The sequence below is a fragment of the Tauraco erythrolophus genome, unplaced genomic scaffold (assembly GCF_009769465.1).
Source record: "Tauraco erythrolophus isolate bTauEry1 unplaced genomic scaffold, bTauEry1.pri scaffold_45_arrow_ctg1, whole genome shotgun sequence".
Classification (NCBI taxonomy): domain Eukaryota; kingdom Metazoa; phylum Chordata; class Aves; order Musophagiformes; family Musophagidae; genus Tauraco; species Tauraco erythrolophus.
The window spans coordinates 404,138-541,426 of record NW_028238615.1 but is presented as its reverse complement, the minus strand read 5'-3'; the positions used below and the strand labels follow the sequence as shown (position 1 = coordinate 541,426).

Sequence of the window (137,289 nt, the reverse complement as noted above, 5' to 3'; positions counted from 1 at the left end):
GATTTATACAAACAGAAACACGCCAACTCTTTTTTCAGCAAACAATTTCTGGTTTTGGTTAGAGGGTTTGGTATTTATTTGTTTACTTTTTTAGACTCAGGTCCTATTTTTACCTAAAAAATACTTAAAATATCAGAATTCTGCAGCCTTGGGTCTGCAGTTTCGTTTGATAAGAAACTTTAAAAGTTTTGAAAAACTACTTTAAAATTTTTTTTTCCAGCAATTACCTTTTTTTTCCTAACGGATTCGCGTTGTGAATGCCCGCAGCCCAGACGCCGATGTCCCACCAGCCTCCCGTCCTTCGGCACCCGGAGCAGCCTGCCGTGCCCTGGCTCGTGCCGGTCCTGCCGTGCAGCCACCCACCTCACTCTCCGCTTGCGGCCGGTGGCCACCCTCGGGGACCTTCACGCTGAGAAAGAAACATCTCCTGCACGCGAGGGCAGAGCCAAGGTCTGTGCCTAAGTCACTCCAGGCAATGCCGACGGGAGTCTCCTCCTGGATGGAGATTCCCAAGAGCACAAGTTCTCTCCAGACACCTTCTGCAATAACCCCAGCGTAGGGGCTGGATGGTCCCAGGTGATTTCTCTCTCATCTAATTCCCTTTCCAAGTGGCAGGTGCCAGGAGATGATGGCCAAGCCGGATGGGAATAGGCTGCGCAGGTTGTCTCCAGCAGAATGAAAGACCTTCTTTGTGCTCCTACCCGCAGCGACACAAGCGCCGTTTCCTTTCTGGCTCTGCTGAACAAGTAGCTGGAAGTTTCTCCTGGCTCTCAGTGCGAAGGGCCATTGCCCCCACCAGACCACCCCCTCCTCAAGCCCCGGGCAGCATAAGGCTAAAATGTGCAAAATCAGGATAGCAGAAACATTCTGTTGACTGTTTTTTTTTTCAAGATGTCAGGGAAGAGCGGAGCAGAAAGCCAGAAAAACCCCGCAAAGACAGGATGAAATGTTTGTGATGTGGGGAATGACACATTCAAACCAGTTTGGAAATTGGATGCGTTTCACTGAGTTCAATTTTTAAATGAATGTGGAAGTGGGGACTGAACAGGACATTTTGGCTGGGATTCATCTGAACATGTGGACATGGTGTCAGTCTATGGCTGGAGCTAGTCCTCCAGATTGCCTTCATCTCCATGGAGACAAAAAGTGGTTTTAGGGCAGTATTTATCCCAACCTAAAGCTGATACCTGAAATAGGTCAGAGGAATTGTGCTGCACCTGCTGCTTTCATTGCCATGACTGCAAGGGAGACGATGGTGGCCATGTGGACCTGTGCCCTCAATGTGTCTGAGGACGATGAGGGTTGTCCCATTCCTTTGCTGTCGGAGGAAACGTGCCAAGCTCTGTATGCTTTTCTTCTGAATCCTTGTGTGAATGGAGACAGTTCCCCAACTCCATCCCTCTGCTCCTCCTCCACCCTCAGACCCAAGTAGGGTTGTGGCTCCTCTCTTTGGATGAAACTCCCCCACCCGGCAGAAGGCCATGAGCACCTCTGAGACACAGCCATTCACCTCTGCTGAATTCTGTTTCATCACTCAAGTTGAGGTCGGTGCTGGTCTCTTCTCCCAGGTAGCTAGCGATAGGACGAGAGGAAATGGCCTCAAGTTGTGCCAGGGGAGGTTTAGATTAGATATTAGGAAAAATTTCTTTACTGAAAGAGTGGTCAAACATTGGAACAGGTTGCCCAAGGAAGTGATGGAGTCACTGTGCCTGGAAGCGTTCGAAACACGTGGGGATGTAGCACTTCAGGACATGGTTAGTGGGCATGGTGGTATTGGGTTTGCGGTTGGACTTGATGATTTTGGAGGTCCTTTCCAGCCTTAATGATTGCTATATCTTAAGCATCCTAACAGGAGCTGTCACATAACTCTGGCGAAACACCCTGGGCAAACGCTCACCGGCCTGCCGTTTTTGTCCCAAAACATTGACTCTTTGGACTTTAGACGTTACTGAGTCTCAGAAGACTCCAGCCTGACCCCAGGAGGAGCATCCCAGCAGAGCGGGTGCAGAGCATCCCTCTGTCATCAAAGCAACCTCAATTTCTGAGGAGCAGGAGCCCTTGTGAGTGGCTGAACTTTTGAACCTGCTGAATCTCTTGATACTAAAGAAATGCAAGGTTTGGAGATGTTGGAGATGTGAGTTGTTGATGTTGGTACTTTGGATTGTTGCTGTTGACATGTATCTCCATGTTCACTCTAAGTGCACCTCTCCCAGCGAGCCTCCAGTACCAGTTCAAAATAACTCCTGTGGAGTATCTCCTTATCCCATGTCAGAGCTGGACTTTCCATCTGCTGGTGCTAAGCTGTAGAGCCTCAAAACGGCTCCTTGTGCCTGCAGTTTGCAGATAAAACCTGTCATTGCTGGGGGACCTGACCTGTCTGGGTTGTTGCCAGCTGGATCCCGCTTTCCAGAACAGGAGGGCTCTTGCACTCTGGGAAGTCTCAGCGTGGTTGGGTGCTGCAACCGCCAACACAGAGCCTATGAGTCCTGGTTGGACATAGCTGGCTGGCTCAGAGAGGGCTCAGAAAAGCCTGGGATGCAGCTGCTCTACCAGCAGCAAGAGCTGGCTGGGCTCAGGACACTCAGACCTGCTGTCTTTCAAGCCTCCAAGACATGCTAGATGTAGCTGTTCAGGTAGTTGTGGCCATTACAGCAAGCAGACACAGGACTGGTAAGTATCCCCAAGCAGATTCAGTGTGCATTCCCACCGCTGCAAGGTGTGGACACCCAGATACGGTGATAAACACCATCGTGCTTCTCCCTCCTTCGTTTTCCTCACCCAGCTGGTGTGACCTGTCAGATGAACAGAATGCTTTGAAGTGCTCAGTTTTGAAGATGCTCAGGTTCCATCATCACCCAGTGATGGTGATGTGGTCCGTGCTGGTCTGTGCTCAGTGAAGGTCAGCCTTTTGTGCAAGAGAGGCCCAGAGAGAACAGCCTCTGGGGCTACAGCACCTGCAGGGACTAGAAAAGACAACATAGAAGAAATTTCCCCATTTGGGGTAGAATCTAGGTATTGACACAAATACACCTGGAGCCCTGAAATGTTGCTTTATATTATCAAAGGCATGTTCATGGCATCGGGAACAACTCAAAACTCGAAGGTTTCCCTGGAAAGGTTCTTCCAGCAACCTTAGAGGTTCTTCCCTGGAAAGGTTCTTCCAGCAACCTTACAGATTCTTCCCTGGAAAGAAGGAAAGGAAATAAGACTCTGATATTTGCTCATGATCTCAGTCTCAAATAACTCTTGCCACAGAGTGGGGTCCCTCTCGTGGGGTCATTAAAGCCAATGAGTCCTGTTCACCGTGTGCATTCGATGGGAATGAAATCGGTGCTGTCTTTGTGTAGATGCATACACCTGGAAAACCACTGACTACTGTGTCAGTCATGAACCTTCCTGGAAAACAGCATTTTGAGCACTGCCTGACGGATCTGCTTGGTCCTCATGCTGTAAACGATGGGGTTCAGCATGGTGGGGAAGGTCAGGTAGAGATCAGCCAGCAGAACCCGCGCCTGCACGGATACGCCGCTGCCGAACTGCTGTGCGTATATGGAGACTATCCCGGGGATGTAGTACAGCAGCACCACGCAGATGTGACACCCGCAGGTGCTGAAGGCCTTCCAGCATGACTTCTTCCCCAGGGCGGTTTTAAGGATCATCCCATAGGACACAGCAATGAAAGCCATGTCCATCCCTACGATAAGGGAGGACCCAGCCACGCTGTAAGCCTGCTGGGTCTGGGGTCCGCGCACGCCAGCTTCGCCACGGCCATGTGCTCGCAGTACGAGTGGGGAACCACACGGGAACGGCAACAGGGGAGGTTTGTCACCATCCCTGTCAAGGGGACCATGAAAAGGAGAGCTCTCACCACAATGGCCAGGCCTATTTGGGCAATTGTTTGGCGATTCAGGATGGCTCGGTACCTGAGGGGGTGACAAATTGCAATGTAGCGGTCAACAGCCATGGCCAGGAGCACTCCCGACTCTTCTGATGTTGTGGAGTGAACAAGGAACATCTGAACAAAGCAGGCCATGTAACCAATCTCCGCAGAGTTCAGCCAGAACACGCTCAGCATCTTGGGGACGATGGATGTTGCCATCACCACGTCGATGATGGCCAGCATGCCCAGGAAGCAATGGTTGGGGTCACGCAGGGAGTTGTCCAGCCCAATGACAAGCAAAACTACACCATTTCCTACCAAGGTGATGATATAGCCTGAGCAGAAAAGGATGCCCAGGCACGTGGGGAAAGCTTCCAGGCTGGGGACACCCACAAGGATGAAAGAGGAGGAGCTGCTGTTGCGGCAGTTGAAGAGATCAGAAGCCATGCAGGAGAATCTTGCTTTTGTGCTTAAAAAAAGGAGCCTGGTTTTGAGCCCTGAGATGTCCGGAACTAAAGAGGACAAGGTGGGGACTCTGCATCAGTGCAGGAGTCAAATCAGGAATCCACATCGTTATCACCATGGGTGAGATGGGAGTGCTACAGCATAACATGACCAGGTAGAGGGGAATGGATCAGAAATGTTGAATAAACGGGGCTGTCATGGCTTGAAAGTTCCTATAAGGTGAAGAAGTTCATCTTCAAAGTTGTGCCACCAGGGATAACCAAGGGAATTTACTGTTTGTTACTTGTAGGAAGGCTTATTTCTTTGTTGGTTGCTCAGCACCACTCAGCTGGTGTCTTGAAATAAGCTGCAAGAGGAGAGAAAAAGGTCAACATCCAGCTTCCCTTGGTGTTTCTGCCTGAGCAGTCCTGGCTTCCCTGCCATGGGCTCGATGTAGGAAGGTCCCCCAAATTTGTAAGGTAAAAAGTGGTCTCAGAAAGTGCTCTGGGACACTAAGTGTGATCACGAGAATGCCTTTTGCTGCCCTGTCTTCGTTCTATCATTCACCAGTGAGAGAAGCCTGGAAAACTAGGTGGTAGTCAGAGGACAAGACTGATTTCTGAGGTTTTATTCTGATGGGACAACCTTGAAGGTAGTACAGAAATTCCAGAGGACAATCCTGGAGAGATGAGAAGAGCCCGAGTACGGTGGGCAGGATCTACATATTCACTTGTTATAAGACTTTTCTACTGCTTCTGCTGCTTCTCCCCACGCAGCTGCCAAGACCAGGCGAGTGGTGACCACACCAGATCGCTGCCTGCCAGAAGAAATGGTGCTCAGCCTGGACAGTTGTCCATCAGAAGCTTTTTAGCAAGCAGCAATCTGCGGGGTGGCTCGTGGCTCGTGCTAGTGACAGCACGGAGTAAAATCCACCTGTGTGCAGGATTGTTTAGGGTAAAATTTAACATCAGACATGCTCGGTGTGGCAGCAGTGAGAAGGAGAAGCTGGACAAGTTCAGAATAGAAATAAAGATTTTGGGAGACACTAAGGAAACTCGGCGCTTGAAGTTCTAAAATAGAGAGCAAAAATAGAGAGGAGGCTTTTGTGGGCTTGGAACCCTCCGTTTGGACTATGGCTTAGCCCAGGTTTGGGGCTGCTGCAGGAGATGCTGGCTGAAAAGACGGGCTGGGGCAGAAGCACTCACCTTCTGGCCTAAATGTCTGCGAATCGGGACATTTCAGAAGCTGAGACAGGATGAAAATTCCTTTTTAATGACTGTGCTGTCCTGACCCTCTGCATCCTGGTAACCAGCAGCTGCAGGAGTCAGGAGTGGCTCCAGATTTGAGCGGTGAGGTTATCCCGGGGCTGCTCCTGCTGACCCACACTCCCCAGCAGACCCACGTACCGCCGGTGACACGGACCAGCCCTTGGGACCGGCCCCTGCCGCAGAACGGAGCTGTGCACCCCGGGATGGTGCGAGCCCCGGCGTAGCACACCGGATCCCAGTATCCGCGTGAGCGTGCCCCTGCAAAGACTCAGGGCATGGTTCATCCACCTGAACATAGGGGCCTGGAGCCATCTGAGACCCCTCCGGTGTGTCCCATGGCCTCTCCTTCCTTTATGCCTGGCAGGGTGAAGGTCCCTGCAAGCCCTGGGTGATGGTCTGCCTCTCCCACATGGATGCCGTGGGTTCCTGGGGGCATCTCAAGTGGCTGTAGACATCCGAGTAAGGGGCAGTGGAATGAGACTGGGGGTCTGAGACCCTGCTGCAGTCAGAGGAGAGCTTGAGCCTGGAGCTTATAGAGTAACTGGCTCCCTAAACATAGGGGTCTGCCCTAGGGTGAGCTGAGTTGCTCTCCAGGAGCCACTGACCGTAGGGGCTGGATCTCCACTGGCTGTACTCAGTGCTCATGCACACAAGCCTGTGTGGACACCTACCTCCAGACACGTACGTGTGTCTGCATCCAGAGCTGCATCCCCAAGTGCCAGCATCCAAGGCAAGAGCATGTTTGCTTCCAGAAACTCTCTTCCACAGCCCATGCCTGGCACGATGTTATGATCGGCACTGCAGCAGTACTGAAGAACCCTGATCACAGGGGCTTCTTGTCCTGGGAGGTGGAAAAACATAGCGCAGAAGAGCTTTGCAAAGGCTTCTGATCCCGGTCTGCCAAAAAGGATGAGCACAGGGATGTGTCTCACCTGCAGGACTGTCACCTGCAGCGAGTGTCTGCGTACCTCTGAGTGCAGCAGTGCTGGGGTGTTAACCCATCCTCTGAAAATCTCCTGAGGGACAGCAGATGAAGGACACGGAGATCAGGTTGTCTGTCCTGTGAGGAGCTGGAGATTTTCAAGACTGCGTCAGCTTCTTTCATTAGCTCTCCTTCATAGCATCATGCCGTTGGTGCCTCCGGGGCATGATGGTCTCCAGAGTCTACCCCGTGCCCATGAGACCAATGCACAAAATGTAAATGAAGAAGTCCATCTGAAGCTTAGAAAAATCCCTTTGGTTTTGCCAGAGAGAGTAAGATGGTTTGGAAACTCTGGATTTCTATTCTTCTCTCCACTCAGAACCACTACAGCAAACTTTTATGTTTCCCTGAAAGGAGTTTGTGCATGAATCCATGCAGGGAGGTGGGATCTCGCAGCAGGTCACAGAATCATAGAATGGTTTGGGTTGGAAGGGACCTCACAGACCATCCAGTTCCAACCCCCCTGCCATGGGCAGGGACATCCTCCACTACACCAGGTTGCCCAAAGCCCCATCCAACCTGGCCTGGAACACTTCCAGGGATGGGGCAGCCACAGCTTCTCTGGGCAAACCGTGCCAGTGCCTCAGCACCCTCATATGTCTCAATGGCAGATCAGGAAGTTTCCATACACCCAAAGCAAGAGTTTCTTCCCAAGGGAGGTCCCCTCCACTTCTCACACACTTTGAGGGCTGTCATGTCATACATGTCAGCGTGTTTATTGCTCTTGCACCCAGGAGATTCCTGGCTGCTGATCTGCACCACAGGGTGCAAACACAGACTCTGCCCCAGGTTGTTTGCAAGCAGAGACCAGTCAACCACACAGGTCAACGCAGGCTGAAAACACACACGCAAACACAAACAGCATCGATGGCCTCATCTAGACCCCACCTGGAATACTGTGTTCAGCTCTGGAGTCCCCAACAGCAGAAGGACATGGAGCTACTGGAGCGGGGCCAGAGGAGGCCACCAAGATGATGCGAGGGCTGGAGCACCTCTGCTCTGGAGACAGCCTGGGAGAGTTGGGGCTGTTCAGCCTGGAGAAGAGAAGGCTCCGGGGTGATCTTTCAGCACCTCCCAATGCCTAAAGGGGCTACAGGAAAGCTGGAGAGGGGCTTTGGACAAGGGTGTGTAGTGACAGGACACGGGGCAATGGATTTAAACTGAAAGAGGGGAGATTTAGGTTAGATATAAGGAAGAAATTTTTTACACCTAGGGTGGTGAGGCACTGGCACAGGCTGCCCAGAGAAGCTGTGGATGCCCCATCCCTGGCAGTGTTCAAGGCCAGGTTGGATGGGGCTTTGGGAAACCTGGTGTAGTGGAAGGTGTCCCTGCCCATGGCAGGGGGGTTGGAACTGGATGATCTTGAAGGTCCCTTCTGACCCAAACCATTCTATGATTCTATGATTCTATTATTCTATGATTCTATGATCCTGTTCACCTCCCTGGCTGGTTAGGATGAAGGCTTTTAGAGGACATTGTATATCCATATATACAATGCGGATCCCTCTTGTAGCTGTGCTTAGGTGCTCAGTCTACCCAGTAACTGGCCCGGGGTACCTGGTGTCCCCAGTTGCCTCATGCACATACACACAGGCGAACGACTCTCCAGTATCTGGCTGTGTCCCATGGCATCACTAGTAGCCGACCCCATGGTCCCTGCAGTTGTGTAGCTCGGACCCTCTGGTCCCTCCAGTAGCAATCAAACCCTCTGGTCTCTCCAGCATCCAGACTCACAGCCTCGCTGACACCTGGCTCCCAAATCTCAGCCTTCGTGCTAGCTGGTCCTGCTTGATGTTTGCTGGTGATCGCACACTGATGTACGTACCCAGCCCACGTGTGTGCGCCCCAGTTTCTCCAGTTTCTGGCAATCTTGTTACACTGAAATCAAAATAGTTAAAAATTTTCTTAATAACCAGTGCTGTTAAATCCACATCTGTAAAGCCCCATCCTTTAGAACAAGTTAATGATTTACCCAGAACACAAAAGTGAACATCAGACCACCTGGCAACCTGGTTTGTACCAAACAGTGTGATTTGTTTGAGACACACACAAAGTCTCCCTGGGTGATAAATACCACGTGTGGTCAGCAAAGCAGACAGAACAACCTGGAACTGCCCAGGTGAAGGAAAGGTCATTCCGTCAGGGGGAGATCGCGACCACCGACCCGTTGACCACCTGCCCAAATGATGCCACCTACTCAAAGGAGAGCAACAGAAGTAGGAAACTGAGCGCGCGTTCCGATTTGCGTCCTGGGCAAAGAAATATTAACCAATCATTTAACAGAATAACAATGTGTATGTATTAGAATAATAAATAATTAGAATAATAAATATGTTAATGTTGCAATTGTTGATTTGGAACTTCAGTGTGTTGTCTCGGAGCAGGCGCCCACATGTACGTATATATGTAATAAAAGAAAATAAAAACCTCCACTCTGCGCGTGGATTGGCGTGTTGCACGGCGGGTGGGCGAACCCCAGGTTTTGGGACAACACCCCGGGCCCCTGTGGTCTGTGGTCCCCACTCCAGTAGCTGGTGCTCAGCCCTCCGTGCTCACACGTGCACACGGATCAGGGGACTCTTACCCAGGGGCGGTGTTAAAATGGAGACAGGAGCCCCCGTTGGACAGGGTGGACTGCGCTGACCAGGCACAGGGCATGGACGGCGTGTTGACCAAGACCATGCTGATATGTGACTAGACCCTTTCATCCCCTTATCCCTCTGTTTTCCCATGCTCGTTTGCACTCAATCCGCCCTGATCCCTCCCATTCCCAGCCTTTGGTTCCTCCCCTAAACATCCCATAGTGAGTGCTGCACAGTCCCAAAGTGCTCTTCCTGGCATCCCATACTGATTGTCCCCCCACCCAGTAGACACCATGCCAGTTTAGCAGGAGTGAGATCCTCTGTCATTGACCAACTTGGAGGTCTCACACCTGGCCATGGACTGAGCATCCTCCTGGGACAGCCTGGGGAGCAGTCAGGCTGGGGGTCTGCTGGCTCCGAGGGGGATACTGGGATTCACCCGCTTGCCGTGTTCCTCTGCTCCTTTAGGTTTATGGAGGTGAACCTTTAATCACACAAACCAACAGACAAGTTCTTGCTGCAGATCCCTGCAGGATGGCATTCATGGTTGTCGTAGTTTGACCCCGGTAGGCAGCTGAGCACCACGCAGCTGCTTGCTCATTTCCCACCGCCCCAATCAGGAAAGTGCAAAAACTCGTGGGTTGAGGTAAAGACAGTTTAATAATAAAAAAGAAAAAAACAAAACCAAAACCAGAACCAACAACAAGGAAAACCAAAACCAAGAAAAACAAGTGATGCAAAAAAAACCAGTTGCTTACCACCAACCTAACAATGTCCAGCCGGTCCCTGAGCAATGGCAGTCATGGCGAACCTCCCCCTCCCAGTTTTCATTGCTGAGTGTGATGTCATATGGTCTGGGATATCCCTTTGGTCAGCTGTCCCAGCTGTGTCCCCTCCCAACTCCCTGTGCACCCCAAGGCTGCTTGCTGGTGGGATAACGTGAGGAGCAGAGAAGGTGTTGAGGCTGTGCAAGGACTGCTCAGCAGTAACTAAGGCATCTCTGTGTTACCAGCACTGCTGCGGTGGGCTGACCTTGCCCGGGTGCCAGGTGTCCACCAAGCCGCTCCGTCACTTTCCTCCTCAGCAGGTTGCAGGGGTAGAAAACGGAAAAAAAAACCCCAAACAACTCGTGGGTGGAGATAAAGGCAGTTTAATACAGCAAAAGCAAAGGCTGCGTGCGGAAGTGAAGGAAAATAAAAGATTTATTCCCTATTTCCCATCAGCAGGCGACGTCCAGCCACTTCCCGGGAAGTTGGGCTTCAATATCCGTAGTGGTTGCTCTGGTAGACAGAAGTCATAATAAATTCCACCACCTCCTCCTCCTTTTTCTCAGCCTTCATCGCTGAGCAGACGTCACACGGTACGGAATATCCCTTTGTCAGCCGGCCTGGCTGTGTCCCCTCCCAAGATCTTGGCCACCGGGTTGGAGCGGAGCGTTGGATGGACAACCTTGATGCCGTGGGAGCACTGCTCAGCAGCAGCCAAAACACCATGTGTCACCAACTCCTTTCTACCTACCAGCACTGTGAGGGCCATTGTGGGGAAAATTAACTCCTTCTCGGCCAGACCCAATACAGCTGCTTTCATCACAAATCCAGAATGTCGTCACACAAACTGCTACGAATGAGATTAACCTCATCCCAGCCAAAAGCAGCTCCATGGTGCATGGAGAGGGCTGGTGGAGCAACGCAGAACCCTTTGCCCCTGCACAGGGCAGAGGTGCAGCAATGCCCAGCGACCGGAGGGCACCTTGGCTGCCCGTGCTGGCCTCTGCAGGACTTCTCCTGCATAGAGGGACCAACTGTCCCTTCCACTGGGGTGACTTCACCTGTTAGAGCATGAAGAAGTCATCAAGGAGACGGCAGCTGGATGCCGCTGAATTGATGCTCTGGTGCAGCCCCGCTGTAGGGATGGGGAACAGAGGCCGGGGAGGGTCAGAGAGGGGTTCAGGAGATTTACTTTGGCGAGGGACAGGTAAAGTGTGTGCTGTGTTTGTGCATCCAGGATGGTGGTGACTGTATGCGGCACGTGCTCTCCAGGGCTGACAGACCTTCACCGAGAGGGAGCAGATGTTCTCAGCAACCTGGTCTGACCTTATAGGTGACTCTGCCTTGAGCAGGAGATTGGACCAGAGACCTTCCGAGGTCCCTTGCTGTCTCAGTCATCCCATGGCCCTGCAATCCCATGACTCTTACATCTCTTGGCATGGTTCCTCTGCACGTAAAGTGACATGTTAAGGAAACAGCTATTTTCTGTGGTTCAGCTGCACCAGGTTGTTTTACCAGAACTAGGTCAGGTGGTGGCTGCAATTGTATTTATGTTGGGAGATCTGAGGGAGCTGGACCAGCCAGGGGTGCTGTGCCAATGTCACCGCCTTGTGCTAGGGACAGGCAGGAGAACAGTCATCTGAAGCTTTTGGTACTGACCTGAATTCAGTGGGCACCAGCGTCTCCTGCGGCACCTGTGTCTCTGAACATACACTGAGAGCCACACCAAGGTCCAGCAGAGGTTTTGGCCATTCTAGGGAATGGACTTTGTCTTCATAAGTCCAGCCCTGTGCCCTGAAGGCCAGGACCAATCTCTCCTGCCATGGGTCTCCTCCGGGAGATCACCCTGCGTGCTCCGTCACAAATCTGCTTCGTCCTGATGCCGTAGATCAGAGGGTTGAACGCTGGTGGGATGAGGAGGTAGACATCAGCCAACAGGACCCGCATGTGAGGTGGAAGCTCCTGGTGGTACCTCTCCATGTACATGGAGAGCAGCCCAGGGATGTAGAAGAGTGCCATGACGCAGAGGTGTGAGCCGCAGGTGCTGAAGGCCTTTCTGTGGGCTCGTGGGGAGGAGAGGCTGAGCACAGCTCGGAGGATGAGCGCGTACGAGAGGGTGATGAGCAGCCAGTCGAAGCTGACCACGCAGGTGGAGACAGAGAGGCTGTAGGTGCTGCTGAAGGCAGTGTTCCCGCAGGCCACGTTGAGCACGGCCATGTGCTCGCAGTACGAGTGGTCCACCACCGCCGGGATGCGGAGGGACAGGCGGCGGATCTGGAAGGTGAGGGGGCTCATGAAAACCACAGCCCTCAGCAAGGTGGCCAAGCCAATGGCAGCCACAACTGGGCTGCTCAGGATGGATAAGTACCGCAGTGGATTGCAAATGGCCACGTAGCGGTCAAAGGCCATGGCCACCAGCACCCCTGACTCCATGGCGGAGAAAGCGTGAACAAAGTACATCTGGGTAAGACAAGCATCCAGGCTGATGGCAGTGGAGCGAAACCAGAAGATGCCCAGCATTTTGGGGGTGATAGAGGTGGACATCACCAGGTCAATGACAGCAAGCATGGACAGGAAGAGGAACATGGGCAGGTGCAGGCTGGGATCAACCTTTATCAGGTACAGGAGGATGCTGTTCCCAGACAGCGTGATGAGGTACATGATGCAGAAGGGGATGGAGATCCAGTGGTGCAGGTGCTGCAGCCCCGGGATGCCCGTCAGGTGCAGCTCCCACAGCGAGGTGTTGGTGGGACACGAGTAGGGCATGGCGGTCACTGCAGGAGCCTGAGTGAGGAGAGCCCAGGCACATGAGGACAGCCGTGCCCTGGGTCACATCAAAGGTCCTATGTCCGGCATCAAAAGCACGTCCTTAGGGAAGAATAAGAGAAAGGAAACACGCCATGGAACTTCTCCTGCGTGCTTTTCAGCTTCCAAAATTTGAAGCTCAGGGACTTCCTGAGCTGGATGTGGTTTATCCATTTTTATTAACCCCAACCGAGAAACCCATCTAGCCTCTTCTGTGCAAAATTTTAGCACCCATGCTGTCTTTTGGTGAGGAGTTTCACAAATTTAAAGGCACCTTTTGTGAAATAACCCCTTTCCTTCCCTGTGAGCCTGACATTTGCTGTTATCGTTTGACGTTCCGTAGCTCTGACGTGGAAACAGGCAGAGAAGAGTTCAAATCATAGAATCACGGAATCACAGAATCATAGAGTCATAGAATCACAGAACGGTTTGGGTTGGAAGGGACCTCAAAGATCATCTAGTTCCAACCCCCCTGCCATGGGCAGGGACACCTTCCACTACACCAGGCTGCCCAAAGCCCCATCCAACCTGGCATCACATTATCAAGGGTAGATCTTCCCAGGCAAATCTGATTTATCTCTTTTTTTTTGTCATTTATAAAACACATTAGCAGATTAAAGTGAAGTTTCTGAGCAAATCATACTCTCAGAACTGCTTGTTCAGTGGAACACCCTCAGGTAGGGCGAACGCTGGGGCAAAGGACCGGGCTGGAGGGCTGCAGATTGAAGTGCATTGGGACAGGGACTTTATGGAAAAATATGGCAAACTAGAGGGAGTTCAGAAATAAGGATGAAGTTAAGTGGGAGAGCTGAGGGGACTGGCTCACCTGCAGAATGGTCTTGAGAAGAGCTTTGAAACATGTTAAACGCTGTAGTGAAGGGGAAAGGAATAATCTGTCCTACGTGTTTCTGGAAGGACACGCCAGGGGTCTAAACCCCAGAAAGAGCAGGAGAAATTCAGTCGAGGCTTAAAGAAAATTTCTCCCATGGTGAAGATAGCAATGCACTGATGAGAACAGCTGCAGTGCCCGAGGGGACTGGCGCTCCCTTTTTGCAGAAGACCAAACAGGACAAAAATCTGTTAGAGATGACCCTGGTACAGCCACCTTGTATCGGCAAGGGCGCCGGATCGGGTCAGGTTTTGTTCGTATCTGTATCTTCTGAAGGTCCATGGAGTGACTGCAGAAACACCTTCAAAAACCCACCACGCACGTTCCCTCCCTGCTCCCCCCACCCATGCCCTCCCACTCCTGGGAGCGAGCACAGGGAGCGGAGGAGAATGAAAGCTCTACGCCTGCGGACAAAGCCTACCCTTGAATTTATTCAGCTGCAAAGCAAACTCCCCGAGATGACAACGTGCAAGCTGGTCTGAGGATTTTGTGTCGCAAGAAGCCAAGGTTGCCTAAGATATTTTTTCAAAACTCACAGTGTTTTTTTTTTTTTGTAGAGAACGTGGTCAAGAAGCATGGGACTGGAGTGGGGCATAGGGTCTTGTTCCAGGCCAGGCTGGATGAGGCTTTGAGCAACCTCATCTAGTGGAAGGTGTCTCTGCCCATGGCAGGGGGGTTGGAACTGGATGATCTTGGAGGTCCCTTCCAAGTCAAACCATTCCATGATTCTATGATTCTATAACTGCTTTATTTTTTTTTATCATTTACAAAGAAAAGACTGCAGCTGCAAATCCTCTTGTGCTGCTTCTATTTAAAACCCGTGCACCAAGGGGTGACCTACCTGGCTCGCTGCTGCAGGTTCATCCAGAGAAATGAGGAGGTACCCGACTCACCAGCCCCTGCTGGAGCGATGCCAGCCAGCCCCGCTTCCACCGGCTCCGTTGCCTGCTCCTCTCATCCAGCAGCTTTTAGCGGTGGAAACATTTACAAGCTTGCTGAGAGGAATCCCTGGTGTGCCCGTCTCTCACTTGCTCGTTTGCTAATGACGAACCTCCTAATTCAGCTTGTTTAATTGAAAAGCTATTGTTGCCAATTCCCTGTAGCGCTTGTAACCCTTGCAGCAACTCGAACTCTTCCTCATCCTTTGGCCCCGCAGCCTTCCAAGGGTTCGAGGACCTGCAGGTCCTTGAACTTGGCATTGCCAACTCCCTCTTTTTGAGACACTGAGCCTTTCCAGATGTGAACGAGGTCTGGGTCTCCTTCCAGGAGATGGAGCTCCTGGGCATCCCCCACCCTGCCGGAGGCTGTGAGTCATGGGAGGGATGTCCTGTCTCACACTTGGCTTTTGCATCCTCTACAGCAACAGCAGAAGGAGCTGATAGAACAGCCAGATAGAAATCATGCGACAGACCAATTCTGGCCATTTTGATCTAACTGAAACTGGTTCTGTCTAAGTCTCCTTCTTCTGCAAAGTCAGGGTTTGCCACTGAAAAGCCCCTGACCAAAGAGGGCTGGCACTGCGTGGTGAAAGGGCTGCTGAAAGCAGTGGTGTGCTTCCCTGAAGGGGATGAGATGAGCTGCACCAAGCCTGGCTGGGGGACCCCAGGGAAGGGGAAGGTTGGATGATACTGGGAGCAGTGCGTCCTACCTGGGCAGCACCAGGCAGTGGCACAGGAGGCAGACCCTGTAAGTGGAGAACAAATCCACTGCCTGACAGGCTCCAGGCCATGCACCTGGCACGGGCACTTTCCAGCCCCGATTTGGACCCAGACAATGAGACCCAAGTTGGAAGAGTCTGGTCTCTAAACCAGGTGGGAGGACCTCATGAAGTTCAACAAGGCCAAGGGCAAGGTCCTGCATGTGGGTCAGGGCAATCCCAAGCACAAGTACAGGCTGGGTGGAGAATGGATGGAGAGCAGCCCTGAGGAGAAAGATTTGGGGGTGTTGGGTGATGAGAAGCTCAACATGAGCCAGCACCGTGCACTGGCAGCCCAGAAAGCCAACCGTGTCCTGGGCTGCATCCAGAGCAGCGTGGGCAGCAGGGCGAGGGAGGGGATTCTGGCCCTCTGCTCTGCTCTCCTGAGACCCCCCTGCAGTGCTGCCTTCAGCTCTGGGGTCCCCAGCACAAGAAGGACATGGAGCTGCTGGAGCGGGTCCAGAGGAGGCCACGGAGATGATGGGAGGGCTGGAGCACCTCTGCTCTGGAGACAGGCTGGGAGAGTTGGGGCTGTTCAGCCTTGTCGTGGGTTAGGCCGATCCAGCCACTAAACCCCAGGCAGCTCTCCCACTCCAGTAAAATGGAGAGGAGAAAAATGTAATAAAAGAGCTGAGGGTCGAGACAGGAACAGAGCAGCACCCACCACCCACGGTCCCGGGCAAAAGAGGCTTTTTCTTAAAGCAAAACAGTTTATTAACAGCTGCCTACAGAGAGAAAAGCAAACAAAAACGGTTACTTGAGAGGGTAACAAGAAAACAAGGCCAGGTCTTAAAATCAACACCACCCCCCCCTTTGCCTTCTCTTCCCGGCTCTACCTCCCCCCCCAGCGGCGCAGGGGGCAGGGAATGGGGGGGTGCAGGTCAGTTCATCCCGTGCTGGTACTGCCGCGTCCCTTAAAGGAGCAGGAGCCCTTACACCATTGTCCCTTGCTCCAGTGGGTCCCCTGCTCACGGCGAAAGCGTGAATCCTGCCCGCTGGGGGGCAAATCCTTACCCCATCGGATTGCCCCAGTGCGGGCTTTACCAGCCCTGGGCTTTAAGGAGCTGTGGCCACTCGCCCTGCCGTGGGCCATCAACAGACTGTAAATGCCTCCGGCGTGGGGCGGCACAGCGACCCGAAACGCGGCTCCGCACGGACTGAGATGCGCAAATGGCCTCGCCCCGTGCCCGGGAGTCACAGCAGGCTCCGGCTCGGGCATCTCCTTTAACCAAACCCCTCCCCACCGGCGGGGGCATCCCACGGGCTCCAGATGCACCGTGCTCGGGCTCGGGCATCTCTGCTCGACGTGGGTCCTCCACGGGCTGCGAGTGGGTCTCTGCTTGCCCCACCGAGGGCTGGCAGCCAGGGGCTGCTGGCAAGGGGGGCTCAGCCGCGGCACACGCTGTCCCGTCCCACCTTCACTGACCTCTGATCCGTGTGCCCGTTTCGCTCAGATCTCAGCCCTGTCTGGGTGAACTCGGCCCGGTGGGCGCCCCGGGAGCGGGGCTCTCCCCGAGTGCCCCAAGCGGCTCCGCCGCCGCCATCCTCGACGGGGCGGGCACCGGCCCGGCCAGGAGCGGGGGCCGTGCCCCCCTCCCGTCTCCTCGCCCCTGGGCACAGGCACACACCTTTCCGGTTCCTTTGCCCGACGTAAATAGGGCAATTCGCAGAGGCGCCGATTGGCTCAAGCCCCGAGGGGGATGGGAGTCCGGTCTGATGGGCAGCTCCTGCCACCCGGACCTCCCCCCCCACTTCAAACCATAACAAGCCTGGAGAAGAGAAGGCTCCAGCGAGACCTTCCAGCACCTCCCGGTACCTAAAGGGGTTACAGGAAAGCTGGAGAGGGGCTTTGGACAAGAGTGTGTAGTGACAGGACACGGGGCAATGGCTTTGAACTGAAAGAGGGGAGATTTCGATGGGATCTAAGGAAGAAATTCTTCCCTCTGAGGGTGCTGAGGCACTGGCACAGGTTGCCCAGAGAAGCTGTGGCTGCCCCATCCCTGGCAGTGTTCAAGGCCAGGTTGGATGGGGCTTTGGGCAACCTGGTGTAGTGGAGGGTGTCCCTGCCCATGGCAGGGGGGTTGGAACTGGATGACCTTGAAAGTCCCTTCCAACCCAAACCATTCTACAATTCTATGAAGAGAGTCATGAGGTGATACAGACCTGAGGAGGACCAAAGATACAAATAGTTAGGCATGATTTATCTTTCCATTCTGAACAGAAATGTAGAATTCACTTTCTAAAAATAATGTTTCACTAGTCAAATTTTCCATGGTGCCTCCATCTTTCAGGTTTGGCCAAGATGACGAAGGGATCATCCTGCTTTTCATGTAGGCAGCTTATTATTTGCTTTTCAAATACGCTGCTGTTGCTCCCTGGTCCGAATCCCATTCCTTCTCACCCAGCATTAGCAATGGGCTGGGGTCAGGATCTGGACTGTATCCGTTTCTGCCAGAGCAGGCTCAGCACCCGCTCCTGGATTGTCTTGGTCCTTATCCCGTAGATAAATGGGTTGAGCATGGGAGGCACCAGCAGGTAGAGGTCAGCCATCAGGATATGGAGGTGCACAGGGATGCTCTGGCCCCAACGCTGAGTGTAGAAGGAGAAGAGCCCGGGCGCATAGAAGAGCAGGATGACACCAATGTGGGAGCCACAGGTGCCGAAGGACTTCAGACGAGCCTCTCTGGAGAGGCCTATGACCTCCCTCAGGATCATCATGTAGGAGATAGCAATGAGGATGGAGTCTGAGCCCACCACGACAGTGGCAACTGTGATCCCGTAGACACTGTTGGGCCGAGTGTCCCCCCAGGCCAGCTTCACCACTGACATGTGCTCGCAGTAGGAGTGATGAATGACGCGGGGGCCGCAGTAGGACAGGCTGGTCACCATGCACGTCAGAGGGGTGATGACGGCGGCACCGCGCGCCGCAGCAGCCAAACCCAGCTTGGCAATGGTGGAGCCCGTCAGGATGGCAGAGTAGCGCAGGGGCTTGCAGATGGCCAAGTATCGGTCAAAGGCCATGGTGAGCAGGACCCCTGACTCTGCTGTGGAGAAGCTGTGGATGAAGAACATCTGGGCCACACAGCCCTCAAAGTCGATCTCGTGGGATTGGAACCAGAAGATGCTCAGGATCTTGGGCATGACTGAAGTGGTGAGCACGAGGTCAATGGCAGCCAGCATGGAGAGGAAGTAAAACATGGGCACGTGCAGACTTGGGTCCATCCTAATCACTAAGAGGAGTGTGATGTTCCCTAGCACTGCCATGAAGTACATGGTGCAGAATGGGAAAGCAATCCAGAACTGAGCATCCTCCAGCCCAGGGATGCCTGTCAGGATGAAGGATGAGGGACTGGAGCAATTTGGGTGGGACATGAGGCACTGCTGCAGAGCTGGAAGGGAAGACACAGGAATAGTTGGCAGAGACAGGGAGAGGAATGAGTTATAGCAAGCACTGCTGTGAACTCCAACGGCAGGCAGGACACCCTGCCCATCTGAGAACGGATGGAGAGCAGCCCTGAGGAGAGGACTTGGGGGTGTTGGGTGATGAGAAGCTCAACATGAGCCGGCACCGTGCGCTGGCAGCCCAGAAAGCCAACCGTGTCCTGGGCTGCACCCAGAGCAGCGTGGGCAGCAGGGCGAGGGAGGGGATTCTGCCCCTCTGCTCTGCTGTCCTGAGACCCCCCTGCAGTGCTGCCTTCAGCTCTGGGGTCCCCAGCACAAGAAGGACATGGAGCTGCTGGAGCGGGGCCAGAGGAGGGCCAGCCGTGGGGGCTGTCCCAGCCGGAGCCCGAATCCAAACACCCTTTCTGGAGTCCCTCTCTGAACGGACATCCCACCGACGGGGTCCCTGTCTCCTGCATTAGGAAGGAAAAGCAGCGTCATGGCCCAGGCTCCCATGGTGCATTAACCTCCTTATCCTCAAGCTTTTTGCCAAAAGAAAGAAGTGCTGTGAATTGTCCCCATTTTACAGGGAAAACAGAGGCACAGAAGGGTTAAATCAGCCTGCTGGTGGCACGGGGATTAGATGGAAGTTTCTCAGGCACTTATCCCTTCTGTTTTCCCCAACATACCAAAGGGCCAGACCTCATCTCCTTGGATTTCCAGACATTTGACTTCCTTGACCCCTAAATAGTTTAATCTCTCCTCCAAGCTGCCAAATGACACAAACCAAGGAGCGTTCCGGGCTGTTTCCAGTCGTCGCTGTCGGCAGCGTAAGGCCGAGCGCCGCGACGCCGACACTGCCAGGGCAGCGTGATGGACAACGGTTTGTCGCCACGCGGGCTCTGTTCGCAGCACGGTCGGCCACCTCGGCTACTAACTCAGGGAGGCTGAGCCACAGCTGGCACAAGCCAGTCCAGCAGGGAACGTGTCTCCTGCCAGAATTATTTACCTGGAAAGGGCAAACACATCTGAGATCCTGTAATCTTGTGCTTGGAAAAAAAGCAGATGCTCCCTCCCTCGCAGGTAATTGATGTACAAACCCAGCGTACCGTTACCTGTGCTTCACCTGGTGTAACAAAGCTCTCCAGATCGTTAAATAATGCTCTTCAGGAAGTGTCAGACTTTCACTGGGTCCTTTCCATGTGTGTTCACAGTGCTGTGCCAGTCCTGTGCCCTTGGCAGGGTCTGATTTCGCACAAACTCATGGAACAACCGCGGACGCAGCCTCTTCTGCTCAGGAGCTGCTCCCCCACCTCACCAACTCCCACCCAGCCTCGCACGGACCTCTGGCTTCTACCACCAGCCCCAAGAGCGACTGCCATCGCAGCCTACGCACAAAAGCCACGTCAGGAAGGTATTGCTGTTACTTTGGCTGTTTCCGAGCGGTACACGCAACGGCGGGGATGGGAGCAGCACTTCCAGACGTTCAGGACCGTGGAGGCACCTCTGAACGTTTTCTTTGTGCTTCGTCGACACACAGAGCTGGTAGAGTTTTATTTTGTGCAAGTTTTGCTCGTTGCAGTAGTCAAAATCCATAAGATTTTCTAGAAACAGGGGACATTACCAGGCACCTCGACCCAGCTTGCTGTTCCCCATTAGTTTTTTTGCAAACTTACTGTAATTTATTTTTAATCAGTGAAACAGGTTAAAATACCCTCAGAGAATGAGATCTTCGGTATTGATCGAAGTGCAAAAGGAGTCGAAATCTTTGATTGTTAGCAGACTGGCAAAGCTTCCCTGACTTTGTAAGGAGTGAACAGATCCCGGTGCTTGAAGTTGAGATTTTAACTCTTTCCTCACTCATTTTCGTCAGCCCTGCCTCTCTGCTGCCAAAGCAATAATCATTAAACTTACCAGATTTGGTGCACTTAACGTTTTGTGTGGTTCTTAGACATTGTAAAGCCACCAGCTGTGCAGTCTGAGCCCGTGAAAAACATTCAGCCACCTCCTTCTGCAACCGCACACTGGTGCGACGGTGCTAACAGCCCCCCAGCACTCCCCAGCAGCGTGCAGCCTGCCATGAAACACAGATCCCTTGGATTCGGGTTTTAAGAGAGCTGGAGTAATCATCCAGCCCATATCCCTTCCCCAGTATAAGATCAAAAGTGATCTCTGATAAATACCTGCACGATCTGATCTCCCATTGCAGAAACTCTACACTTTTCCCAAATGACCCATTTTAGAGCATTTTCCTAACATCAAGCTGGATGATGTTTTCCTGTATCTCACCGGAGCTCGTGACTTTTGTCCTTTGCATAAAGGAGAAGAACAAATTATTGCCTTCCTTTTGGTGTTTGCCATCCTCTTCAGCTTTGCACAAGCAGGAAGGACAGGACTAGAGTTACCATCAGGTAACCGCAGGTCTTCACAGGTGACTGTGATGTGTCCACAGCTTGTTTGAAGCTGGTTTAACCGAGGAACGGCTTGCAGCCAAATCACAAAATCATAGAATCATAGAGTGGTTTGAGTCGGAAGGGACCTCAAAGATCATCTAGTTCCAACCCCCCTGCCATGGGCAGGGACACCCTCCACTACACCAGGTTGCCCAAAGCCCCATCCAACCTGGCCTGGAACACTGCCAGGGATGGGGCAGCCACAGCTTCTCTGGGCAACCTGTGCCAGCTTGGCTCAGAGTTTAATGCTTAAAAATACTGGCATAACACCAGATTAAATGAGAAAAAATATTTACCCAGCTCACCTGGATGACCTGGATGTGATCCTGGCTGTACCTACACCACCTTCAAACACTGTTTCTCACGCAACCAAGCAACTCCTCAACTTGCCTAAAGGATCTGCATGGAAAGATTCATACGTCTTAAGGAAACTGATCATGCTAATCGCTCCCTGCTGGGACTTCAGAGACTGTAACCATCCCAGAGGAGAAACCCTCCCTGGGAAAAGCCAGGAAAGCAACAGTTGTAAACAAATCCATTCCTCTTTCCCACGGCATGGCTTATGTCTGTCTCAGCATCACGCTGTGCCAAACAGATCTCTGGTCCACAAAGGGGGAAGATTTTATCTCTGGGTGGGCAAATATCCCTCTGGGCATGGCCAGCTGTTCTCCTGGTATACACCCAACGGTGCATGTGTCCTTCAGGCTTAATCCTGTGATGTAAAACTCACTTTGGATTTGGATCCAGTGTCACTAGCTCCTTCTGGGGCACAAGATGGAAACCTGGATTATTAGGGCTGTATTTTAGTGTCACCTTTCATCTGAGGATCCTGAAGCATCCATGAACTTTAGTGAATGCTTTGTAAATGAGTGCTGATCCTTCGGACCTAATTTAGGTGTTCCCTGTCTCTGAGGGTGGAGGTCATGTATGAACCACAGATGATCAGTATGGTGTTTAGGGAGAGGGGTGCTGGGGAAGGAGGGCAGGAATTCATTCAGATAACCCCACATCTGGGACTAATAGCAATTTTTCAGCTCTTTCTGGCCCACAGCCACAAACGAGACACAAAGAACAATGTATGGGTGTGCTGGCCCCTTGGGCTACTGGTCCTTCAAAAGAAAGCAACCAAAAATAGCAGAAATCTGCAGAGGCTGGAAGATGAGGAGAGGAGGAGAAGCCCGGAAGATCAGTTTAAGGAGCCTTGTAGCTTCCGCTGGCATTTTGGCTGCAGACAAATAGATGGCAAGGTTGGAGATGCTCTTCAAAGGAGGTGACCCACACCAGGGCAGGGACAGTCCTGAGGGACCATGGGTGATCCACAGCTGGGGCAGAGGAGAGCAAGTAAGGACCAAGGAGCAGCAGGAGGAAACCACCACACATTGATCTGGACCTCCTGCACCACTGTCACCTCACCAAAGGGGCTGGGAGGGCTGGAGTGCAACACATGGGGACAACACAGGGAGTTGAGACTAGGACAGGGGAGAAGAGGTGTTGGAGTGATGAAAAATCAGGGGAAGGGGGAAGAATATCTCAATGGCCAGTTTCTACCTCCTGTTCCCCCCTATGGTGAACCCCGTTGTGTAAGGTGTCAAAACCAAGCAGACCCATGACCGAGTGCTCATTGCATTTTCTCTCAAGAGAATCTAAATTCTTGCGCATCCCATCGACAGGGGCACGTACGAATTTCCATACAGCTGCACCTGCAAATTGCAGCACATGATGGACCACAAAAATTAACCTTAGAATCATAGAATCATAGAATGGTTAGGGCTGGAAGGGACCTTCAAAGGTCATCTAGTCCAACCCCCCTGCAAGGAACAGGGATATCTCCAACTAGATCAGGTTGCTCAGGGCCTTGTCCAACCTGGCCTTGAACGTCTCCAGGGATGGAGCATCCACCACCTCTCTGGGCAACCTGTTCCAGTGTTCTACCACTCTCATAGTAAAAAATTTTTTCCTAATATCCAACCTGAACCTACCTCCCTCTATTTTAAAACCATTACCCCTTGTCCTATCATAACTGGCCCTCCTGAACAGCCTCTCCCCATCTTTCCTGTAGGCCCCCTTGAGGTACTGGAAGACCGCTATAAGGTCACCCCGGAGCCTCCTCTTCTCCAGGCTGAAGAGCCCCAACTCTTTCAGCCTGCCCTCATAGGAAAGGTGCTCCAGCCCTCTTATCATCTTCGTGGCCCTCCTCTGGACCCTCTCCAACTGGTCCATGTCCTTCTTATGTTGGGGACTCCAGAACTGGATGCAGTACTCCAAGTGAGGTCTCACGAGGGCAGAGTAGAGGGGGAGAACCTTGGACACATTAAGTCTGCAGCATGCACCTGATCCACTTTAAATGACTCTGGTCTCTTCTCATGAATCTTTCCAAGGTAATGACTTGAGAATTGCGAGAGGATTGTACGTATGTGCTGAAAACGGCAGCGTTTCAGCTGATGGCTGCCTGCAGCAAGCGGCGAAGCCTGCTTGGCACACCGAGGAGGGTGCTAAATCCACAGGTCAGCCTACGTAGAACTGGAAAATTTTCACGTTATTCAGCCTTGCCATCACCGTGCTGGCAGCGAGCTGGAGGTAAACAACACTCTTGTTGGAGCTCCGCAGGCTGCACGTCTTCTGAGGACGTTTTTGTGTGCTAAGGAAATGAGCTGATGGCCTGCAGGTCCTCTCCAAAGTGCTCTTGATGCTGCTGGACCATTTAACTAAAGTGGGTGAAGGGAAGAGGGGCCAAACTGTAGAATCATAGAATAGTTTGGGTTGGAAGGGACCTTGAAAGGTCATCTGGTCCATCTTGTGTTGGCAGGCAGCACTGGAACAGGTTGCCCAGAGAAGCTGTGGCTGCCCCATCCCTGGCAGTGTTCCAGGCCAGGTTGGATGGGGCTTTGGGCAACCTGGTGTAGTGGAAGGTGTCCCTGCCCATGGCAGGGGAGTTGGAACTGTATGGTCTTGAAGGTCCCTCCCAACCCAAACCATTCTGTGATTCTATGATTCTATGAAAGGAGCGAGGTTCGAGGTGCTGACCCTTGCTGCTGGGAGAGGGAATAGGTGGTAGGTGATGCCCACTTCTTGGGCACATGGCACTGGCATATGCACAAACCAACCAGGAGCCTCACACTTGCTCCCAGCCTCTTGGATAGACATGTGATGGCCAATGAAGCATCTGCTTGGAGAAGGGTTGCTCACATTTCCCAGTGTGAGCTCTGAGGACAGTCTCAGCAGAAGTAAGATTAAACTTGCTGCACGCACCTTATCCCCCCTCAATAGTGAAGGCAGAGCATATTCTCCTTCCTCCATCCCTGTATGCACTGGGGGCTTGGTGAACCAGCTCCCAGGGTCATGGGGAAGAGCACAAACACCTGTGAGCACCAGGTTTTTCAGGTGTCTTTTTGGTTGTGGTTGTCCTCACATGAGTTAGATGTGATTTATAGGATCACAGAATGGTTTGGGTTGGAACAGACCTCACAGACCATCCAGTTCCAACCTCCTGCCATGGGCAGGGACACCCTCCGCTACACCAGGTTGCCCAAAGCCCCATCCAACCTGGCCTGGAACACTGCCAGGGATGGGGCAGCCACAGCTTCTCTGGGCAACCTGTGCCAGTGCCTCAGCACCCTCAGTGTAAAAAATTTCTTCTGATTTCTGTTGCCTGAGCTGTTTATTGATGTGCTAGGCTGCTGTAGGTCTGATTCATAGATCAGTACTGCAAATACAGCACGAAACAAGACTGAAATCAGCAATATTTCTACCAAATTAATGTATCTACTTCCTTTATTTTCCTTGTCTGAGAGTAAGAAATGTGTTTTGCTGCACAGATGGCATGTTTATAGATCTGGCCTATTACAAAAGGAGATTCCTGTTCACACTGTCTAACGAATTTATGGGGCACGAGAACAAAGCCTGGCCTGTTTCACCAGTATGTCTGTAGCTGTTGCATCCCTGACCCAGCTTTTGCAATTGCAGCCTGGCAGGTAAGAAATCCTCGTGCCCAGCAAGCGCCCAGCAAGCTTGTGTTTTATGTGGTGGCTCATCTCCCACACTGCCATGAGGGTCACAGGGTCTTGTGGGGTCTCTGTTTGCTCCCCCCAGGCTGTTCTCAGCAATTCTTCTACGGATCAGACATCTAGGGAAGGATGTGAATTGGGATGTTATGAAGCTTTTTGTGAAAAAAAGGCTGGACGAGGCTTTGAGCAACCTGGTATAGAGGAGGGTGTCCCTGCCCATGGCAGGGGGGTTGGAACTGGATGATCTTTGAGGTCCCTTCCAACCCAAACCATTCTGTGATTCTATGAAACCACTGTATCCAGAGCAGTAGACATGAGGGATTACGGGAGAACTTTGTGATTCTGAGTGATGAAGTGATAAATTGGACAACAAAACCCAGTACAGATTCATTAAATCTGAGCTGCTCTGGCAAAACATGGCCCTGTTTTTGCGTAGACAGTGTTGTGCTATGAGCTGTCACTTCCCACTCTGAAATAGGCATCTTGGAGTGATGACTCGTGACTCCTTGAAAACATCAGAGTGGTACTTGGTCACTTCTTCGCTCCAGACTTCTCTCCTTGTTATCCCTGCAGGTTTCACTCAATCCCTTCACCAGTTGATGACTGGTACAGATCGGGGTCAGCACACAGTGGTTTCTCTCTGTCACTCCTTCCTTCCCACTCGTTTCCAATGCTCCAGCATCGGCTGATCCACAGGCTGCATTGCTTTTGGGGGTCTATCTGCTCCAGCGTGGGTCCTTCGTGGGCGCAGTCCCTTCAGGGGTGTACCTGCTCTGGTGTGGGTCCTCCGCAGCCCACAGTCCCTTCAGTGCGAGTGCTTCTACCACCATGGAGCACCTCTACTGCTCTGACCTTGGTGTTCCCCTTGCTGTTTCTCACTCTTTTCATTCACTCCTCTTCTCGTAGGCTGACATTTTCCATCCTTTATTAAACATTTTGTCACAGAGGCACCACAAACCCCTGGCTGGCTCAGCTTTGGAGCGTGAGGGGTCTGTTACTGGTCCAGCTGGAACCATCTGTGTCTGGCACAGAGCAGCCCTGGATCTCCCTCCTGGCCACCCCTGCAGCCCCCCCATTCCCAAAAGCTTACCACCTACACCCAGTACACCTCCCAGCAAATACCCTGAGCTGCTATTGACAAACACTGTTTTGCTTTGTGCTGTGTGGGTAATGAGTTAATTTGTTCCTAATTCAGGAAATGAAGCTCTTAATCAGATTTGTGCTAGAAATTTCTGCTTCCACGAAGTGATATTTATCTGTTCCTTCCAAAAATAATTTTCTAAATTATAGGCAGTGAATAAATGCAAGAAAAGGATGAGACAGTGAAAAAGTTAACAGTAAATGAAAGTGATTTATGCTGGCTGGCTGGCTGACTGCCTTTCTGGGATGCACTGGGATGCACTGCAGGGAAAGGGACGAGTCCCAGCTAGACGTTGACTCCTGAAGGGCTCTGACTACATCCATAAAGCTGCCAACCCGCTGAGCTTGTGTAGCCTTTTATTACAGTACTAGCACTTGTTGCACAAAGTGTATTTGCTCGACAATTTGCAGTCATAAATTAATGTTGTTTGTGTCGTGATAGTGACTTGAGAGCCTGTCAAGGGCCAAGGCAGCTGCGTAGTTAAAGAAGACGAGCACGTTACCCACCCCCTAAGCTACCAATCTAAGTCAGGCAAAGCCAAGAGCAGGGTGCAATTCCATGAGCAGTTCTGTCATCGGAAATTTTAATTGAAATCAGGATCCTCCTCTCTATCTGTTTGGTCCTCACCCCGTAGATGATGGGGTTGAGTGCAGCGGGCACCAGGATGTAGATGTTGCCCATGATGATATGGACCAGTGGAGCCAAGTCCCTCCCAAACCTGTGCACCACGGACAGCCCAATCAGGGCACGTAGAAGGCCAGGACCACACAGATATGGGCAACGCAGGTGCTGAACACCTTGAGCCTCTCCTTCCATGATGCCAGCCGCAAGACAGACTTGAGGATCAGGACGTAGGAGAGGCAGATGAGGACACTCAGAGAAGTCGTGGCTGCCCCACCCCTGGAAGTCTTCAAGACCAGGTTGGATGAGGCTTTGGGCAACCTGGTGTAGTGGAAGGTGTCCCTGCCCATGGCAGGGGGGTTGGAACTAGATGGTCTTGAAGGTCCCTTCCAACCCAAACCATTCTATGAGTCTATGATTCTATGACATGATTCTATGGCGTCCAACTCCATGACCAGCAGATGCCAGTGGGGCCATACACCACCAGGCATCCACAACTTCTCTGGGCAACGTGCCCAGTGCCTCACCACCCTCAGAGGGAAGAACTTCTTCCTTAGTTCTTCACTCTGAGGATGGTGAAGCACTGGAAGAGGTTGCTGAGGGTGCACTCTGCCCCATCATCTGGGTCATTAATGAAGTGGTTAAACTGTACTGGTCCCAGTGTTGACTCACTAGTAACTGGCTTCCAACTCGACCTTGTCCCACTGATCAAGACCTTTCAAGCTGGGCAGTTCAGCCTCTTTTCTCTCTGGGGACTCAAGAAGCCTGTCCAGGAGGTGAATGGTTTGGTGTGCTGAAAAGTCCAGGAATCAGTTCCCAGTGCGGAGTCACGTGGACAGACAAAATCGCTTGGAGCAGCTGGGTTCTTCCAGCATGGTGCTGTGCCCCAGGGGACAGATAAGGGTGTCCTACAAAACAGGGCAGCCTGTGGCTTGTCCCGTGCCGGCAGCGCTGAGCCTGGCCGGGACACTGTTCCGTGGTGAGAAGTGCAGGTCTGTGGGTGCCCTGGGAAGCTGTTGGGTTTTGGTCTCCAGGATCTCCTCCATCATCAACGCATGACCTCCTTGTGCTCCTGCAATCTGATTTTACCCGAGGTTCCCTCTGCCATCTGCAGCACTGCGCTTTTTGTGGTTGTCAAGATTTGTCCCAAATTTACCCAAAACTGTCTCCGAACACCAGGAGCCTGAGCCCAGACACTGAGTTGCTGCAGCTTAACGAGCTGTGGGTGTCAGACGGGCACGGTCGTTCCTCGGGGGCTGTGCCACCTTTCGGATGTGGCTCAGCTCACAGCGAGCAAAGCTGAAGCCCAGCAGAATTTCCCAGAGTTTCCTGGGGGTCGGAGCAGTCTCTGCAACATTTTCCGAAGCTCAGATGATGCCAAATACCCTGAGGAAGGCTCTGATTGCTTTGCTTGTCAGGCAGGGTCTTCGTCAGGACCGTGGGAGGAAAGAAATTATTCCCAGATGGTGTTTTGTGAATACATTTATCAGCTTGCAATGTCCCTGTTGCCATAGCGTACCTTGTGCCGTAGCGAGCGCATGGGGCGGGGGATGTCCAAATTGACAAACTATACTATGAATACAAAAACTGCAGAATTCAGACTAAGCAGAAACAGCTCAGTTTGGACTTTTCGAGGCAATTTTTTACTCTCACCTTCAAAGTCTCCTGGAACTTACATTTACAGCCCTTACGCTTTCCTAGGGCTTCTGTTCTGTGCAAGATAACGTGTGTGCTTGCAGTGGGACAAAGCATTTACCACCACCTCCTTCCTCCACAAACACGTCTGTGCCTGTGATAGACCCTATCTCAGGAGACCTTCAGGAGCGCAGATGCTGTCAGCTGTGGCGACTGATCAGTGCCCAGCACGATGGGGTATGGGTCTGTGAATACTGTCGCAAGTGGCAATCGTGTAGGTTGCTCAAGGATTGTACTGGGAATTTGAAATCCAGAGGCCCTTTTCCGGTAGAGTCAGTGCAAATATTTCCGCTGGCTTCAGTGATGTAGGGCTGAGCCTGAGCCAGGACTTTGATGCAGGATATACTGATCCTTCTTCTTAGATCTAAGGAAGAAACTCTTCCCTCTGAGGGTGCTGAGGCACTGGCACAGGTTGCCCAGAGAAGCTGTGGCTGCCCCATCCCTGGCAGTGTTCAAGGCCAGGTTGGATGAGGCTTTGGGCAACCTGGTGTAGTGGAAGGTGTCCCTGCCCATGGCAGGGGGGTTGGAACTGGATGATCTTTGAGGTGTCTTCCAACCCAAACCATTCTATGATTCTATGATCCTATAATACAAAACTGGTGGGGGTGGCTGATTGTGCCCCTTAATTCTCCTCCAGCGTCCTGCTATTTTCATTTCAGGAGGGGGCTGGTCTGCTTTAGGAAGCCCTCAGCAGCGCTTCTTCCAAGACTCTCCCAATCTCCTTTAGAACCCATGCAAATAATTTGGATCCATAGCAACCTTCAGCGAGGAGTTCCTCTGAACCTCTGACCCACAGCCCAGACAGCGACACAATCAGACCACCCCATGCTCTTGTCCTCTCCCTCCTCGCCACCAGCCTGAGAGCGTCACAACTTTCTACAAGAACGTTGACTGAAGGGTAAGGAAACATACACAGCCCCAGTCTGTACCCCATCAATAGTGGGGAACAGGCAGCTGGATGCTCCCCACAGCCATGGACAAAGGGACCACCAACCCCCTCCATCTCTGTACCCCATCAGCCCTCACGTCGGTACCCTACCACCCTCCATCTCTATGTGAAACTCATCACACCATCAAAAAGATTCTCAAAATAAAGTTTCTAATTATGAATCCATTAGCTGGTTCTTTTGGTTTGTGCTCTTTTTTGGGAGGCTTTTGGGGATTTTTCTTATTGTGCTTGTTTCCTTGTATTTAACCTCTCTGTCCACCTACTGTGCTCTCCGCACACACACACACAGACACCCCAAGTGCACCTACGTATAGATCGGGGACCCGCGCAGAGGCACCGGGGTGGCGGAAGGCACCGGGGCTGGGTCTCATCACTTTCCAGAATGCAAAAGTTTCACAGAGCAGGACACTTTCTGAATATACTTTTTTTAATTTTTTTTTTTTTTACTCTTTACAGCCAGTGCCCCAAAGCTGCCTTCTCTCCCGTTTCTGCACTCTGCCATTTTTTTCAGAGAAGACAGGAAAAACTACTTGCACGCAGTCCCACGGTGCTCACAACCCCTGAAGAGCAAAGAAATCGGCGGTGACTCCCTGGGTGAGCCCCGTGGGGTTTACTCTGGGCGGGTTAAATACGGGGTGCCAGCCCCTGCCCGGTGCCTGCCCGCAGCCCTGCGCCCAGCCAGGGCTGTCCCTGGTCCCCAGCCCGTGTCCTCTGCTGTGACCGGGGGTAAGTACGGGGTGGGCTGCCTGAATATGACAGGCTAGAGATGTTCTTCCCTTGCAAGAACAATTTTTTTGAGGAACTGCCTCGAAACCAGAATTTTTAAAAGTCTCTGGCAGAAACAACGAACCAGCATGTGTGAGAAGTGCTAAGACAGCAAATTGCTTTGCTGAATATTAATTTTTACCTTATATATACAGATGGGTTTGACATGAAAAGTCACCCTAAAAATCGATCAGTAATTAAAAATTTTCCCCATTCTCTGAAGTACTACAAGAATAGAACGTGTAAGTTTATTTCTGCAGTGACTTTGCTCCCCACAGGAGCAAAGTGGGGTGTTCAGCCCCTCGTCTTTAGATTCTTTACACCCTCAATTACTTCTTTTGCCATCCCACACTGCTGGATTCAGTTTCAGGAGCTTTTTCCCCCCATCCCAGGGGCAGCCAGCTCTCACTTTTGTTGCTCCATGACTCTTTCCCCTAATCAGGGAAGCGGGTGTTGGATGGTTTCTGGGGACCGGCACCATGGGCTGCTGGAGCAGCACGGCACCGCGGTGAGCTGAGCCCTTTGCAGGCACGGCTGCTCTCCCAGAGCATGTCAGCCCTGGCCCTCTGGCTGTGGGAAAACCTGATTATTATTTTTTTTTTTTTTCCCCTGATAGCAGATGAGATCTCAGAACATGTGTGTGTGTGTGTGTGTGTATGTGCAAACTGGGACAGATCTCGATCAGTTTGTGCTCCTCAGTTATGTGAAACGTGTTACTTTCCAGCTGAATAGAGACGTGCACGCTGCTCAGCTGGAGTGTTTAAGATTTAACTGTGCTTGCAGAGGAGCCTGTTTGGAATATTTCTCTGGAAATCTCCCCCGCCTGCCCCAGCCTCCCGTTGCTGAGCATCGCAGCTGAATGCTCGTGCTCCTGGGGCAATGGTGCTGCCCGGGAACGCAGGCGGCTCCCAGAGTGCTTTGATGGAGACCCGTTACTCCGTTTAACAAAAATGCTCCAAAAACCAGTGTTTGCTGTCGGATTTTCTAATGGCCTCAGGCAGAAACACCACTTCAGGTTCTCAGTCTCATTTGAGCCTCTGGATTTCTTCCCTTCCATTTAACCTTTTTGGTAGCTGTAGAGCACAAATCCATTTTCCTTCCATCAGGGCTAGTTTGCTTAATTGACCTGCAGGTTTAGCTGATAAAACATTACATGTTTTGCCATACTTAAACAAAACGGGAAGAAATCGATGCAGAGTCACGTATAACGGGGCTCCTTCTCATCTCAGAGCGAGACGTTGTCGTGTGCGGTCTGATCGCACTCGCTTCTGCACAAACATTGACCTTTCTAGGGACTTTTTACAAGGGCGTGTAGTGATAGGACAAGGGGCAATGGATTTAAACTGAAAGAGGGGAGATTTAGGTTAGATATAAGGAAGAAATTTTTCACTCTGAGAGTGGTGAGGCACTGGCACAGGTTGCCCAGAGAAGCTGTGGCTGCCCCATCCCTGGCAGTGTTCAAGGCCAGGCTGGATGGGGCTTTGGGCAACCTGGTGTAGTGGAAGGTGTCCCTGCCCATGGCAGGGGGTTGGAACTGGATGATCTTTAAGGTCCCTTCCAACCCAAACCATTCTGTGATTCTATGATTCTATGATTCTCTGCTTTCGTCCCTCTCCCACTCCGTCCCCACTTCCCCCTCCCATCCGGGTGCTTCAGGGACCAGCACGGCCAGGGCTGCTCCTCCTGCCACCCCGTTCCAAGGGCTGACTTCCACCTCTCCATCCCGCTTCTCCTTCCCCAGGCAGGAGCACCCCCTGCCCCAGGTTCTTGTCCCGTCTGTGCTGCTGAGAAGGTTTCAGGCACCTCCCAAAGGGCTGAGCATCAAATCTCCTGAAACTCTGGGTGTTTAAAGGTTGGGGGCTACAACCCGGGGAGACACGTTAGATGCCACACTGCCGCTTCCTTGTTATCTGCTGCTGTGCACAGCCCAGACAGCGACCCCAGGGCTGGTCCGTGTGGCTTTTCCTTGGTTGACGTGGTGGATATGCACGAGGGCAGCTGCACGGGGGTCTCTCAGCTCTCAGGAACCTGTCCTGGCACTGTTGTAGCTGGGATGGGTGGGTGGGGTTCACAGCAGGGCTTTCATTCCAAGACACTGTTATTTCCAGACACCCGGACCACCTGTGCATGAGATGTCATCTTCCAATAGGACTGGGTCCAGTCCCTTGACCTTCATCCTCACCGGCATTCCTGATCTGCCGATGAGCAGCTGCTGGATGGCATTGCCTCTCTGCTGCCTGTACCTCCTCATGCTCCTGGGGAACTGCACCTTACTTTGGACGATAAAGACAGACCACAGCCTCCATACTCCAATGTACTATTTTCTCTCCATGCTGGCCATGGCAGACCTGGGCTTGTCTCTCTCCACCCTGCCCACCATGCTGGCCATTTTCTGGTTCGAGTCCACCTCCCTCCGCTTTGAGGCATGCGTTGTCCAGATGTACTTCATCCACTCCTTCTCTGCCATCGAGTCTGGGGTCCTGGTGGCCATGGCTTTCGACCGCTTCGTTGCGATTTGCTACCCTTTGCGCTACGCCTCTGTCCTGACACGCTCCCTGATAATGAAGGCAGGAGGGGCCATCTTCCTGCGGGGCATCTGTGTGGTGCTACCTGTTGCGGTCCTGATTAAGGATATGCCTTTCTGCAGGTCCCATGTCCTGTCTCACTCCTTCTGCCTGCACCAGGACATGCTGAGGCTGGTTTGTGGGGATGTCAAGGTCAACAGCTTGTACGGGCTGACTGCGGTGATACTCACCAAGGGTCTGGACTCCCTGACCATCCTCCTGTCATACATGATGATCATCAGGGCCATCTTGAGCATTATCTCCCAGGAAGCACGAGCCAAAGCCTTTAGCACGTGCATCTCGCACCTCTGTGCCGTCCTGATCTTCTACATCCCGCTCATTGGCTTGTCCATCACCCACAGGTTTGGGAAGCACTTACCCCCCCTCACTCACACACTCCTGGCTGATGCCTACCTCCTGGTGCCACCTGTCCTGAACCCGCTCGTGTACAGCTGGAAAACGAAGCAGATCCGCAGGCGGATCCTCATCCTGCTCTGCCGGACAGGCGCCCAGCAGCGGGTCTAGTCCCAGAGTGGCAATGCCACAAAGCCAGTCTCCTCCTTCCTTTCCTCTCCAGACTGGTTGCTCATGGGCGAGATCTTCTCCCGGAGAAAGTCACTCATGCCAGAAGAAACCTTCCACTTCTTCTGCAATACAGCTCTTTTCCCCTCCACGGAAGGATGGATTGTGGCACTTCACGTTGTTCCACACCCTATTTTGAGATGCTCCGTTTCTCAGAAAGTCTGCAAGAGGGCAGAGATGGTGTGGCCGTGTTATGAAGTTGTCCTCCCTGCAGGTGGGGAGAGAGAAGACAGCCGAGGGCAGGCTTTTGTCAAGGGATTCACTGCTAACAGCAGATTTGGTCTCTAAAGAAACACAAACAGTGTTGCCAGACTTGTGCTTTTAATTGCAATATCCCTGTATCGGTCCGTTATATGAATCTGTCTGTTCCCAGGGTTGTGTGATCCTAGGAGGCTCCTCAGCTTTCGTTATGCAAATAAGGTGATTCTTTACAGTTACAGAGGACAGATGGATGCTAATGGCCTATGGACTGCAACCTAAGGACACAAAATGAGAAAACTGAGTCTGATCTCCTTGCAGGGTCTGCAAGGAGACAGTATGGTTTTTACCATCTCATGATATCATCTGCTCTGCCTGTAACACTTTTGGGAACATCTCAGAAATCCCTCCCCGCCTCCCAGGTTATGATCCAAGTGAGGGTAGGCTGGTCTGGAAGGGAGGCATAGGGTGCCTCCAATAGGGCATGCAATGCGATCCAAACGCATCCCGCGGCACGCAGGGCAGCTTGTGCATTGCCACGTTCCCTTCGGGACGCACGTGATGTGCAAGTGACACGTTTCATACCCGGCTGGCTGAGCTGCCCCTTTCCGAGCATCGGGCTGTCATTAGAGGAGCCTCCACCCCATCCCAAGGCAACCTACCTTCTGACTTTATCACGTTTGTAGGGTCACACCAAACCATTTGCTCTTTTCTGCCCCAAAGCAGTGTCTTCAGTCTTCTTCATGGGCTGGTCTCCTCCTTTGGGCTGTCTCAGCCCAGGTTTTGCCTCATCCCATAGCTGAGTGGTCAAGACGGAGGGAGCAGGGTGAAAAGGAGGAGAAGGAGAAACCATGATCTTGCAGCCCCTGTCCATGGGAGAGGGCGCGCTGCAGCGATGCTGAGAGCAGCACTCGTGCTGGGGAGGGATGAAGGCAGAGGAAACCACCGATTTCAGCGCAGGCACTCAGCAGGGTCGGTGTCCAGCCACGCAAAGAAGAGCTACAAGGTCAGGACTGGAGCGTGGGATGGCCTGACCATCTGTCAGCAGGTTCCAGCCAACTGGGAGATGCTGCTCACCGCAGGGACGTGCTTGGAGAGCTTTAGTAGGAAGAAAAAAATTGGTGTTTCTCTTTAGCGTTTAATTTCTTTCCCACCCACCCCATACAGCTCCAAAAGCTGTTTTGATAAATGTACTGAGAGCTTCTCCCAGACATCTCAGATGCTGCTATGGACAATCTGAATGGCGAGGATCAGTGCCGTGAAAGGGACTCGGGGGCTGTTATTTTTTTTGGCAAGCATGAGGGAGTTATGGGGAAATTGTACCTGGGTGTTTCTTTCTCATCAGGGGAAGGAAATGCTCTGTCTCTTCTGGAGTCACTGGGAGGTGCCAAGCAGTAAAACCAGCAAGAACAGATGGTGCTGCAAAGCCTCATGTCAGTCGGATGCTGGGAAGGGACTGGTGTCTGCGGGAGCAAGGATGTACTCCGTGCACAAATAAAGGTGGATGCACGGCAAATGAGAGTGTTTAACATCCAGATTCTGGGAATCTGCCAGAAGCCTCAGGCAGACACAGGTGAAATCCACAACTGGGTTGAACTAGGAGCACTTCAGTTGTCTCAGCCAGGCAGCGCCACAGCCCTGAACTGCCCGAGCATCTCCTCCCAGGGACAGGCGTGGTATGGACATTTGTCCATCTGGCTCCAACGGGGCTTCCCAGCCCTCCTGGAGATGGTCTTTCACTCAAGAATAGACTCAGCTAATGCACTGCAGCCCTGAAAGGTCTGTGTGATGCTGAGTAATGAAATCCATAGCACTGTTAGTGTGCATTTATCCTAAAAACATCCCGCCCACTTCACAGAGTACCGTGGCCGGGTACCTTTGCTGCCGGTTGATTTAGGTTTCCAGTATGGAATGTGCACCTTGAGGCTCGCATGCGTTCGCCATACCTGCTGCCATACTTTCCAGCTGTCCCCGAGCAGCAGCGATTCACCACCTTCATTTAATAATTGACAGGACCACGTGTCTTCCCAACATCTGCTGTTTGCTTTCCTGTGTTTGACTTTCCGCCGACGGCGCCAAAAGCAATAATGTACACACCAATTTCTCTACAAGTGCTGTCCACCTGTCGATCCCTTTCTCTTATCAGCGCTTGCTCAGCCCCTGTGCCTACATTTGCCATCACGAAATTCCCTTTTGCCAGCAAACAGCGTAAGTTGTGTCAACTTCTTCTTCACAGCAGCATCTTCACAGCCTGGTGAGTACGGTAGCTCTGATGATGCTACACAGGGAGGTGGGAAGCAAAGATGTCCAGCTGCGACCTCGCTTGCTTCTTATCCTGATCAACTTTTGTGTTTGGTACCAACCTCACGTTTTAGTCAGATGTGCAACTTCCATAGAATCACAGAAGGGTTTGGGTTGGAAGGGACCTGAAAGGTCATCCAGTTCCAACCCCCCTGCCATGGGTTGCTGTTTCCTACCGAACACGCGATTTCCTGCCGCAGCAGCTAACCATGCACAGCCCTTGCAATGAATTCAGCTGGTTTTAACAGATTTCACAGGGGTTTTCTTCCAAGAAAGAAGAAGGGAAGGGGAAGGGGAAGCCTTGGAAGGGGAAGGCTCTCTGCAGCAGAACAGCTTTCTTCCTGGTAAAACTTCATCTGCTCTGCAAGACGTCCCACCAGGCTCTAACTGTGAATTTAGAGGAGTCTATAGACTGGCTATCAGATCTGGGACGCTCTGATACATACCACTGAGATATTTTTTTTTCTTTTTATTAGCAACCATTCAACTCCTCTGCGTACACATCTTGACATTTCACCATTATGAGGCCCTGTTAAGTTCCAGGGAGCTTTGTAGTAAATCAGCACGAATGGGGTGGTCCTGAGAAGGGTGACACGTTCTTTGGGAAAGTTGGTTTTGTCCTTGCAATTGGATATGGACTAATGTTCTGACCTAGTTTAAGACCACGAAATCCTCTGTTTACTCCACCATATCCGTATGTTTGCACGTGGCCATATGTTTAGGTCCAAGGAAACAGATTTCATACATTAATCTCAACCTTGAGAATGAAGTAGATCATGGTTGAGGCCAAAATGAACTGGACTTTTTAAGTACACAAACTGGGACACAATAAAAGGGCATATGGCTGTTGAAAGTGCAGAGGAATAACTCCAAAAGTGCAGCTTCTGAGTTTCCCTAGATTCAGCTCTGCATTCAGCATTCCAAATTTGGGACTACATGTGGCCCTGGGTTCCAGGCTTCCATGACAGTCAAGAGGTGGTGGGTCAATGCAGTCTGTGGAGCCGTGGAGCACCTCTCTAAGGTCAGTGGAGATGCTCTGTAGGTTCAGGCAAGGAAACTTCAAACTAAATCCCGCCCCTCAAACCACATCCTAGGTAACGAACCCTTCATCTTAAATTTCACCTGGTAGGTGTGACCCGTTGGACTCAGAGCTCTGCAGATCATGCCTGAATAAACCCTCAGCTTTTGCCTCACAAGTGTCCTTCAAGAAGCTCAAGTTTGTCAGTCAGGTGGTGGGCTGTGCTGGATGGGTTTAGGATTTGCAGAATAATCCTAGTCTCCAATTGTGGGAGAAATGAGGCATCGTGGCTGCTGAGGCTGATCTGTAAACCAATCTGTCCAAAAAAGCAGAATTTTGGTAACAAATTCACTCCCCAAGGGGACGTTATTCTCAAAGGAACTGGAAGATTTATGAGTGCAAATTCTAATGGAAATTTTCCCTGCAATCCTTTGAACTGAGTCTCTGGTTACACTGATACTTCTACTTTGGCTGTTTGCTCGGCTTCCACCCCACCTCTCTGAGAAACCATCTCAGATAGACAGCTGGTCTGTGAAACAAAAGAAAAAAATCATACATGCATGAGCAGCAAAAAGATTCTGACTTCCCTCAGCTTCAGAGCTACTCATAAGTCAATTATCAACCCCCCTTGATTCTTCCTCCGGTCCTTTTTGAAAGCAGAGTCATCTGATAACATTTTCTCAATTGCAAGATTAGATTTCGACCGGTTTGATGATGTCACAGTGATTTATTTTGAAGAAATAATTGTGGATTAGCAATGTAATGTTGTTACTCTCTCTCCTCACAGCTCTGCTTTCGTGTCCTCACCGCTGTTACTGAGATGCCCAGGGCGATATCTTCTTAAAATCATGATGTCATAGCAGACCGATAAAGGTGAATGGACACATTTGGCCTTATCAGAATGAAACTGCTTCAACTTACAGAATACAAAATATGTTGATGAGGTCATAACCCAAAGCCTTTTCAACCTTTTCAAACTGATATTCTGGAATTTCGGTCTCTTCAAACCTTACGAAACGGGGTGAAGACAGACGTGAAATTCCTGCGGCACGCCTGCCCCGCCATCCAGCCACCTTGATGCAGATGGGGCCAGGGAACCTGGAAACCCTTTGGATTAATTAACTGGCACCACTTCTTTTTCCTTCTAAGGAGGAAATCCTGCTGCAGAGCAGACCATGGCTGTTCCTGCCCCCAGCAACCACCTGGGTCCATTTGACCCCGTTTTAGGCACTCGGGGGTGCACCTAAAAGCAAAGTGTGCTTTCCACGCACACTTTTTTTTGGTTGTTTTTGGCAAAACAGTGATCTCTCTACAGCTAAAGCCCTGCCCTCTCCTTCTGCCAGCTGTTTCTGGCGAAGTTGTGCTGCGGATGCTGAGCACGAGGAGGTAGAAATGGTATTTGTAAGGAAGTCCCTAAGGAACGATGTTTATCCACGAGTCACGGCGTGCACCGCTGAGTTTCGGAGACGGGCACCGCGCTCGTTGGGATCACACACCAGCAGCGGGTTTCGCAGCTCTGCTTCGGCATTCCTTCCCAAACAGGGCGAATTTATTGCATCCCAGCTGTTATTTGCAGCCTTCAGGCAGTGCTAGCCTGCTGGTGGAGGTTTGGGACGCGCTGTACACGATGCTGCTTTGAGTTTGTATTTCAGCAAATTATCCGCAGGTCGTGTTGACCTACATTCACCTCTGCGTTGCCTCTGAACCACCTCTGCCTGCCAGCCTCACTCAATATGGGGAAATGAAACACGGGGCTTTGCCATGCTGGCAGATTTCTCGGGGATTGTTTGATTTTCCACCCCGCACACTAAAAGCCAACAGCGTGCTGCCCTTGCAGCAGGACTGCCTGTCCTTTCTGCCCTCCCCGAACCCCCCCGTCGTGTTGCTTACCTGATGTACCAAGCCAGGCGTTAAGTGTGTCAATGTTTGCCCTCGCAAGAGCTCATTCACTTCTGCAGGAGGGAGCGCTGGTGTCCAAGGCAGCACAGGAAATTGGTTGACACCACTTCACTTTACCCAGGGTTTTTGTGATGATTTCAATTAAAGAGGATATTTTTCTGCTGGAACAGTCAAGGTGGTTTGGCCTCTGAACAAACTGCAGTTGTACCGGCTTAAAAGTGTTCCGTGCAGGTTTAACGGCTCTGCTCCTTACAGAAGACCGTGCTGGAGTGGTAGTGTCTGCTTCTGTAATTTTTTCATCCAAGCTCTGAGTTGAGGTCACCCTGTTGTTCATAACAATTTCAGAAGTTGCCCAGAAGCCCCGCACAGAAATACCTGAACCACATCTGGGCTTCACCTTCTCTTTATCCTTTCACAGTTCAGGCTACAAAAAGTCTTGCCAGACTAAGCCAGCTTAGGTATCTCGAACACAGAGTGCAGGAGACCCACTGTTGACACCAGGAATGGCAGCAAGGTCATGGGTGGAAGGGAGAGACCTCCTGTTCCCTTTCAACACCGTTTAAACTCCCACAGTTGAAGCGGTGACGTTTACAGCAGTTTGTGCAGATGAGGTGTCTGCAGCAAAGTCTGTTTCCAGGTCCAGACCCTGATCCAGGGTCCTGACTTAGAGACATGGTTTAGTGATGGACTTCATAGCGTTAGGTTATTGGTTGGACTCCATGATCTCAAAGGTCTTTTCCAACTTAAATGATCCTATGAGTCTATGACTTTCCACCACAAGTCAAAGCCCAGCCCCATGGCGTGCTTCTCCAGCATCTACCCACACCTTTCATGCCAGGACTGTAGTCCCGACCTCACCAGTTCCATGACCTTCAACCACAACCCTCAACACACACGCAAAGAGCGAGGACCAGCAATGACTGCAAGGAGCTGCTGGGTCTTAGGTGTCTGACCCATCACACCTGCCCTGGGTGGTCAGCTGGTGCTGCAAGCTCATCCCTGGAGCTCAGCAGGAGAGGGATTCCCCCAAACACTAAGGCCCAAAAGGGAGATCCCAGAGCAGGAGAGCTGCCTGGCTCTGGCATTGTACAGTCCTTTGGGGAATCTGTCGTTAGAGCTGCTGGTCTGTGTCCAGGTCCTGCCGAGATCTTTTCTTCGGTGCTATTTTTGAGTATCTGTAAATGGTTGACTTGGAAAAATGTTGTGTCACTGCTGGTGACGTTGGAGATGCTGGTGCCAAGTAGGTCAGCTGCTCCTTTGGTGGCAAGTGAGAGGCACAGCCTGCCAAGGAGAAGACATCCCTTCTGGGCTGCCACCTCTTCCAGGCAGACGGGATATTTTTCTCCTGCGCAACACAGCCAAAAAAAAACTGCGTATGATCAAACAGCCTTTGTATTTTAAAACTTTCTGAGGCAGAGAAGGGTGGGTGACACGCATTCTTCCTTCCCCGCCCTGGATCTGCAAAGTCTGGAGCAACTCTGCGGGATGCTGCTGAGCTGGACGGACAGCCGGTGGAATCCCTCACCCGGAGAAAAGAACGAAGCCAGAATTGGTGTCAATGTGGTGATTTTATGTAGCAATGGTGCTCCTGTTCATCCTAAACCCTTTCCTTATTCTTTATTTGCATATCTCCAATAAGCATCACCTTCCTAAGCGTTCTGAGGGTGCTCATTTCGAACAGAGCCTTGTAAAGGCTTTTGCACGGGAGGATCACTCCCCCACCTTTCCCTTCCCTCCTCACCATCCCTTCTCACACTCCTACCAGTACTCATGCACTGAACTCTGGCCTGTGCAGTAAATATGATTAGGACTGGCTTAGGCTCAAGTTATAAACATTTCCAGCAAACAGACTGACGTGTGCCAAGTGGTGGCCGTGTCCCCCCTTAGTTGTCATTCTGGGAAAGCATTTATTTTTTTCAGGATGGGAAAATAGATGGACGAGTTCTCGCACCCCTCCCTACATCCATGCAATACCTGTGCTTCTGGGAAAAGAGATAAAGCAGAAAACCAGCAAGAACGACTTGGTGGGAGCACAGTTTGCATATGGGTGAGCCTTGAGACACAAATCAGAGTTAATGGTAAGATTCCCAGTGTATCTGGTGCAAGATGAAACAATCTCGCACTGTACAACAGGCATGTTATGGAGACACTTCGAGCCTGTGGTGGTTCAAGGGAGATCAGTGTTGGTCATTTTACAGTGGCTGCTGGAAGTCTGAGCCATTTTTCTTGTTCAGCCACGGGTCAGCTGGGTAACCCTGAGCAGATATTTTCATCTCCAAGCCATTCCCTTGTCCCAGCAGACCCCATGCAACCCCTCTCTCTGTGCTGTGCATGTTACCAGGCAGCTCAGCATGCTCCTCTTGAGAAGACCCTCAAGCATGACATTCATGCTAGAAATGGATTATCATTTTGGCACAGGCAAGATAGGCAACGAGGGGAAATTTCCTCTCCGGCAGTTCCTAGGGGTGATGCTGCACTTTGCAGATCGGATCATGGCTTCCGGCTGCGCGGACAGGGGTTTGCTCAACACAGTTTGTTTTCAGCCTCTCAGTGCAGGAGGCTGAACAGGTAACGCTGGAAACTGCCTGATCTGTGCAGTAAAATGATGGCAGAGAGTCCCAAGGGAAAGAAGTTCCATGTGCCAAGATGCGTGAAAGATGAGCACGTGCATGTAGGTGGGCTGAGTAGAGCAGGGAAAGAGATAAGGTGGCATTTCCACAGGTGGACGAGTCCAAAGAAATTCAAGGTTTTCTAGAGAACTGTGGAAAAATGGGTCTGGAAGGGTCCTGGAGAGGACCTGTGCCTTTGCCCTGAGACAGGATCAGCCCAGCTGAAACCGTTACTGAGAGACATTCAGGAAAGCGGTGGTGACTCCGTGCCCATGCCAACCTGCTGCCCCGGGTCAATGCCCACCCCTTGCCGAACCTCAGGTTTCCTTCCTGCCAGTTCGGTCTATGACACTTCATCTTATCTGCACACTCTGGTTATTCCCATCTCTGCAGCATCTCTTCGCTTTGCTGCAGGACACTTTCCTCTCCCTCCTGCCTCCGAGGTCATCTCCCACTTTCGCTCTGCGCTGTGGCATCTCAGCTGCTCCGAACCCACCACACCGTGTTTCAGTTTTGTTCTCTTTATAGCCATGTGTGACTCAGCTTTCGATTTCCACCATAAGGATGTTGTTCTCTGGCTAAAGCTTGTTTGCTCTGAAGACCATAAGAACTATTCTACTAGATCAAACCAAAGGTCTCTCCACCCTGCCTTGAAAAGTGGATATTAACGGCCATTTTTTGAAGGTAATTTACAGTTTATCCTTCCCTTGGCACATGTCCCAGCATTTAGCAATCAATTTAGAGGCTTTCTGAACAGGAGGCAGCACCTCGGCCATCATGTTTCACAGAAATCAATGAGTCTCTCACCCATGGATTTGTTTAACACCTTTTTTAGCCTGTATGTACTTTGGGCTCCCACAACATCCAGTGGTGGTGAGTTCTGTAATTTCATTATGAGCTGTTCAACAAAAAAAGTATTTTTAATTTCTTTTAAATCTTCTGCCTGATATGTTCAAGGTGTGTTCTCCCCCTCCATCTTCACGTAGTGTTAGAAAAGATGAATAATCACTCTGTATGTATGTTCTCCTCCCCATTCATTATCTCACAGACCTCTCCTGTATTGCTTTATTGTCTCTTCTCAAGTCTGAAGAGACCTTTTCTGGTAATCTCCACTTCTACAGGAGCTTCCCTGAAGTGGTCAGGCTGTTGGACTAGATGATCGTTCTAGGTGCTTTCCAACTGAACTTTTCTATTGTATTGTATTGTATTCTATTCCATTCCATTCCATTCCATTCCATTCCATTCCATTCCATTCCATTCCATTCCATTCCATTCTATCCTGTCCTATCCTATCCCATCCTAGCCTGTTATACTCTGTTATATTAACTATTCCATGCCTCTGAGCACACTTGCTCCAGGATATTTGCTAGCTTCAATAGTTCTTTCTCCTTTTTTTTTTTCACAGCTGACAAATCTGACATCTGGCAGAAGCAGGCAGTTGTCTTACTTAAAATTAATACTTGTAAATTAATGGTTCTTTGGCACTGAGGTCTCCCAGCACCAAGCAGGATCACGCCAAGAAACCCTTTAGTCTCTAAAATGAGGCAGCCACATCACGTGGACTCCTGAGCCCCTGCCTGGGACACGCTGAAGCTCCAGTTGGCTCAGGTCAGCACAGGGACTGTGACAACAACGTACTGGTGTCCATCATGGGCAGTGCCCCAGCACAGTCTGGTTTATGACCACAGACGTATCTCTTGGGTCCAGTGGCTGTATTTACTGTAGACACCTCAGAGGAGAAGGGGCAAACCCATTAGCTCCCCTGTGTCTTGGTTTGGTAGCCACAGAAAGAGGGGTTAATGGCAACTTCCACCTCGCAGCTGAGGTGGCAAAGATAAACTTATTACCAAGAGACATCTAGAGAAAACAGTCATCTGAGAGGACATCCACTAATGCGTCTGTGTTTGGCTTCGGCATATTTAGTTTGCTTTTATTGTGCAATATGTTTTGTTTTAATTAAAACATTTGCGGTCACGGGGAGGGGGGGGGATAGCTGGAACTTCACCTCCGTTATTCCCTCGGAGAGATGCTGTAAGCACGACCCCTGCGAAATTTATCATTATTTGCATTACAGATCCGTTCTCACAATAAAAATTACGTGTATTGCCAGCGTGCTGCGGCGCTGCCAGCCATAAATCACAGGGAGCTATAAACGTGTCACCCAATAAACTATCTGGAGGAAAACCATGCCTGCTGGGAGAGCATCATCAAGGGAAAAGATCGTTTGCTCCACACTCCGTTTTCATTGGTACGCCCGACGCTGTTTACGCACGGGGCGCTCGGGCTCCGCGTGGATCCCGGTTGGTGGGGCGGGGTCAGTCCTCGGGGCACGTTATAAGCGCTGCCCTCCCCATGCCAGGACACGGGCACAGGTTCTTCCACTGCATCGCAACGGGGTGGTGCTGCCTGCGAAGGTCGTGAAGCCCCCGGACCCCCACCGCTGCGCTGGGTGAGTACCCTGGGCAATTAGCAGCTTCTCCATCATCGCACTCCTCGTTTGCTGGTGTGGTGGCTGTGGTTTGTGGGGCCGGACACCAACACGGGTGGGGAGGTGCACGGGACCTGCTGGGGTGGGTGTGCAGGAGAAAGTGGGCGACTGCGATTTCGGGCAGCGCTGGCACGGCAGTGCTGCCCAGGAAGGTCCGGCCATCGCGGTGCCGTTTGCCATTGTGCTGAGGGCTTTATGGAAGAGTCAAATGGGTCTTCCACCGTCTGGTGGCCCCGCTCAGCTGGTGGGAACAGCACGTTCCTGTTCTTGCTTGTAAAGTCAACAGAAATTCAGGTCTGTGGGTGCCGCTTCCCCGGAGTCCCTTTGCTAACCCCCCTCCCTTCGCTGGGCAGTTAAGCCCTTGCTTGGATGCTTGAGTTGGCAGCGATGTGGTTGTTAAAATAGCAAAGTTTCCCCTTGGGAAAAAAGTAGATCTTTTGGTCTCATCCTTCCCAAGCCCCTGCTCTCGCCTACGCTGAGAAGAAGCCCTTAAAGCACCAGTACTTTGCTTAAGTTATTGGTGAAAATCGAAGTCAGAGGCAGGCGAGAAATCAGGAGGTGGTTTTGAGGGCTGGAGAAGGAGGGACAGCACTGTGTCTTCCATGAGCCATCGGCATTCGTGCCTGACCCCTTCCGCCGGGCAGTCTGGAGCAGCTCCTGGGGAGCAGAAGTGCCTGGGCGCCGGGCAGATGGACGGTGGTAGGACGCCTTCACCAGGGCAGCAGTGAACATTGCCCAGGGGCTGACATTAATCTTCGAATTTGTGTCCTCCTGTAAGTGGAGGTCTGTTTCCTCACCAGGGCTTGGCCGCAGTGTGAAAGGTGTCATCGCTCTCCCATGACAGTCAACTGGGAGGTGTGACATATGTACGTGTGTGCTGTACGGCCCATATACACGTACAAATGTACATAGACATAAACCACCATTCATGCTTGTTTATATATTTTATACGTGCATTTTATATATTTGTGGATATATTACTTATAGACACACACACACACAAATCGTGGAGGGGAAAAAACCAGCTTGGAGTGAGATCTGTGTCTGTAACACACAGGAGCACGTAACAAACCAGGGTAGCTCAGAGAGGAGCAGAGCTGGTAAAGCCCATTTCTAAATAACTTTGTGTAGCGTGGTAGGAGTTGGCAGTGCCCCACAAAGCCAGCTTTGCAGAAAGGTGTTGCTTACAGACCCCAGTGAGTTCCCACCAGTCCTTTCTTTCCCTCTGTGCTCTAACAGTCTCTCCTCTTTACCCACCTCCATATTCCTGGAAACCTCTTGAGTCTCAATACGTTGGAGAGTTCTGGATATCTGCCAGATGCTGCTGTAAGGGAGACAGGCAGACACACGTGCATGCACGTACTCGGGGTTTTTTTTTGTTTTTGTTTTGTTTTTTAACCCAGCCTCCAGATGAGACTGCATTGCATGAGTCTGCAGTTAGTTCTCGCAGCTCGGATGCTGCTGGATTGGCAGAAGGGGACAGCTCTTACCTTTGGGGAGCTCCAAGCTGCCACTTAGGACCAGAGGTACCTCTGGACAGCTTCCTTTTGCCACCATAGACCACTGTTGATGCCCTTTGGCAGGCAGCTTCATCCACACCTGTGCTGTCTCACGTGCTGACGAGGTTCTCCTGAAGAAGGGCTGTGATGTGTCCCTTCGTGGTGGGGCTGCCTGCTGGCCACGGCGATTCCTGATACTCAAGCGTAGCTTTGCAGTGAAGGAGGAAACGGAATGACTTTGGGTCTTCCCCAGTTCCCATCAGTTACGTGTTGCTTTTGCCCTGGAGCAGGAAGATGTTTGTCCTTGCTAAGCTCTCTGGGATTTATTGCCACACTAGACTCTCAAGCAGGTTGAGAGTCTAATGGAGCAAAATAATATTAGGAACATAATAAATACATCATGGAAGATATGTGTGTTTATTCAAAAATGAACTGTGTTGTAGTAAACCCTCTTGCTCATAATTCAGGCACTCTTTGACCTGCTTCTTTTGTATCCTGCAGAAGGTACATTAAGACTAAAGCCATAAATGTTTGGGTTTTTTTTCATAGAATCACAGAATGGTTTGGGTTGGAAGGGACCTCAAAGATCTTCTAGTTCCAACCCCCCTGCCATGGGCAGGGCCACCCTCCACTACCTCAGGTTCCTTTAATTAGCTCGTTTTGAACATTCTCTGCTTTCCCCCATCCACCCAGCCAGTCGCTCATACACAGAAGGTACAGAGAGGGCCTGGGGACCCTGTCAGCCTCTCCAGCATGGACAATGCTAGGGTGCATTGTCATGTGCAGGTTAGGAGCCTGGATTGTGCTGAGGTGGCTTAGTCCTCCAAGTGGACTGAAACCTGTGGTAAGATCACAGGCTCATAGGTTCGTTGGATAATTCAGGTTGGAGAGACTTACAAAGATCTCCAGTCCAAAGTCCTGCTCAAAGCAGGGCCAGCTACGAGGTCAGATGAGGCTGTTCGTGGCTTTATCCAGTTGGGTCTTGAAAAATTCCAAGGATGGAGATTGCACAGCCTCTCTGGGCAACCTGCTCCGACGCTTGACATCCTCGTGGGGAAACGTTTCTCATTATGTGCAGTGTAAACCTCCCTTGTTCCAACTTGGACCTACATCGTGGTTCAGCCACCACTCAGCCGCTCGCTCACTGCTCCCCTCAGGGAGGTGAGAGGAGAAAAATGTCACAGAAGGCCTGAGGGTGAGACGAGAGCAGGGAGGGATCACCCACCCACCATGGTCCTGGGCAAAACAGACTCAGCCTGGGGACAAAATCAGTTTAATTCGTTAGCGGTTACTTGAGAGGATAACAAGAAACAAATCCAGAACTTAAAAAAAACCCACCTTCTCTCCACCCCTCCTTTCTTCCTAGCTCTACCTCCTCCCCAGCGCAGGGGGACAGGGAATAATGGGAGGATTGCAGGTCAGTTCATCACATGTGGTCTCTGCAGCTCCTTTCTTAAAGGAGGACTCCTCACAGGCTTTCGCTGCTCCAGTGGATCCCCTCCTCAAGGGACAGTCCACAGACTTCTCCAATGTGAGTCCTTCCTGCAGGATGCAATCCTTACCCATCAGATTGCTCCATTGTGGGCTTCTTCCCCACAGTCACAGGTTCTTAGCTGCCACCTGCTCTGGTGTGGGGTCCTCCATGGGCTTCAGATGCCTCTCCGTCTTGTCGTCAGTCTCCAGCAGCTCACGGAGACCATTCTCTACAACCTCCTTCAGGCACAGGCATCTCTGCTCCAGCGTGGGGTTCTCCACGGACTGCGGGTGGGTCTCTGCTCCACCGTTAATCTCCGTGGGTGGCAGAGGGGCTGCTGCCATCTCACCACAGACCGCAGGGCAATCCCAGCTCCAGCACACCTTCTCTCCCTCCATCTTCACTGACCTGGTGGTGTCTGTGTGGCCATTTCTCTTGGGTCTCAGTCCTCTCTCCGCTGCAGCCGCTCCGGGCTCAGTGAACCTGGGCAGTCCCAGCAGGATGAACTCGGCCCAGCGGGCACCTCGGGAGCGGGGCCTGTCGGAGCTCTCCAAGCCGTGCCACCATGGCCATCTCCAGCCGTGCAGCACTGGCCCCATGCGGGCAGCCGTCTGCCCAGTAGGCTGGGAGGGGACAGCCCCCCGCCTCCCCCTCTCTTCACTGCAGGTCCAGCCCCAGTTTGGGCTCCTTTGTCCCCGTCTTAAATACGGCATTCGCAGAGCCACTGATTGTCTCTGCCCTGGCCAGAGGCCAACCTGACCAGCTTTGGAGCCCAGGAAGCTTCTTGCAGCGTCTTACAGGGGCCATCTCTGCAGCCCCTCTATGGCTGCCAAAACCCCATCCCATAAACCCAGCTGTCTGTCACCCACCCATCACACGTTGCTGCGGAGAGTCTGGCTCAGCCTTCTCGGCAGCCTCCCTGCAGGGAGGGAAGGACTGCTGTTGGGTCCTCGCAGAGCCTTCTCTTCGCCAGGCTGAGCAGCCTCTTTCCTTGGTCTCTTATCCTGGGGCGTTGCCCCAACCCTCATCCATCTCAGTGGCCTTATGCTGAGCTCACTGGAGTAGACATCTGCTAGATTTCTCACTCACCTCCTACTCTTGATCCCTGTGTAGAAAACCCACCATATGCCCTGTGTTCCTCCCCTCTAATTGGGACTCAGCAACTTTCCACAGACACCTCCCCAGTGCTTCTGAACCTGCAACTTCTTGCGTTCTGGCTTGCGTTCGCCTGCTGGTAGTAAGAGTCACGGGCACCACACAAGTGGGGTTTAGCCCATTTATTTCCCTTCTCCTGACAGTAAGGTAGGATACGAAATGAGCAACAACTTGGATGTGGGAACCACTGAAAACCCACCTCGCTCTGGCGGCCATCTTCTGTGCTGAGAGCAGTGGCACCCAAGTGCCTGATCCTCTGTTGTGTTTTGCCGTTTGTTTCCAATGTTGATCTCTTAACTGAGACGTCAGGGTTAAACTTTCACCATTTTCACGTCCTTCTGTCTCCAGTTGGCATCAAAAAGAAGCCAGCTGCTTCGCAGCTTAGTCTTGGTTGGAATGACCTAGAAAAAGCATTTGCTCGCTCAGTAGAGCATCTCATCCTGTGGAATTTGGGCACAACTGCAAAACTGTAGCACTCACCAAGAAAGTTTTCAGTTCAATTTTAAGATTTTTTTTTTTTTTTTTTAAGAAAAATGTCTTTCCTTTTCCTTCATTTTATAGTTCAATGGATAAACAAGAATGTATTCCTGTGTGACGCTGCCGTAACAGTGCCCTAAACAGCACGGGAGCATCCCCATAGGTTGGTGGGGGGGTGGAGGGATGTAGTGCTTGTCATTGGTTTTATATTCAGTGGAGAGTCCGACTGTGTGAAGTTTTTGTTGTTAATTTGTTTTAGGTATAGGTTATGTGAGAGCTGAGCTGGGATGGAGCATGACTCACATACCACGTGGGAATTCAATGGCTCCTTCTATCAGCCTTCAGCTTTCCTCATGATGGGCATCCCAGGCCTGGAAGCCCTTCACCACTGGATCTCCATCCCTTTTTGTGCACTGTACCTTATTGCTCTCTTGGGAAACTCCATGATCCTATTCATCATAAAGAAGACCCAAAGTCTTCACGAGCCAATGTATTACTTCCTCTCCATGCTGGCAGTCACTGACCTGGGCTTGGTTCTGTGTACACTGCCTACTACTCTGGGCATTTTTTGGTTTAATATGCGAAGGATTGGCTTTGATGCTTGCCTCGCTCAGATGTACTTCATCCACATACTGTCCTTCATCGAATCCTCTGTGCTCCTGGCAATGGCATTTGACCGCTTCATTGCCATCTCCCGTCCGTTGAGACACCCGTCCATACTGACCAAGACGACTGTCATAAAAATAGGTCTGGCAATTGTATTGCGAGGTATGGTCTCCCTCCTTCCCATACCCTTCTTGCTCAAGAGACTAAACTATTGTGGGAAGACTGAACTTTCTCATTCTTTTTGCTTCCATCCTGACATCATGAACCTAGCGTGTGCAGATATAAAAGTCAATGTCTTCTACGGTATGATTATTCTCTTATCAACGGTGGGGATGGACTTCATCTTCATTGTGCTGTCCTACATCCTGATCATTAAAACTGTTATTGGCCTTGCAACCAAGGAGGAGTGTCTCAAGGCTTTGAATACATGTGTCTCCCACATTTGTGCTGTTCTAGTGTTCTTCATCCCAATGATCGGACTGTCCATGATCCATCGCTTTGGAAAGAATGTGCCTCCTCTGGTTAACACGTTGGTGGCCTACACCTACCTTATAATTCCCCCCGCTCTCAACCCCATTATCTACAGCATAAAATCCAGCCACATCCACGAGGCTTTGCTCAGGGCATTGCGGAGGAAGAGTGAATCTGCCTGGTAGCTTCCTCCACCAGTTCTGCCAGAAAGTGCTACTGGACTGGTTTCTTGGTCAGAGCTAGTGGACTGGTTTCTTGGTGCTCCATCCACAGGGGTCACTGCCAGGTGAAAGAACTGCAGATTCAGTCAGATCCTGTTCCTCAACCCAGAGCTGTGATCTTCCACGTCTTGTCCTAGCAGGATGCTTTCATCCCTTCCAGCAGCCTGTGAACACCTCAAGCATCAATTCCAGTGGCACATACAGATGGAAGCCTCATTAGAGGGAGACAATTACAGAGAAATGGGCTGCATGACTTTCTCTTTCCAAGTTATGCTATGGGATGGATCAAGGAACTTCTGCAACACGTTATGCAAACTCTAATAGCCAGATAATAGCATGTAAGCTTCACTCAGACTTCCTTGCATGGGGTCATCATCCCCACACTGCTTGTTAAGGCACAGTTAACCCAGGCAGCAAGCTCAAAAGGACAGGGCTTGGGCCAAGATTTTGGAGCCACTCTGAATATCCCAGTCATTACTTGTTCAGCTGCAAACATCCCACAAGATGGAGCTCAGGTCCAGAGGCTGAGCACAGAGCATCTTCTGAAGACTATGTCCTCTTAAGTGGGCCTGCAGCACTCCCGGTCCTCCTAAAAAATGACTCAGCCTTCATCTGTCTTTCTAAAGTGTCATACACATCTACAGTGATGGAAACAATGCTGCTTTTCCATCTCTTTTTGATGTCATTGAGCCTTACTGTCTAGCCAAGACTAACATTCTAGACATTGTTTTGTACTGAATGTAATGTATGTGAGCAGTATCTTCAATAAAAGACATCTATTCGTTGTAAAAGGTCAAAAGACTTGATGAAGCCATTTTTTTCTGTTTATGATGCAACGATATTAGGTTGGAGTTGCTTAAAACCTTCAGGATTTGCTGTAGATGAGCATAGGATTGTATGAATTAGATATGGATCAGGATGATGCTTGGGGGTCTGGTGTGCCTAGCTCTCTCACTGAAAAAAGGGGTTTCAAAAATATAATATGAATGGCTACACTTTCTGACACCATGGACCATGTACTGCAATCTTCCAGCCGATACCTGCCAGGTACTGACTGTCTGCCCCAGAGAGATGGGAGGAGGAGATCACCAGGGTCAGTCCACAGATGGGAGGTGACAGCGTCTCCCAGCATCTTACTGCTCTGCTGTAGGATGGGTCTCAGCCAGGCATGCAGAAAGGTTTCATGATCCTCCTGGCTTGCTTCCTCGCATGGACAGGATAAAATGACTCAAAATCTTTCACGCCTCCAAATTGTGGAGTTGTGATTTTGTTGGTCTTAGATCATATTTTGGCCAGTTTGGACTACGGTGGAAAGTAGGAAAAAATGGTCAGTGTTCACCTTGGCAGAGTGAAGCAATAGAAGGTATTGGGACAGGATTGCACAGCATAACTGGACTGTTTCTACCTGCTGCTAAGCAGTGCACACCTCATGCTAGCCCAGAACCAGTGTCTTTTTCTATTCTGCTCTACACATAACTGCACCTGGAATAGAAGAATAACGAGGGAAAATCTCCATAGAAAAATGGAAAGGGAGAAGGGAAGATTCCCGAGGGGAACATTCCCAGGCCACTGTTTGTTTCATGTCATGCTAGTTATTTTGCTGAGGATCCCAGTGGGGCCTTGCACAGGATGCAATACTGCTCAGCAGACCACCTCCAGGACCTCTGCCTGAGGGTTGGCACAGCAGGTCTTGCAGTGGAGGTCCCGTTTGCGTTGAGATAGCACTGCACTGGAGCACACTTTGCTCAAAACATGTAAGGTCTAACCTGGTGCTTGCAGGCAGCTATTATCAGAGAAAAGATCAACATAAGGGAACAAACACAACCTTCAGCAGAAAAGCCTAGACAAGAGCTTTCCAGGAGAAGTGTTTACCTTGCAGGATCCTTGCACAGCACTGCTTCCTACTCTGAAAACTTCCAGAGTTTCTCCTTGGACATCAGTGCTTCCTGGCTACAGCCGTTCTCCAAAACAGCAAAAGCCCAAGGACCCTGTGCCACAGCAAGCAAGCGTTCCAAGGGAACAGCCAGGGAGGAAACGTGTGGGAGATTTCTTAGCACAGGTGGAGACCATGGCTTGCAAGTGCGTTTGGTGCATCTCCATCACCTGGTTCAGCAGAGCCTCATCTGCCTCCTCGTTTGCTTCCCAACCTGTGTAGCTGGAGGGTACCAAGCAGACGCTCAAGATTTGGGAATCTCTATATAAGGTACTCTCTTTTAGGAACGTATGTTCAACAACCTTTCTGGCTGCCTCTGGGAATGGGAAACTTAATTGTGGTTTAACATCTGTGTGAGAGAAAAAAGAGATAGATGAACCTCTTAAAGCTGCTAATTCCTATTCTGTGATGCCCTGAGCTCTCAGCTTTGTACCATGGGATCACTTACAGTACTTGCCAATGGATTTATTTCCTATGAGGCACGGGAAGAGCAGTGAGACACATCAGAGACATCTCTTAGAGGAGAGGGAGAGGAGAAGGATGGGAAGGGGAGGGAAAGGGAGATGGAGAGAGACAGATACAAAGAAAGAGAGAGAGGGAGAAAGGAAGAATAGGAAAGAGAAGGAGAAGGAAGGCCATTCCTACCACCTCCGTTTTTTTCCCATTGCCAGCTCCTCCCATCTCAAGTCCTCTCTGAGCTGTGCATCTCCTCTGCCCTGGAAAACTCTCCTGTTACCCTCATTCATGTGGGGCCACGCTGCAGTCCCTGCTGCACTCTGTGGTTTTGTCCAGACTACAATTAAAAGAGGGATAAGTATAGTTCTTTGTCCTGGAGACGCCTGGTGCTTCTTGGCCACATCTACGTCTATCCTTTCTTCCTTTCCTATCCAGGATGGCTCTACTCCCCAGCCCAGTGGTGGTGCTACCCCCTCATCCACACCTGGGCACTGCCTGGGGCAGGGCTAGCTGGCAGCAGCCAGGGATGGCCCTGGAGGCAAGGAATGGGTTAACGGTGTGGATGAATGTGGGATGAGGCTCCAGCCATGTCCTGCTCACTTTAGTACTGGCAAAGCTTGTATGACCCCAAATACAGCAAGTGCCCGCCCAGGGCGACTGGCTTAGCCAGGACCTTGATAGGACAAAGGGCGGCAGATTTAAACTGGAAGAGGGGAGATTTCGATGGGATCTAAGGAAGAAATTCTTCCCTCTGAGGGTGCTGAGGCACTGGCACAGGTTGCCCAGAGAAGCTGTGGCTGCCCCATCCCTGGCAGTGTTCCAGGCCAGGTTGGATGGGGCTTTGGGCAACCTGGTGTAGTGGAAGGTGTCCCTGCCCATGGCAGGGGGGTGGGAACTGGATGGTCTGTGAGGTCCCTTCCAACCCAAACCCTTCTGTGATTCTATGACCTGGGCGTATTTATAAAATAGCAGCAGAGCTACAAGCAACTACAGCTTTTCTGCTTACAAGTGATGACAAACAGCTAGGAAAAAAACCCCAAACCACATTTGATCAAACCATCAATTAAGATTAATTTTAATTTTGAATCAAAAATGCTTTGAATTTGAGTGATGCCTTGTGTTTTTAATTTGTCTTTTCTCTCTGAAGTAATATTTTGGCTTGATGTGTACCTTTTTTTCCCTGATGAGATGATATGGAAAAATGGCTGCATATTCAAAATGGCTCAGAGGGCTTTTGAGGGGGTATATATATTTCCCTCTCACTGCCACATCGTAGAAGGGAGCAGTGGAGAGATGGATTCAAATGGTGAAGATTGTCCCATCACCTGCTCCATCCTGGGAAGTTGGTCTCAGGCCAATTTTGGCTCCATGGGACAAGTCTGGTCAATGTTCAGGAGCATTTCCAGAGATCAGTTGCTGTGGCTGTTGCTAGTGGTCCTCTGGCTTGGATGGTGTTACTGTCTGAATGTGCTCACCTCTTGTTAAATGCAGTTACTGGAGCTTACTGGTGGGAGGAGCACCCTAGGAAAATAAATCTGCATTTACTGGTGTTTTTAAAGACACAGACCCAGTTTTGATCTCTACAGAAAGCAAGGTCCCTACAGCACCTGGTCTTCATCCCACTAGCGATCCAAAATCATTAGTCACTTCTGGAAATGTCGGTGCATTTATTGGTGCCAAAGAACTAAAGATGAGCTGGAACATGCAGGAATTATTCACTTTGCGTGCCTGTCTCTCACAGACACGTTCTCCCAAACGAAATGATCCAGATGGCAGATGTTTCCCAACGCGACGCACACTCCAACTGCCCTTCAGTGGCGGGCAGGTAAGCTGGCTCAGATACTTGCTGGTGGTTACTGGGGTGCTTCGTTCGTTCATCTGCGTCTTAATGTGCAATGAAAAACCCTCCATTTTCACAACCAAATGTTACTTTTAAACTGTTGATATCAACAGCCTGCACAGCTTGCCATAAAAGCCTTTTGCATTCTGGTTTTACGTGGATAGGGCATGAAAGGAGCCATCCCTAATCCGGAAGCTCAGCGGAGAGCAGTTATGTGCCCGACCTCCCGGTGCCCGTACAGGGCAGGGGGGGCGGCGGGTTTGTTCCAGTGCGGGTACAGCTGGCCACTGACGTGCTGCCAGGTCCATCGGGGTGGGTGGGTGGGTGAGGTCCCACACTCCCCAGGGGGTCAGGCTAATCCCCCTCTTCTCTGCGGTCAGAGCTCAGGGCTGGGAGCCAGGCAGGGTCTGGCACCCCGAGCCCTCCCATGCCAGGCTGGGCTGTGCAGCACGGGGGCTCCGACACCGCTGTTGCATCAGCCTTGGGTGCTCCATCCCAACGCTTTTTAAATCCCAGTATATTTGAAAAAATCTGATCCCTGAGGACAGCAGGGCACCTAAAGCAAAGGCTCTCGAGTATCTTCCTGGCCATTCTCCTTGGATCACAGCACTCCCGGAAAGTTTACAGGTACTGAATAAGGTGAATAATGAGACATTTTTTCCCTCTACAGATATTCTGATATTTTCCTATGTGCTTTCAAGTGTGAAGGATGAAAATCCAATTTGTGCGTGCAAACAAATAAATATGTGCATCTCACTGTGCAAGTCTGGAGTACTTGGGAGCGGTGGACCACAGGAGGCAGCACAGCCACTTTCACAGAGCACATTTCTCCCAGAGCAGCATAGCATATGTGGAAAAACTCAAGCAGAACTTTAACAGGAAGCACTAAAAATGTTGTGGGTTTTTTTTTTTAATTTTGCCCTTGAAAAATAAGATAAATCAAGTTCAGCTGTTGAGTTTATAATTTAAAATGTTGATTTTACAGTGTTCTGCATTTAAGAGAATTCAAGTAATTCCTGCTCAAATTTAAATGCCATCCATTTTGTGGCTCTATATGTTGTTGTATGTAGCTATAATGGGCTAAAGAAATGAGAGGAGCTCTCTGTATCAGTATGGCAACTATAAGATTCCCAGGCACAGCCCCACAGGATTCACAGTCACGGGAAAGGATTTATAAAGCTCCTGTTTCTCTTTCCCTTGCAGTGGGGGACGTGCCATGGCATAGCACGACCACTCTTCACCCCATGTGCCATGCCCTTCCCCAACAGCTCTGACCTCAGCACATCCTCCTTCATCCTGGCCAGCATCCCGGGGCTGGAGGCTGCTCATTTCTGGATGGCGATCTTCCTGTGTTCCATGTACATTTTGGCGGTCACAGGCAACTGCATGGTGCTGATCATTGTGAAGACGGAGCCCAGCCTGCACGCTCCCATGTACTTCTTCCTCTGCATGCTGGCTGCCATTGACCTGGCCTTGTCCACATCCACGGTGCCACGCGTCCTCTCCTTCTACTGGTTCAACACCAGGGAGATCAGCTTTGGTGCCTGCCTTGTCCAGATGTTCCTCATCCACACCCTCTCGGCCATTGAGTCCACTGTCCTCCTGGCCATGGCCATGGACCGGTATGTGGCCATCTGCCACCCGCTAAGACACGCTGCCATCCTCACCAACGCTGCAACAGCGAAAATAGGACTGGTAGCCATGGCCAGGGGAGTCCTCTTCTTCCTGCCTTTGCCTTTGCTCCTCCTGCCCCTTCCCTTCTGCAGGTCCCGGAGGCTGTCACACTCCTTCTGCCTGCATCAGGACGTGATGAACCTGGCCTGTGCCAACACCACCCCCAGCATGGTGTATGGCCTCACTGCCATCCTCCTGGTCATGGGGCTGGATGCCATCCTCATCTGTCTCTCCTACATCCTGATCCTCAAGTCTGTCTTGCGGCTGGCATCATGGAAGGAGAGGCTCAAGGTGTTCAGCACCTGTGTTGCCCATATCTGTGTGGTCCTGGCCTTCTACGTGCCCCTGATTGGGCTCTCCGTGGTGCACAGGTTTGGGAAAGACTTGCCTCCACTGGTTCCTATCATCATGGGCAACATTTACATCCTGGTGCCCGCTGTGCTCAACCCCATCATCTACGGGGCGAGGACCAAACAGATACAGAGGAGAATCCTGAATTTAATTCACATTTACAACGACAGGACTGCCCACTGACCTGTGCTTGGCTCCTCACACCAGTTTGTCTTGTTTTGCACTCAGAGTCTTTGGTGCAGGACTATCCTCTGTTTGTATGGCACCTAGCACACGGTAGGACACTCTGAGGATGCTACCACAAAGGAAAAAGTAAATTACAATTGCAAACTCCTTCCAAGAGTGTTTACCCTCACTAAACTTGGAGTGACTCTACTACAACGATCTAAATCTAACCCTGATCCAGCAGGTAGCATCGTGGGAACGAAAAGTGCCTGAGCAAACTAATAAAGATGTTCTGACACTGCACCTCTTTGTTCCAGTCTCACTTGTAACAATAGCAGTGGTTAGTGAAGGCTAAAGTGATTTTTGGATTATTTGGTTAATTTGTGGTTTCTGCTTGTGGCATATTCACTTTCCAAATACACTTTAGCAAGATTTTTTTCAGAAACTTTGGCTGTAGCAACAATCTCTAAGTAAAATAATTACATTATAGATGCAGAAACGCGCTGCAGAGGTCCCCCACCTCTGTGGTCTTGTTCTGACCCATTGGGTGATCAGTCAAGACAGCTCAGCGTCCTTGTAGCAAATACTCTGGGAAAACTTCAGAATCAGAGTTACTGGAAAAAAGTGTGAAAATAATTTCAATTAATAATTACATTCAATAAAATGATACCCTCTCATGAGAGAAAATAAACAAGTTATAAACACAGTATTTCCAAGCTGAAAGGAGTGGTATTTCCAAGTCGAAGGTGTTTCATATCTTTGACTTCACGCGTGCTTGGAATTCCTAAGAAATTATCAATTCAACTCAAGATCTTGAAATTTCAAGGGTTTTTATACTTCCTAGGTATTCCCCATGAAACAGAGTACCCGACAGCCCTTCCTCTCTTTATTCTCATGACTCTTCTATCGGTGGGACACTACTACAAAACTCTTTTAATACAACGGAAGCCAACAAGCCATAAGGCCAATGAAGAAGGCCTGAAAGCAAAGTGCATTTGTTTTCACACCATCATAGAATGGTTGAGGTTGGAAGCACCTCTGAAGGTCATTTTGGCCAATCTTCCAGCTCAAGTGGGGCCAACTAAAGCCAGTTGCCCACAACTGTGTCCAGGCAGCTTTTGAACATCTCTAAGGATAAACACACCACTTCATATTTTGAAAAAACTTAAAGATCCTGAGATCTTGAACAAGAGGATTTACAATGAAACATACACATACAGACGAAACATACTTCCAGGTTTTTTTCCTAATACATTGAAAAACTTTATCTTCTTTGTCTTTATTAAAAATAAATCTGTTTCTTCATAAATAGAAAGAAACAAGCAATCTCTTCTTTTTCTTCTTGGTTTAAATTCTTCTCTTGTTGTTAGTTATCATGACATCCCACCTGGAGTACTGCACTCAGCTCTGGGGCACCTAACAAAAGAAGGACATGGAGCTGTTGCAATGAGTCCAGAGGAGGCCACGAGGATGATCCAAGGGCTGGAGCACCTCTGCTATGAAGACAGACTCAGAGAGTTGGGGCTGTTCAGCCTGGAGAAGAGAAGGCTCCGGGGTGATCTTATAGCAGCTTTCCAGTGCCTAAAGGGCCTACAGGAAAGCTGGAGAGGGACATTTTACAAGGGTGTGTAGTGACAGGACACGGGGCAATGGCTTTAAACTGAAAGAGGGGAGATTTAGGTTATATATAAGGAAGAAATTTTTTACTGTGAGGGTGCTGAGGCACTGGAACAGGTTGCCCAGAGAAGCTGTGGCTGCCCCATCCCTGGCAGTGTTCAAGGCCAGGTTGGATGGGGCTTTGGGCAACCTGGTGTAGTGGAGGGTGTCCCTGCCCATGGCAGGGGGGTTGGAACTGAGTGATCTTTAAGGTCCCTTCCGACCCAAACCATTCTGTGATTCTATGTTTGCGGAAGTCTGCTTGATGGTCTAAGCTTTGTAAGGAGAAGTTTCCTTTCGTGTCAGGCCAGTTTGCTCAGGGTTTTCTCCAGTTGTGTGCTAAAAACCTCCAAGGATCGAGGCAGCACAAGCCCTCTGGGCAACCTTCCTTTGCGTGACGTGTGCTCCTGTTGCCCCCGTACACACTGGCATAACACAAGCAAGTGTAGCTGTGACAAAGAAATAGATTGTTTGAGAAAAAGAGGGACACATGGAAAGCAGGCAATGAACAGTGGATTCCATCCAGGAGGACAGAAGATCAGTCTGAGTGCTGCACTCAGGGGCTCTCGTAGCTTGTCCATAACTTCTAGGTGTGCTAAAAGAGGCACCTCACCAAAGGCACGTGCTCTCTTGCATCAGGGCCTTGAACGACCGTGATATTTGGTGGAGTTTGGAGCAGTTTCTTCCAATTGCCAATAGAGCCTCAGAGCAGGGAGGCCTGATGAATTTCTCCTGGGTACCAATGAAAACCATGTGGGATTCTTGCTCTCCATGTTGTTTCCAAACTTTAGTCATGGAGTGTCGCTTTGCTGGGGAAGGAAGGGAATGTGCTTTCTTCCTCAATGTGTGTCTTTGCCCATGACTATGACAACCGCTTTCCAGCTGAAATGTCCATTGTTGATGCCCCAGGTCACCTCTGCCCTGCAGCAGCAGGAAAACCCCAACCAGAGCACGGGGCATCTGATCCCACGTCTCCTCCATCAGCAGGGCCAAGAGCCAGAGGGGAGGATGGACCAGCCTGGGGAGGTGGTGTCTTGGCACACTCTGGCATTGCTCCTGTCCCAGACTGTCTCGGGAGGCTGCTTGGGCTTTGGTACGATTCCCCAGTCATGGAAGGGGGTTTTAGTTGCACCACTTGCTTTCTTACTGGAACGGGCATTGCCAAAGAGCTGGCACAGCGATGCTCGATCGTGTGAACTCCACAGAAACAGCACAGGGAGGTGCTCGGCCCCGCAGCAGTGAGAGTTCCTGAGCAAGCACGCGGAGGGCTCTCAGAGCTGCCTCTCAGCATCCCACCATTCTCCAGCTGTGTAACGGGAATGACGGTACTGGTTCCCTGTCGGAGCCTGTCTTACAGCTGTGGGTGAAACGCAGCAGAGGAAGGACAGATTCCCCTTGTTTGGAAAGAATTCCTAATTCCTGCTGCTGCCGGTTTCATCACAGCCCTGTCCTGGGACTGAGCCTTGAACTACCCCGGCGCTCTTGAAACTCCTCCAGATCAACGAGCAGTTGTTGATTATTGATTGCCAACCGAATGACTGCGAGCCAAGGGAAACAAACCTGGGCAGGGCGCAGCTGTGTGGGAGGTGATCGGCGCTGAGGGGGTTAAAAGCTGCCCGTTTCTCCCTCTCCTGCCCTGCTCAGCAGCAGGGGACATGCGGAGCTCCCTGCTGTATTTATCTGCCAGACAGACAAACTTCTCCTGCCCTCTGCAGCGCAGAGTCCCGCCTGCAGCCCCGCAGCAGCAGGTGAGTGTTTCGGGCTGGCAGCACCCGGTGCCCCGCAATAAGCGCTTCGGGGGCATCGCCCCTGCCGGGCACCAGCAGCAGCAGCGCTGGGCAGCCGCGGGCACGGAGCTGCGGGCAGCTCCGGTCCTCACGCTGCTCCTGCCGGGAGCCGCCTGCCCGGCCCGGCCGTTTGCCGCGGAAAAGGCAGTTTTGGTAAAGCAGCGCCGACGGAGGCAGCTGGGAGGAAGGAGGCGGGAGGAAGGAAGGAAAAGAGCAGGAATTTCCGTTCCTGGCACGCTGACAGCCACGAGGACAGCCTGCCCCGGCAAAGCTCTCCCGGAGAGCCGGCGACCCCGAGCCACACGTACCCGTGAGGGTCCGGGCACAGCCCGCCAGCCCCGCTCCAGCCGGTGACTGGTGGCCGTGCTGGGCCGTGCTGGGCGGCGCTGGGCGCGGTGGGAATGTCGCTCCGGACGCAGCGGGAGCGCAGCCCGCGGCTGCAGCCGGCTCGGCCGGCCCCGGGCCCCGGGCAGGAACAGCCCCGCTCCCGTCGGGGGGGCTGCTGCCGGCCCCTGCGCCCCTCTGCGCCCTGCGGCTCTGGGCACAGGGCTGGGGGCCCCGCGAAGGTCTCGGAAGGCTCTTGGCAGCTCAGCAGCCTTGGGCTGACCTGTGCTGCGGGGCTTCCCGAGGGAGCCTTTTGTCCCGCTCCGAGGGCAAAGGCAGGAGCCGGGCGACGTGCGGGGGCTGAGCGAGCTGCAGGCTCCGCAGCGGGGAGAACGGAGATGGCCGGAGCTCGGCCTTGGAGGGGGTGCCAGCTCCTGGGGCACCGGCTCGTCTGTGCCCTGGCAGTGGGCGCTGCGTGACTGAGGCAGCCGTCCTGGCCTCTGCTGGCATGGGAGCAGGGCAGGGCAGGGCAAAGCTGCCTTCGAGCTGTAGGGCTGGTGCCAATGGCCTCATATCCCCACTGCGCACAGCTCCAGGAGCTTTCCTTCAGACCAGCTTTCACCTGCACTCCTGGGCTGGACACCCTTAGACACTGGAGAGGATCAGGTGTGCGCCTTGGGCAGTCTTCTCGTTCGGGTTGGTGCAGGAGGAAGCCAGGCTGATGCTCCAGGACCACTCCATCCAGTGAGACAGAGCATGTGAGGTGGACACTGGCAGGATACTTGCTTCAGAAGTCTCTCCTGAGCTAGCTCAAGCTGCCGTCACAGGGCTGGCTCTCTGGGCAGTGAATTTGAACTTCTAGACTGTACCTCGTGCTGGTCTGTGTGTGCCACTGACCAGATCAGGTCGAGGGTGTTTGATGCTTTTTTACAGGATGCAGGAGCCCTCAGTGGAGGCAAGAGACAAGCAGGATTCCATGTCTCTGAACTCTACTGGTCTCTCCCACCCTCCCTATTTCCTACTCGTTGGCATCCCTGGGCTGGAGAAGGAGCAGTTCTGGATCGCCTTCCCCTTCTGCATCATGTATGCCATTGCTGTGCTGGGCAACATCACCCTTCTCTTTATCATAAAGACAGATCCAAGCCTGCACGAGCCCATGTTCCTCTTCCTGGCCATGCTGGCCTTCACTGACCTGGTCATGTCAACATCCATGCTCCCCAAAATGCTCAGCATCTTCTGGCTGGGCTCTGGGGAGATTGGGTATGTCTCCTGCCTTGTGCAGTTGTTCTTTATTCATACCTTCTCGATGATGGAGTCTGGCATACTCATGGCCATGGCCTTGGATCGCTGCATCGCTATTTGCCACCCGCTGCGGCACTCCAGCATCCTCTCCTTGCCAGTGGTGGTGGCCCTGGGGAGCCTGGTGCTGGTGCGTGGGGTCCTTCTGGTGAGTCCCTCTGGCTTCCTTATCCATAGGTTGCCCTTCTGTCAGCATTACATCATCCCCCACTCCTACTGCGAGCACATGGCCGTGGTGAAGCTGGCATGTGGGGATACCAGAGTCAATGCCATTTATGGCCTCTTTGTGGCTTTACTAGTGACAGGATCTGACACAATCGTCATCTCTGTGTCCTACACCATGATCCTGCTGGTGGTCATGAGGCTGCCATCCACAGAGGCACGACTCAAGGCCTTCAGCACTTGTGCATCCCATGTCTGTGTCATCCTTGTCTTCTACACCCCTGCCATCTTCAGCTTCTTCACCCACCGGTTTGGGCACAGCATCCCTCCCCGTGTCCATATAATGGTGGCCAATCTCTACCTGCTGGTCCCCCCCATGTTAAACCCCATTGTTTATGGGGTGAAAACCAAGAAGCTCTACGATAGGGTGGTCATCCTCTTCCAGCGCAAGGGAAGCTGAAACATGTTAATGTGCCTCAAACTGTGCTCATCATTTACTGATGATGTTGGTAAATTTAACGAAAGTTAACGCTGTGCCTATTTGTTCATGGAGGAAACCGTCCTCTCTACCTGCACTTTAAGCAATGCATTCATGCAGAAATTGCCTGGTTGTCTCCTCTGTTACCGCTGTCCGGGGAGTTTCATCCATGCTGTGATGAAACTTGGGATAAAGACATTTAGTCTGGCTTCTGCACCATGGGGAGATGGAGAGTTCACCCCTCTCAGAAGTCAGATTCCTCACTGTTAAAAGTCTGTCACTGTTCAAAAAAAATTCCTCTCATGATTAAAAGATTTACACTGTAAGGCTGAGTATCTCCAACAGATATTCCTGAAGTGACTTTCCTTACATGAAGAGTGTTTGCTGGACTGTGTGGTGGGATGGTGCTCAGATGGGAATGGTGACTGTCCTTGTAGAAGGAAATGGGCAGAATTCAATTTTAAACCTCAACATTAGTTTTGTAAGGAAAGTAAAACCTACAATAATCCCGAGCTAGCCAATTCCAAAAGTCTTCTGGAAACGTAATCCCTTTAAAAAATATCAGAAATCCTCACTGATGCAACGATTTGGAGTGACCTATCAGAGGCAGAGCGTTGCTAACAGCTTGCACCACACTGACATAAGTTGACTATCCCTATATACAGGCAAATATGTTTTACCAAATCACTGCTCCATAGCCATAAAATGAGATACAAGTCTGCTTTCATCCTTCATCCAGGAGGCCACCTCTCCAGTCTTTGCCCTCTGGTGCAACACATTCAATATGGTGTCACATCTGTCAATCTACTAATCAGTTCTCTCTGTCCTGCCATAGAGAAGCCCATAATTCAACAACTGATTACTCTGTCCCTCCATCTCCATAAGCTTTCTGCCTTTTGGGAACTGTAGGTCTCCCTGCAGAGAACTGATCACAAAGATAAATCTCCTGTCTCTGTCTCAGCAAACTCAGAAGTCTGGATCCTCATCACCAGAGTGAGAGAGAGACGTGAAGAAACCTTTGTTTCATGGCATGGTTACTCTTTCATGATTTGTGTGAATTCTCTCGTAGGATCTTCAGCCTGGAGAAGAGAAGGCTCCAGGGAGACCTTCCGGCACCTTCCAGTACCTAAAGGGGCTACAGGAAAGCTGGAGAGGGGCTTTGGACACGAGTGTGTAGGGATAAGACAAGGGGCAATGGCTTTGAACTGAAAGAGAGTAGACTTCAGTTACATATAAGGAATAAATATTTCACAATGAGGGTGGTGAGGCACTGGAACTGGTTGCCCAGAGAAGCTGTGGCTGCCCCATCCCTGGAAGTGTTCAAGGTCCTGGTTGGATGAGGCTTTGCGCAACCTGGTGTAGTGGAGGGTGTCCCTGCCCATGGCAGGGGGGTTGGAATTAGGTGATCTTTTGGTGGACGAGAAGCTCAATATGAGCCGGCAATGTGCTCTTGCGGCCCAGAAGGCCAACCGCGTCCTGGGCTGCATCAAGAGGAGCGTGGCCAGCAGGTCGAGGGAGGTGATTCTCCCCCTCTACTCTGCCCTCGTGAGACCTCACTTGGAGTATTGCGTCCAGTTCTGGAGCCCCCAACATAAGAAGGACATGGACCAGTTGGAGAGGGTCCAGAGGAGGGCCACGAAGATGATGCGAGGGCTGGAGCACCTTTCCTATGAGGACAGGCTGAAAGAGTTGGGGCTCTTCAGCCTGGAGAAGAGGAGGCTCCGGGGTGACCTTATAGCGGTCTTCCAGTACCTCAAGGGGGCCTACAAGAAAGATGGGGAGAGGCTGTTCAGGAGGGCCAGCTGTGATAGGACAAGGGGTAATGGTTTTAAAATAGAGGGAGGTAGATTCAGGTTGGATATTAGGAAAAAATTTTTTACCATGAGAGTTGTAGAACACTGGAACAGGTTACCCAGAGAGGTGGTGAATGCTCCATCCCAGGAGACGTTCAAGGCCAGGTTGGATGAGGCCCTGAGCAACCTGATCTAGTTGGAGATATCCCTGTTCCTTGCAGGGGGGTTGGACTAGATGACCTTTGAAGGTCCCTTCCAGCCCTAACCATTCTATGATTCTATGATCTTGAAGGTCCCTTCCAACACAAACCATTCTGTGACTCTGTGATTCTACTTCCATCCTGGGAAACAGTGCAACCCTCTGTCATCAAAGCAGAGTGCAGCATCCGCCAGCCCGTGTACCTCTTCCCGACCACGCTGGCTATTGCAGAGCTTGGTGTGTCTCTGTCTACACTCCGCAGAGGGATGAGTGTGCTCCTCTTTGATTCACAGGAGATCAGGTTTGTTCCCTGCCTCACCCAGATGTTCTTCACTGCTCTGGGCCATGGCCTTCAACTGCTTCATGGCCATCTACAACCCCTTGCAGCATGCAAAGATCCTGACCAAGACCAGGATAGGTGTCATCGGGTTGGGACTCATGGTGAGGAGCATTAGCCTCTTGGTCCCCTTGCCGATACTTCTGAAGAAGCTGTCCTATGCAGGTCTCACGTGCTGCCTCACTTCTTCTGTTTGCACCCCAACTTACTCCAACTGCGCTCTGCAGGTATCAAGATGAACACTATGCATGGCTTATTTGTTGTCCTGGCAACTTTTGGCCTAGACTTGCTGTCTATCATCCTGTCCTATGTCATGATCATTAAGACTGTGCTGAGTGTCACCTCCAAGAAGAGCATCTCAACACTTGCGTCTCTCATATCTGTGCTCTTTTAATTCGTTATATCCCGATGATTGGCTTGTCTTGGGGTACCGGTTTGGGAAACCTGCCTCTCCTCTATGTCCTCATGGCCAATATCTACCTGCTTGTACCCTGTTTGTTATGGTGTAAGAAATAAACAGATCTGCAGAGGGATACGCAAACTTCTCACTCCAAGAAGGCACTGATGTAGGACACAGAAGACCCAAGAGGTTTTGTGTATGGTAGAACAGCAGATGAATAAAAGTTCAGATACTCTCTACTCCACCCTGTCATCCGTTTGGCTGCTGAGGATCCTGAACCTTTAAGCTCTTTTCACGCAGCAGATGAAGCATACGCTGTTTCTAGGCCCATGGCATTTTCTTTGCTGTATAAAGAAGTGCTGCAGTATCTACAGTCTTCTACACGTTCCTGGTCAGTATTGCAGGAGCTGTTACTGCCTGAGGTTCCTAAGCTAATGGCTCTTCTTTTTAGACAAGGAGGACACAGCAATGGAGCTGTGAGGGTCAAGGTTTCCCACCTTCAGCACAGCACTGGCTCAGCAGGACCCAGAGCTCCTACCAGAATGAGGGAGTTGATCCTCCTGGCCAGCACTGCCTGGGCAGGTATCTGCAGGGAAAATCTAATGCTTCCGAAATGTGCTCAGCCATCTGGCCTCTAGTACATCAGCGTGCACTGGAGCAGAGATCTACGTCTGTGCAGCAGCTGTTTATTCAAGCTTTTGACACCTGCAGCCAGGCTTGCTAAGGCTGTGAAGTGTCTGAGGACCTGGGTGTATGGCAAAGCCCCCTCGTTCCAGCCAGGTGACACTTCCAGCACCAACAAGACATGCCTGAAAGCTGTGATCATGCTGCTGGCGCTGAAAGTCACCAGATCTTTCGCTTCGCAGGGCCTGTAACCAGCCCACTCTGGGGTGCTGCAGAGTCACAGCAGCTGGGATGGTTGATCTGCTCTGCCTGGACCAGCCACTTAATGGCTCCATGCAGACGCCCAACAGAAACGGAGCCTGTGCAGCACCACTGGGCTCGCAATACCATCCAGTGGTAATGGGAGCAGAATTCCATGCAACGAGGGTTCAGGTCAGATCCCCAGCTGCTGGGAGTGGGTGCAGCTCAGCCACTGCACCGCAGTTCCACCATGCCCCAGTACAGCAACAAGAGTGCCAGCTCCCACCAGGGACTCCTGAAACGAGGTGCCTCCATGGGCACTGGGTTTAAGCCCCTATCACCCAGGAGGAGATCTCGTCAAGACAGAGCCTGGAGAAGAGTGGCTCAGATCACCCAAAAGCCCATAGTTGCCATTGGTTTCACCCCAGAATATCCTGCCTGCTCCCTATACCTCTCTCTGCTTCCATTTCCATTTCTTCGAAGAGGATGGCTTTGGCATGAGGTTAGAAACCAGAGAGGTGAAGCAGTGCCATGCACTTAGAACGAAACGCAGTCACCGGCAGCAGCCCTGCTGTGCCCAGGGCTCTACATCAAAGGCCAGTGCCTTCCTCACAGGTCTGCAGCATCTACCATCCCAGGAGGGGCTGAGAAGGGCCAAAATAAATCCTGCCTTCTTTTTCCCTTACAGAAAGCTGTCATTACTGAGAACAAGCAAGGAATACTGGTATTTACTGAACTCTAAATTGGCACATGAATGCCCAAGGGAAATTACAGAAAACCAGCAAAAAATACCCTACGTGTTCCAAGTCCTGCTGAGACCTGACTGGTCATCAGTGATAAAATTTCACTGATGTGACCCAAAGAAGATAAGCACTGGGTCTGACAAACCTTCATGGGTTTGTATTCCATATACCTACCACCACAGATGTATTCCATATACCTACCACCATGCAGCAAGAGTTGCTTCAAACTCCTTCCTTTGAGAGCCACTTCTGTAGGACTTGTGATCCAAATCAGAGCTTATCACATTCAGGTGCTACCAGGCCTTGTGGTGGTTCTGTGTGTTGGGGCTGTGGTACACCCAGAAGCTCGTTACACCAAAAGGAAGCACACCTTCTACGTGGAGCCAAGAATTTATTGTTATTGCAATTAATGTTTGTTTTAACAATCTCATCAAAACACAGGAGACAGTTGCTATCAGTCCAGTGGCTGACCTAGTGCCATCTGCAAGCTTTGAGAGTTCACTGTGCGCTCCCTCGTCCAGGTCACTGGTGACAAGGCAGAATAAAATCAATAGTAGCAGAGATCCCCTGGGGAGGCCACTGCTGACTCGCCTCTGGACTGAAAACGACCTACCCTTACTTCACCAACTTCCCATCCCTAGAAGAGAGCTTCCTCCAATCCCCCTCCAAAGGAATTCCATTGAAAGCGTTTAGTCAAAGGCTTTTGGGCATCCATGTGTATTATGGCCACAGGATCCCTCCAGCTGGAGCTGCACTCACAAACGTCCAGCGGATCATCGTGGCAGGTTCCCCCTTGCAGTAGCCTGGATGACTTTGCAAGAGCTTTACCTGTACGTGTTTACCAGTTTGTGTCCACCCACACGCTTCGTGACTTCATCCATTCTGGCAGGTGAAGTGGAAGGGATGATCCACCCTGCAGCACCATGACCATTTGCAAGAGAGTGATGCATCCTGCCCAGCAGCTCTGCAGCTTCACACCTGAGCTCCTTCCAGACACTAAGGTGAACGACACCTGGTCCTGGGAGTTAGTGGTATTTAACGGGTATTTCTTTGAGGTAAGCCCTCCTCCATATTTAGTTCTAACTGATCAAGATCCTCTAATCCATTTGCTAGGAAGAAAGTGTCAGGTATAGAAATCCAATACAAATAATTCACTGAACTTCTCTGCTCTGGCCCTGTCACCTCTGAGTATGCTTCTCACCTTTGGTCACCAATGGTCCACCAGTTTCCTAGCTGGATTCCTGCTTTTGATGCATTTAGAGCACGTTCTGCTGACAGAGCATCCTTTGCATGCTGCCCTTTCCATCTCTTAAACTCCTGCTTTTGATTGACCTGTCACTTTTTATGGACATTGCATGTAGGCAGGCTTCCTACTTCTCAAGGACTCCTGGGCTGCTGGCCATGGCCAGGTCAGGCCAGTCTTTGACACAGGAGCCTGAGGAGGCCTTTGCGAATGGGCTTGTTTCTCATGCTGTAGATGATGGGGTTCAACACAGGTGGCACAAAAAGATAGACATTGGCCATGAGCACGTGGCTGAAGGGTGCAGCGTTCTTCCTGTACCGGTGTATGATGGACAGACCGACCATGGGGACATAAAAAATGAGGACAGCACAGAAGTGAGAGACACAAGTGTTGAGGGCTTTGGTCTGCTCCTCTCTGGAGGTGATGCCCAGCACGGCCTTGATGATCATGGCATAGGAGAAGGCGATGAGCACTGAGTCTAGGATCACGAACAGCACCAGGGTCAGGCCATATAGACTGTTCAGGGTGGAATCTGTGCACGCCAGCCGTATCATGTCCTGGTGCAGGCAGTAAGAGTGGGACAGCACGTGGGACCTGCAGAACGGCAGTCGCGTGAGCAGGCAAATAAGTGGGAGCAGTGTCAGAGAGCGACAGACCATCCCCAGCCCAATCTTTGCAACCCTGGCACTGGTGAGGATGGAGGAGTATCTCAGTGGGCTCCAGATGGCCACATAACGATCAAAGGCCATGGCCAGAAGCACCGAGGACTCCATGAAGGCATGGATGCAGAACATCTGGGTGAGGCAGACCGGGAAGCTGATCTCTCTGGTGCCAAACCAAAAGACGCGCAGCACTGTGGGCAGGGTGGACAGAGTCAGGCCCAGGTTCGTGGTGGCCAGCATCGAAAGGAAGTAGTACATGGGCTGGTGGAGCCTTTGATTTGCCTTCACGGTCAGCAGGATGGTGCCATTTCCCAGCATTGTGAGGAGATACATCAGACAGCAAGGGAAGAAAACCCAGCGGTGGAAACGAGCCATCCCAGGAATGCCTGTCAGCAGGAAAGCCAGGATGTGGCTGCTGTTCCCTGGGGACATGCTTGCTCTGTGCTGCCCTGCCTGCTTAAAGACTCGGTTTTCATTAGCAATTCAAAGGTAATGCATGATTAGATTTCGAAGGGCAATGAAAACGATGAGTCTGGTGCCTCGGCGTGAAGATCTCACTTCTTTCCTCCTCCTTGAAGATATGCCAGAACAGGGATAAGCACTTTGCAGCACTGGTTCAGTTCTTTTTCCTGCCTTATTTTTCCCCAGGCTCCTCACCTGTAAAGGCAATAACATCACCACTCATTGCACTGGTGCTACATCCCTCCCAGGACATTGCTACAGCCTCTTCTGTCAGTCGCTGTCAGCAGCATCACCATCCTTCCCTGGTCTCTGCTTCCACGTGAGTCCTTCTCCAGCTCTCTACATTGATTCTGTGAAAAGCTGTAGCTCCATGGACTGGTTTGGGTTGGAGGGGACCTTAAAAAAAAATCATTCAGTTCCAACCTCCCTGCCAGGGCCAGGGACACCCTCCACTACACCAGGTTGCTCCAAGCCCCATCCAACCTGGCCTTGAACACTGCCAGGGATGGGGCAGCCACAGCTTCTCTGGGCAACCTGTGCCAGTGCCTCAGCACCCTCAGAGGGAAGAATTTCTTCCTTAGATCCCATCGAAATCTCCCCTCTTTCAGTTTAAAGCTGTTATCCCTTGTCCTGTTCCTACAGACTCTTGTGAAAAGCCCCTCTCCAAATTTCTTGTAGGCCCCTTTATGCACTGGACAGCTGCTTCCCCTCTGTCCCCAGCCCTTTCCACATCTCCACACCTGATGCACGCAGCCTCACCCCATGCACTTCCATGCAGGACACTGCAGGAGCACAACAGTCCCTCTCATCATCCTTGCTCCTTTGGGCTGCCCTCCCCTTGCCCGTGGGCTGTTGCAGCAGATGGCAGATGCCCATTTCCCCTCCCAGGCTGTGCCTCCAGCCTGTTGTCCCTCCTTGCTTGCAGGTACCAGCCTGCCCAGCCAGCTCCCTCAGCTTGCTTGCTGGATTTCAGATTTTCATCTTTCCCCCTGGGCAGGATGCCCTCTCTGGAGCTCTGCAAACCACCATCCCCTGCCCAGCTGCTGAGTTCAGACCGTGGCTTGGCTGTTGGCAGATACGGTCCTGCTGGTCCTCCTGTGCTCCACCTGCACCCTGTGCTATCTCCTAACCCACCCTCCAGGGGAAGGGCAAAAGGCTGCAGTTTTCTCCCTGGGATGTGTCCGTGCAGCACCCTGCATCGTGGGACTGTGCTCCTTCACCAGGGTCACCGGGAGCCATGAAACAGCAGCAATTACTGGAATTTACGTCACCCATTCCGACCCCTGAGGGGACACGTCACTCCTTGCAAGTGTAAATTTGGTAAGGCATTGGCAAACTGAGAGCATTATTTTTTCCCTTCAGAGATTATTTACTGTTCTGATGGTTGTTGCCATTACCACAGCTCTTACCCATAGCCCATCCAGCTATTCCAAGCGACAGGCATTCCGGGCAGCGGGTGTTAGTGATACCCACAGCAGCCATCACTCAGCAGCAATGTTGCTATTGCAGCTCACAGTTACGGGTAAAATCGGGCAATGTGTGCACAGAACCAGCTCTCCTTTCTTTTACAGAGCTGCCAGCCAAGGGCTGCCAGTCCACAGCCCACAGATACCGCAGGGAAATACAGTGCTACGGGAAATATAAATCATAAAAGAAAAGTTGTGCTTAAGGGGCTTAAGCTTTGAGTACAGAGACTGTACCTTTTAGTTTGTAAGCTAAAAAAAAAAATAATTATAAACTGCTCCTCTAACCTGTGCTAATTATTTGCTTGGCTTGTCTGCTGCTCTTTGCAGGGACTGCAGTGGCTGATGTGGAAGTTAAACTTTTCCAGCCCTCAGCACTCAAGGAATTCAGGCTCCGTCTGTCTACATAAACAGGGAACATGGCTTTATTTAGTTGGTGGGCATGAGGCTAAACTCGTTAGTGTACTGTGAAAAATGGAATTAGTCTATTTCCAATCCCCCTACTTCTCAGACAAAGCTCCAGACATCTGTGCCTTCCCTCTTCCCTTCACCAGCTAAATAATTGGCTTGATAAGTTAAATCAGCAGACAGCTTCCCAGCTCTAATTATCTTCAACATGAAAATATAGATTAATGTATTTGAGTCTTGGTGTACAGACTTGAACGGGTACCTCTTCCTTGTAATCTATAAATGTGCTTTGGCTATCCTGCAAAACCAAAAAGATTGCTTTGTTCACTCTGTGCATCATGGACTGATCTGACCTGGGTAAATATTCCTTGAACTGGGAAGAGTCCCATCCTCCATCCCTGGGGCTGCCCCGGAGGCTGGGCATCCTGCCCCCTCAGTGCCCCTCCACGTCGCCTTGATTGCTCCACCGTGAGGGTGATGAAGGAATGTTCCTCACCTGCTCCTCCCATCCTCCTTTTATTTTTGTCCTCCTTGAGACATGTAAGCGATGTGTCTGCACACAGGGAAAGGATGAGCTTCCACAGCCTGGCTGGGTGCTGCGCCATGGGGGAGGAGCGGGCACTCTGGCTCTGGCGGATGCTCAGCTTCTGCCCAGAGGGGTGAACACGGAGCCTCAGACAGAGCATAATCTCTCTCGGTCGTGCTTCCCAGCACCATCTGTCAGGTTCTCAGTGGACCAGAAGATCCAGTTCTCTCAGGGCCAGAGGAACTGGTTGGCCACCTCCACATGTGCTCAGCACCAGCCACCTCAGAGACGGGAGCAAAGCATCATCCCATCAGCAGATGGGGCATAATCTGTGTTGTGTGAAAGATCCCATGAAAAAACACAGTTCTTAAAGCTTGGCTTCAGAGCTTTAAATCCTGTCTGAAATATAACACTGGGTGTTACACTCTACAGAAATGTCCACTCCCTGCTCCAAATATCAGCAGCTGCATCCCTCCAGTGTCCCTGTGCCCCAGGCTGTGGAAAACACTGAGAGGAGACAATGTGGTGAGGAAGAAATAAGGACAGATGATGAAGATGTGGATAGAAAAACAGGCAGCTAAACAGTGTGCTGGCAATAACTGCCTGGGTGGTGGGTGACAGGTTTGGAGCACGTACTGATTTTGGCTGGGATAGAGTTAGCTTTCTTCATAGTAGCTCATAAGGTGCTATGTTTTGGATTTGTGAGCAAATAGTGTTGAGAAAACACCAATGTTTTGTTTATTTCTGAACAGCACTTACACAACATCAAGGTCTCTTCTGTTTCTCACCCTGCCCCACCAGCAAGTAGGCTGGGGGTGCGCAAGGAGTTGAGAAGGGACACAGCCAGGACCCCACTGACCAAAGGGATACTCCATACCATGACATCATGCTCAGCAATAAAAAAGGCGGGGAGGAGGAAGGTGGGGGCATTCACTGAACAGCTGTGAGGTTAAACCACAACAGAGGGAGACAGATGGAGAGTGCAAAAGAGCTGCAGGAATGCACAGTGATAGATAGACAATCCAGCTGTGAACCAAAGCCACCCTTTATCACCAAATCTGAACAGAAAATGACCCATCCCAAATTAAAACATCAACAAGGAAGCAAGACTGACATGGAAGCACATTGACCCTTCAGATGCCCTTACCTCTGTTTGGCTGAAGTCCTTAGGCAGAAGATGCAGGAAAAAAAAGAGAGCCCAAGCCTGCCTGAGCACCCCGCATGCCAAGGAAGCTGTCTGTTTTTATAACGCCTGTGTGAACTCTCAGCAGCAATGACAGTCACCTGGGAGCTGCTGCAGGGGCTGAGGACATGAAATGCAAACCAGCTGCACAGTGCAGGAAGGTGATGGTGATCCCTTTCGTACCTCGAGCTGCCACCACTGGGCAGCAGCGAAAGGGTAAATGCTGCGAGAGGGAACATGAGGGTCATAAACGTTTGGGAAATGCTGCTCAGAGTTCCAATGGAAAAAAAAAAATTAATTTTCACTAGGCTTTTCTTCCCTTTTAAAATAGAACTGTGAAGTTTTAAAATGTTAAACATTGAATAAAGTCAATTATTTGCCCCAAGTGTAGGTTTTGGCTCCGGGTAAAACTGCTGCTCTGCACCTGCCAGCTAGATCTGAAGGTAAGAAAGAGATGCTGGAAGCATCTGCTTAGATTTCATCACTGGATTTGGGGCAAAATAGAGTGCATCTTTAGATCTTTGCACCCCTAGAAAAATACACACATCCCTGCCAAGCCTTGAGTGCAAAAGTGGTGTCTCACTCTTCTGTCTCTGTGTGATTGAGAAGATGTAAGTTCTTCCATTGCAAAATTTTTGGGAGAGAGTGTTGGGAAAGGGATGGAGAGAGGATGGTGCAGGGCCTACGGGCTCAGCACATATCTGCATGGGTGGAGGTTGAGCTCCTGCTTTTTGGCCACGCAAAAGCACTTTTACACAGTGACAAACACGTAATTTTTCAAACATCAGCCGTGAAATCCAAATAAACCCTTTTAAAGATACATACATTTTGTTTTCCCCACGTTATGGATAGGACAACTAAAACAAAGAGGCAAAACAGAAAAATCTAAGGCCAGGGCTAGTGTTTGTGGAGTGCTTTGCCGGAATGTTGTCCCAAGGTGCCAACGGAAAATGGTTCAGCAATGATTCAAGCACGGGTCATGCCCGACAGTGCCCGCCTCTCAGCTGCATTCATTGCAGCCATGTACCTGAGCTCACTGCCTGGGGCAGACTCAGACATGCAGAAAGGGCCAAGACACACAGTCTCGCCTTTCTTCCCCACTGCAAGGAGATCCTTCTCTCTGGTGTTGTCCAGCACTGAGAATTTCATATATGTAAGCCAAAAATTATTAATAAAGCCAATAGAAACTTCCCAAACAAAACTGTCCCAAAGCAAAGCACTCCACTCCATGGAAAGAGGTTCCTCCCTGGAAGACGTGGGACAGAGGGAGAACAAAGCTGGTTGATTGTTTGAGACACGACCAGGCAGCACATGGCCAGTACGTGGGGAAAGTGGTAGGGGTGCCGAGTAGGACGGGGTGAGCTTATCTGCAAAAAGGTCTCCATCCGAGCAGGTGTTTGCAGTGCTCGCGGCTGCGGTGGTCTGTGCAGCTCTGAGCACTGCTGCAGAAGTAACGGGAAAGCTTTGGAGTGCATCTCGGTGACTTGCTCCATGTCTGTCCCTGCAGATGCAACCTGGAGGACCACCACAGCCACCCGCTGCAGAAAGGCTGCCATGGCCACGGGGTGCGTGGCTGAGCCCCAAACCATGGCAGGATTTGGGTAAGCTTAATCGTCACTCGGCAACCCTGCAGAAGCTGGGTGGTCTCTAGGAGGTGACTCTCCCATTTGTGGTCTCTCACATAACAGGAGGGACTATGCCCTGTGGAGAGATGGTGCTCTGCTTTCTGGGGACCAGCGTGTCCTCCCGGTCATTCGCACATCTCTGATGTATGGACAAACCATAGAATCACAGCATGGATTGGGTTGGAAGGGACCTTAAAGATCATCCAGTTCCAACCCCCCTGCCATGGGCAGGGACACCCTCCACTACACCAGGTTGCCCAAAGCCCCATCCAACCTGGCCTGGAACACTGCCAGGGATGGAGCATCCACAGCTTCTCTGGGCAACCTGTGCCAGTGCCTCACCACCCTCAGAGGGAAGAATTTCTTCCTTGGATCTCATCAAAACCTCCCCTCTTCCAGTTTAAGTCCATCACTCCTTCTCCTATCACTGCACGCCCCTGTAAGCACACAGGTGATGCTTCTCCAGTCCCGGTCAGTCACCGCGGTTTGAGCACGGATTTGTCAAAAGCACACTGAGGGCCATGATGTTTGTTCCTGCACAGCGGGTACGTGGGTCTGTAGTGCAGGAATTCTGGATTTCTGTGGGATGGGGCATAGGGGCCTGTCTGCACAGCAGTGGCCATTCGGCCTGGACAAAGAAAGATTGAGGGAGACATGATAAAAGGCTGTCAACAAAACCAAAAAAAATAAAAAAAGGGGATAATTTGGTTTCTGAGTTCACTTTGTACCAGACAGTAAGAACTCCCGCACTTCTGGCCGGGTGAGTCTTTGAAATATGAAAGAGAAACTCTGAAACATTATCCCTGCCCCTTCTGGTTTGGGATGGAAAATGAGCACGTCTGGTTTTCTTACTGAAGGCAATTTGGGCTGGAAGGGCACTAAACAGAGGTGGGAGGAGGAGAGGGGGCGGAAAGAAGGAAAGATGAGTCAGCTCAGCTATGATAAGTCACTCCAGAGTTCCAAACCTTCATTTCTCCAAAGTTACCAAGCGGGGTGGATCACAAATCTCTTAATCTCCAAGTGATTTTTCTCAAGGTTTTTGAAGCAGTTGCCATGACATCCAATTTTGCCAGTGACACAGGAAAAAAGTTGTGGTCCTGTTCCCAGGCAGCCCTCGCACAACACGGCTCATGGAGAACAGCCAGCAGAGCTGGCCCCATCCCTCGGGTCTCACCCATGGGATTGCTTCTGGCTCCACAGATCACAGCCCTCTCCTATTGGCACTCTGAAAACGATCCCCCTTGTTTCACAGGCAGAGAGATTTTCTGTCCAAAGATCTCCATAACATCACGGGCGGTGTAAAAAGCCGCCAGAAATGGTTGCTGCAGGAGCAGGAGCCATTAGGCAGCTTGGGTATCTCCATGTCGTTTCTTGGAGAAAACGACGTCCGTATTTACTTATCCTCCTTTTTCACTCTGAGGGTGCTGAGGCACTGGCACAGGTTGCCCAGAGAAGCTGTGGCTGCTCCATCCCTGGCAGTGTTCAAGGCCAGGTTGGATGGGGCTTTGGGCAACCTGGTGTAGTGGAAGGTGTCCCTGCCCGTGGCAGGGGGGTTGGAACTGGGTGATCTTTAGGGTCCCTTCCAACCCTAACGATTCTGTGATACTATGATTCTAAATGCAACCAAGCATTCCGGTCACCAGTGGGGTTCCCCAGGGCTCAGTGCTGGGTCCAGTTCTGTTTAACATCTTTATCAATGACCTGGATGAGGGGATTGAATGTACCCTCAGTAAGTTTGCGGACGACACCAAGCTGGGAGGCTGTGTCGATCTGCTCGAGGGTAGGGAGGCCCTTCAGAGGGATTTGAACAGACTGGATCGTTGGGCTGAGGCCAATGGCATGAGCTTTAATAAGGCCAAGTGCAGAGTCCTTCACTTGGGGTATAAAAACCCCAAGCATCGCTATAGGCTCGGGGAGGAGTGGCTGGAGAGCTGCCTGGCGGAGAAGGACCTGGGGGTGTTGGTTGACTACCGGCTTGATATGAGCCAGCAGTGTGCCCAGGTGGCCAAAAAGGCCAATGGGATACTGGCATGCATCAAGAATAGTGTGACCAGCAGGAGCAGGGAAGTGATCCTGCCCCTGTACTCGGCACTGGTGAGGCCGCACCTGGAATATTGTGCCCAGTTTTGGGCCCCTCGCTTTAAGAGAGATATTGAGCTCCTGGAGCGGGTCCAGAGAAGGGCGACTAAACTGGTCAAGGGGCTGGAAAATAAAACTTATGGGGAGCGGCTGAGGGAGTTGGGGCTGTTTAGCCTGGAGAAGAGGAGGCTGAGGGGAGACCTGATTACAGCCTACAAATACTTGAGAAGGGATGGTGGGGAGGTGGGGGAAGGGCTCTTTACATTAGTGTTGGGTGATAGAACAAGAGGAAATGGGCATAAGCTTAGTCAGGGGAGATTCAGGTTGGATGTTAGGAAGTATTTCTTCTCTGAAAGGGTTGTCAGCCACTGGAATAGGCTGCCCAGGGAGGTGGCTGAGTCCCCATCCCTGGATGTGTTTAAGAATAGGGTGGATGAGCTACTTGAGGATATGGTTTAATGGGGATTAGGGACGGTTGGACTCGATGATCTCTAAGGTCTTTTCCAACCTAGAAATCTATGAAATCTATGAATCTTTTACAAAATCAGAACAAGCACATTACCATCCGTCTCCATTCCAAGTAGTGCGGGGAAAGACACCCAACACATCGCACGGATGGCTGGATTTTGCCATGTTTGTGCCCCGACCCCACCAGCTGCAAGACCTGTCTGCTGAGATGCTCCAGAGGCACAAAGTCGTGCCTCACGCTGAGCACAGCCCCACCGGGGGCACCACAGGGTCAGTTTAAGAGCAATTTCGGCTCATGCTAAAAAGTGAACTGAGGTTTTTTCCTGTTCCTGTTACTGTCGTGCGTGTGGGGGATCGGGAGGGACAAAAATAATTATTGCCTAACAGCCCTCCAGTTAGCCTGCTCCGTAGGCTGACATCAAACTTTGAATAAGAATTCCTTCAAAGGCGCTGGGATTTCATCCATTCATTATATTTTTAAGCAGGAGCTTTTAAGGTTTCATTTCCAGGCAATATGCCACGGCAGTTAGTGAGAGGGTTTCACCCTGGAGAAAACCCAAAAGCTTCTCTCATACGCACAACACACCCCACCGCATCTTCCGTTGCACTGACGCCATTAATCATCCCGGCGCAGATATTAGACTAATTATTTTTCTTAATACGTGTAAGAACTGCACGCAACACCTGTTAGGAGATAAATAGATTTCATGTCCCGTCCCACCGTTCGCAGAGCTGGGGGCTGCGCTTGGCGGGGCCGCGGGAGGGCAGGCTGCTGGAGGAGGGGTGACGTCTCCCAGTGGCTGGGCAAGAGCGGGCGACGCAACCACAGGGCACAAGTCTTTTCTAATTTGTGTAATTTCACACTATTTCCTGATTCTTTTCCTACCCACTTTAACAAGAAGTGATCCTCCTCTCACGCAACCTATTCCGTGATCAGTTTGTGCTGTTGTGGAAATTCCCGTCCTTCCTTTCCAAAGCAACACGCTGTGCTCATCCATCAAAGGTTTGCTCTGCTGTCTCAGCTTTGAGAGAAGCTGCCATGAAAGAGGAGAACAATCCATCAGCAGCCTGTTAGCGTGAGCTTCCCATCCCTTCAGGGCTGCACGATCTGCGCGTTCCCTTCCAACCCAAACCATTCTATGATTCTATAGAATCATAGAATCATAGAATCGTTAGGGTTGGAAGGGACCTTCAAAGGTCATCTAGTCCAACCCCCCTGCAAGGAACAGGGATATCTCCAACTAGATCAGGTTGCTCAGGGCCTCATCCAACCGGGCCTTGAACGTCTCCAGGGATGGAGCATCCACCACCTCTCTGGGCAACCTGTTCCAGTGTTCTACAACTCTCATGGTAAAAAATTTTTTCCTAATATCCAACCTGAATCTACCTCCCTCTATTTTAAAACCATTACCCCTTGTCCTATCACAACTGGCCCTCCTGAACAGCCTCTCCCCATCTTTCCTGTAGGCCCCCTTGAGGTACTGGAAGACCGCTATAAGGTCACCCCGGAGCCTCCTCTTCTCCAGGCTGAACAGCCCCAACTCTTTCAGCCTGTCCTCATAGGAAAGGTGCTCCAGCCCTCTTATCATCTTCGTGGCCCTCCTCTGGACCCTCTCCAACTGGTCCATGTCCTTCTTATGTTGGGGACTCCAGAACTGGACACAATACTCCAAGTGAGGTCTCACGAGGGCAGAGTAGAGGGGGAGAATCACCTCCCTCGACCTGCTGGCCACGCTCCTCTTGGTGCAGCCCAGGACGCGGTTGGCCTTCTGGGCCGCAAGAGCACATTGCCGGCTCATATTGAGCTTCTCGTCCACCAGTACTCCCAAGTCCTTCTCCTCAGGGCTGCTCACGATCCATTCTCCGCCCAGTCTGTATTTGTGCCTGGGATTGCCATGACCCAGATGTAGGACCTTGCACTTGGCCTGGTTAAACTTCATGAGGTTGGTACGGGCCCACCTCTCCAGCCTGTCGAGGTCCCTCTGGATGGCATCCCTCCCTTCCAGCGTGTCGACGGCACCACACAGCTTGGTGTCATCGGCGAACTTGCTGAGGGTGCACTCCATGCCACTGTCCACGTCACCGACAAAGATGTTGAAGAGGGCCGGGCCCAACACGGACCCCTGAGAGACGCCACTCGTGACCGGTCTCCACATGGACATCGAGCCGTTGACCACTACTCTCTGAGTACGGCCATTGATCAATTCCCTATGATGCAATTCATAGGGATTCAGGGGTTTTCTGTCATTTCTAAACTAGACCTGAACCAAATCCTGGCTGTGCAGACTATAATTCCTAAGAAGTGAGGGGACATCAAGAGCCCCTCATGGGGGTTAGGCCTGGACCAGCCTCATGGTCACAGCCTTTCTGCTAACCACATTCCCCAGCTGTGAGGGACATCTTACTCCAGTTTTCCACCTTGAATTATTGTGATGTCACCACAAGGATTGGAAATTGTGTTATTCTGTATGCCAGAAAAGCAGACTAAAGCCTCCACCAGCCCTGCATCATGTCCTCTCGGTGCTGGCCCTCACCGACCTTGGGCTGTGTCTCTCCACCATGCCAGGGGTGCTGCGGTCCTTGCTCAGGGCGATTAGCCTGTACCCCCACGTGTCTCAGCTATTCCTTTTCTGCTCCCTCACCTTCCTGGAGTCAGCAGTGCTTTTTGCCTCAAGCCTTGACAGGCTGATGGCTCTCTGCCCTCCACAGAGATGTACAACCATGCCAACAACCGTGAGGGTAGCCAAACACAGGGCTGATGCACCCACAGAGGAGCATAGTCCTGATCATACCCCAGTCCTCCATCTCCTCTGGCTGCCTGGTGACCACGGAGCACCTCGTCCCATCCTCTTTGCCTCCATCCCGCAGTGAACTGGCTGCCCTTCAGAGAAATGGCATTCAACAGCATCTGTGTCCCGGACCTCATTTTCTTCACCATAGGTTCAGATCTCCTCTTCATTTTGTTGTTCTCCATCGTGGTCCTCGTGAGACCTCTCAGCACTGCCTTCACAGACGAGGGTCTGAAGGTTGTGTGGCCTCAGTCTTCTACATAGAAACACAGAATCATGGGATGGTTCGAGTTGGAAGGGACCTTAAAGATCATCTAGTTCCACCCCCCCTGCCATGGGCAGGACACCCTCCACTACACCAGGTTGCCCAAAGCCTCATCCAACCTGGCCTGGAACACTTCCAGGGATGGGGCAGCCACAGCTGCCCTGGGCAACCTGGTCCAGTGCATCATCACCCTCAGAGGGAAGAATTTCTTCCTTAGATCCCATCGAAATCTCCCCTCTTTCAGTTTAAATCCATTGCCCCGTGTCCTGTCACTGCACACCCTTGTCCAAAGCCCCTCTCCAGCTTTCCTGTAGCCCCTTTAGGCACTGGAAGGTGCTGGAAGGTCTCCCCGGAGCCTTCTCTTCTCCAGGCTGAACAGCCCCAACTCTCCCAGCCTGTCTCCAGAGCAGAGGTGCTCCAGCCCTCGCATCATCTCCGTGGCCCTGCCCTGGACAACAGCTCCAACAGCTCCATGTCCTTCTTGTGTTGGGGACCCCAGAGCTGAACACAGCACTCCAGCGCTTGGGTAGTTCATCCTGAAACAGATTTGGGAAAGAAGCATCCCCATCTTGCACTTTGTGATGGACAACATCTACATCCTCCTCCCAGCCCCTCTTCAGTCCTGCCTTTTACAGCACACAAACAAAGCAGATTTATAAAGGTGCCTTCAACTTGTTTCTTTATGGACTGGATCAAAACAAGCCATAGGTGAGAAAAGCAAGCTCAGAGTGCAGAACCATGGGATAATTCGGGTGGGAAGGGCGTTCTGGGGGTCTGTAGTCTGATGCTCTGTTGAAGCAGGGTCAGCACATGGGCTGCACTGCTGCTGGCTCGACAGCGTTTCCAGGAGCTACACTATTCTCTGTACGAAAACCTGCAGATTTGGCACAGAGGAGAAGCCTCCTGACCCAGGTGAGGTGAAAGATTACAACCCAGGACAACTGTGTCCTCCCTGGTAACTCCTGAAACTTCTATCACAGCCAGGACTCTGCCACGCCAGGTGCTGTAAACAGCAGTGGTTGCGAGTCCCCTTGGGCAAGGAATTTCCAGTCTTGGTTTAAGACAAGATTTAAGAGTAAGATAAACACAGTCCTGACCATTTTTATGCTTTTTTCCTGTTTTGTATAATAAAATAGCTAACAAAAATTGAACTTGTCACCCTTGTCCCAGTGAACAAATAACCAGGCCTGACCCACAGCTTCGCTCCGTGCACCGCGAAGGACCCTCAGATGGGAGGAGGAGGGCCAGGCATGGCAAAGCCCAGATACCCATCAGTGTGGTGGGTTTTGTCTGCAGGGTGACATTGGGAACCGAATGCCCTCAGTCTGGAGAGAGGGGTCTTTGGGACTGTGGGTGCCTGGGGATGAGGTTCTGCTGTGTGCATCAGCATGATAAATCATAGAATCATAGAATCATGGAATGGTTTGGGTGGGAAGGGACCTCAAAGATCATCCAGTTCCAACCCCCCTGCCATGGGCAGGGACACCCTCCGCTACACCAGGTTGCCCAAAGCCTCATCCAACCTGGCCTTGAACACTTCCAGGGATGGGGCAGCCACAGCTTCTCTGGGCAACCTGTGCCAGTGCCTCAGCACCCTCAGAGGGAAGAATTTCTTCCTTAGATCCCATGGAAATCTCCCCTCTTTCAATTTAAATCCATCGCCCCGTGTCCTTTTCCCTTCACAGACCCCGTGCATGCACTGGCAGGGAGTGCACATGAGAGAGCACTGCAGAGTTAAGAAAACTCTGCCTGCAACAGCCTTTGGGAACAAAAAATAACAGGCACAGGCGGATGGCATTGCGTTCGACAGCACGAGCTCCCCTGCCCCCCCGCCCTTCCCCAGCACAGAGACACGGAGACTCTGCAGACGTGGTGCAGGGAGGCATTTATTTGGTGGTTACAGCCTGTCACCACCCAAAGGGCATCTCCTTGTGCTCAGAGGTGCCCGTGGCGGAGCAGGAACTCTTCCTCGCATGGCCGGTCCCGGGATGCTCAGTGGTACTTGCGGGCCAGAGCATGAGCCACGACACCGACCAGCTTCTGCCAGGCAAACTGGCAAGCGGGAGTGAAATCCCTGGCGAAGTGGGACGCCAGGACGATGATTAGGATGTCTCCAAGGAGCTGGAGGAGAAAGAGGAAAACAGGCAGAGTTAGTGCCGCTCGACCCGTTGTGCCGCAGCAGAGCACGGAACAGGGACCGGGCATCCCCGAGCTGGGGCCGAGCTGTTGGACCCACAACCTCTCGAAGAAGCCTCTACGCTCTTGCTGCGTACGACTCCACCAGTCCCACCCTGTCCTGCCATGTCTTTAGCTCTGAACAGCCTCTTCCTTTGTGCAGCCTCTCTGTCTCCCTGGTTTTCCTGCTGCAGACTTCCCTCTGGACCCCCCAGACACCACCCTGCAACCCACAGGCTTCGTCTCCTGTCTCCTGACTTCTCCCTGAGGCCGAATTCCCCTCCTGAAAGGACTCCCACATGCTGCACACTCCTCCTCTTCCTCCTCAGCCCCTCTGCCTCATCCGAGAGGCCATCAGGCTGCTGGTTACGGGGGCTGACGCACTCCCTGTTCCTTGAGGCTGCTACAACAAAATCCTCAGCCTTTCCATAGAAAGCTCTGGATTTTGGGAAAACAATATTTGCTCCATTCTTTGGGAAAAAAAAAAAAATATGAAAGAACGAACCTTGAAACTATTTCCCCCCATTTTTGGGATGCTAAAGCAATTTGGCCTGAGATCCACCCTGCGAAATCCTGGGTCTTTTTTTTTTTTCCACTTCCTCTTTAGGTGTAAATGAAGAAAATGATCCATTTCTATTTAAAAGTGTTGGAGGAGGAGGAAATTGTCCCACCCGGACAGGCAGCCCATGCTGGATAAGACAGAACCCTGCTCTGCTGTTTTCAAGCACGTTAGCTGCTGATCTCGCTGTAGGACCCACGATTTCCTTCAGTGCTCTGCTGGGCTTCCCTCTGCCTCGGACTCCCCCAGCCCATGCTGCACCTCCTCCTGGGCTTCTTTCTTCTGTCCCCATCCCCAGCAGCTCCTTCAAGTAACCAAGTTCCAACCCCTTCTCCTCCCCATTGCTGCCCTGCAAAGGGGATTTTTGAACGTGAAAGCCACCCAGGCCCTTGCCAAGAGCCCTGCACAAGCGATGGTCTCACTTGGGCACTACGCAGGGACTCCACCTCCACCAGCCAAAGAAAGACACCGAGACGGTGTTGTTGGAGGCGACATCCCCGTGCCAAAGCAAAGCGTGGCTTTCCCTGCACGACATAGGGAAGGGGCTGGGACTCAAACGTGGCTCACCCTGAAGTTCTCGGGATCCACGTGCAGCTTCTCGCAGTGCAGCTCGGACAGCTTGGAGTAGGTTGTCTTAATGTTGTCCAGGTTCTTGACGGCTTCCCCGAAGGAGGTGAGCACTTTCCTGCCGTGGGCACGGACCTTGGGGTTGCCGATGATGGCGGTGGGGCTGGAGAGGTTCCCGAAGTTAGCGAAGAACCTCTGGGTCCAGGGGTAGACGATCAGCAGCCTGGGGAGAGACAGAGGGACACAAGCAGGCACACAGACACGTTAATGCTCCCATGATTGCAGTGGCTTTTCTGTCCAGGGTGTAACTGGGAGCTGGACCTACCTGGCCAGGGCCTCAGCACCGCATTCCTCCACGTTGACCTTGCTCCAGACGCTGGTGATGAGCTGCTTCTCTTCGGCTGTCCAGTGCACCATGGTGGCAGGCGGCTTTGCTCGGAGCTGTAGGAGGACACAGATCCCGTAGCTGAGCTGGAGACCCCACGGAGGCTTTTATCCACTGCCGGCAGCTCCTCCCCATCCTGGGCTGTGGGGTCATTGGCTGGGGCCGGGGTGGGGGTCCACACTGGCAGGGGATCGAAGGAGATGGCCAGGGTGTGGCACTCCGAGAAGGGGCCTCTGGTTATCCCGAGCTCAAGAGCTTTATCCCTTCTCCTCCATGCAGGCAGTTCTCCACTTCACCGACCAGATGTGGGCCCCTTTGCAGAGAAAGGGCTGCCCAAGCCGCTGTGCAATAGTCAATCACGATTTAACACATGTCCGTGGGACCCGGCGGGGTGGGAGCTTGTGCCTCGGCTCTCTGCAGTGCTGGGCTCTGCCTCGCCTTGGCCTCTATCAGCAAAACGATCAATACTCCTGCCAAAACGCAGCCAGGGGCAGAGCAACCTAGAAGGGTTTGCCACCAACAAACTATGCAGGTACCTGTGCTGCAGGAGAACTCTGGTCTCCTTGCACCACCAGAAGCTCTGGGCAATGCTGGAGTTATAGAAACACAGAATGGTTTGGGTTGGAAGGGACCTCAAAGACCATCCAGTTCCACCTCCCCTGCCAGGGGCAGGGACACCTTCCACTACACCAGGTTGCCCAAAGCCCCATCCAACCTGGCCTTGAACACTGCCAGGGATGGGGCAGCCACAGCTTCTCTGGGCAACCTGTGCCAGAGCCTCACCACCCTCAATGTAAAAAATTCCTTCCTTAGATCTAATCTAAGTCTCCCCTCTTTCAGTTTAAAGTCATCCCCCCTTGTCCTATCACTACATGTCCTTGTCAAAAGTCGCTCTCCAGCTTTCCTGTAGCCCCCCTGAGTTGCTGGGAAGATGCTCAGGCTTTGCAGCTGAAATGTGCATTAACCCCGTTGTCCTCCTCCTGTAATGGCACTTGACCTTCTTGTTTTACTTTATCCTTTTGGAGCAGGAACAAACTCACCCGGATGTTCTCCCCTCGATGCAGAAGGAGCAGCCAGATGCAGTGCTGCCCGACAGGGAGCAATTATCAAACAAGATCAGCCTTTTCATCCCATTTCTGCTTTCATCCGCATCCATCAAGGGCAGGTGAGATGGGATTTGAACACAAGGTTTGCCACTGCAGGATCTGCCGTGGGGTGAAAAAGCACCTAAAAAGCTCAGCTGAGGGATGTCCAGCCCGGGGGGAGCCCACGGCCTTTCCCTTCGGCACTGCCCGCACAGGACTGCCCTATTTCACATTTCCCCCTGTGCCCAGCCAGGCTGTGCCCAGCCCCCTTTGGCAGGAGGAGATGTTTGGGCTCCACGTGCACAGCTCCCTGGGGACCCCCCCCGAGCACACCGAGGGTGACGCATCCCCCCCAGGAGCAATGCCCCTGCACGAGGGGGCTCTCCTGTTATATCTCCTGCATGAAACCCCAAGAAACACTGTCCTTGCTGAAAGCGCAGGGGCTCTGATCCCCATCCCAAGGCTCCCGGGGCAATCCACTGTCTTCCTGTTGTTTTCCGTAGGGTTTGGATTGGGCTAAGCGAGAGGCGCGGGGTGTTGCCCGACTGGTGACCGGCTCAGAGGTGGGGTGTTCGCACAACCAGGCTGCAGCAGAGCTGAAGAGCCGACCAAACTCCTCTCCAGACATCAGGTCTCCTCCATGGACCACCTCCTGCTAAGTGTCCTCTTGGCTTTTTACTGATAATACCGGAATGGGAGGAAAACGAGTTAAAAGAAAGAAAATACTGAGGGAGATTTTCAGCCTGATGATATATTTTTCCCCCCTTTAGTTGTAGACCTTTTTTTCAATGGAGTAGGGATGAATAATGTTTGTTAGAGTTGCCTACATCTGCCTTTCCCCAAGAAAATTCAGTGCACCCGGGCTGCTGCCCTGGAGCAGGATGATAAATCAGGTCGAGCTCTGCCCGGGTGCACGTGCCAGGGAGTGAACACACGAAGGGAAAATGCCGCCCGTGCCAACCCTCCTGCATCGCCTTATCGGCCCCGCCAGGACCTGCGCCACGCAGCACCGGGCATCGTCCGGGGAGTTGTCAGCTCCTGCAGCGGGGTGCTGCTCATCAAAGCAGCGAGTGGAGAGGACATCCCGTGGGATCCTATGACCAGCAGGGCGAGGGAGGGGATTCTGCCCCTCTGCTCTGCTCTCCTGAGACCCCCCTGCAGCGCTGCCTTCAGCTCTGGGGTCCCCAGCACAAGAAGGACATGGAGCTGCTGGAGCGGGGCCAGAGGAGGCCACGAAGATGATGCGAGGGCTGGAGCACCTCTGCTCTGGAGACAGGCTGGGAGAGTTGGGGCTGTTCAGCCTGGAGAAGAGAAGGCTCCGGGGAGACCTTCCAGCACCTTCCAGTGCCTAAAGGGGCTACAGGAAAGCTGGAGAGGGGCTTTGGACAAGGACATGTAGTGATAGGACACGGGGCGATGGCTTTAAACTGGAAGAGGGGAGATTTAGATTAGATCTGAGGAAGAAATTCTTCCCTCTGAGGGTGGTGAGGCTCTGACACAGGTTGCCCAGGGAAGCTGTGGCTGCCCCATCCCTGGCAGTGTTCCAGGCCAGGTTGGATGGGGCTTTGGGCAACCTGGTGTAGTGGAAGGTGTCCCTGCCCATGGCAGGGGGTTGGAACTGGATGGTCTTTGAGGTCCCTTCCAACCCAAACCATTCTGTGTTTCTGTGATCCTATCTGTTTACTGGGGGGACAGGGACCGGGGTGTCATCCCCCAGCTGGAGCTGGGGACAGAGAGCAAAGCCATGGGCAGTGCCAGGAGAACCATCCCCATCCTGCAGTGCTACTGGGTACAGGGAATGGGAACCCCCATTCCTGCTCCCGGGAAGGGGTACCCCAGCAGGACCCCAACAGCAGGAAGGGCCCTGCCCTCCTCTGCTGTGCTGACCTGTAGGGTCCAACCTGAGCGGTCTGCTCGGCCCATCTCTACCCCCAGGCACCTTGCTGGCAGGAGGAGACCTACTTGTTCAAACAATTCAGTCATTTCTTCCTGAAGTCTGTGAACAATCACGCTCATACGAAAGTCTCTGAATATCTATCATGGAACCTATGAAAAATCATGTAAGAATCTGTTTTTTTGTGACCCTGGACACCTGACCAAGGCACTGCGCTCTGCCCGCCCAGACTCCCTGCAGGGAGGAACGTGGTTTGGGACTTCATACAAATCATCTTCTCAGTGTCTGCCTTGGCACTAGGAGTAAAATGCCTCTTCCTTCGAGTAATGTGTGTGCAAAGAGGGATTTATGGGTCAGAGCGGGCTTTTAATAACCTCCAGTGGGTCAGGGGCAGGCGAGCGGGATGCCCACGGATGTGGGCGAAGCAGGGATAGGACACAGGGCGTCAGAGGTGCTGGATGTACAGCTGTGCCCTCCTTTTTCCCTTTGAAATGGAGCACGTCCTTTCAGCCGAGCATCACTTTTACTGCGTCGTCCGCGGTCGGACGGGGCAGGGTGCTCCCCACGCCAAGAACAAACCCCATCTGAGAGAGCGCTGCTCTCGGACACCCGGAATGCCCGGCGCGTGCCGAGCATCAATGGACACTCGTGTCCAGGAGATCATTAGTAGTCATAGAATCATAGAATCATAGAATGGTTAGGGCTGGAAGGGACCTTCAAAGGTCATTTAGTCCAACCCCCCTGCAAGGAACAGGGATATCTCCAACTAGATCAGGTTGCTCAGGGCCTCGTCCAACCTGGCCTTGAACGTCTCCAGGGATGGAGCATCCACCACCTCTCTGGGCAACCTGTGCCAGTGTTCTACCACTCTCATGGTAAAAAATTTTTTCCTAATATCCAATCTGTCACCACCGTCGGCAGGATCGGGCCCCCCCCCCCGAACTGCCGGATGGGCGGTGCCGGGTGAAAAAGAAGCGCATAAACAAGGTCTGGATGGGTCTTGATAGCAAAATGTTTATCTGAAACCGACCCCCACCCAGCCGGCCACCCGGCCAGTATGAGTCAGCAGGTTCCTTGCAGGCTTTATGCCAGGGACCAGCCAGGGTGGATCGAAGTCTTCCCTGGGTTTATCCTCCCTCAAAAATACGAATCCTCCAAGATCCCCCTGCCTGCAAGAAAACGTGCAGGTCTCACCGTGAAACACCGACTCGTTCCTCGGCGCAAACTTCCCGGAGCGGGACCAGAGGCTGCAGGGCTCTGCCTACCCGGGACTCCGCAAGTGAGGTTTCCAGAGGCGAATCCCACACAAACCCCCCCAAAAAACATGCAGGACAAAGGGGGGTGGTGTTTTCTGGGAGCAAAATGCAGGCTCAAGCTCAGCCCCCCCCCCCAACCTGTGGGTGCCCTGGGTCCCCGTCCCCCCAACCCCTCCAGCCGCTCAGGGAGACACGGACTCAGCGGAGGCTTCACAGGATGAGCTTTATTTGGGTGTCACAAGCTGCCGGGCTCGGAGCAGCATGCCGGATGGCGTGTGACACGCATCCGGAGGACGCTGCCGGGGGCTGTTCTGCTGACACTTTAGTGGTACTTGCGGGCCAGGGCATGGGCCACCGCGCGGACCAGCTTCTGCCAGGCAGCCTGGCACTCGGGAGTGAAATCCTTGGTGAAGTGGGCGGCCAGGACGATGATCAGGATGTCACCCAGGAGCTGGGAGGGGAACAAGAGCATCCTTAGGTTAGCAATGCCCCAAAGCCTGCAGACCCCCACACCAGCACCCGCGTCGGACCCAGGGAAACCTCTGGGTGTTTTGTCGGCTTAAAAAATCTCCCTGGAAACTGCAGCCCTTAAACTCGCTCCCTGCCCTCGCCCTAAAGATTCAGGTTCTGCTACTGCTATGGGAAGAGCAACCAAAACTTCTCCAGAAATGTTGTTGATTAATTATTTTGGTTTTTTCTCCCTTCTGGCTTCCTTCGGGAGTTTCTCCCAAGCAGAAGACACAGCTGTCGAGCGGCGAGCTCACGCTGACATGGGGGGGGGGTCTCCGTCAGCCCCAGGGACAAATGCCAGTGTTAATTCCTCACTGGGGAACTCAGACCCAAAGTTTCCTCTCCTTCTAAGTCCCGTTCCTCTTTTGCTTCCTATTCTCCCCCCGACTCTCTGTGCTGAATTGACCCCCTCCCCACCTTTCTGTCTCGTGGGCATCCTCGCTTGCCCCCTCCAGACAGCGTCTCCGTAACCATCACCTCTCAGCCCCTTCCGTGCTTTCTCACCAAGCTGCAGCCTGGTCCCTGCCCTCTCCATCCCTCTCCTGCATCTCCCCCTCGCCCCAATGTCCAGCCCCTCTTCCTCCTGCACCGGCGTATCTACGGTAAATCCCTCACAGGAGGGGGCTCAGGGTTAGGGAAGAAGCCACCCGCAGAGACGCGGTGGGGAGGACAGGACCCCCCAGTCAGGATCACGGCTCACCCTGAAGTTCTCGGGGTCCACGTGCAGCTTGTCGCAGTGCAGCTCGGACAGCTGGGCGAAGGTTCCCTTGATGTTGTCCAGGTTCTTGACGGCTTCCCCGAAGGAGGTGAGCACTTTCTTGCCGTGGGCCTGGACCTTGGGGTTGCCGATGACGGCGGTGGCGCTGGAGAGGTTCCCAAAGGAAGCGAAGAACCTCTGGGTCCAGGGGTAGACGATCAGCAGCCTGGGGAGAGACAGAGGGACACAAGCAGACACACAGACACGTTAACGCTCCCATGATTGCAGTGGCTTTTCTGTCCAGGGTGCTGCCGAGCAGAGTCCCGGGAGCTGGACCTACCTGGCCAGGGCCTCGGCACCGCATTCGGCCACGTTGACCTTGCCCCAGAGGCCGGTGATGAGCTGCTTCTCTTCGGCTGTCCAGTGCACCATGGTGTCGGGCGGAGGGTGGCGTGTGGCTGCCGGCGAGTGCGGAGGAAGTCTCGGCTCTTGCTCCCGAGGGGATCGCACGCTGGCGAGCGGCTCTCCCCGTCCCCACTTTTATACGCTCCCCGGGCCCCTCCTCTTCCCCGGGCACCCCTCCATTGGCTGGTCCCGGGGTGGGGGGGGGGACCCACAGCCCTGGCACCCCGCGGGAGGGGACACGGTGTCAGGGTGGGGCCCCAGGGCAAGATGCCCAGATCCACCCCCGGGACGGGCTGTGGGGCCACCACACCCCCATCTTTGATTTCCAGCTCTGCAGCTCTCCGCTGAAGGGTGGCATTTATCTCCGCGCCGAGTCCCAGCATGGCACCTCCGCATACGCCCTCGGAGGAAGGTGTGTGCCAGGCTCGGTGCCCCTCGGACAGTGCAAACCACGGCCATGAGGCAGAAGCTCCGACTTGGGGCCGTTGGGTCCTCCCTCCGAACACAGCAGTGGTGTGCAAGAGGCTTCTCTTTGCCCTCTTCTTGCAGCACCTGTCAGGCTTTGGGTTCTCCTTGTTCTTTCCTACCAGCAATTTAACAGTTTGCTGACTTTAGGGTAACACTAAGAAGACCACGGGCAGTGGCTTGTGGTCAGAGAGAGCTCCCATCTCAGACGGCCTGTTAGCAAAGTTCAGCCAAGGCTGGAAGGGAGATGTTATAGAATCATAGAATCACAGAATGGTTTGGGTTGGAAGGGACCTCACAGATCATCCAGTTCCAGCCCCCCTGCCATGGGCAGGGACACCTTCCACCACACCAGGTTGCTCAAAGCCTCATCCATCCTGTATGACAGGGCACACCAATTGCTCATGGGACATTAGGTCGCAGGGACCCTGGGAGAGGTGGGGAAGATGGCGTGTACTGGGGTCTGTGCAGACAGAGACAGTGCCTGATGGAGCGACTTGGCAGCTGGAGGAGCAGTGGTCCTCCCGAGAGGTGAGAGGGACAGCCAGGTCTCCTGGGGCCACACATCTGCTCCCGCTCCCAGCAGAGCGGACTGGTGGTGGTGGGGTGGGATGCAGGCTCTGGGGCTGGGAAGGGAGCTTGTGGTGTGGGACCCAGGCAGTGCACAGGAACACCAGCTGGTCTGGAGGGGTCTGGATGACCATGGAACAACGTGTTTGCCTTGGCCATGGGCTGCCACCATTTCTGATGGCTGCACCACTTGGAATCATAGAATCATAGAGTCATAGAATCATAGAATGGTTTGGGTTGGAAGGGACCTCAAAGATCATCCAGTTCCAACCCCCCTGCCATGGGCAGGGACACCCTCCACTACACCAGGTTGCCCAAAGCCCCATCCAACCTGGCCTGGAACACTGCCAGGGATGGGGCAGCCACAGCTTCTCTGGGCAACCTGTTCTGGGCAACTTCTCCCCTGCCTGCTCACTTCAGGATGGGGTTTGGCCAAGGGACCCTGGGGCCAGGCTTGGGGGTGACACTGCTCCCCACCCCTCCTCGCCAAACAGCACAGCGTTTACCGCAGACCCTCTCCGGAGCCATTCGCTGCCCTCTCCCTGATAAGGAGGCAGGAGGAATTCACCACCCAGGAACCCCAAACATGCCCCTGAACTGCTCTCAGTGCTGTGGGATGCTGCGAGTCCGAAAGGAGGACAGGAGGATGGTGAGGGCCGTGGTCCTGTGCGTGGCATGGAGACTGTTCAGGGAACTTTGTTTTGCTTGTGGAAATTTAGACGTAGGGGCCAGCGAAACAAGTACTCTGTCCTTCATGTACGTTAAATCACCATTCTTGGCATGTTTTTTGCCATAATAGATAGTTCTGTCTATTATTCTGCCTTTAATAATAGGAGGATGATAATGAATTAGACAAAAAACAACGAAAAAAACATTTTTCCTTCCATGAAGGAAGTTACAAACGACGAACCTAATCTCATTGCCACTCCTCCCACTACAGGTTTTTGTACAAAGGTTTGTTCCACTTAGTCTGTGAAAGACTTAAAACATTAAACCCAATGATGTTACCTGGTGTCTCAAAAACGCGCCGCTGTATTTGTATTTGCATTTTGCAGTGTGTTTATTTGCTTTTCCCCTGGGTTCTCCACCTTAGACAAGTCTCACTTGCACAAATTTATAGACAAGACCATGGCTCGTGTTGTGTGTGAGCATCCCCTTCCCGTTCCCTAGCACCCCAGGGTGGTCCCCACCCCATTCCCACAGAGGCAGACACCTCTTCGTGGCTGAAGCAGTCGGTGTTTATTTGGCAATCAGAGATCAGCAGAACCAGAGGACATTTCCCCACGTGCCAGGAGCATCTCTGGGCACAAGTGCTTGCGAGAGGCTCAGTGGTACTCGTGGGCCAGCGCGTGGGCCACCACGCGGACCATCTTCTGCCAGGCGGCCTGGCAGGCGGGAGTGAAGTCCTTGCCGAAGTGGGCAGCCAGGACGATGATGAGGATGTCTCCCAGGAGCTGGCGATGGAGGGAGAGAAGCCATCAGCCTGGTGCTGCCCCCTGCCTCCCTCCCCACCACCGCACCACCCGGGTGTCGGGATGTGCACACTGGATGTTGAGGAATTCGTTGCAAAGCAAGGCGTGGATTTGCCATGGCCCCACGTGGAGCACCAGGCTCCTTGCACAACTTGCGTCCCTGGCACTCAGCAGGACACCTGGATGTGCTGGATCCTCCTCCCCAGACACCTTCCTTTGCCTCCTGTGCCAGAGTCCTCCCTCTGCCTCAGCTGGGTTTATCCTTTCATATCCCTGCCCACCCTTGCTTTCCCTTGGCTCAGATCCCCTCGCCCGCTGAAGTGGCCGTGTTTATTTTCTCTCCTGGTTTAACCACTCCATCATGGCCAAGCTCAGCTCTTCCCTCCAAATCCTGTCTCAGCTTCTTCCCTTCCGGCCTTAGGCTGCTCCAAGCCAACATTGCTTCCTACCGGCGTGTATTCAACTGTGTTTCATCCCCATCCACCTCACCTGCTGAGGCCCCCCTCTCACCGGTCCCAGCCCCATAACTGCTCTCCGTTCTCCCCAAACATGCCTATCCGCTCCCCTTCCCCTCCGCCGCCCCTGCCCTCAGCATACCCCCAGGCTCAGGCAGCCTCGGGGTTTCTCTCTTAGGTCTCGCTGACTGTCAGACCCCTCAGAGACCCCCAAAGCCCTCTCCAGAGAACAGAAACCTCTGCCCAGCCAAGGCTGGAGCCCGAGCACGGCTCACCCTGAAGTTCTCAGGGTCCACGTGCAGCTTCTCGCAGTGGAGTTTGCTCAGCTGAGCAAAACTTTTCTTGATGTTGTCCAGGTTCTTGACGGCTTCCCCAAAAGAGGTGAGCACTTTCTTGCCATGGGCACGGACCATGGGGTTGCCGAGGACAGCGGTGGGGCTGGAGAGGTTCCCAAAGGAAGCGAAGAACCTCTGGGTCCAGGGGTAGACGATCAGCAGCCTGGGGAGAGACAGAGGGACGCAGACAGACACAGACACGTTAACGCTCCCGTGATTGGAGTGGTTTCTCTGCCCGTGGTGTGGCTGAGCTGGACCTACCTGGCCAGGGCCTCGGCACCGCAGTTGGCCACGTTGACCTTGCCCCAGAGGCTGGTGATGAGCTGCTTCTCTTCGGCTGTCCAGTGCACCATGGTGTCGAGCAGGAGGGTTTGCCTGGGGCTTCCCTGAACAAGGACGAGGAAGTGGAGCCCCAGTCTGCCCCAGGGATTTTATGCACTAGTAACAACTCGTCCTAATCTCAGTTCACGTAGCTATTGGTTGGGGGTGGGGGGAGCTGGGCTGCACAAGGAAAGATAGCAATTTTGGATGCTGTCCAAGGGGGAAAGAGGCCCTTTCCCCCCTCTGCCTTTGAGTGGACAAGCAGCATCTCATCCCCGTGCCCTCGTATTCGCAGCCCCCAGCGCAGGTGGAGCTGCCTGCACGGTTCCTCCCCAGCTGTGGGCCTCCAGTGATGCAGAGGCAGCCGTAGGCTGGGGGCTGAACGCACGGTGCAGACCCAAGAAGACAGGCAGCGATGTTCAAAGAGTTTGCAGTCTCTGCCTTGACCTTCTCTCCAGTCTTTCAATGGCACATTGGTGCCCCGTGCTCCTGGGATTCATGCTGAACAGCTCTAGGCATCATCCATCCCAGCACGAAGGATCAGAGGCTTAGTGGGAGACAAGAACCGAATGATCACTCCCAAATCTATGCCCTGTGCTTTAAATGCAAGAGCCTGCTTTCTTCTGTTCCTTATTTGGAACAGGCTGCCCAGGGAGGTGGTGGAGTCCCCATCCCTGGAGGTGTTTAAAAACCGTGTAGATTTGGCATTCAGCAACATGATTTAGGGACCCTGACAGTGCAGGGTGAATGGTTGGACTCGATGATCTTGAAGGTCTCTTCCAACCAGATGATTCTATGATTCTATGATTCTCTGTCCTAAAAAAGAGCTTCAGAGTTGTTGTCCATCATCGTTGTCCATCGTTGTTGTCCATGCCGTTCTGAGTCCAAGCTCTCCTATTGCCCATCTCTCGTCTAATTCCGTGTCGTCAGAGAAAGTGGATCCACCTCGAAGGCACGACTCTTGAGTTATGGGTCTCAAGAGCCTGGTATTACCCCCAGCCTTAGACCTATGAGGAGGGGGACAGAAGCCAGACATATGTGGACAGTCAATCCCACCTGATGCCAGCAGGAGTGTAGGAACAGACTGTACCTTGCAAAACCAGTCCAATATTAATTTTGTCCGCTGGCCCTCCAGGAAGAGGACAACACAGCGTATACTGTATTTCACATTTTCAATTCCTCACTACTGTATGAGGCTGATATATTATTAGTCTAATAATTGGGTGGCTTTGGGGCATAGTTCTGAGACATGTCAGAAACGGGGTGTACATCAAATAAAAGGCAGAACCATGCTTATTTTTTTGAGACTGCTAGGAGAAATATGCACTAAAACCTCCCCTGCATGACGAAAGTGGGTGGTTTGGCTGTAGTAGGCACTAGCGTTGACAAACTCTTGAGTGCAGACACTGCTTGCACTGGAAAAAAGGGTTCATTTGATATTCAGCATACCTCATACCCCAAAAAGAAATAAGTTGTCCTGGCAAAGCAGCGTTGCTACTGTTGGTAGAGCTGTCTCGATCGGATTGCTTGTTCGCAGAAAATCATTCAGCCCCAAGAAGCAGCACTGCAGGGACCGTCCTTTGCTGCACCCGAGATGAAGTCCGTCCTCTCGTCTGCCTCTTGTCTTTACAAACCTGCAGAGCACCATCTCGTCTCTTACCTGCCAGCTCCAAATAAAACTGCCAATGAATTCTTCTAGCCTTACCTCTGGTCCACACCATCACTCCCTGCATTTACTGTATCTTCAAAGTTGTGACTTTTTTCCGCCCTCCTACCTGACAGAGCATCTAATCCAACGTGTTTCCTACTAACAGGGGGGGCTGTCAAAGAATAAAAGTATTCTGACCAGTATCATTTTGCAAACAGGGTCCTGGTGCGCGGTAGGATGCATTGATGCACTTAAAGTCATGCAAGAAGCCAATATCTGGGTCGTGGCAATCCCAGGCACAAATACAGACTGGGCGGAGAATGGATCAAGAGCAGCCCTGAGGAGAAAGACTTGGGAGTACTGGTGGACAAGAAGCTCAATATGAGCCGGCAATGTGCTTTTGCGGCCCAGAAGGCCAACCGCGTCCTGGGCTGCATCAAGAGGAGCGTGGCCAGCAGGTCGAGGGAGGGGATTCTCCCCCTCTACTCTGCCCTTGTGAGACCTCACCTGGAGTATTGCGTCCAGTTCTGGAGCCCCCAACACAAGAAGGACATGGACCAGTTGGAGAGGGTCCAGAGGAGGGCCACGAAGATGATAAGAGGGCTGGAGCACCTTTCCTATGAGGACAGGCTGAAAGAGTTGGGGCTTTTCAGTCTGGAGAAGAGGAGGCTCCAGGGTGACCTTATAGCGGTCTTCCAGTACCTCAAGGGGGCCTACAAGAAAGATGGGGAGAGGCTGTTCAGGAGGGCCAGTTGTGACAGGACAAGGGGTGACGGTTTTAAAATAGAGGGAGGTAGATTTAGGTTGGATATTAGGAAAAAATTTTTACCATGAGAGTTGTAGAACACTGGAACAGGTTGCCCAGAGAGGTGGTGGATGCTCCATCCCTGGAGACATTCAAGGCCAGGTTGGACGAGGCCCTGAGCAACCTGATCTAGTTGGAGATATCCCTGTTCCTTGCAGGGGGGTTGGACTAGATGACCTTTGAAGGTCCCTTCCAGCCCTAACCATTCTATGATTTTAAGCCGGTGACACAGTCGGGTACTGAGCTCTGCCCGGGGACTTCAGCTGCCACTGGTGACCTGACCTTAAACTAAGTTCTCTAATTGCTGCCCTAGTTCTGCTGTGTGTGCAAGCTGGTTCGTGCACGTGCCTTCTCAGTTAATACAGACGTGAGAAATGAGGAGGCTGTGACGCCAGTGAGATGCTCTGTGGACACAGCTTCCAGATTCTGCATTAGCAGAGTGGACTGGTGAAGTGGTGGCATCAGTCCTGCAGCACCAGAGCAGCTTGGATGCACCATTCAACGAGGGCAGTTTCAAATGCCCATCCCAGGTGTGAGGTGAGATGCTAAACCAAGAGAAGAAGCAAAGGATGAACAATTTTTGGGGCTTGATGAGCTTCACCTTATCTTTCCTTCCTTCTCCTTCATCCCTGTCCCCCCCAGCCTACACATCCCCTCGCTCGCTGCTGTGGGCAGCAGCATCTCCCGAGCTGGTGGTGTCCCTGCTGCAGAACATCACGTCGTCCTTCCAAGCGTTTCCTTCAAAGTGCTTCTCACATCATCTCCAGCAATTGCATTAGTGCCATGGGGCGGTTATCCGCTGACAGAAGGGAAAAAGCGTGAGACTAAACTCCCTGGGAAAGACTTCCAAGGGCTTTTTGGCTTTGAGATTAGTCAGCCACAGGTTTTAAGGAAACCTGCTCTGCTGGGCAGCCCAGAGGCTGTTTAAAACAGTCGGGCAGAGGTCCATAACGGCGTCAGAGCTCACGGTCAAGCAGACACAGCCCCAGGGGTGCCTGCGAGGACGGCAGGGTGGCCTCGGCCGGGACACGGCGAGCATTGGCTGTGAGCAGCGTGTACGCCGCGAGACGGCGAAGAGACACGCGGCCAAAATCAAAGGCACGACAGCCCAGAGCCCCAGCCCCATGCTCCACATGGGACTTCTGCAGGGGAAGCATCACATCCTGTGATGGATTTCACGGTGCTCAGGACTCAAGCATCTTTCCAGCCAACCATTCCCTTTGGTGTCGGCGGAAGATCCTCCTAAGTCATTCTTCGTCTTTTAGCCCCATAGTGGGCCATGTCCACTTCCATGAACGAGAATCTTCCCTTTTTGTAGATAAACCATCCCGTTGGTGGCAAAAGGCAGCTACAGTGAGGGCCCTTCTGAAACAAGCAGAATTTATTGGTCACTCTGATTGCAGCAGGCAGTGTCCCACGCCAAGCTTTACCATTGCCCTTATCAGCAGGAGAGGCAGCTGTACCCAGCCTCTGCCGCTCTGGATCCAAGCCAGCCTCTTCTCTCTCCTCCAAAACGTGCAATTTCTTCTGTCTTAAACGGGTAGGTCTTGAGAGTGTCTTTGTTCCCACTTTATTTGCTGTGATCTTCCTCTCCAGCTGAACAGCCCTGTCCGGGCTCATCCCACTCTGTGCCAGCATCCTTGTCTATCAATTAGAGAGACATGAATTTGACGGATGGACCACTCGGTGGATAAGGAATTGGCTGGATGGTCGCACTCAAAGAGTTGTGGTCAACGGCTCAATGTCCAAGTGATGAATGGTGTTCCTCAGGGGTCAGTACTGGGGCTGGTGCTGTTTGACATTTCTGTCGGCGACACGGACAGTGGGATTTAGTGCACTCTCAGCAAGTTTGCACATGAGACCAACTGTGTGGTGTGGTGGACACGTTGGAAGGAAGGGATGCCATCCAGAGGGATCTGGACAGGCTGGAGAGATGGGCCTGTGAGAAACTCATGGAGTTCAACAAGGCCAAGTGCAAGGTCCTGCACATGGGTTGGGGCAATCCCAAGCACAAGTACAGGCTGGGCAGAGAATGGATGGAGAGCAGCCCTGAGGAGAAGGACTTGGGGGTGTTGGTGGATGAGAAGCTCACCATGAGCTGGCACCGTGCACTGGCAGCCCAGAAAGCCACCCGTGTCCTGGGCTGCACCCAGAGCAGCGTGGGCAGCAGGGCGAGGGAGGGGATTCTGCCCCTCTGCTCTGCTCTGTGAGACCCCCCTGCAGTGCTGCCTTCAGCTCTGGGGTCCCCAGCACAAGAAGGACATGGAGCTGCTGGAGCAGATCCAGAGGAGGCCACGGAGATGATGGGAGGGCTGGAGCACCTCTGCTCTGGAGACAGGCTGGGAGAGTTGGGGCTGTTCAGCCTGGAGAAGAGAAGGCTCCAGGGAGACCTTCCAGCACCTCCCAGTGCCTAAAGGGGCTACAGGAAAGCTGGAGAGGGGCTTTGGACAAGGGTGTGGAGTGACAGGACACGGGGCGATGGCTTTGAACTGAAAGAGGGGAGATTTAGATTACGTATAAGGAAGAAATTTTTCACTCTGAGGGTGGTGAGGCACTGGCACAGAGAAGCTGTGGCTGCCCCATCCCTGGAAGTGTTCAAGGCCAGGTTGCATGAGACTTTGAGCAACCTGATGTAGTGAAAGGTGTCCCTGCCCATGGCAGGGGGGTTGGAACTGAATGATCTTTAAGGTCCCTTCCATCCCAAACCGTTCCATGATTCTATGATTCAGAAAATGCTTTTGATCAACTTCTTGAAAGTACATCAGTACTAAAATAGAAAGGGCCAAATTTCTAATGGCCCTTTCAAATTTGTAATGGCCTTCAAATGTCTAATCTAAGCTGGCTTTGGTGGATCTCTACAAATTTATATCCTTGCACGCATCACAGGTTGAGAGGTCTAGAGCCGGAGGGGCCCTTGCTTGCCCTGCAGCTTGGCTTTCTGTGCAGAATAGGTCAGAAATCCCCCCCTGCCCCCCAGTGCTTTTGGCAAACTCAGAGGTACTGGGTGGGCTGGGATGTGCCCCTCGCTAGTTTAGAGGCCAGTATCCCCAGATGTCTCACTGGAGCTCCATACACGAGGGACACCCCAGCATCACGTCGTGCGTGGAGGTCCGGGACCAGGCAGGAAAGAGCAGCAGCGAGCAGGCTGATGGCTTTAGAGAGAGCCCAAATAGCCAGGAAAAGCAACCCCCCCTTTGGCAGCCTGACTGCCTTTCTGGACCACCATGCTCCCAGCCCCCCTGAGCCCATCTTCCCCCCTTCCTGCCCCCTGCTCCCTCCTTCCCGCCCCACAGGCAGCCGCAGGGACACAGGAGCACACTAAGAAGTTCAGGAAATGTGAATTTTTTTATTGACTGTTATAGACACATCTGCCTTCGGAGGGTTTAATGGTACTTGTAGGCCAGAGCATGGGCCACCACGCCGACCAGCTTCTGCCAAGTGGCCTGGGTGGCAGGGGTGAAGTCCTTGGTGAAGTGCGCGGCCAGCACGATGATGAGGATGTCGCCCAGGAGCTGGAGAGAGGAAGGAAGGAAATCAGGTCAGCGTGGCGCTGAGCACCCTCTGCCCTGTGCAGGACCCGGAGACCAGGGGCTGGGGGAGACCCAGCTGCTCCGCTGGGTCCTGGGGCTGCGACCCAGGGAAGCTCTTCTAGCTGAGTTCTCTCTGCAGGAGAACAGTCCTGTGCTGGCCACGTGCACCAGTATCCACCTGCTCTGTCTCTGCTCCTTCTCACACCTGTTTTTTCCAGCCTCTATACTTTATTTCCAGACATTTTTTGTCTTTTTTTCTTTTTCTTCTCTTTCTGCTGTGAAACCCCATGCCTGCTTGAGCAGAGGGTTAGGGCCAGCGTGAGGTCTACCCACTACATCCCCCAAGCCAGGCTTAAAGAGAGTCTGAAACAGAGGCCATCAGCCACATCCGGCCCCCTCAATCCCTCACTTCACCCACTTCTCCCCCCATGCACCCTGATCTCCTTTGCTTCATTCCCCTCCTCCTCTCCCTCACCCACTGACCTTGTCCCCACGCTCAGACCTCTCCTCTCTAATCCCAGTCTGCATCTCTTCCCACCAGCGTCCAGCCCCTGCCCATCCCATACTTGCTTTTCCCTCTCCTCCCACCTCTGCCAGCCTTGGAAAAAGGGGAGACAAAGTGGTCCCCATCCTCGGGGCCAGGAGGTGCCATGGAGAGGCTGCGCATGGCACCTTCGGGCACATCCCTCCATGCTCTCCACCCTCAGCCCCCCATGCTTCCCTGCATCCTTCTCCTGCTTTTCTCAAGCCATGCCTGCGTGAGCCTCCAGGCTTTCAAAGCATCTCCCTGTATTTGTCCCAAACCCCTCACAGCCTGGAATGTGGAATTTCCCTGGCATTATCAAATGCCCAACCTTCCCCTCTCCCCCAATTTCCATCCAAGCCAGCCCCTTTCTGTTTGGTAACTAAAATATGTGCTATTTATGCTTGTTGGAAACCCTCCAGGCACTGAGCTATTCTGCAGGATGAAGGGAGAGAGGATCAAGCCCCAAGAGCCCCAAGCACAGCTCACCCTGAAGTTCTCGGGGTCCACATGCAGCTTCTCACAGTGCAGCTCAGACAGCTTGGAGTAGGTTGCCTTGAGGTTTTCCAGGTTCTTGACGGCTTCCCCGAAGGAGGTGAGCACTTTCTTGCCGTGGGCACGGACCTTGGGGTTGCCAATGATGGCAGTGGGGCTGGAGAGGTTCCCGAAGTTAGCGAAGAACCTCTGGGTCCAGGGGTAGACAATCAGCAGCCTGGGGAGAGACAGAAGGACACAAGCAGGCACACAGACACGTTAATGCTCCCATGATTGCAGTGGCTTTTCTGTCCAGGGTGTAACTGGGAGCTGGACCTACCTGGCCAGGGCCTCGGCACCGCATTCCTCCACGTTGACCTTGCTCCAGACGCTGGTGATGAGCTGCTTCTCTTCGGCTGTCCAGTGCACCATGGTGGCAGGCGGCTTTGCTCGGAGCTGTAGGAGGACACAGATCCCGTAGCTGAGCTGGAGACCCCACGGAGGCTTTTATCCACTGCCGGCAGCTCCTCCCCGTCCTGGGCTGTGGGGTCATTGGCTGGGGCCAGGGTGGGGGTCCACACCAGCGGTGGGTCGGTCTGTCCATGGAGCGGTCAGTCTGCAACGAGGTGTGGTCTTCAAGAAAAAAGCCCTGTGACTTGCTTAACTGACAGGCTCAGGACACAATACCCTCTTATCTCCATTCCTTCCCACACTGTCCCATGCCCTGCAGCGGGCGGCAGGCACTGACCCATGCCCAAGGTGCTTTACATCGGCCTCGTGCCAGCAGCACCCAACCTTTGGGTCTTCTGTAAGACTTGCAGGCTCTCTAAACTTTTGGGAGGTTTCTCTGATGGGATTGATGACCTGGTTAGGCACTTCATGGATCCTTCTGCATGGCAGCCTGCTCTTGGGGAGGCCGAGTGCTGTCACCCTTGGCCACAGCTCTGCAGCTCTGGGCACACTGACCTACAGAGCAGCCCTTGGCCGTTCTCCTAAGCAGGCACCTTTCGCCAGGCGAAGGTGTGGAGAATATCAGCCTGTCAGACAGTTCCTCCACACCTGAACCAGGTGCTGGAGATCTGAGGATGCGTGGACACGTGCCAAAGAGAACCTCTCCGTGCCCCAGGTTTTGAGGAACACCTGTGTGGGTTGCTGGAGCCAGGATCTGCTCTTTTAATGCATGTATGGTGTGAACAAGGCACCTCACCCTCTGCTCCCTGCCCGGAAATTAAATGCCTTGCGTAAGGATACAGGACCCACCACGCTACAATCAGACCAGTGACATCCATTTCCACCAGCCCAGGGTCTGACCAAAGGTTTTTGTGTGACTCTGGGTGTCACTTTCCCACGGAACTACACAGGTCTTTTCCTGGTTTTCCACCTTCGGGTGAAGCCGTGCTCCCACGCTCAGGAAGGCGAAGGCAGGATGCAGGAGGTGTAGGGCATCCTGACAAGACCGTGGACTTTGGGTCTGTCTGGAGGTAACCTAAGAAGTTTCATCCAGCCCTCTGACCCATTCCAGCTACGGATCGATACTGGTCGGTCCATCCCATCGGAGCCAGGCTGAGCGGTGGCACAAGTCCATTGCTGTGGTCCGGTTGGGGTGATTAGGGGTGGCCCGGTTGGGTGACTGTAGTCACATTTCAGCTCCCTGCCACAGGGTTCCAGGGGACATTATCCATTTTTTTAAATTTCCGAATCCTAGCTGAGGCCCACAGGCCCCTTTCGGCAGCAACCGAGCCACCGGCGCGGTCTGATAACACGGCGCGGGGCAGAGGCTGCTCGGAGCAGATAAACGTATCGTGCAGGTGCCCGGCGCTCGCTTTAGCTCCTCACCTAAAGAGCAGACACATGGTCACACCCCCCCTGGTTCTTCAGGAGATCTGAAGACTTCAGGAGTTGTCAATTTTCAATAAGAGAGGGCTCAAAGGGTGAAATCAAACACGCGCGACCCTAAATTCGTGGCTAGATGTTCCCATGGTGTGAGCCTGACAGCCCGTAGGACTGAGCCCAGAGCTGACCCAAACAGCTGTTCGCACAGCTGGGGGAAGACAACAAATGACCTTGCACGGCCTTTTCATGGCCTTTTCATTTATTCCTTCTCTCCCCATTGTCTGCATTTCCTGGCAGAAACAGAGCGAAAATGAAATCCAAGCTACATCTGGGTCTGTGATTAGCCACGCATCCGCCTCGGCTGTGAGCAGTCTCTGTTGTCAGCTCTGCAAAGCCGAACTTTGAAAAAGGAAAGAAAATGATGTTTTTCTTCTACGTTTGAATCAGCAGCATGAAAAAGCTCAGGGAGGGGTGGTGGAGAGCCAGAGGAGTGGGAAGCTGGGACAAGCAGGACGACACCAAACGCAGAGGCTTGGAGCAGAGCATTAACTGTATTATCAAGAATTTGTGGTTAATAAACGCTGTTTTTCAGGACTCTGTAGAAAAGCAGGCAGAGACGTGGCTTGTAGTGAGAAACCTCAGGTCCTGGTCCCATTCAGGGTCTATTTAGGTCCAGGACCTAAAGGATCTGAGAGACCTGGACCTATTCAGGGTCTGGTTTTGCTGGTGCAGTGGTGGGAGCAGGATCACTTCTTCACGGAATGGTTAACAGTGGTCGCAAAGAGCCAAGGGGAAGGGGAAGGGGAAGGGGAAGGGGAAGAAGGAAGGCAGAGGGAAGAGGAAGAAGAGAGGCTGAAGTCGTTCCAGCTGTTTCGTGGAGACAAGCTCATTTGCTGCTGCTTCTCTGCATTGATTCCTTCAAATGGCTTGTGCTTACCCACAGCAATTCTGTAAACTCTTTAAATCCCGTAGGACCGGCGCTCATCAAAAAGGAATAATACGAGGTGAATCAGCCAGCTAATCGGGTTAGGGCCGTATTGGAGACTTGTACGCCTCTGGATGTGGAGAGTCCATAATAGCAATGACCTTTTACAGCCATGCTGGGCTGTAAATTCATGTATGAGCTTCAGGCTGTCCCACCGCACTGGTCCTTTTGGCTGTGTCCAGCCCAGCTCCAGTGCTTTGATCCAACTCGAAGGCTGGAGCTGATTTCCCACGGCCACCCTGCTGGTGCAGGTTCCCTGCAAAGGGTTGCTCCAGAAAACAGTGCTTGGGGCAAAGGGGGGCTTCAGGCCACTGTCCAGGTGAACCCCAAATTCGGGATCAGAGCAAAGCCCTACTCTGTGCTCACAGACCATAAGGAACGTGGCAGCACGGCTGCGGCAAACCCGTTCAGGATGTGGTCAGTGGCGAGTTTGGGGGAAATGTGGAGCAGCAGCAGCCTGGTCTGAATCACCTGGCCTGAACATGAAAGCCGAGGAGAATTTCTGAAAATGCCAGTTTTTTTTTCCGTAGGAGGGAAAGGGAGAATAGGGAAAACCACAACCAGAAGAGGTATGGGCACCAGGGTGGAGACTGGGAGCGGGGTTTGACAGCAAGCAGGCAGGGGGGTTATCTGATGGAGCTGTGGCTCATCCCTGGGGCACTCCGATTCCAACACAAAGGCTTTCGAATTGTTCCTGCCCCTAACAATAAACTGAGGGAAAATAGAACCGCAGGTTCAATGAAGCCTCTCTGCCCCTAAGGCAGACCTCTGTTCAGGGTCCAGGTTTAACCCTTTGTACCCTTTAAGTCTGGCTCCAAGAGGTGCAGAGCACCCCCTGCTCTGACTGCTCTGGCCTGAATTTCACGCCGCGTAACAACTTACTGATCATGCAAGCCTGGGCCTCCTGTTTTAATTGACTTGGGAGCTTTTGCTGTATTGCTTTAATTTTGTAAGATGTCTCCCAGGTCTGACATTTGTGTCTCAGGTGACACTGTCTGGAGACTGGGGGCTGGTTGCAACCGAAGTGCTCAGGGGACCTGCAGGGCACGGCAGGGAATGTGACCTGACCCTGCTGGTACACCCCTGTCCCTATATCCCTGTGCAGGGATTCACAAGGACATACTCAGCCCTAAAGCCAGCCCGGTGCCGTAGCCCATGGGGGGTTCAGAGCTGAGTGAGGTGGAGAGACAAGAAGCACGAGGTCAGGCATAAGAGCCAGGATATTCAAGGAAAAGCGAAAGATTTAATTAAACAGCTTCTGAGTTATCCCTCAACACAAGAGCTCGGGGGAAAGCGGTCCAGAAACAGGCAAAAGAAGCTTTTTTATTCATGACGACCTGTCTCCAAGACAGTCTCATGCAAGTCAGTGTTTTTCCTGCCTATAGCCAAGTTGATGATTTGCCCCATCCCTCACCCTCGCTGGGGTTTTCATCTGCTCAGCACAAGAGACAAAGGCTCCTGGTAAGAGGGTCCAGCCTGTGTCTTCCTACCAGAACCTCTGCCCTGGGCTGCAAAACGAGCCCAGGGGAGCTCTGGGCTGGAGGGGACACCCCAGTGGGACAGCTCGAGCCGGGGACACGGTCGGTGCAACGCTTCCCTGGGGTGCAGAGGGGAGGAGTAACAGGGCAGGGGCTGAGGGACCCAGACAGGGTTTTCCAGCTGTGGCCAGCTGCGTGATGAGCCTCCATCGCAGCTCTGAGCACACCTGGCTGCTGGACCACGCGGGGCCATTGCAGCTCCGCTGCTCCCAGAGCAGGGCTCTGCCTTGCCTGGTGCTGCTGGGGCTGCTGCAGCATCCCCGGCCCCAGCAGCGCAGCACGAACCCGGCTATCGGCCCAAGAGGGGCTGGTTGGACCCCACCGCCCTGGCCATGCCCAGCTCCCCCTCTATCACCCCCGGGCAGCCCACGGCCGCCCTCGCCAGATAGCTCCTCGCCACCCTCGCTGCAAGCTGAGATAAAAGCCAGCGCCCGGCTGTGCGCACGATGCAGCAGCCTGTTTTCTGCCCCTGGCTTTAGCAGAAATGGGTGTGTTGTTCGTGGGGCTGGGGTCCGGCTCCGCTGCCCGGGGGTGTACGGTCAGCCGTACCGGCATGCCCCCATCCACGCGTCAGCTGCCGCCGTTTGCTTGTCACACCAGCGTGCAGCCCTGGTATCTACGGGGCAAACTGAGCTTTCCTGTAATTTTTTCTCTGAGGGCAGGTGAGAGGTGTTACAGGAGGATTTCAGGATCTCCTTCACCACTGCCCAAAGGCAGCGTCCATACCCGTGTGAAGTGTGTGCCAACACAGCCTATCAGGAGATCAGGAGCTGGCTCTCGGTCACCTAGCTCTGCCCTCTGCTCCTCTAGCAATGTGGGGGATCCCTAAATGTGTGTCCCCAGGGCCCCTGGGCCCTGCCGGAGCAGGAGCTGAGTGCAGGAGAGAGGAAGGGGTGGAAAATCAGACCCACAGGACAGATCCCTTCTGGGGTCTCCTGCCCACGCAGATGAAATAAGTGATTATAACACCCCGGGATAACACAGTGCCACGACTTACAGTGCCCTGGGTAGGAAACCTACGAGGCAAAGAGCCCTCGGGCATTGACGCAGGGGTGGGGGGGGTGTGTGTGTGGGTGTGGGTGTGGGTGTGTGTGTGTGTGTGTCCCTGCGCTCCCACGCTAAAGTCCTGCAGCGCCTGGAACACTGCCAGGGATGGGGCAGCCACAGCTCCTCTGGGCAACCTGTGCCAGTGCCTCACCACCCTCAGAGGGAAGAATTTCTTCCTTGGATCTCGCCGGCCGTTCAGCTGAGCGGTGGCTAACCCGAGAGTCCTGATCCTTGGTGGTTTGCAGTGTCCCTGCGGGCACAAACAGCTGTCCTGCTGCCTTCCCCTGGGCTTCAGCTTTTCTGCAAACGCAGCTCTGCTGGTGCAGGGCTAGAACTCCCAGTCGTCAGTTCAGGAGGGCAGAAAGCAGCCAGGGAAACCCACTGCCCAGGGCTGGACCCAGGGTGCTTTACAGGCCCAGGAAAGGAAGAGCCGCAGAGCTGAATAGGTGCTGGCACAGGTGGTCAGGATCAGCTCATAGAGCACAGAGGGTCCAGGCTCGTAGAACCATAGAACCATAGAAGGGTTTGGGTTGGAAGGGACCTCAAAGATCATCCAGTTCCAACCCCCCTGCCATGGGCAGGGACACCCTCCACTACACCAGGGTGCTCAAAGCCCCATCCAGACTGGCCTTGAACACTGCCAGGGATGGGGCAGCCACAGCTTCTCTGGGCAACCTGTGCCTCAGCACCCTCAGAGGAAAGAATTTCTTCCTTAGATCCCATTGACATCTACCCTGCGGATAGATTTGGATTAGCCCAGCAGGCTCACCGGCTGTGGGATGTGCTGGGGAGGGAAACCCCCCACAGTAGGAGGGAGCCCAGCGGTGCCAGGCAGGCAGGAGACCATCCTCAGGACCTTAGACAAGAGGTGTGAAACCTCTGCTCTGAAAACCCTGGGAGTTTTGTGTTGCTCTCTAGGCACATGTGGCTCCAAATCTCAAGAGCAGGCACCAGCCGCTTCCTTTGCTCAGCTGCTAATGGCACCCAACACTGCCTGGCTCCACCGCTTCCCCCAGCCCTTGCCCATGCATGTGCCTTGGGGAGCACTCTCACCCCTGAAAGGTACAGCTGCTCTCCTCTGCTCCCCACATCCTTCCTCACCTGTAGTCCCCAAGGGAGCCCCCGGCTCCTTGGACAAATTGAGCTGAGTCTTGCTGCAGGAAGAGCAGAGCAGCCCACTGCTCCAGGAAGATGCTGGGTTCTATGAAGTGGTGAGGTGCTGGCACAGGTTGCCCAGAGAAGCTGTGGCTGCCCCATCCCTGGAAGTGTTCAAGGCCAGGTTGGATGGGGCTTTGGGCAACCTGGTGTAGTGGAGGGTGTCCCTGCCCATGGCAGGGGGGTTGGAACTGGGTGATCTTTGAGGTCCCTTCCAACCCAAACCATTCTGTGATTCCATGTATTCAGCTGGGCAGAAGTACAGCGTGGAGAGCAGGTTCCCCTCCACACATTTAAACGCAGAGACTTTAGCCCAAGGGCAGGTGGTCTCACTTTCCCCCTAACAAGGCTCGGGCATCCTTTTTTCTAAGCAGCAGCCAAGCTCCAAGGGACCTATCCAGTCCTCCCAGCAATACGGCTGCTGCAGGCCCAGCTGGCTCTGCCTGTCATTGCTTTGCAGAAGGCTCCCTTAACCACAGACCCCCCCAAAAAAGCCCCTGGCACCAGATGGGCACTACAAGAGCCGTGTCTCAGACCTTACACTCCCGGGGCACTCGCTAATGAAAGATGTCCCTGTGAGCAAGGAGGGGTCCTATGGGACCAAGAAGGGCATTGCTGACCTCAGGCAGGGACTTTTCTCCTCCTGTTTGTGGCATTTTGGACCAGCTGGGTCAGGAACACCTTTTCTGTACGGGTTACGTTCCCCTGATGCCTTTCAAGCAGTTAGTGCTGCCAAGGGACAGAGCCAGACCTGTTTCTGGGTTGGGACTTGGTTTTAGGAAGGCAGCAAAGGAGACCTGACTCCAACCTGGCACCTGCTACTTATTCAAGTAGCACAAGTGGCTCTGAATATGGCACCTGGGGCAACCATCCAGTTCTGACCCCCTGCCATGGGCAGGGACACCCTCCACTACACCAGGTTGCTCAAAGCCCCATCCAACCTGGCCTGGAACACTGCCAGGGATGTTTTAGCTCTTTCTGCCGCATTCCTGTGGCAGGCTCTCCAATCCTCAACTGGGTGCAATGGGTTTGCACGGGCACCGGGCACCCACGGCAGGGTGCTGAGTCACGGCAGCCTCTCCCAGCCCGGCTGCAGCGCGGGGCTGCGCCGGGGCGATAACTGGGAGGGCACAAACAGGAGCCCGGCCGGCCGGAGATAAGGCAGCCCTTGGCCTTTCCCTTTATGCTGTGTCAGACTTGTGACGCTGCAGAAAATATTTCTGCTGAGGCAGCGTGGCAACCAGCTGAAAAATATTTAGCTGGTTTTTTAATTTATTTTTCTAAGCAGAACCAGGAGAAATAGGGCGGCCCCGGATGACGCGGGCGAGCGCGGCTGCTCGCCCCTGCAGCAGCGTGGTTGTCCTGACTGCCCTCCATCTGCAGGGCAGAGCCAGTGAGGCACTGGCACAGGTTGCCCAGAGAAGCTGTGGCTGCCCCATCCCTGGCAGTGTTCCAGGCCAGGTTGGATGGGGCTTTGGGCAACCTGGTGTAGTGGAGGGTGTCCCTGCCCATGGCAGGGGGGTTGGAATTGGATGGTCTGTGAGGTTCCTTCCAACCCAAACCATTCTGTGATTCCATGAGCCTATGATATTCCCAAAAGGACGGTGGGATGGGTCCTGATGACCAGCCCCTCTTCTCCATCCTACCCTCTTGCCCTGTTGCAAGTCTGTGTGTTGGTGGGGGGGTGGGGTGCGAAATGTGCCAGCTGCTTTTGAAACCTTTCCTATATCCATAGGAGAGAGCAGCTTGCCACTTTGCTTCCCTTCCCAGGGAAAGGCTCTCAGGGGGTCGGAGGGCTCCCCTGCTTCTCCCCGCGCTGGCTGGCAGGCAGAGCTCCTTGCAGGGAAACTGAGGCACCAAGCAGGGCAGCTGCACCCAAAGTGTCATGAATGCTGACGGCAGGGCAGGATGCCCCCCGGGAAAGGGGGACCTTTACTGTCCCATTCCCTGCCCCTGCACCAGGGATACGGCCAGCCCTGGTCCTCTGGCACATGCCTTGGCATGGCCTTGTTCCCTGGGATGGAGGAGGTTTGGGGTCAGTGTGGTTTAGGGCGATTCGTAGCACGAAACACCCGTGTTCGGAAGCGCGAAGCTGTCCAGGCTGAGCTCCTGCGCTCCGTGACGCACAGAACTCACCCAGCATTTCCCGTTCTCCCGGGAGCTGGTGTTTTCCAGGAGCCCCTTCCGAACAGGCACGCGGGGTTGGAGGGCACCGGTGCTGCCCTGGGAAGTGCCTTTTAGGTTATGTTTAAAACGTAGCCGGTTCACTCCGGAGGAGCAACAGACCTTTGAGCTGATGGGAATGAACGCAAACTCTCTTTTTTCCGGGCAGGGAAACTGAGGCATGGATTTAAGAAAGGGAGGGAGAAAGAAAAGCAAGGCTGGCCAAGCTGGGGCAGACCCCGCTTCTTCCCCCTGGGACCCCCTGGCTCCCCGCGAGTCCCCATGGCACCGGCCGAGGCACGCGCGTGGCTTTGCCCAGGGAACGGCGCATCGCGGCTGCGGGAGCCCGGCCTGGCACCGGATCCACACCCGCAGCCCCCGAGCCCTGCGCGGGGCCAGGGTGGGTGCGATTGGGGCTGTGGCAAACCCGCTGCCGTGGGAAGGATCCTGCTCCCTCTAGTGTCGGTGAAGCCCCACAGGGAGCCCAGGCCGAAACATCGCGGGATGGGGTGAGAGGGGAAACTGAGGCACAGCCCTGGGCACCCGGTTGTGCTGCCAGCCCCTGAGCACGGGGCAGGGGGATGCCTGGTGGTACCAGGGCTCCCTCTGCACCGTGCTCCCACCAGCGACTGCGATTTCCAGAGGAGATGCTGGGATTCGGGTGCCCCGAGCCCTTCTCCAGTTCGGATGCTGATTTTCCAGCTGGGCTGTGTTTGGTGCTGACCATTGTTAATGGGGGGGGGGGGGTGGAGTTTGCCCAACACTGCTCTCAAAATAACCACCCAGGTTCAGTTTCCCGTGTGATGAAGGGCAGAGGAGTGTGGAGCAGAGCTGGGGGGTGGTGAATAAGGTCCCCCCCACCTCCTCCAAGGCTTGATTCACCCCACTCCTTTGCAGAGGTGTTACCAGTCCCCAGCCAGAGCAGCAGCACGGCCGCTGCCCGGCGCTTCGCACTCCCGTTTGCACACCAGCACGGTGTGCCGGCGCCGCAGGGGGCACGGAGGAGCCTTGCGAGGGGCTCGCTGCTCCCTGTGCACGCAGCGCACCATCCGGATTGTGGAGGGGGCTGGAATTTTGCTCCCGAGCTGACCTTGCTGATATAAAAACAGACCCTGGGCATCAGCGTGAGGGGGGTGCACAGGGCCACTGGCTGAGAAAGGGGCGAGGACAGCATCTCCCTGCCCCATAAATGCCTTATTCTGCACTATTCTGCATGGCACGAAGCTGTGCTGCCCTGGTGAGCCCCCTCCCCAATTTAGTAAATCTCTCTGCGAGCAAACCCAGTTCTGCCTTCTCAGCAGCTGGCTGCCAGGAGGAGGGACTCACCCAGCCTCCGTCAAAAGCAGGGCATCCAGCTGCTTCACTTCCTGGCTTTCCTGGGCTGGGACCAAGGCCCTTCCCACGCCTTCTGGGTATAAGGAGGTGTGCAAGGACAGACTTTGTGGGTGGATTTCCTACTTTCACCCTTTTCCTCCTCCATGCCCATTTCATCCTTTGTTCTGACCCTATAGCAGCACTCAGGGACCTCACATACGTCTGTGTTTAATGGGAATGAGCCACGGGCACGAACATTTGAGAGGCTGGTGCTTTCTCACTGTGTGTTTGGGCACAGAGACAGCAGAGCCCTCCGGAGCTGGGCTGGGCTGGGAAGGCTCTAAGGTCACCTCCAGCTTCCTGGGTTCACAGAAACCAGCTCAGCTCTGCTGGGAAAACCCCTGTGCCAGGTTATCTCCTGGAGCAGTGGGGTTGTGCCTGCAGAGAGTTCCTCCTCCACCCCTAACCCTGCATCCCAACGGGAGGAACCGGGAGCAAGGTGCATGCCCTGGGATGAGATCCTGACTCTGTGTAGCAACCTGCTGCAGAAGTTACCAGTGCTGCAGCGAGTCTGTGGTGGGACTGGGTGGGCTCTGCTCAGCACGGGCAGAGGTTCCTCGGGGTGTGCAAAGACTCAGTGCCAGTGCCCAAGCCAGCAGTGAGCAAAATTCCCTCTTGACAGTCCATGTGGACTGCGTTTTTTGTGTGTAGCTGTGCGGAATTTGCACCCAGGCATCCGGGATGGGAACATGTTCTCTGTATCTCGGTTCATTCTGAAAATAAGGCACCTGCCACCGCTCCTGGGCCGCTGTCCCAGCAGGACCCACGCGATCGGTCTCACGGTCTCGGAGCGCCCGATCCCGGTGCTCGGCGGCAGAGCGGCTGCGGCTGCCGCCTCCAGCCCGGCTCGTTCCCCGTGGGCAGCGGGGGGCTGTGATGGCTCCAGTAACGAACCTCCAGCAAAACGACTGCACAAACGCAAACGGTTGAGGTCTTTAGGTTAACACCTCCCTAAGGCGATTCCTCCTCGCAATAAAAGTGCATTCACCGTATCCCTCTGCACCGCTTTTCGTCAGTATTTTACCGGTGGGGGAAGACAGACCCCAAAGAATATGGTAATAAATATAACTTTAGATGCCAAAATATGACCCTCTTCATCCACTCTGAGGCTCTTGAGCTACAATGTTCAGAGCTAAATATTCCATTTCTCCCCCTCACCAACAATGACCACTAAAGCATTTTGTTCTTATCGTTTCCTCTCATCAAACGAAAGCCTCCCGGGGCGTTTATTTTATTACGATGCTGTTTTCAAAACGCTTCATCGATCAGCGCACCAAGTGCGGCACTAAAATCCAGTTCCAGATTTAGGAAGATTTCCGTGAACCTTCTGCCTCTCACAAGGACCCTTCTGAGGGCTGAGAGGTCTAAACCACACCTGGACGTGCTGGTGACCTTCAGAATTAATGTTTAATTGCAACACTGCAGAGTGACCATCATCACACGGCACGGGCACAGCACGAGGTCCCTGTGGGGAAAACCCACAGGGAGCTGATGGGGATGGAGGTGGATGTGCCGGAGCATCTCTCCTAGTCCAGCCGAGCTCAGTGTGTCACCCAGGCACATGCTCGTGTCCTGGTCCTTCAGGACCATCTCACAGCGCTCATTCGAGTCCCCTTTCTCTCTGACCACTCCAGTGGCTGCACTCAGGGGGGACCACAATGTTCCACATCCCAAAGCATCCCAACGGGAGGGCTAAAAGCTGGGAGAGTTACTGCAGGAGCTTGGAGTGATCCAGGGCAGCTGGAGGGAGCTGGGATGCTCAGAGAGGCATTTTGGGGAGAGCTGGGAGGAGGCTATTGAGTCCAGGCTCACCTGTCCTCACTTGCCAGAGCAGTGCTGGGCTCCAGGCTGCACTGCTTCTAACAGAGCAAGACAAACACCCATGCCCACGTCTCCTTGGTCTTCATCCATCCTTAACCAGTGAGGCTTATGGTCTGTGTGGTCCAGGTTGGCCAACAGGACATGGTCACAGTGGTCCTGAAACAGTGGGTAAAAAAGAAGAAAGCTGGAAGGTGGAAGAAGGCAGAGATGCAGATGTGGGACCATGCAGATGTGGGACCATACAGATGTTGACCCCACAGGGACCAAAAGAGCTTGAGACAGGTGCTCCTGGAAGGCAAACTCAGCACATCTTGGAGAACTAGGACGTATGACCTGACATTGAAGACAGCATGCACTGCTGATCAGGAAGCAGTTGTCACACCATGGATGCTGCTTTTGACCGTGTCAGCACAAGTCACCTTGGAATGGCGCTGAGATGGGTGGCAGGGATCGAGCGCACACTGGCTCTTCCAATACAAGAGTTAAGAGCCTTCCAAAGAAGCGTATTCAGGACAAACATAAAGTGGTGGCTCCAGATCTTCTTGCCCTTGTGTGTTGCAGTTACCAACATTCAAATTCAAATGAACCTGTAGACCTTCCTGGGTTATTATGTCTATGTGAACCAGTCCTGGCTCAGGAATCCCCGAGAACACGAGCTGCTGAAGGCTGCGAAGGTGCTTGAGGAATTACTAAGCACACTTGCCCTGTTCCTACATTCTTGTCTCAGTGTCCACCTAAGGCCACTTTTGGGGACAGGACACAAGGCCACATAGCTCTGGTCTGCTCCAGAGACCATGGTCCTGTTCCAAGGTTTCCTTCCACATCCACAGAACTGAAGTGGGGCTGGGAACAACCTTTAAGGGACGTCTTTATCCATCACCCTGCCGCAGAGCAGGAGCTCCTCTACCCAAACCACGCCTGGCTGGACTCTCGGGGGAGGGGGAGGTCAGGAGGAGGAGGGCATCTCTGGGAGGGGTCTCCAGGGTGCATCCCCTGCCACCATCGGCAGGGACGGATGGCACAGTGCAGAGCTGCTTTGCGTGCCAGGGTGGACCTGGTGCTGTGGGGGTTAATGCATCTGCTCTGAGCGCTGAGGAGCAGAGAGCCCCTGTGCTCCCAGGCCAGCCATCTCCCACAGAGGGATTCCTCGGTGTCTTCTACAAATCCCAGCCCTGACGGTCAGGAACAGGAGCTGTTGGGAAGCTGAGGGTGGCCGTGAGCACGCAGGTGAGTGGGCTCTGCCCTGTCCTTGCAGATTGTGCTGTGACACTGGCGAGGGCACAGCTGGGTCCCCAGATGTGGACAGTGTCCGTGATGCTTGCACCCATCATCACCCTGCATCCCTCCTACGGGCCGGCTCGTTTCAGCTCCCCGGGGCGGGTGTTGGTCCGAGGAGCTGTGCTCCGTCCCCTTTCCAGAGGGGTGGCACGGAGACAGGAGACCTCTCAGAGACCCCAAACTCTCCTGTTTCCTGCTTGCAAAGGGGAATAGGCAGCCCTGCAGCCCGTCAGGGAACCGCTCTTCGAGCTAGAGCAGGGTGCAGCCCCTCTTCCACCCACGCCTGCGTGAAATCCTGGGGCGCATCTGTGGAATTTGTCATTTTTGGGAGTAGATTAAACTGTAAGAGCTAAAATGAGTCACCGCTTCGAAAAGCAACCAAAAGAATTCACCCTTCTTTTGTGCTCTTCCTGACAGGCTGTGACATGTGAGAACATAGTATGGACCTGATCTCAAACTGGGGAGGGTGTCGCGTTCTGCCAGCCCCGTCCCTGCTTGACATAGCGATGCCCCCTTGCTGCGGTGCCTGCTGCCGTGGGGAGCCTGCTGTCTGGGTGCTTGAAGGGTGGATGAGACACGGGAGTTCCCCAGTTCTCCATGCAGGCACCTGATGATCTCACACAAGAAGCAATTCGAAACGAGCTCCGGCAGTTCCTGTGCTCTCAGGGTGGAGACTGAGCTGGGAATTACAGCTGCTTTAACAGATCCTGCCAGACATTTGTGTCCAAAGATTGCTTTCTCCCGTAACTCCTTCTCCTTCCCCTCCACGCAGTGTGTGGGACAACCTCTGATAAGCTTCTCTTGAGGGCCAGAGAAGACTCTCAGATGTTAAAGTCTGCAGCTTTGTGCAAGCCCAGGTCAACCCACGGATCTTGCTCTGCCTTTGCAGGTGTCCAAGGGTGCTGCATCGGGCCATCAACCTGCACTGAGGCAGGGGAGGGCAAAGAGACACGCTGCGGGGTAGGAGCCTTATGAATTTGAGGAAAGAATGGCAATATTTCTGCCACTTTCTGAACAGATAGATAGAGTAGATATTTTGAAATGTAATGGTTTTACAGTTATGTAAGTTGTTTCAGAAGCTTTTCGAGACTTACAGGTGGATATTCCAGATAAGGAGACATAAACTTCCATAACAGATCTCACTTAGTTGTCAAAATCAGCCATTTCCAGAGCAGTTCCTTAAAAACCCTCTCATGCCCTCTTTCGTTCCCACTGCCTTCCTCCCTGCTGCTTTCCACGGGATGTCCTTCTAGGAGGGGCGCAGGCAAAGGAGTGGGGGAAACCTCCCGAGAGGATGTTAGAAAGCCACTGTGGACCACACTGAGTCCACCTGGGGCTGTGGAGACCCCAGTGACCCTCACTGATGTATGGTGAGGGTACGCTGGCTTTGCTCCCTGCAGCCCCTGCACAAGCACCCACAGGAGCGCGGGAACCCCTGTGGCAGATGATCCTTCCAAGGAAAACATGAGGACCAGATTTCTCCCATCCCTGGAAGTGTTCAAGGCCAGGTTGGATGGGGCTTTGAGCAACCTGGTGTAGAGGAGGGTGTCCCTGCCCATGGCAGGGGGTTTGCAACTAGATGGTCTTTTAGGTCCCTTCCAACCCAAACCGTTCTGTGACTCTGTGATTCTAGGATTGAGGGGTGCAGAGAAGCCTGCAAGCACCATGGGGAGAGGACTCCAGAGATTACAGTCTTGGAGTCCTGTCCCCATCCTTCCTGGCAGCTTGAGTTTAGAGAAAGAAAACTTTCCATAAAAGCAGTTCCATCTCTCCTCCCTGTATTTCTAGTGGGAGGATGTCCGGAGACATCCTGCTTTTATACGACATCCTTGTAATTTCCAGCTTACATTTATCCATGTGCAAGTCACACACGTTGTTTTGTGAGCAACCACTATCCTTCAGCTTAAGCAGATCTTGGTCTCTCCATGTGTTTGTAGGTGGCCCGTGTTTTGTTGCTCTGAGAGGGCCAGGCTCTCCTGGTCTCCATTCCGAAGAAATTTGGTTATTTCCACAGGCAGACCAGTATCTGATCCGTTATCACCTCCTCTTCTTTCACCGGAGATTCCCAGCAAAAGCCCAAGGTCAAGATCAGAGCTGGCCACAGCCCTCCCTAATTGCAATGTCATTTCTCTCTCTTGATTTGCGTTTACACAAGACGTATTTACATTTACTCACAGATGTATTTTTTTTAAATTGTCCGTTCCCCTGCTCTACCAGGCAGCCAGAACCCGGACCTGCCCGCACCGGCCACGCGACACGCGCACGTGCCTCCCACCCGAGCGTGGTTTCGGCGTCGGAGGGTCCATGCAGGGGCTGGGGAGCACGCTCGGGCCGTTTCAGCACAGCTCCTGGCAAGGTGTGCTGTAGCGCAGCTCGGCTGGTCGTGGTGATGCCTCTGACCCAAGGATGCAGACTATTTCTTACTGCCTCTGTGTGTGGTCTGTGACCCTGCTGGCTTTTGTTCCAGGGAAGCTATTTGCACATGAGATGGAGCATCCTTGTTTCATCCTGACCAGGACCAACAGCAGCCAGACCAGGACCCTATCATTGTTTTTGGGTGGCTTTCCAGCATGGGAAACCACTCGGATGTGGTCTGCTGTTCCTCTCTGCTTGATGTACCTCCTGGCACTGCTGGGGAACTCGGCTGTCCTTTCCATCATTAGGGCAGAGCGGAGCCTCCATACACCCATGTATCTCCTCCTCGCTATGCTAGCTGTGGCCGACCTGGGCTTGTCCACGTCCACATTCCCAACCATGCTGAGGATGCTGTGGCTGGAGGCCAGAGAGATCAGCTTTGGCACCTGCCTTGCCCAGATGTTCTTCATTCATTCCTTCGCGGGTATTGAATCTGCTGTCATTCTGGCAATGGCCTTCGATCGCTACGTGGCCGTCTGCCACCCCCTGCGATACTCCTCCATCCTCACCAACTCAGTGACCACCAAGGTATGTGCTGCAATCGTCGTGAGGACCACCCTTGCCCAGCTCCCTCTCCCAATCCTGCTGACCCAGGTGTGTTTCACTGGGGTCATCAAGCTCTCCCATCCCTACTGTTTGCATCCAGACATCATCAAACACGCAGGCTCCGATACGAGGATTAACAACACCTACGGCCTTTTCGTGCTGCTCTTCACGCTGGGTTTGGACTTGCTCTTTGTCCTCCTATCCTACCTACTCATCCTTAAGACCATCCTGAACATTGCAACTTGGAGGGAGCGTCTCAAGGCCCTCAACACCTGCATCTCGCATATCTGCGCCGTCCTCCTCTTTTTCATCCCTATGATCTGCCTGTCCATGATGCACCAGTTTGGCAAACACGTGTCCCCCCAGGCCTATGTTTTCACAGCCAACCTCCATTTCCTCGCCCCGCTCATCCTGAATCCTATTGTTTACAGCATGAAAACCAAACCGATCCGGAGAAGGATCCTGAGGATGTTCTGTCAAGGAGGGATCCGCAAGTCCAGGGTTGCCATTTGCCAGTAAAGCCAATACGATGGTTGCTGCCGACTGCCTTGCGCAAGGTTCAGTCCCCAAGAAGACCAGCTGGAAGAGGGGAAGGAACGTGCCAGACGCTTCTGCTGGTGTAAGGATATGTGGCAAGTAAGGCTATAAGGAATGTAAAAGGTATATGGAAGGTAAAGGATGCACAGATACCTGCAATGTAAGATCCACGGTTATCCCAAAACCCCAGGAGATAAGAGAGGCGATAACGCAGATCACAACCTTCAGGTCAGTGACCGAAGAGCAGATGGAGGAGCTGGATGGAAAGGGGTTCAGGCAGAACTGCTGAGAAGGAAGAAAATTCTCATGGGATAATGGGAAAGAGCAGATTTAGTGCAGGATATTCGATGGGGCTTGTGTAAAACTTTGTACGGGATGATTTAAGGGGCTTGTGAGAATGTGCAGAATGTATTTTGGAATGTTCAGAAGAAAGACCAAAGGCAAGGGAAAGGGGGGATCCAGGTGTATCAGGAAGGACCCAGCATGGGAAGACGGAGGGGGGCTGATAAAGGCGCTGATGGAGTGTGAACAGGTTGCTGGTCAATGCACACTCCAGACCATGTGCCTGATCACCGCAGCCCGGCCTGTCTGCTCATCAAACTCACTTCTGGCTCTTTTCTGAGTGACCTTACCGTCTGCATACGGGGACACACGCGTGGGATTTGGGGATAAACATTAAGCTGGACTAACTGATGAATGGGAGGAGACCAGAACCTGGAAAGAGCCAAGGCTGGAGCTGCAGAGTGGACAAACAGGGCCCAGGGTGTGGGCATGGATCTGGGCAGGCTTCTGGTCTGCTCCAGGGATTGAGGGACCCATGGACACAAGACTGACTGTGAACCAAGCAGGTAAAGGTCATGTCCTGTCCTGAGCAGCCATTGAGGAGGAACAGGGTCGATGGTGCTGGTCACATCTACGTGAGCACTGGTGGTGTCCGTGCGGGTGCCAGTGCAGGCATTGCTCTCTGTGACAGTCCTTTTGGCCACCTGGGACCATGCGTGGCCCCAGGGAGACCATGCTGGTCACTTGGTCTGTTGTACGTGAGGTGGAGGATGAGGGCCATCAGGAGCAGAGGGGTCTGGGTCTGGTGAGGTTCATCCTCTACAGACGCGGCTGGATTGGCCTCCCAACCAGGGGGGTGATCACAGCAGCAGCCCCCCAGGTCTGCGAGGGGAACCCTTTATGTGAAGCAATGGCTTTTGGACTCTCAGCCCGAAAGTGTTGTCTTCTTTTTAAAACAGAAGCGCTTTCCTCCCTAGGTTTTCCTTTGTTTCACCTGGAGCATTTTGCCTGGGTTAGGCCACGTCGTCAGGTTTCTTGAAATAACCGTCGTTCCTGAATTAGCACACACTAATTAGTATGCTGGAGTTTCCACAAGGCACTGCAGCACAACGCCTCCTCAGACTGGCTCATTTAGACTCAGAAGATTGAGCTCTTCCCACTTGAGCTGATGAGGCAGGGCTGGTTTTGGAGGAGCTGCTCTCTTCCAGCTGGCCCAGAGGTGCGGGCACTGCATAAACTGACCGCTCTTGGAAGGACGTTTTAGAGCAGTTTAAACACTTAAGAACCTGCAGGGATGGGGCAGCCACAACTTCCCTGGGCAACCTGTGCCAGTGCCTCAGCACCCTCAGAGGGAAGAATTTCTTCCTTAGATCCCATCAAAATCTCCCCTCTTTCAGTTTAAAGCCATCGCCCCGTGTCCTGTCACTCCACACCCTTGTCCAAAGCCTCTCTCCAGCTTTCCTGCATCCCCTTTAGGCACTGGGAGGTGCTGGAAGGTCTCCCCGGAGCCTTCTCTTCTCCAGGCTGAACAGCCCCAACTCTCTCAGCCTGTCTCCAGAGCAGAGGTGCTCCAGCCCTCCCATCATCTCCGTGGCCTCCTCTGGCCCCACTCCAGCAGCTCCATGTCCTTCTGCTGTTGGGGACCCCAGAGCTGAAGGCAGCACTGCAGGGGGGGCTCACAGAGCAGAGCAGAGGGGCAGAATCCCCTCCCTCGCCCTGCTGCCCACGCTGCTCTGGGTGCAGCCCAGGACACGGCTGGCTGGCTGGGCTGCATCCTGCTGCATATACATCCTCCGATGTATAATGAAATTACAAGCCCCAATTAAATACCCTGGAGACCAGTAATTCTGCTTCTTCCAGTGTTGAAGTTGTGGATTGTTTTGGTGAGAGCTTCAATCAGACAACCTTCACCCGAGAGCTGCTTGGCAGAGCCTTGCTTACGGGTGAGACCCGCTGCCCTCGGACCCTCTCCCTCAGGGAAGAGCCGAGCAGCGCGTCGTGGGTGGCAAAGGTTTCTACAGGCTCAAGGATAAATTCACAGGAGAGGAATCCTGTGACACCAAAACAGCCGCTCTGGCTGAGGACCCCCTGGTGCTCTGCTGCCTTGAGCAGCACCGATGCCCGTTCGCCTTGTGCTGAAACGCTGCCCCCAGGCACCGGCGCGGCTCGTTGCTTCCCTCTGCTGGGGGATGCGGGATGCGGGATGAGGGATGCTCCGGGTCCCTGCCGCCCTCAGGTCCTCATGGCCTGAGCCCACGGTGGGGAGCTCCTCATGTAAATAAGGCCGGGGGGGGAAGTATCTCCTCCTTGGAGACCATAAATGAAGGCAAATCCATGGGGTCGCACTGGTTGCCTCACGCCAGGCTTGCCCCACAGGTTCTGTGTCCCGTGTCAGGACCTTCACAGAAAGGTTGTTCCTCCTCTTTTCCTTCCTTTTCTCATTTTCCTCCTTTTCCTGAAGCAGGGAGACAGTCCAGAAGTAAAGTGTCCATGAAAGGGCCCTCACATGGTTTCCTTTTGCAGAGGAAGCCCAGCAAAGCTGCTGTCAGAGAAAGAATAAATGTGCACCGAGACCTACACAGCACACCCCCTCTGAATACAGCTGCAGCATTCAAAAGGTGCCTGTGCTTTGATATTTAGGTTGAAAACCCAAAAGCTGAAGAACATAATCCCCATGCCTGTGTTTCAGCTCTGAGCTGTAGCTCACCGCCAGCGTGGGACAGGGGAGAGGAACCCCTGAGAGCTGCTGGGCAACACCAAAACCTGATGTCTTTGGGGCTGCTCTGGGTCCTGGTCCTGCATGCAGGGTGAGAGAGAGAAATGAGGGGAGAGCAGTCCCCTACCCTGAGGCCCTGTGGGATCTATGTACCACCAACTCACCCACACGGAGAGATACCCAAGTTAGGTGTGGGACATGGGTAATTCCACCTTTACCAATATAAAATTAATTTTCAGGCATTAGAAAGCGTTCGTCTGCCTATGCCACATATATGTCGAGTGGGTCACTGAGGCCTGAGGACCTTACTTGATTAAACCCGTGAATTCTTACACTAGGATCAATCTGTGCACGGGTCGTATGCTGCAACATCTGTGCTGGGGCTGGACAGCCGTAAGGCACACACACGTCAACAGCTGGTGATAACGACTTTCTGCAAATATCCCAATTCTGGGGGCTTGAAAATCTCATCTTGAAAGGTTGATTGCCAAGGTGTCAGGTCGCAATTTTCCTGAGGAAGAAAAGGAAAAAGAAGGAAAGGAAGAAGAAAGGAAAAATAAAGTATCTGGCTGAAAAATAAAATATCTGGCTAGAGGCAATCTGTCAGGTTTTATTTCCACAACTAAATCTAGATTTAGTGCTTAATTTAAGGTACCCAAGTTTGACTTTCTTCATACTTTCATTAGTTTCCATTCTCCCACAACCCCTTTCTGCTCACTCACTTGTTGACCATTCCCATATTATTGGTTAATATTGGTTTTTCTTTTTATGGCCCCAAAGAGAGTCCTCGCAGAGCACAAGCCGACGTTGAGCATTCAGACCAGGCACGGGTAGAACGCCTGCAGCAGAGAGCAGACACGTTTGCTGCATTAATCACCCTGGTGCTGGGAGCAGCGTCGTTTGAACACCCACAGAGGCGGGCAGAGCGGGGGCTGGAGGCGGAGATCACAGCAGATCCTGTCTCATCTCCGTAGGGCTGGCTGGAGGAGGTCAGCATTGCTCACCAGTGCGTCTCCAGCCATCCCACCTCGTCCCCGTCCCGCTGCGAAGGAGATGACACGGCGCTGGGGTGGCTTTGTGCGCTCCCTCCCACGCCACGACCCGCAGAGGCGGTGGAAGGTAACCTCTCCCCACAAGGAGTTCCACTCGAAACTCCGTTAATTTTGTACACTTTTCGTCACGTTGCCCAAGCAGCACATCCCACAGCTCTGCCACTCCTGGCTGCCCATGAGCCCCACGGGGGCTCGGGGGGAGGGTATAAGCATCACCACGTCCCTGCCCCTCTCTGCAGGTGCCCCTTCAGGTGCAGGGGCAGACGTCCTCATTGCTGGCTGTCATGGGAGCAGGTGAGCTGCTGGCAGTAGCCGTCATTTGGGGCTGAGGTGCCTGATTTGAACTAGAAGGTAAAATTCTGCATTTGGGAGAAACCCCCGTGGTCTACTGCAAGCTGCAGCTTTAGGCTCTGAGATAAGAAACCCCATTTTCCAGGCAGGGTTTGTCGTGCAAATGCTGCTGCTTTGGCTCCAGGGCCTGGGAGGGTTTGCTACCTGCAGGAGAGATTCCCAGGCCCCACCTGAATCGGCATTTCGTGCAGGAGATCACAGCCTGGCTCTAAAAACCTGCCTGATGACCTCGTTCTGCCTTTCATGTGCAATTCCCGGCCAGGGGGCTGCGATGTGCGCTCGAAGAAGCAGGAGATGATCAGCGAAGGTTTCTTCTGTGCCACCACACAGGCTATTGCCAGGCAAAGCAGCCTGATCGCCCACCCTCTGTGCAGGGTTCACGGCTCTTCTTCACAGCTCAACTCGCTCGGTGATGCTGCTCTCAGGGGTGGCTTTGTTATTTCTCTGGAAATGCTGAAAATCATTGGAAATGCTGAAAATCCCCTTCTGGGTGGGGCTGAGCTACTGGCAGAGGAAGGGGAAGCACAGACAGGACTCCCATGGCAGCACCCAGCAGAGCAGCTGCAGCGGTCCCTGGGTGCACAGGCAGGACCCTGCTCGCACAAACCCCGTGCGTGTCGGGTGACTGGAGGGTCTGGGCCTGTTCGTGCACATCTGGTGGCAGATGTTGGTGGCTGAGACCGCAACAATAAGGTGTGACAGCGCGTGGGGCAGGTTGTGCTGGGGCAGCACTGCTGGGTTGTGTTTCACCCACCTGCAGTGCAAACAGCCCCCCCACCCCGTTATGGACTGAGGCAGCCCTTGGGCTCCGGCAGGAGCCAGCACTGAGGATCCTGAGCTCCTCCGTGCAAAGCTGTGCCGGGATCACACGGCGTTCCCACCGGCAGCCGTGCTCTGCCTCGGACCTTTGCTTCCGACTTCGCTTTAAAACTCAGTCTCGGTTCTTCCTGCCAGCGTAGGGCTGTTCCCCGAGATCCCATGCACAGCTGCTCCCCAAGATCCCATACGTGGCTGCTCCCGAGATCCCATGCACATCTGCTCCCCAAGATCCCATACGTGGCTGCTCCCGAGATCCCGTGCACGGCTGCTCCCCGAGATCCTACACATGGCTGCTCCCCGAGACCCTGCGCACAACTGTTCCCCACGATCCCGCTCACGGCCGTTCCCCGAGATCCCGCGCACTCTGTGAGGTGCTGCTCTCCCGCCCTGCTCTGTTCCGCGCAGGTTCCTGGATCATCCTCTCACACGGACGCGACGCAGCTGCCAGCAAACAGCCTCGTGCCCTGGGTGCCGTGGGAGCCCTCCGTGCCCGGCAGGGACCCTGGTCTGCCAACGTGGCGAGCGCGAGCGAGGAGAGGGGAGGTGGTACCGAAGGGAACGGCATGTTGTACGAACTCGGTGCCGGTCAGTCCCAGCCTGTCCCCTGCCTCGGAGGCTTCCGGGAGCTACAGAACGAAAAACAGCACAATAACTAGTTGGAGCTGGAGGGGCCGTGCTCCCGGGTCCTTTGCCAAGGTTTGCACCAGCTTGTGGGCTTTGGTAAATCCCTCTGCTGGATTTCCATACCTGAGCCTACGAAATACACTTTTAAATTTAACTTGTGACTTGATTTGGAGTCAGTATCTCAAGCACACTTCCCCAGTGGGTGTGGAGTTATTTTTTAAAACACTTTGGGATCCAGAGATATAAAGTGTTCTAGGGAAACTCAGGTGGGTTTTCCTGTATTATGAACTGTCCTCCCCACCTCTTCCCCTATTTTCATTTACAGGGAAAGGAGCCCAGACTAAGTCAGATGTCATCCCACCATGGAAGCTCTCAATGAAACCACCTTGCAGCCGGCCTCCTTCCTTCTGCTGGGCATGGCAGGCCTGGAGGACCTGCACACCTGGCTCTCCATCCCATTCTGCCTGATGTACATCGCAGCACTCCTTGGCAACTCCATCCTCTTGTTTGTCATTGTGACAGACCGGAGCCTCCACCAGCCAATGTATCTCTTCCTGGCCATGTTAGGGGTGGCAGATCTCGTATTGTCCTCCTCCACGGTGCCCAAAGCCCTGAGCATATTCTGGTCCCTTTCCAAGGAGATGTCTTTCCACGCCTGCCTTACCCAGATGTTCTTCACACACCTGACCTTCATTGCAGAGTCGACCATTCTGCTGGCCATGGCGTTTGACCGGTACGTGGCCATCTGCAACCCCCTGCGGTATGCCACGGTGTTCACGCACCCAGTGGTAGCCAAGATCGGGCTGGCTGCCGTAGCCAGGGGCTTTTGCGTGATGTTCCCAACAACATTCCTCCTTCAGAGGCTGCCGTACTGCGGGCACAGCATCATGCCACACACCTACTGCGAGCACATGGGCATCGCCCGGCTGGCCTGCGCCGACATCTCCATCAACATCTGGTACGGCTTTGCCACCACCCTTCTGTCCCCAGGCCTGGACATTGTGCTCATCGGGGTGTCATACGTCCTCATCCTCCGGGCTGTCTTCAGGCTTTCCTCCAAGGATGCCCAGCTCAAGGCAGCAGGCACCTGCAGCTCTCATGCTTGCGTTATATTAATGTTCTACACACCAGCATTTTTCTCATTTTTCACTCATCGGTTTGGCCACAACGTCCCCCACCATGTCCACATCCTGTTGGCCAATCTCTACGTGCTCCTGCCACCCATGCTAAACCCCGTCGTCTACACTGTGAAAAACAAACTCATTCGAGAAAAGGTGTCCCAGGTGCTCTTCAGGACCCGACAAGTGCGCTGACAGGGATGCTACTCCTTGGAAAGGAAAGCATGGAGAAATGGTCTGGACCAAGGAAGTAGAGTGTATGTATGTGAAATAACCCATTTTCTACCTTTTTTAGACTCAGTCCAATATCACTGCTGATCAGATTTCCTGCTAGGTGTTTCCTCTGACTAAATCACAACACTATTGAAAAAGGAGGAATTTCTGGGGAATCACAGGCCAGAATTTGGGTTGATGCAATCTGCTGTTATCCCATTATCATCAGCACTTTATCGATGGGTTTGGTTGGACCTACACATTGATGAGATGTGTGTTTTCTGCTTGGACTCTGTCATGTCCAGCTCCCCATAGGGTGCATGTTTCTACATCTTGTATCTCAAAATTTTCAGAAAATACCATAAATGTTTTCCTAAGTATAAGCTGAGAAAAACACATTGTGTTGGACTAAACGTGGGAGTTAATGTTTGAGTTTCTCTGACCTCTTTAGTGCAAGCTGGATAAACACAATCAATCCTTTAAATTTTACTGGCTCTTCCTACCACAAAAAGTCAGCACTGCTCTCTTTGCACTACTGGACTTTTGCTTATTTGTAATAGCTGGAGATCTGCCCCCAGGTGAGGTCTTTTTCAGGAAAATAAAACTGAAAGCAGAAGTTTTAATAAATGGAGTGAAGTATTATAAATGGCTTGTGGCTCAAGGTTCTGCATCTTTCATGCATGGAGCTGTTGGATAGGTCCAGAGGAGGCCACGGAGATGATCCAAGGGCTGGAGCACCTCTGCTCTGGAGACAGGCTGGGAGAGTTGGGGCTGTTCAGCCTGGAGAAGAGAAGGCTCCGGGGAGACATTCCAGCACCTCCCAGTGCCTAAAGGGGCTACAGGAAAGCTGGAGAGGGGCTTTGGACAAGGGTGTGTAGTGACAGGACATGGGGCGATGGCTTTGAACTGAAGGAGGGGAGATTTCGATGGGATCTAAGGAAGAAACTCTTCCCTCTGAGGGTGCTGAGGCACTGGCACAGGTTGCCCAGAGAAGCTGTGGCTGCCCCATCCCTGGCAGTGTTCCAGGCCAGGTTGGATGAGGCTTTGGGCAACCTGGTGTAGTGGAGGGTGTCCCTGCCCATGGCAGGGGGGTTGCAACTAGATGATCTTGAAGGTCACTTCCAACTCGAACCATTTTATGATTCTGTGATCAGCCCACAACCATTTCTATTTACGATATTACTATTTCAGCTGTCCCAAATACCTTTGATACCCACTTAGAGCCTCCTTTTCTGGAGCTGTGATCAACAGAAGTCACAGCCAGCAAGTCTGGCATGGAAATACCTCTCCCACTTCAGCTGAGAGTCACTCTGTTACGTAAAGTTGTTTTTTTTTTTCTTTTCTGGAAAAAAAAAAGAAAGTCAATCAGTTTTGAAAGCCTTTTTGTCAGAAGAGTGATGTCCATCCTTCCCAGAGGGACAGACATGCAGATAACCGTTCGGAAAACTCCTGGCATTTCCAGCAGCACTCAAAATCAGTAGAGCCAACCGCTGCACTTTTCTCCAAACCATAGAGTTTACACCTGAAGTGGAGTTGGAATCTAAACACTTGGAGTTCAGTTTATCCTACAAGCCACGAGAAAGTGAAAACGGAAGAGCTCAGGAAACGGGTCAGTGATCAGACCACATCTCTCCTAGAGCAATCGCACGTGTCTCACGGTCCGTGTCGCTCCGGACGCGTCCCAGGGAGAAGTTCCTCCTCTCAGCACCACATCACCGGTGACCACTGCTCACCTCTCCACTCTTTCCTGCTATTTATCCATGTTTTTCCCATCCTGAGTGTAAATTTTCTTCTATTTGTGGGGTCTTTTTGAGACCGTTCCTTTGATTTTTCAGAATTACCTTGGGCATTAATCTTTCCTTTTTTCTGTGCTTCTGGAGAAGCTGTGGGTTTAATAAGGATTTCCTTTACTTTGCTGCCCAGGCTGATAAAAGATCCAGGACGCTCATTCCGATTCTCACTGCATCTTTGTTTGCAGTAGCATGAGATGTGAAACTTCCCCATAATGGTTCAAGCTCAGCAATGTTCTCTGGCTCATTTATGAAAATAGTATGTAATATGTCTGCTACTTAACCTCAAACATTTACATTTTTTTTTCCCTATGTACAAACTTTGATACCCTTCCACACAAGCGAAATGATCTGATTGGTGTAACTTGTACTTGATAAATTCATAAAAGATCCTGTTTGTCCCCTTTGTTTGCCAAAAAACATGATTTGACCATTCATGTACGAACTTTCTAGGGACTGTAACTAAACTTTGCCCTAAACACACAAGTAGGAACACGGCAGGGGGTCCCCGACAGGTGAACTGCTGGCAGCTGGGAGGTTCCTCGGGGAGCATCACGGGACGAGGACGACGACAGGGTCCCTGTCCCCGGGCGAGCGGCGCAGCCTGGACACCTCCAGGCCCTCGAGCTTTGCTCTGCTCCAACGACGGTGGCCACGACCAGCCCTTCTGGCCAAAGCTGCGCCGGGAGAGTCCCCGCAGTTGGCTCGTGCAGGCTCGGCTGCGCTGGCCCCTTCCTGTACTTTCCTGCTGTCCGATACCAGAGTGTTCAGACCTCCTTGTTTTCCAGTTGTAAAGACTTTTTTTTTTTTTTCATCTCTTTTCAGATTTCTGCTCTTTCCCCCCTTCCCTCTCTCCCATGGTATTTGAACAGCAGCAGCAAAGAGGTAAAATTGCTTTTTTTGGCCATACTTGAGGCTGAGATGGGAGCAGCTGTCAACCTCACTATATTGCCCTGAAACAGAAATGGGATCGTTGCCTTTAACGGAGTTTCTCCAGATTCACACCGCTTCACTGAACAGTATCAGGGTCTAAATCCGAACAAGGGAGGACAGGCTATGCGTGTCACTTCAGGTCCCACCATGCTCAAATGGCAGGCTGCATTCCCAACCCTTAAAGGAGTCAGAAAAAGTTTCAAGAGCAAGATATTAGTCAGTGTTCTGTTGATGACTAAGAGCAAAGTGAAGAATCTGGAAGATAAGACCCATTGATGGAGTGATTTTTAAGCAAACATCTGGGTGGCTGGATGCCCAGAGAGATGCTTCCTTACACATACAACAGAGTGTCCGCTGTGGCCAGTGCCACAGAATCAAAGCCTTTTGCTTTGGTGTAGCACAAAAAAAATCCCTTAAATGCATTTTATATGAGAGGTGCGTGGATTCCTGAAGGAGGGTTTATCCTGTAGCCCGGCAATCCCTCCAGCGACTGGCTCAGCCGGGAGTCTCAGCCGATACGTGTCACTCCAAACCGCGACACCTTTAGCGTCGCACCGGCGGTGAAACGCTCCGCTGTGTTTATTCAGTCTAGAACAGCCTCTGCCTGTGTCAACTCCTGGGCTTAATTTCCTTCAATGTCTCGCTGATGGCAAAAGACAGAAGTGGATGAACCCACTTTACAACAGGCTGCCCGTGGTCCACCATTACGCTCCAGCTGAAGGTGGGGACTGGTGGCAAAGGCAAGCCAGGTGCTGGCCCTGCTTAAACAGAAGAAAAAACATCGTCGTACACTCACACATCTTCCTGACACAAGCCTCCCGTGTTGACAGTGCCAATGACACTAAGAAATCCAAGGAGTGCAGACTTGAGATCTTCCAAGCCTTTTATACACATATACGGAAATGCAGTACTCGGACCACCAGCTAAAATTCTGTTCTTTACCATATTTACAGACACAGCCCTTCTGCTGGACCTTCCATCACCACCCCAGGGGTCAGGTTCCACTCTTAGAGCCACGGATATGAACCGGCCGCAAACTTAGCGAGTTGCCTAAATTGGAGAGGGACGGACACAGAGCTGCAGGCTATGGCCAGGAAGGGCCCAGAGGTGGCAGATCCAGCTGCCAGGCTTGGGCCACTTGCTGCCACATCTGTACAGGGATTTGCACAGCTGGCCTCATCATGCTCCTCAACCTCCTGCTGTGCCAGTGTGGGACCGTGGTGGTTTAGGTCACTCAGACACTCGCTCGCCCTCACCCACCCAGGGGATGGGTTAGAGAATTGAAGGGGAAAAGAGAAGGAGACTCGTGGGGTGAGATAAGAACAGTTTAATAATAATAGTAATAATAACAACAGCAACAACACAAAATTTAAAGTAATGATTATATAATAATAGCATATGAATGTATATATAAAAAATGATAATAATAGATACAAACAAGTGATGCGCAGTGTCATCGCTCATTACCCAATGATCAGCGCCCATCCCATCCCAGCAAACAATCCCAAAACAGATAAGTCCCAACACCACAACCCCGGACGAACAAGAGGCCCAAAAAGAGAATGAGAGAGAGAGAGCACTCCAAGAGTGAGAGCCCCGGGAAGAGGAAAAAACTCTTTTTCCCAGTCAACCTTCATCTATACACTGGGCATAGAATCATAGAATCATAGAATGGTTAGGGCTGGAAGGGACCTTCAAAGGTCATCTAGTCCAAGCCCCCTGCAAGGAACAGGGATATCTCCAACTAGATCAGGTTGCTCAGGGCCTTGCTCAGGCATGACATTGCATGATATGGAACACTCCACTGGCCAGTTTGGCCCTCAACCCCAAGTCTGAGATCAAATCCTGAGAGGATTTGTGGCCCCTTTGTCCCAGCCATGCTCCCCCCAGCCTGTTGTGCTCCTGCACATCGTCAAGAACATGAGAAGCTGAAAAGTCCTTGAGGCCTCAGTGCCAACTATAAACATCAGTGCGCTGTCAGCGTTCTTCTCAGAGCAAATCCCAGACTAAAACCAAAACACAGAGCTCTTCTAGCTGATAAAAAGAAAAAACCTGTCTCAGCTGACACCAAGCCGACAGCTCGCGTGGGGAGCAGCACCCTCTGGACCACATCCATCCCCCGCATCCGCCTGCCCGTCTTTCCGTAGCCTGCACGGAGAAGAGCGAAGGTGGAGAACCTGGTGCTGTGTGTGTCTAGAGGGGTGGATGGGTCTTGCACCACAGGAGACTTCTCCAGCTCATCACCACTGTCTTCTGCCGACGCGCGGGGCATGAGGCGGGTGGACGTGATCCCTTATGTGCATGTTGGGGCGCGGAGAGAAGAGGAGGCAGAACCTGCCCAGGGGGGAGGAACGTTTCTGCCATTGCATTTCAGCATCACCTTGTGTTCAAAGGCAAAGGAAAACCCCCAGCTCCAGTGGCTGGGAGGCAGGGACACCCACCGCGGCGTTCCCGCGCGCGGCACCGCGGCCGTGCCGTGTTCGGGGTGAGGAAGGATTGGTGAGTTACAGACACTGCAGGGGCTGCACGGTCACGTCCCCGGCGTGCGCAGCTCACGGGGACGCCGTGCCGAGCCAGGCTCGCGGGGGGTGGTTGCTGATTTAGGTAGCTGCTGCACCCGAGATTTCTCCTACAGCTCCTGCCTTGGGAAGGGTTATTAAAGCTGCAGTGTCCATCCCGCTCCGGCAATGCACATCCACCCCTGAGGCTACAGTCCCAGCACCGGGCTCTACCAACAGCCCCTCATCCCACCAAGGATGGACAGAAAAACCTCTGCAGGGTTGGAGCTGAGACTACTGAGGAGGACACAGTGTGGCACCCTGGGAGGGCTCCTTGGCTAGCTCCTGGGACGTGGCCAGTGACCACCGGGAAGCTGTGTCCTCCGGAGCCTCTCACACGTGTGCACCACGCTCTGGAGGATGGAGAGCCCCGCTGCTGCCCGGAGCTCCCTGGGATCGATGGTGGGCACTCCCGAAGGCAGCTGTCCCAGGCAAACGTGGAAAAACATGGGAAACTCCACCTTGTCTCAGAGATGGATTTCGAGGCAACCAGTGAAACACCATAAAAACACAAACTTCTGATCCCGCTGGATGCTGGCAACGGGCATTGCACGGAGACGTGAGATACGTGCCGTGAGTCGCAGAGCTGCGCTCCTTAGGCTGTATTTAGCCGTGAAGATTGCTGCCTTTCAGACTGGGAGAACAGCTTGTGAGTTGGAAAGATTTTTATGGTTTTTCTGACTGCAAGTTCACCTACCAAAAGGCAGGACCTCTCTCTCACCGCAGGCTGCACTGGTCTGACATATTTCAGCTCCGTAATTACAGTCGCTACGAGTTTATAACGATCCTGTCCGTGGTGTCCCGAACGCCACGGAGTCCTTCTCGGGGACATGAGTCCAGCAGTTTGCGCTGCACTTGCTGGCGCAGGGTGCTTTGGTTGGCATCAAGGATAAACCGCGCTGACTGATGCTCAGGAAGGAGTCAGACGTGTTTCACGTTCATTTCGGTTAAGGACTCTCAGGGAGGGAAGGGATGTCTGTCTTTTTTTCCCCCAGATTCCTCCTGGCTTGGGATGCGTAACATTCATGTGAAACAGGACGGGAGACCTGAGAAGAAATGCAAACAGACCTGGAGGAGATGAGGTTTGAAATCTTGCTTCCAATTCTGCCCTGAGATGCAGGGTGTTCATTTTGCTTTAAAACGATGTGCTGAAAGATGCTATCAATCAGCATACAGGCTTTCTTTGGGGTGTATGTTTTATAAAATGGCTGAAAATTTCTAACCTAGTGAGTTAGAATGTTAAAAAACAAAAGAAAAGTATTGGTGGAAAAAGACAGCGTGGCTGAAGGATAAGACCTGGGGATTGCAACCAGGGCACATGTGATGGTGAAGACATTTCCAGCAGGGAGTGACGCTTTGCCCTTTGCCATTTTACCTGAGTGAATGATTTTTTCAATAAAGCATAATGACAAATCCACGCAATGTTCAAGATGTTGTGCTGCCATTTCAGTGTGGTTTTGATAAGCGAGCAAAGTGTAGAATCAGGTGTTTCTCCTCACCTCAAACGTGAGGTCGGGCGCACGGCACCATGAGCCTTAACACCTCCAAGTCCTGGCAGAGTATCAAAACCAGACGGGAAGTTCCTGATCCTGGTGGGGCTACAGCTGTTCCAAAGAAAGAAGAAACACAAACCTGTATCGGCAGGCATGAGTGAACTCTCCATCGAGTTCCCACCAGCGTGGTCATTGATTGAGGGATTGCACAAGAAAATCAAGGCAGCCTTAAGTCTGAAATTCTCTCCAGAATGAGCTGCAAGACGCAGAGGTGACACAGAGAGCATTGTCCAACACACGGGTTTCCCTTGTGCTTCGAGATTTTGTGTCTTAAACAGAGCAGGTCCGCTCATTTTTTACACCAAAGGGCTGGTGCCCATTTGTGTGTCAGATGACATTTTCATGTTGCCTGGGGGCAAATTCAAAATGGCTTTAGGATTTACCTTTCAAGGTAAAATAAGATGTGTTTTTTAACTCACTGCTGGAACAAGCGACCACAGATGGTGGTGAACTCTGTCGCTGAAGATGTTTCATCCGGAGTCTTCCTAAAAACTCTCTGTGCCACAAAATGGTTTTTGTGGAGCGCGGAGACTTTGGGGGAAATGTTAGAATTGAGGTAACAGATTACACCAGGCTCATTGTTTCGTCTGTCTTTAAAAGCTGTGTCCTGCACATCTGGGAGGGGAAAAAGAAAAAAAGTGCATATCTAATACAGAGGAAAAGGAACAGGATGAGGAGCAGTTGCTGAAAATCTCCTCCCTGGGAACCCTCCCAGCCCCTCCATGCACACGGTTCTCCTGAAATTGGAGAAATCACTCTCTCGAAGCTCGAAGCGGGTGCATTAGTTCCCTGTCTGCGTTGGCTGAACTTTAGAGGTATCGACAGTGTTTCGCAGTTGGCTGCACACGAGCTACACGGCGTGTCTGCTGCAGCTATGAAACACGTATGGTGATAAATGTAGTTGTCTCTTTTACTCAGCAATTCAATATTTCTACAAGCCCCTTGTCATGGTTTAACCCCAAAACGCAGCTCAGCCCCACACAGCCCCTCGCTCACCCCCCCGGTGGGATGGGGGAGAGAACTGGGAGGGCAAAAGTGCAAAAACTCAAGGGGTTGAGATAAAGACAGTTTAATACATAAGTGTCGTGGGTCAGGCCGATCCAGCCACTAAACCCCAGGCAGCTCTCCCACCCCAGTAAAATGGAGAAGAGAAAAATGTAATAAAGGAGCTGAGGGTCGAGACAGGAACAGAGCAGCACCCACCACCCACGGTCCCGGGCACAAGAGGCTGTTTGCTTAAAGCAAAACAGTTTATTAACAGCTGCCTACAGAGAGAAAAGCAAACAAAAACGGTTACTTGAGAGGGTAACATGAAAACAAGGCCAGGTCTTAAAATCAACACCACCCCCCCCTTTGCCTTCCCTTCCCGGCTCTACCTCCCCCCCCAGCGGCGCAGGGGGCAGGGAATGGGGGGGTGCAGGTCAGTTCATCCCGTGCTGGTACTGCCGCGTCCCTTAAAGGAGCAGGAGCCCTTACACCATTGTCCCTTGCTCCAGTGGGTCCCCTGCTCACGGCGAAAGCGTGAATCCTGCCCGCTGGGGGGCAAATCCTTACCCCATCGGATTGCCCCAGTGCGGGCTTTACCAGCCCTGGGCTTTAAGGAGCTGTGGCCACTCGCCCTGCCGTGGGCCATCAACAGACTGTAAATGCCCCCGGCGTGGGGCGGCACAGCGACCCGAAACGCGGCTCCGCACGGACTGAGATGCGCAAATGGCCTCGCCCCGTGCCCGGGAGTCACAGCAGGCTCCGGCTCGGGCATCTCCTGTAACCAAACCCCTCCCCATCGGCGGGGGCATCCCACGGGCTCCAGATGCACCGTGCTCAGGCTCGGGCATCTCTGCTCGACGTGGGTCCTCCACGGGCTGCGAGTGGGTCTCTGCTTGCCCCACCGAGGGCTGGCAGCCAGGGGCTGCTGGCAAGGGGGGCTCAGCCGCGGCACACGCTGTCCCGTCCCACCTTCACTGACCTCTGATCCGTGTGCCCGTTTCTCTCAGATCTCAGCCCTTTCTGGGTGAACTCGGCCCGGTGGGCACCCCGGGAGCGGGGCTCTCCCCGAGTGCCCCAAGCGGCTCCGCCGCCGCCATCCTCGACGGGGCGGGCACCGGCCCGGCCGGGCACCGGGAGCGGGGGCCGTGCCCCCCTCCCGTCTCCTCGCCCCTGGGCACAGGCACACACCTTCCCGGTTCCTTTGTCCGACGTAAATAGGGCAATTCGCAGAGGCGCCGATTGGCTCAAGCCCCGAGGGGGATGGGAGTCCGGTCTGATGGGCAGCTCCTGCCAGCCGGACCTCCCCCCCCACTTCAAACCATAACAATAAGTTAAACCTATCCTCCTTCTTCCCTCGTCTTGTATTGCTGAGCACATCGTATGGTCTGGAATATCCCTTTGGCTGGGGTCAGCCGTCCCGGCTGTGCCCCCTCCCAACTCCCTGCGCATCCCGAGGCTACTCGCTGGTGGGGCAGGGTGGGACGTGAAAAAGGCCTCAGGGCTGCGTGAACGCGGGTCAGCAACAGCTGAAACATCCCTCTGTTACCAACACTGGTTTTGTCAAAAGTCCAGAACATGACCCCATACAGGCTACTATGAAGAAAATTAATTTTATCCCAGTCAAAACCAGTACACCTTTCCTTCTTATTTCAGTCTATGTAAACAAAATTCCATAGGTAGACATTGTTTTGGCAGCATTTTGCCATAAATGCTGTTATCAATGGAATAAGTGCCTGGGTCCCTGCTGTAGATGAGCAGTAACACAAGATGTCCTATCACCTTGTTGTCATTCAAACAACCCATTCTTTGTCTCTCCCTCATGGACCACCACAGTCTTCCACAGAGATGCCTCAATGACCATTCTCAGTGTTCTCCACAACACTCTCAATGTCTTCACCCCCTTTCTCAGCCACCTCAGCTTTTTGCTCCCTGTTTTTCCCATCACTAGTCTCCCCACAAAGAATTAGGGACTGCATTTTGCCGAGTGACAGGGCTGCCTTTGAGCCACGGACATTAAATAACTATTTCGTTCCTTGGATGACACGCGACTGACCCGTACAAACCAAGACACAGACATGCTATTGAAGCAGCACACAAGTCCAGCACTGATATTTATTTATCTGAAATTTTGCAACTGAAAGTGCAGTTTTCTGTTGTTGCTGTTATTTAGCATCTTTGCTGTTGTTTAGCATCTCAGTCGTGGAGCTCAGGAAGAGAAGCAACTGGTAGCAGCAGCATTTGGTACCTGTGCCTTTGCTGTGTGTTGAAGCACAGATCAGATACGTCAATATATCTTGGAGGTGTAAAGTGAAAAGACAATCCCTGCTTGCCAAGAGCTTCAAATGTAAGGACAGGAGAGGAGAAAGAAATGAGGAAAGAAAAAGAACAATAAGCAGCACGGGTCATCACGAGAGGCTGCAGGAGCTGTGTGCATCACTGTGCCACACCAGGCAAACGGGCGGATGTGTTGCAAATTATGGATTTCGTGAATGGAATCAGCTGGAAAACAGAGGAAGCTGAGATTATTTAAATTTCCATTTTCACGTTGCTCCTCGTAGCAAAATCGCCCGGAACAGATGAAACTTCATGTTCAGTAAAACAGCAAGACAAATATCAAATAAGCACCCGTGACTATTGCACTGTCCCTGAAATCGGCTTGTGAAGGGTCGTGCAACCTTTAGGTGCAACAGAGCGTTATCCAGGTACTCAGAGCAAAAAACATCTGAAGGAGTCAGAGGACAGGGAAAACTACAAGAAACTGTAGTTTTCAGGTCAGCTAAAATCTGTAGACCTGAGAAAACTCCTGGCTGTCCCCCATCGGGGGCAGAGGGACAGACCCGAGTGGCAGCCGTGACCTGCTCCACACCCTGCGATTCCTGACGAGTTGGTTTTAATTGCTGGATTTCAACCATAACCGTTAACACCTTCATTGGGTAGATGCCCTACCTGATACAAAAGCAAATACACTTTCCAAATGACGAACTGACATCTGGATCATTATATTAAGGGAGTGTTTCCCAGAGCAGTGACCTGTGCCAGGGACATCTCCCAGGTCCCACAGTGTCATGGGGAGCAGCTGCTTCTTGGCATGGGGACCTTGAGGATGCCCCTGCAGATCTGTTGAGGTTTTATGCTGTAGGTGATGGGGCTCAGCATGGGAGGAACCAGCAAAGAGACGCTGGCCGTGATGACATGAACGAGAAGGGAAGCGTGCTTGCCATGCTGGTGATTCAGGGACAAACCAACCATGGGGATCTACAGGATCAGCACTACCAGGACACGGGACAGGCAGTTGTCCAAAGCTTGAGACGATCCCTCTGGGATGTGATGCTGAGAACGACCCTAGCAATCAGTAAATACGACACGAAGATGAGGATGAGGTCTAAAGTCAGAAAGAGAATGGCTACAGCTAAGCCATGCCAGTAACTGCCTGTGATGTCTGCACGTCTGCTCGATCAGCAGCAGGCGATGGCAGTGCTCCTAAGAGAAACCAGCACAGAGCAGCCAGCCCAATCCTGGCACTGCTGAGGATGGAGAAGTGTCTCAGCAGAGAGCAGATGGCCACGCAGTGATTGAAGGCCATGGCCAGAAGCACCAAAGACTCCACGAAGGAGAAGGAAAGAGTGAAGTAACCCTGAGTGAAACAGGCTCTGAAACTGATTTCCTTGTAGGTGACCCAGAAAATGCTCATCACAGTTGATGTTGTAGAGAGAGACGAACACCAAATGGGTGGTGGCTGGCACGGAGAGGAAACAGTAGGTGAGCTCACAGAGGCTCAGGTTGGTCCTGATGACAAAGAGGATCGTGCAGTTCCCCTCAAGTGATGCAACGGAGATGCAAGTGAAAGGGATGGAGAGCCAGAGGTGGGCACCTCCTGCCCTGGGACCTCTGCCGGGGTGAGAGGAGTGAGAGGAATTGGTTCTGCTGCAACACGACATGATGAGCTGAAGCACAAAAAGGCAAAGTAAACCTGTAACTGGTGAACCAAAGGGAAAAGCACAAACTAGAAAAGATCCAGCGTCATCAATCTGCCAGATCTGAGCAAACAGATCTATGTTACGTGCTCTGGAGCTCCCAAAGTGCCGCGGTACGAGCTCTGATTTAAACGAGAGCTTGATGGTACAGAAACCCACTGTCAGAGATGCAAACATTGCACTGTGCCATGGCAAGGACAAATGCTGCACACCTGGGAGCCTGATGACTTCTTCATTTTCCTGCCACTGTGATGGATATCAACAGGCAATGCTACTGCTATTATAAACATTATTAATCTAAGGAAAAGGGAGGAAAGTCTGGAGTTGTTCCCCAGACAAATGATGACTAATCAAACGTACTGGGTGAAGCAAAGACATCTGTGTCCTTTTCACATCCACCCATGGCATTTCAGGGCTTCTGCTTTATGGAGTTGAGAGACCTTGTGTCATTGATGTGTTTTCTTACTCCAGAAATAAGTAGGATCCTCCCTTCACATGATGAATTCAGCAGTGCTGCCGAGTTGCCCAGACTCTGCCCTGGCTGCTTCCAGTCCTGCTGCCGGTGCAGACGTGGTTCCACGCCGGCTGCGAGCCCTTTCTCCTCTCCTCCCTGATCCCACACGCTCCGACACCTTGCTTTCAAGGATCCCAGCTCAGCTGAGGAACCACATCTCCAGGTGCCACTGTATCACGCACCCCTCCCTCGCCTGAGCACAGCCGGGGAATATCATCCAAGTCTTCCCACCGGTCGCCGTGCTTTACAACAGGCTCTTGGAGACACAGCCGACAGGAGAGCTGTGCTGCTTTTGTAGATACACAGTGCATCCACAGTGAGACACCACAGGAATTCTGCACCTTCTTTTATCCATGGAGAGTTTCCTGAGTATCGGGCAGGTGCACAAGACTTCTGATCTGAGTATCTTTAAAGCAGCAGTAAAGCACAACAAGACACGGCGACATAAATCTGAATAATTCATACGAGACACCAGGTTCTGCTTTTATGCTGAGCACGTCAAACTGACTTACGAGACGGAGGATTTGCCGTTGTGGTTGGGAAGCAGGTTTCTAAAAACAGAGCACGCTTCGAGGGAGCAGGGGAGAGACGAGAAGCGTTAGCTGCTGAAGGCACGAAGGCTTGGTAGCTCCATCAAAGCTGCGAGCACGTTTGCAGTTGTGATTTTGCATTGCCCGGTGCCTGTCACCAACGTACCGACCCAAGGCTCCAGCCCTGGGTCTCTCACCTGAGCTGAAGTCCGAGTGAAGTCTGCAGACTGCAAAGCAGGGCTGGGGTTTGCAAGTTGAACCCTTTGTTTCACTCCCTGCTCAGCAGCTCTGAAGGATTTCGGTTAAATATAAGGAAGAAATTCTTCCCTCTGAGGGTGCTGAGGCACTGGCACAGGTTGCCCAGAGAAGCTGTGGCTGCCCCATCCCTGGCAGTGTTCAAGGCCAGGTTGGATGGGGCTTTGGGCAACCTGTGTAGTGGAAGGTGTCCCTGCCCATGGCAGGGGGGTTGGAACTGGATGATCTTGAAGGTCCCTTCCAACCCAAACCCTTCTGTGATTCTATGAGTCTGAAACCCTTTCTCTGAAAGGGCTGTCAGCCACTGGAATAGGCTGCCCAGGGAGGTGGTTGAGTCCCCATCCCTGGATGTGTTTAAGAATAGGGTGGATGAGCTACTTGAGGATATGGTTTAATGGGGATTAGGGATGGTTGGACTCGATGATCTCTAAGGTCTTTTCCAACCTAGAAATCTATGAATCTATGAGTCTATGATTTAAAAGAAAAAACCCAACCTGGATGCTGACAGTGGTTGGGACAGGGATCAACAACAGGCAGCAGTGCTTATCCCTCTGCACAAACCTGATGTTCGCTCAGATCTCTTAGACCTCTGGTCCCTTCCTCTCAGAAGGGATGCCCTGCGCTCTGGCTCACTTACCAGCAATCCTGGGCACGTGTTGTGGCAGGGACAGGCACTTCT

At 52.6% G+C, this 137,289-nt stretch overlaps 14 protein-coding genes across 14 annotated transcripts; 6 read left to right on the top strand and 8 right to left on the bottom strand.

Annotated features, from left to right (window-relative positions):
• Positions 1-3,380: 3,380 nt before the first annotated feature.
• LOC104371847 (olfactory receptor 52I2-like) lies at positions 3,381-4,327 on the bottom strand. The gene is given in 2 exon segments (XM_009977381.2): positions 3,381-3,748; positions 3,751-4,327. Coding segments are annotated over 2 exon segments (945 nt in total).
• Positions 4,328-8,713: 4,386 nt separating this feature from the next.
• Positions 8,714-12,689, bottom strand: LOC104371848 (olfactory receptor 52K2-like). The gene is made up of 3 exons (XM_086630648.1): positions 11,769-12,689; positions 9,049-9,105; positions 8,714-8,767 (listed from the first exon to the last, which is right to left on the bottom strand). Exons 1-3 carry the CDS (start codon positions 12,687-12,689, stop codon positions 8,714-8,716), a joined length of 1,032 nt encoding a protein of 343 aa, XP_086486774.1.
• A 5,048-nt stretch (positions 12,690-17,737) lies between these two features.
• LOC147525988 (olfactory receptor 52K2-like) lies at positions 17,738-18,727 on the bottom strand. The gene has a single exon (XM_086630684.1). The coding sequence runs from the start codon at positions 18,683-18,685 to the stop codon at positions 17,738-17,740; it is 948 nt and encodes a 315-aa protein (XP_086486810.1). The 5' UTR covers positions 18,686-18,727.
• An 8,087-nt stretch (positions 18,728-26,814) lies between these two features.
• On the bottom strand, positions 26,815-68,682 carry LOC104374224 (olfactory receptor 51G2). Its single transcript, XM_086630647.1, has 2 exons — positions 67,907-68,682; positions 26,815-27,010 (listed from the first exon to the last, which is right to left on the bottom strand). The coding sequence occupies exons 1-2, from the start codon at positions 68,680-68,682 to the stop codon at positions 26,815-26,817; spliced, it is 972 nt and encodes a 323-aa protein (XP_086486773.1).
• LOC104377645 (olfactory receptor 51H1) lies at positions 32,455-33,411 on the top strand. The gene has a single exon (XM_009984485.2). The coding sequence runs from the start codon at positions 32,455-32,457 to the stop codon at positions 33,409-33,411; it is 957 nt and encodes a 318-aa protein (XP_009982787.2).
• On the top strand, positions 48,874-49,848 carry LOC104377646 (olfactory receptor 51G2). The gene has a single exon (XM_009984486.1). The coding sequence runs from the start codon at positions 48,874-48,876 to the stop codon at positions 49,846-49,848; it is 975 nt and encodes a 324-aa protein (XP_009982788.1).
• LOC104377647 (olfactory receptor 51E2) lies at positions 55,365-56,321 on the top strand. Its single transcript, XM_009984487.1, has one exon. It carries the CDS (start codon positions 55,365-55,367, stop codon positions 56,319-56,321), a length of 957 nt encoding a protein of 318 aa, XP_009982789.1.
• On the top strand, positions 60,990-61,991 carry LOC104374226 (olfactory receptor 52R1-like). Its single transcript, XM_009980293.2, has one exon. It carries the CDS (start codon positions 60,990-60,992, stop codon positions 61,989-61,991), a length of 1,002 nt encoding a protein of 333 aa, XP_009978595.2.
• A 12,704-nt stretch (positions 68,683-81,386) lies between the features above and the next one.
• Positions 81,387-83,281, bottom strand: LOC104374223 (hemoglobin subunit epsilon). Its single transcript, XM_086630665.1, has 3 exons — positions 83,145-83,281; positions 82,820-83,042; positions 81,387-81,639 (listed from the first exon to the last, which is right to left on the bottom strand). Exons 1-3 carry the CDS (start codon positions 83,234-83,236, stop codon positions 81,511-81,513), a joined length of 444 nt encoding a protein of 147 aa, XP_086486791.1. The 5' UTR covers positions 83,237-83,281; the 3' UTR covers positions 81,387-81,510.
• Positions 83,282-87,643: 4,362 nt separating this feature from the next.
• LOC104380489 (hemoglobin subunit beta) lies at positions 87,644-89,171 on the bottom strand. Its single transcript, XM_009987981.2, has 3 exons — positions 88,987-89,171; positions 88,650-88,872; positions 87,644-87,890 (listed from the first exon to the last, which is right to left on the bottom strand). Exons 1-3 carry the CDS (start codon positions 89,076-89,078, stop codon positions 87,762-87,764), a joined length of 444 nt encoding a protein of 147 aa, XP_009986283.2. The 5' UTR covers positions 89,079-89,171; the 3' UTR covers positions 87,644-87,761.
• Positions 89,172-91,306: 2,135 nt separating this feature from the next.
• LOC104380488 (hemoglobin subunit beta) lies at positions 91,307-92,774 on the bottom strand. Its single transcript, XM_009987980.2, has 3 exons — positions 92,610-92,774; positions 92,289-92,511; positions 91,307-91,540 (listed from the first exon to the last, which is right to left on the bottom strand). The coding sequence occupies exons 1-3, from the start codon at positions 92,699-92,701 to the stop codon at positions 91,412-91,414; spliced, it is 444 nt and encodes a 147-aa protein (XP_009986282.2). The 5' UTR covers positions 92,702-92,774; the 3' UTR covers positions 91,307-91,411.
• A 5,674-nt stretch (positions 92,775-98,448) lies between these two features.
• LOC104380487 (hemoglobin subunit rho) lies at positions 98,449-101,116 on the bottom strand. The gene is made up of 4 exons (XM_009987979.2): positions 101,031-101,116; positions 99,990-100,105; positions 99,665-99,887; positions 98,449-98,634 (listed from the first exon to the last, which is right to left on the bottom strand). Exons 2-4 carry the CDS (start codon positions 100,079-100,081, stop codon positions 98,506-98,508), a joined length of 444 nt encoding a protein of 147 aa, XP_009986281.1. The 5' UTR covers positions 100,082-100,105; positions 101,031-101,116; the 3' UTR covers positions 98,449-98,505.
• Positions 101,117-115,429: 14,313 nt separating this feature from the next.
• On the top strand, positions 115,430-116,323 carry LOC104370594 (olfactory receptor 51L1). Its single transcript, XM_009991239.2, has one exon. The coding sequence runs from the start codon at positions 115,430-115,432 to the stop codon at positions 116,321-116,323; it is 894 nt and encodes a 297-aa protein (XP_009989541.2).
• A 6,224-nt stretch (positions 116,324-122,547) lies between these two features.
• Positions 122,548-123,498, top strand: LOC104375225 (olfactory receptor 52B2-like). Its single transcript, XM_009981520.2, has one exon. The coding sequence runs from the start codon at positions 122,548-122,550 to the stop codon at positions 123,496-123,498; it is 951 nt and encodes a 316-aa protein (XP_009979822.2).
• Positions 123,499-137,289: the final 13,791 nt, after the last annotated feature.

What these genes read in the sequence shown, in the direction of transcription:
- LOC104371848 (XM_086630648.1), bottom strand. Translation starts at nt 12,689, where the DNA reads ATGCCCTACTCGTGTCCCACCAACACCTCGCTGTGGGAGCTGCACCTG. An exon ending in TTTGTGACGGAGCACGCAGG is followed by an intron (nt 9,106 to 11,768) that starts GTGATCTCCCGG and finishes GCTGAGCACCAG; the next exon opens with CTACTGGAGTGGGGACCACA. An exon ending in GTGTTGTCCCAAAACCTGGG is followed by an intron (nt 8,768 to 9,048) that starts GTTCGCCCACCC and finishes TCCTTTGAGTAG; the next exon opens with GTGGCATCATTTGGGCAGGT.
- LOC147525988 (XM_086630684.1), bottom strand. Translation starts at nt 18,685, where the DNA reads ATGTCCCACCCAAATTGCTCCAGTCCCTCATCCTTCATCCTGACAGGC.
- LOC104377645 (XM_009984485.2), top strand. Translation starts at nt 32,455, where the DNA reads ATGTCATCTTCCAATAGGACTGGGTCCAGTCCCTTGACCTTCATCCTC.
- LOC104377646 (XM_009984486.1), top strand. Translation starts at nt 48,874, where the DNA reads ATGGAGCATGACTCACATACCACGTGGGAATTCAATGGCTCCTTCTAT.
- LOC104377647 (XM_009984487.1), top strand. Translation starts at nt 55,365, where the DNA reads ATGCCCTTCCCCAACAGCTCTGACCTCAGCACATCCTCCTTCATCCTG.
- LOC104374226 (XM_009980293.2), top strand. Translation starts at nt 60,990, where the DNA reads ATGCTTTTTTACAGGATGCAGGAGCCCTCAGTGGAGGCAAGAGACAAG.
- LOC104374224 (XM_086630647.1), bottom strand. Translation starts at nt 68,682, where the DNA reads ATGTCCCCAGGGAACAGCAGCCACATCCTGGCTTTCCTGCTGACAGGC. An exon ending in GGTCTGTCCATCATACACCG is followed by an intron (nt 27,011 to 67,906) that starts GTACAGGAAGAA and finishes CGTGGTGCACAG; the next exon opens with GTTTGGGAGGGACTTGGCTC.
- LOC104374223 (XM_086630665.1), bottom strand. Translation starts at nt 83,236, where the DNA reads ATGGTGCACTGGACAGCCGAAGAGAAGCAGCTCATCACCAGCGTCTGG. An exon ending in GGTGCTGAGGCCCTGGCCAG is followed by an intron (nt 83,043 to 83,144) that starts GTAGGTCCAGCT and finishes GTCTCTCCCCAG; the next exon opens with GCTGCTGATCGTCTACCCCT. An exon ending in TGGATCCCGAGAACTTCAGG is followed by an intron (nt 81,640 to 82,819) that starts GTGAGCCACGTT and finishes TTTCTCCTCCAG; the next exon opens with CTCCTTGGAGACATCCTAAT.
- LOC104380489 (XM_009987981.2), bottom strand. Translation starts at nt 89,078, where the DNA reads ATGGTGCACTGGACAGCCGAAGAGAAGCAGCTCATCACCGGCCTCTGG. An exon ending in GGTGCCGAGGCCCTGGCCAG is followed by an intron (nt 88,873 to 88,986) that starts GTAGGTCCAGCT and finishes GTCTCTCCCCAG; the next exon opens with GCTGCTGATCGTCTACCCCT. An exon ending in TGGACCCCGAGAACTTCAGG is followed by an intron (nt 87,891 to 88,649) that starts GTGAGCCGTGAT and finishes TTCCCCTCCCAG; the next exon opens with CTCCTGGGTGACATCCTGAT.
- LOC104380488 (XM_009987980.2), bottom strand. Translation starts at nt 92,701, where the DNA reads ATGGTGCACTGGACAGCCGAAGAGAAGCAGCTCATCACCAGCCTCTGG. An exon ending in GGTGCCGAGGCCCTGGCCAG is followed by an intron (nt 92,512 to 92,609) that starts GTAGGTCCAGCT and finishes GTCTCTCCCCAG; the next exon opens with GCTGCTGATCGTCTACCCCT. An exon ending in TGGACCCTGAGAACTTCAGG is followed by an intron (nt 91,541 to 92,288) that starts GTGAGCCGTGCT and finishes CTCCATCGCCAG; the next exon opens with CTCCTGGGAGACATCCTCAT.
- LOC104380487 (XM_009987979.2), bottom strand. Translation starts at nt 100,081, where the DNA reads ATGGTGCACTGGACAGCCGAAGAGAAGCAGCTCATCACCAGCGTCTGG. An exon ending in GGTGCCGAGGCCCTGGCCAG is followed by an intron (nt 99,888 to 99,989) that starts GTAGGTCCAGCT and finishes GTCTCTCCCCAG; the next exon opens with GCTGCTGATTGTCTACCCCT. An exon ending in TGGACCCCGAGAACTTCAGG is followed by an intron (nt 98,635 to 99,664) that starts GTGAGCTGTGCT and finishes TCCTCTCTCCAG; the next exon opens with CTCCTGGGCGACATCCTCAT.
- LOC104370594 (XM_009991239.2), top strand. Translation starts at nt 115,430, where the DNA reads ATGTGGTCTGCTGTTCCTCTCTGCTTGATGTACCTCCTGGCACTGCTG.
- LOC104375225 (XM_009981520.2), top strand. Translation starts at nt 122,548, where the DNA reads ATGGAAGCTCTCAATGAAACCACCTTGCAGCCGGCCTCCTTCCTTCTG.